General features: G+C 42.7%; 1 long non-coding RNA gene across 1 annotated transcript; it reads right to left on the bottom strand.

The window, feature by feature from the left end:
• Positions 1-26,177: 26,177 nt before the first annotated feature.
• LOC144761435 (uncharacterized) lies at positions 26,178-96,902 on the bottom strand. The gene is made up of 3 exons (XR_013595714.1): positions 96,813-96,902; positions 26,840-26,902; positions 26,178-26,220 (listed from the first exon to the last, which is right to left on the bottom strand). It is a non-coding gene; the product is annotated as an uncharacterized LOC144761435 (long non-coding RNA).
• Positions 96,903-144,179: the final 47,277 nt, after the last annotated feature.

The following is a 144,179-nucleotide window of genomic DNA, read 5'->3' as shown; positions in this document are numbered from 1 at the left end:
TTTTCTTGTAAAGCACTATGAGTAGAGGAAAGTTACGCTGACAAAAGGAAACATTGTTTTATGTGTAGAGTACAAAGTGTGAATCTTCTGCCTCAGTCAGGAGGGTTTCCCTGTATACTCGAAATGTGCTCCTATGTACTCACGAGAGACATGTTAAACATATATGTGAGGGCTTAAGATCTGATGTCACTTCTTTTTAAGTTCAGATTTTTTTTATTTTATTGAGAAACATAAATTGAATGTGTACAAAGTAAGGATAGATAAGCAAAGAAAAAAGTGTACAATAACATAAGTGAAATGAGATAGTCACTGAAAAGGGTAATGAACTGCAAACATAACCAGCAATTATGAATTACATAGCAATTAATAATAAATTATAAACAGGAAAATGATCAAATTTATGCTAACAAAAATAGATACATCAGCTAAGGGAACTCATGGAGGTTTAGCGACTTCTTGTTGAAAGGGAGTTTGAGACAGGGAGCGGCGAGCACATATGTCAAAGAATGAGGTGACCGGATCCCATAACTGTTTTTGTTTTGGGGCCAAGGCTAGTGGATATACAAACGTTGTGTCTAATCTATGGTTGTAACATATAGCGTACCACCACGCCTGATAAGAGATTTTCGTGAGATCCTTCCAAGCCTTGGTAATCTGTTGAAAAGCTACTGCAATAAGTAGGTCAATTATTTTTATGCTGAAAGTGCAGTGATCCCATATAGGGGAAATACTACCTAGAAAAATGTGAGATATATGGAAAGGGTGTTTAGAGAAAAAAATATTATTAATTTGAGACCACACCATGACCCAAAACGTATGAACCGGGGCACATTCGAAGAGCAAGTGCAACAAGTCTGCATGAGGTGCGGAACAGGTCCAGCATGTATCTGGAATGTCAGAACATCTTTTGCTGAGAGTAAGTGGTGAGAGTAAGAGTTGATTATAAATAAAAAAACAAAGTCTTAGTAGTACTCGCAGCCCTGGAGGATTTCCGTAATTTTATCCATATCTTGTCCCATAACACAATAAGCCATGAAAGACCTAAGTCTGCCTCCCATGCTTCTTCCACTTTGGTTTTTGCACGTGATGATGCTAGTGCGTGTAGAAGAGCATAAATCTTGGATGCTTTGGTGCCACTAATCAGTGAAGTATGTAATTGAGATATGATAGGAGGTTCTTGAGGTGACGTGGAAGGAGAAGTTAAATGCGAATCATGTACTGATTGAAGTGCTTGTGTTAATATGAGAAATTTAGCACGGAAAGAGGAAGGAAGATGAAAATATGTAGCAGCTTCTGAAAAAGGAATAGTGTGGGATTGTTGAAACAATTGATGCACCCAAATGATACCTCGACTCCTCCAGGACTTCCAAAAAATTGGTTTATTATTTATTAAAATCGAGGTATTGTGCCATATAGGCTGTTCAAAAAAGGAGGAAATTAAAGGGGGTGGAAGAATCTTAGAAGTGTATTTGAGAATCGGGGTAGACATTGATTGCGGTGGACGAGAGAAAGAAAGGAATTCTAGGAAGGAGAAGGGAGAGATGTATGCCAGTTCCAGAGTTGACCACAAAGGAGAAAATGTGGAAGAATCTTCAATCCATCTCGAAGCTTGATTTAATAAAAAAGATTTGTGAAAAAGAGAAAAGTTCGGAAAATTTACTCCACCCTCTGCTTTTGAACGTGATTACTTAGATATTGACATGCGAGCTTTTTTACGCCCCCACAAGAAAGCTAGAATACATTTTCTTGAAATGATACAAAGAGATAGAGAATGGAATATTAGAAATTGTGAACAAAATCAAGGGAGAGAGCATCATTTTAATGGTGTCCAATCTACCCCACCAAGATAAATATAGAGGATGCCACTTTGTGGTAAGGTCCGTTAGTTTTTGTAAGCAGTCGTCCATACATCGTGAGACTGTGCCTGAGAGAGTAGGAGTAAAGTGAAGACCCAAGTATTTCAAAAGTCAAAAAGATTTTATTTGTGTAGGTACTCAACCGAGGACCACAAATGTAGAAAATGTAATAAAATTTAACAAAAAAAGAAAAGTACATTACAAATTAATATAAAGCTAGTGTTAATTTAAAAAATTTGTACAAATTATAACATACAAACTCATTTGGGGGATTGATACCTGCTATTAATATTTCGGAATCTTTTACTAACCTACAGGATCTATATATCGGCAAAATATACTGTGCACGAGCAGCTACTACTTTAAAGTTTGGACAAATAAACAGTAAGTGTTCCACAGTCTGCTCACCCCCTTGACATAACAAACATAGCTGAGAGAGATCTCCGCGTGTCCATTTTGATTTAAAAGCTTGTACAGGTAAAATCCCTGCTCGAAACATAAAAATCACCCTCCTTGCACTATGAGAAAGACAAAATGAGATATAAGGGTGTATATTTTTGTACTCTATAAGTGTGGTAAAGGGTTTGAATATTTTTAGCCGCTGGCTGTGTGCATAGTCCAAATCATAGCTCAACCTAGGAGTGAAACATTTTAGAAAGAGTTTTAGTTGCGACGCGGACCAAGTCTTTAAGATTTCTAAAGAAGTTCCAGCCATTTGGAGCGCCGTAGACAAGTTAACTAAAAAAGTTTGATTATCTACATCTGGGCCGAAAGTCTCTTTTTGAAGCAGAAATCTGAGGGTACCCTCCGTAGCGTGAAGAAGATTAAAGGCCCATCTAATTATGTTTGCCACTGCAGTGGCAAAAGCACTAGTGATTCCGAATTCCAGCCGTAAAACCTGGACTGGTGTTGCAATTGGAACCCTCATCATTTTTTTCAAGATTTTCCCCTCTTGACGGTCCATGAAACCCCATTGTTGAATGGGAATGTATTCTGTAGCATATGACAGGACTGCAGGAATTTTTACTTTATATATCCTTATTAATGCGGAAAAATGCCTGCTCCCTGTGGCGCTATATAGTCTGGATAGGGTTCCTGCATGTAAGTCAGATTTTTTCTTTAACTTCTCGATATGCTTTGTGTTTGAGAGATTCTTGGTAAGAATCCTGCCCAGATAGGTATATTCTTTTTCTTCTTCAACTTTTTCATCTCCTAGCCTCCAATTGTATTTGGCACTTTTCTTCCTCCCAGAGAAGGCTACAACTTTAGTTTTCCCTACGTTCGGAATTAAGAAATTGTCCTTAGAGTAATTGAACAAAATATCAAGGGAGTTTTGCAAACCAAATGGTGTGAGATCGAATAAAACTATATCGTCCGCGTAGAGCAGCGTATGAACTCTTTGCTTGTTAATTTTTGGTGGCAAGCTGAGGCCCTTTTCTAATTGTTTAGGCAAGTCATTTAAATATAACGAAAACAGCATGGGGGCTAATAAACAGCCCTGTTTGAGGCCGTTTTCAGTATATATTACTTTCGTTAGTCCTTTTTCGCCCCCCATTTGGACTCGACACCAAGTATTTGTGTGGAGGCTAATGATGGCCTGTAGCAGATGTTCATTGATTCCCAAACTCCTCAATTTTTTCCATAGTGTCGGACGGTCCACTCGGTCAAATGCCGTCGAGTAATCTATAAAGGCCATGTAGACCGTCTGTTTTTTTCTTGTGACATATTTGTCTAGGAAAAACTGAATAATTGCCGTGTTGTCTGTAACAGAGTGTTTGGGTCTGAAGCCTGATTGGAACATAGGTATCAACCCCAACGAAAAGGCCCAGTTTTTTAATTGTAAGAGGATCTCTGCTGCGAAGATTTTTCCAGTAGCGTCCAGCAGAGCTATTTGGCGATAATTTCCTGCTACCGTTTTGGAGCCTTTTTTATATATTGGGATAATTGTACTCCCTTGCCATGACTTGGGTACTTGCCCACAGGACATAATGTGGTTGAATAGTGGAGTTAATAGAAGGCTCCATTCCTTAGAGTTTGTTTGCAGGGCCTTTATAGGAATTTGATCAGGGCCGAAAGCTCCTGTGCTTCTTGCCCTCCTAATGTGGGTTTCCACCATCACATTTGTTGTTTTCGGGATTTCTATTTCCTTAACTTTTTCCTCCACTTTATTGGAACCGTTTATTTGTGATTTAACCACATTTGTTTTGTAGAGATCTGCCAAGTAGAGTTCCCACTCTTTCGGAGGAACAGGTACTGCTTGTAATTTCTTTTTTGTCCCCGATAGTTTGGCTATTATTGACCAATAGGTTCTCTGATTTGATTCTTTGGCAGCAATTTGTAATTCAACCCAGTTTCGATCTTGGAGGGATTTTCTCTCCCTTGTTTTTCCTCTTCTCAATTGATTTTTTACTTTGTTTATTTCCTTCTTTTTAGTAGGAGAAGGGCGGAGGTATTGAGCACGTATCAATTTATTTAGGGTCTTCCTTATCGATGAATTCCCTGTTTTGTTGTTATTTTTCCTTTGTATATTAGTAATGGTTGTATGAGGATTCATTTTAGTTATTACCTCTTTAAGGTCAAAGAGCATGATCTCAAAGTTTTCAATAGGATCATCACAATAATAGTTCCTTAAGAAGTGCTGTTGTTCAATCAAATTTGTTATTTTGCTCAGGGAGGACGGATTCCAAAAGATACGTCTCCGATCACTGTTTACCAAAGTATCTTTTCTTTCGAGAATCATCGGGCCTTCTTCTGCTGGTTGAGCCGACCAACTAATTCTGAGTTGCATGACAGCATGGTCACTATCAGTGGTGAAAATAGAGCAGAGATGGGACATAGTTTCGAACTGGTCCTTGCCGCAGATGATATAGTCTATTATTGACGGTCTCCCGTTACCCTGCCTTGTATAAGAGGCCGGGATGTCGCCTTCCACGTTCCCGTTTAGAATGGTTCCATTTATGGTAAATAGTACTGATAACAGTGCTTTCCCTCTTTTGTTAGATCGGATATCTCTGGGGAATTGGGGGATTAAAGGTTCCATGTTTTCCTCTTCCAGAATTTTTCCCCACTTATTTATTTCTAAATTGGAAATCTTCCCGTTAAAGTCACCCAATATCAAGTAATTTGGGAACAAAAGGGCTTCTATTATTTGTGTAATAGTTTGCAGGATATCGACATATAAAGTGTCGTATTTTTTTCCTGGGGGGGCATAAACGTTAAAAAGTAACGTTGTTCTCGTTGAGGTCGAATTGTAGGCTTTCAGAGACAGTTTGATACATTGCACATTTTCACTATTAGTTTCCACAATCTCTTGTGCCCATAGGAGATCCTCTCTCATTAAAATTGCCAATCCCCCTTTGGCATGTCCCCGAAATGAGGGTTTTGCACATATGTTATACACAAAGTAACCTTGTTGTTCAAAAGACTCGGTTTCCCAAGTTTCTTGAAGGGTCAATATGTCTGGTTGGGAAGCGAGGACTTCCTTCATTTTTTTCATTGATCTACCAGCAATGTTCCACGTTATGACCTTTAAACCTTGGTTAAACGGGGCGCTTTAATTGATTTAGGCCTTTGTTATTGTCTAACATCCCTGGAAGCCACGTCCAGGAGTACTCGAGTTCATTTTCGTCAGCATTTGTTGCCTTCGATTCTATGTGCCACACTTCCCTTTCCCCGTTTTTTATACGAATTTTTAGAATCTCTTCTCCCTGTTGTATATCACTAATCGGAATATCCTCCAATTGTCTTACAGTTCCCAAAGATTGTTTCCCCTCTTTCAGGTGCAGTGAGGAGAAAAGCTGAGTGTTGATTTTGGGAGTTGGATTATTTTTAATTCCTTTATGTGCGCTTTTCTCAATGACATCGTAGCCAAATCGATGTATTATCTCCTTTTCCTTCAGGATAATACTTGGTATTACTGGAGACCAGAACGAGACCACTGCGATTTTGCTCAGCCCACGCTTTGGAAATGATACTAAATCGATGTCACTACTCGTCATAAATTGCAGAGACTTTATGTTTTGTAAAAGATGAAGAATCCGGCTTCTGTTCAAAGGAGTATTGTCTGTAGGAAATAATTCGTCAAATTGGAGGACGTTGGATTGAGTGACAGTCTTCCAGACTTTGTCCTCTTCACAGACGATTTTATCAGCATTTTCTTGTCTTGTCGTAGAAACCGTATTTGATGGAAAATATACTTCCGCCTTGGGATTCAAGGATCTCTTTATGTCAGTGATTGTTCGTTTAGGTGATTCTCCTAATTTTCTCCAACCTGGCATACTTGTCTCGTCATTTTCCTCCTGTAGATCTTTTTGTGCTATTTTGATTTTTTGAAATTTCAGTTTACGGCTTTGCTTTTTGTGAATCCTCCTTAGAGGTTTTTTCCTCTTTTTGTTTTTTTCTCTGACCCAAGTATTTAATACATTTAGGATTCCACGTGAACCCCGTAATAGTGAAATCCGACTTATAAGTAAATTTAGTAAGGGGTAAAATCTCGCACTTATCCTTATTTAATGTATAGCCAGAGACAGAGGCGAAAGAATCAACCTCATTCAAAAAGGCAGGTAAAGATGTTGTGGGTTTAGATATGAATAACAAAACATCATCGGCATAAGCCGCCATTTTAATTGTTGTCTGCTGAAAAGTAAAACCATGTATGGCAGTATTTTGGCGAATCCACAGCAAGAAGGGTTCTAAGGCAAGATTAAATAAGAAAGGCGAAAGAGGACAACCCTGACGAACCCCTCTACCAAGGGAAAAATAAGAAGAGATACCACCATTTGCTGCAATAGCTGCTCTGGGATGCGAGTATAAGAGAGAAATTAAGGTAGAGATTTTTGGGCCAAAACCAAACCACTTCAGCTTCTGAAAAAGATATGACCATTCGACTCTATCAAAAGCTTTTTCCGCGTCTAAAGCTATTGCAGCGAGAGAATGAGATGAATGTGAAGTTTTAGAGAGAATATCAAAAAATAATCTGGTGTTATCTGGAAGCAATCTACCTTTTACGAAACCCGACTGTTCCCTACCCAGTAGATCAGGTAAAAAGGATTCTAAACGCAGAGCTAAAGCCTTAGAAAAGATTTTATAGTCAATATTGACTAAGGAAATGGGTCTATAGTTTTTACAGTACTGTGGGTCTTTACCTGGTTTGGGAAGAATACATATGAGAGCATCAGAGAAGGAACCAGAGGAAGAGCCGGATTCTAGGAAAATGGAGAGAAGAGCGTGCAATTTGGGGAGAAGTAATTTCGAGAAATGGAGAAAGAATTCAACTGTAAATCCATCTGGACCCGGAGCCTGATCTTTTTTAAGAGATTTCAAAGCATAAAGAAGTTCCTTCCGAGTTAGGTCTGATTCTAGTGAAGAAAGATCAGGAGGGGTAACGGAAGGAGATTCAATGCCAGAGAGGAAATGGTAAATGTCCTGGGTCGAGGAAGTCATTTCAGATGAATATAATGTTTTATAAAATTGAAGAAATTCTTTCAAGATTTCGTCATCTTTATGTCTCAATAGAGAATCTTGGCCATAAATATTTTCTATATTAGTTTTGTTTTGCTTGACTTTCAAATAATCTGCTAATAGTTTCCCGGCTTTATTTTGACCCCCATAAAATTTAGCACTGGTGCGCAGTAAAAAATTGGAAGCATTATTTGTGGTATCCTTGTTAAATTGTAATTTAGTAGCTATGAGTTCATGCAAACATTCCTTGGACTTAGAAGCAAAGTAAGAATTCTCCAATTTCTTAATCTTAGAAAAAATTTTGTTAGTGATTTGTTGTGCTTTCTTTCGTTTGCGGGAGACGTAGCTAATGATAAAATCCCTAGCAGATGCCTTAAAAGCATCCCAGACAATATGAAAGGGTACATCAATAGATTCATTTTGTGAAAAATAATCATGAAAAAAGGAATTGAAGGAAGAAATGAAGTCAGAATCAAGAAGAAGGGAATTATTGAATCGCCATTTCCTAGTGAGGGATGACTTTTGCAAAATATCTAAATGTATAGAGACTGGTGCATGGTCGGAAATCAAAATAGAACCAATGTCAGAAGCAATCAAGGATTGTGAAAGATGGTGCGAAATAAAAAAGTATTTCAACCTAGATTGAGTCTGGTGAGGTGGAGAGAAAAAAGAGTACTCTCTTAAAGTGGAGTTGCATAATCTCCAAGCATCAATAAAGGTAAATTGATGAATGAGTTGTGTGAAAGATCTCTGTGACTAATGAGGGGTATATGTGCTAGTAGAGTTCCTATCTAAGAAAGGATCAAAAACTTCATTACAGTCCCCCGCCAAAATGAAATTGTCCTCATAGGACTTGAGGAACACGAGAAGAAAAAATAGAGAAGTAATAGAGAAGAAAAAGGAGAGAAATATAAAAGCAAAGTAGCATAATAAGAAGAATACACAACTTACATATTGTTGAAAACATATCAAGGGAAGGGAGGATGGAGGCCACATAGAACAATGACGGGTCTTAAGCTCCAAAGGGAAGACAGGGAGGGAAGGCGACCACAACGGACTCCAAAGACATGAGAATGGGATATGACGTGAAGGAAGAAAATCTGTATAAAAGGGGGAAAAAAAAGGTTAACGCTTAACAATAAGAATATAAAGAAAGTAAAAGTAAGCAACTATAAAGAACATTTAAGCAGAACAACCACATAGAACAATAGAAAGCAGAATGAAAATGTGGTAAAACAATATTAGCATGTGAAAAATACTCATCTAGAGCTAGATGAAGTAGCAGTATCCATTGTAGCATCACTATGAGAGTAAAGAAAACTCTTTAGCTTTAACGGATCATCATACGTAGTGTTTTTTTTGTTGAAAGACACCTTAAAAAGGCAGGGATGAAAGAGTCCATACCTCGCTCCCATAGAACGTAACTGTGGTCTAAGTGAGAGGAACTCTTTACGTCGATCAGCAGTGGATTTTGCATAGTCCTGTGTGAAGAAGAGGTTATTTCCAGACCAGGTGATTCGAGGCATAGCTTTGGCTGCTGACAAAACTTTAAGTAGATCCGTATACTCGAGGAAGTAGATGATGACACCTCTTGGACTTTTAACAGTGGAAGTAGATAGTCCAGCAGGAGGAGGACCTAAACGATGAGCTCTTTGAATGTTGAGGTTGGTGCCCTCCGCTAACTGAAGAACTTTCGGCAAGAAAGATGTAAAAAAAGCAAGTGCATCGGAGCCTTCTGAATTTTCCACAAGGCCATAAATGCGGAGATTATTTCTCCTGTTCCTGTTTTCAAGGTTCTCAATTTGTTTATGAAGAGCTGAAACTTGAACACACAGCGGATCAACCTTGGCAACAGAGGAAGTAATAGTATCAACATTTTGTTCCAGAAGTGTTACACGTTCATCGATATTTAACCACTTGTCAGATAGTGACTGAAGAGTAGATTTAGTTTCCTCAAGAGTAGATTTGGTTTCCTCAATGAAGGGGCGCAGGGCCCTAATCTCTTCCAAAATAATGTCCATTGTCACTGATGAAGATTGTTTGGGAGGAGAAAGAGGATCCTTTTTCAGTCTTTTAATTGGACCTTTAGTGGTACCACTCGTTTGAGGAGCTGAAGGAGAGGAAGAGCCTTTAGAAGAGACGTCGAGGGAGTCATCCATCGCAAGACACTGATACCTAGCGCTAGTATGAAGGAGAAATTTACGTGGAGTTGGAGAAGGCTTATGGAGCTCCTTAGACAATCTACCCATAAAGAAAATAGTAAGTACTAGAAAGTAAGGAGAAGATGAAAAATTACATAAAGCTAGAATATATTAGAATATGAATGCAAGCACATAAAGCTGCCTAATATGGATGAAAATCTAAGTATGAATAAAGCATGACAACAAACAATTAAACAGAGGAGCCCAAGTAAAGGTGTCACAAAAATAGAGCTAGTGAATTCAAGAAACAGCCCCTGCAAGAAAAATGTGTTAGTTCACCAAGACCAAAAAGAAGCAAATACCCTCAGAACGGAGGATACCATCACATACATTCGAGTACAATGAGACACAATGCTATAGAATACAATTGGTATAAAGTGAACCGCAAACAGAGGTCAATTAGTTACATGCCAGCAGATAAGAGAGAGGTACTTCAGAAAAAGAACATCTAATAAGACAAGTTACTCTGCTAAGCTTAGAAGAACATCAGGGTTAAAAAGAAGTATACAGATAACTTTGTAAACAAATATGCACTGTAGGTTAGCATCAGTATGACATCATGACAGGAAAGTCACTCTAGACACAATAACCCCAACAAACCTTGAGGAATAATTGTAAAACAAAATAAGCGCTATCGGTGAGGAATAAATTAACAACATGCGCTTAGTTCAGGAGAAGGTAAAACCTTGGAGAAGATGAACATTAAACTGCGTCAGCATTGCAGAGAGAGTAGCTGCAGCATCTTGAAACAATTATAACCAGAGTGCTTGAGGAAAACGCTTGACTCAGTTAAGTCATAATGATGGCGCAAATGAATTCATGAAGCATATTAATGCGCAGTTTGGAGAAGGAAGCAGCAGTAAGCAAATGAGTAAAACTGCGGTATAATATGGAACTGCTAGGAGCAGAGCTCCGTCGGCAGACCCACAAAATGGTGGCCGCAACTTCAAAGAATTAGCACAATACTCCTCTGTGAAGTAGAATTAAGCACCAGTCAAGGAAGTAAGGAGATCAACAAGCGCCTTTTTTTTTTTTTTCAGAGAAAAATAATAACTGCAGCAAAGCTGGGTGATAGGCTGCCTCAGCACTGTGAAAATGATAGTTGCAATGTCGTGAGGTGAAGATGTCCAGAGCGCTTGAGTGACGCGCTAAACACAACGGAGTCGCTTTGAAGAGGTAAGTGGGTGAGGCATGATATTGCGCTGATAGGAGATTACAGCGGCATTAACAAAAGTCTGAAATATTTGTGGCAGACGTGGAACCGCTAGGAGCAGGGCTCCGTCGGCAGTTCCTCAAAATGGCGACCGCAGCGCTAAATTCCAGTGCGACACTCACTTGTTTGGTAAAAACGTCCTTAAAAGGGTACAGCAGGGAAACAAGCTCGCCTCTTCAAATCACAATGACTTCCGACATCGGAATCCGGAACATTGGAGAAAAATGGCGCTGATATGAGTCACGCCAGGTCCCTCACTCTCCGCGCCTCCCGGGAGAGCTAGAGAGAAGTCGCCATCGCCGTCGGGTGCTACCCACGCCCCCATCTGATGTCACTTCTATGAAGCCACTTCCTGTGATGTCACGCATCGGGATGTCTCTTGCCCTGATGTCAAGTACCATGATGTCACACACAGCAATGTCCCACGCAGTGATGTCACTTGCATTCTGATTAACTAGGTTATTCCCCCCACTTCTTTTTTTAGGACTTGTGCCCTGATTCTACAGTACTATTAAAATGCCACCCTCGAGCCCCTATTAATACCAAGATGCACATGAGCGGTAGGGAATGCCAGAGGTTAAAGGTACAGTACAAAAGCTGATCTGACATAGGCCGTTTTTAGCAATTTGTGGGCCTGTTTTACGTTCAGGTGGCTCGGATTTTACTGTTTATTTCCCTGATTTTACCACAAATATTTCCCACAGCAAGCGCAAAGCATGAAGTCTTCCATTCCTTGAAAAATAGCCATACAGTGTGTCGTTAAAAGTTCAAAACTGGTCTGATTTGCAAATCAAGGATACTTTTAAGCTATCTGGTTTAGTCATGAGGGTCACTTTTATTTTGGTGCCTCTGCCTCTTTTGTGTCCCATTCCGACACTGGTGTTCGTACAACACATGGTTGTCATAATAACTCAGTATACTTGAGACTGCTGCGTCATTGAAAATAGCAGATGACATTTTAGTATGGTGTTCAAATAAAAACCCACACTTCAAATATGATATTTGCCAGCATTGAAGATCTGGGAGTATCAATCACAAAGCAAACCTTACTATTCTGCAATCCAAACCAAAGCCCATCATTCTGCAATAAATTTAGCAAACCTAAAAATAACTCTACACTTACATTAATATTTCATCCGTTCCATTTTTATGTTTCTGCTCACAAACTGAAGCACTTTACGTGCACGTCTTGGAGCAGCTGGGGCACATACACGACTGTTTGGGTGAAGTGGCTTCAGGACTGCTCCCAGCAAAACGGAAGCTCAATTTTAAAAAGAGTTGTTAGGGCTGTCACTGCAATCCAGCCCGGAGGAAAAAACGCTTAAAAATTGAAGATTCTGCTAAAGATTTCTGACATCCAAACTAACCCATCTGATAGCGTAATGGAAAGTAGAGGGCTGAAGTACCAAAACAGCGGGGATGTTCTCTGTACATTGTGAACTGCATAAAATAGGGCGAGATTGACTCACACAAGTTATATGATAAAATTCCTGCTGGTGACTGTGTAGAACTGAATGCTTTTAGCCGCCCTGCGCCTCAGCCGAGGTCACCCATCAGACGGAAGCAACGGCTTCAGGCAAAGGCACGTTTCAATAGATGTGGCCCCGGTGCTCTTTTTTCCAGATAAAATGATGCACTCTGCAAGCTCAAACATTCAGAGGGTACAGATCTCCACTTGGAAGCGAGGCACAGATGAGAAGCTTCAATTGACAAGGTCCACTCTAGGGCTAAGGGTTCCTGTCATTCGTCGTTTTTTGTGTTTTTTTCTTACAAGAAGTTAGGATATGAATAAAGGTAAATGTCTAGTGCACAAACTTACGACTACATATTACGAACATTTACGACTTTTACAATTAAAAGACCTTACAGTTACGCCATGAATAATATTGAGACAGAGATTCCATCCTTCTTACGCGTAATTAATACCTAAAGCAGAGACGTTTCAGGGCATGGGCAACGTGGGCTCTAGCCCAGGGCCCCATACTTTCAGGGGTCCCTGACAGAGCCAGTTTGTTCTGCAGAGACTTGCCTGATGCCCTTTAGTAATTCTTAAGCAGATCACTTTAAATACAGTTTTCCCTGAAATCTACCCCTGAGGCGGAAAGCCGGGGGCTAAGCAGCATACTTTAAGAGCGCCCTAATTCATGGTCTGAATACGAATGTACTGCACATTTTGTTTTAAAAATTGTAAATATTTGAACGGTGTGTTTTAATTTTACTTGCATGCACGTTGGGTGAGACTTACTTCGCGCCAACGACCTGAGGCACTTTATTACATTCTCGGTGCAGCCGATCTAGGGGCTGCCACCGGAATTACACACCCCTCAGACGCCATCTTGAGGGGAGGAAACGGACGCGCTCCAGTTGTTGGACGCTCTGCGCCCTCCCAGCATACTTAAGGGACAGGAAACAGCTTTCCGGTGATTTTCCCTGAAATCTACCCCTGAGGCGGAAAGCCGGGGGCTAAGCAGCATACTTTAAGAGCGCCCTAATTCATGGTCTGAATACGAATGTACTGCACATTTTGTTTTAAAAATTGTAAATATTTGAACGGTGTGTTTTAATTTTACTTGCATGCACGTTGGGTGAGACTTACTTCGCGCCAACGACCTGAGGCACTTTATTACATTCTCGGTGCAGCCGATCTAGGGGCTGCCACCGGAATTACACACCCCTCAGACGCCATCTTGAGGGGAGGAAACGGACGCGCTCCAGTTGTTGGACGCTCTGCGCCCTCCCAGCATACTTAAGGGACAGGAAACAGCTTTCCGGTGATTTTCCCTGAAATCTACCCCTGAGGCGGAAAGCCGGGGGCTAAGCAGCATACTTTAAGAGCGCCCTAATTCATGGTCTGAATACGAATGTACTGCACATTTTGTTTTAAAAATTATAAATATTTGAACGGTGTGTTTTAATTTTACTTGCATGCACGTTGGGTGAGACTTACTTCGCGCCAACGACCTGAGGCACTTTATTACATTCTCGGTGCAGCCGATCTAGGGGCTGCCACCGGAATTACACACCCCTCAGACGCCATCTTGAGGGGAGGAAACGGACGCGCTCCAGTTGTTGGACGCTCTGCGCCCTCCCAGCATACTTAAGGGACAGGAAACAGCTTTCCGGTGATTTTCCCTGAAATCTACCCCTGAGGCGGAAAGCCGGGGGCTAAGCAGCATACTTTAAGAGCGCCCTAATTCATGGTCTGAATACGAATGTACTGCACATTTTGTTTTAAAAATTGTAAATATTTGAACGGTGTGTTTTAATTTTACTTGCATGCACGTTGGGTGAGACTTACTTCGCGCCAACGACCTGAGGCACTTTATTACATTCTCGGTGCAGCCGATCTAGGGGCTGCCACCGGAATTACACACCCCTCAGACGCCATCTTGAGGGGAGGAAACGGACGCGCTCCAGTTGTTGGACGCTCTGCGCCCTCCCAGCATACTTAAGGGACAGGAAACACCTTTCCGGTGATTTTCCCTGAAATCTACCCCTGAGGCGGAAAGCCGGGGGCTAAGCAGCATACTTTAAGAGCGCCCTAATTCATGGTCTGAATACGAATGTACTGCACATTTTGTTTTAAAAATTGTAAATATTTGAACGGTGTGTTTTAATTTTACTTGCATGCACGTTGGGTGAGACTTACTTCGCGCCAACGACCTGAGGCACTTTATTTCATTCTCGGTGCAGCCGATCTAGGGGCTGCCACAGGAATTACACACCCCTCAGACGCCATCTTGAGGGGAGGAAACGGACGCGCTCCAGTTGTTGGACGCTCTACGCCCTCCTCAAATCTCCCCTCCATCATGCATAAATGTAGTCAGCCATCTCGGCCGCGCAGTGGACGGGCGCAGCGGGCGCGCCAAAGGCAAGCCCGTCTGCGCCCGTCCGCGACCATACGCGGCCCGGGGCCAGTCCCCCTGGTCAGAACATCACAGACCAGTGTGGGAGGGTAACCTACATGAGGCAGGCGCTATTACATCTGCGCAAGGTACCGCCACCGGAATGCCTGCACACGCTGCATGTGGAGTTATGGCCATCTAAGTGTGAGAGTTGTGGCTACATAATTCACAGAGACCATGAGTCGGGTAGGGAAGGTAACGAAATCTCTGCCGTACTATTAAACTGTCGATCGCTAAAATGTCACAGCTTGCACATTTATGATATGTTGGTGGATGACGCCCCTGACCTAGTTTTCTTGACAGAAACCTGGTTGGACGAGCAATCCCTCCCTGATATTAGAGAGGCCCTCCCCTCCGGTTATAATATTCTTCAAATTAATAGAGGGATCCAGAGGGGGGGGGGGATAGATATTGTCCATAAAACCGATTTGATATGTTCACTTGAACCGGCTGCCATTAACAACTGTGAAGCCGGGCTATTCTCCATTTCGGCTGGCCCGAACTGTACCATTAAGGGTTTTCTTATTTATCGTCCTCCTGGTATGGCTACCACGTTCATTGAGAGTCTCCTAGAGGCCATAACGCTTTCTGCTTTACGCCATAATAAGTTTATGATTGTAGGAGACCTCAATGTACACTTGGATGATGTTAATTGCCGTGAGGCTGTGTCCCTGATTAATTCCCTTAGAGCTCTGATGTTTGTTCTGGCTGATAATAGAGCCACGCATCAAGCAGGGCACTTGTTGGACCCAATCTTTGCCAATTGGGAAGATATAAGCGTATCTGCCCCGATTAAGATTCTGTGGTCAGATCACTATGTGATCCCTTTCAAATTTAGAAGACAGCCCAAAAGGGTGCCTTTGCAGAAACTCGCCGCAGTTAAGCGCAGGGACTGGAGGAAATTTAGCCATGAGGCGTTTAATCAAACCCTAGAACAGGACCCCCCTAAGCTCAGTGATAATTTGGCTGAGGCATGCAGGAGGTATGATGACTGGGTTGGGAGTGCACTTGATAAAGTGGCCCCCTGGACTCAAAAAGCTATGGCACGGAGCACGAAATCCGCTCCGTGGTTTACTGCCGAGTTGCGTGCCGCTAAAACTAAATGTAAGACTTTGGAACGGAGGTGGAGAGTGGAATATGCCCCCTCACTACGCGAAGTCTATAAAAAGGAATTAAGGTCCTATCATTGCCAGATTAGGAAATCTAAAAGAGACTATTATCACAGGAGGATTGACGGTTCGGAGAATACCTCTAGAGAACTTTTTATGATCTTGAAGGAACTATCCGCCCCTCTAGTGAGTTCAGAGGAAGCCCCCCCATCGATAGAGTCATGCAACGAGATAGCAGACTTTTTTGTGGGGAAGGTAGAAAAGATCTATGCTTCTTTTCAGACTATCTCAGAACCCACAAGCCCACCAGTTCCCAGTCATGTAAATCAGGCAAGAAAAAATCTTGGGGAATTTGTGGTCCCCAGAGCTGAGGAGCTAACCTGTATTCTATTGGACATTCACTCTGGCTCCCCCCTGGATGTGGTCCCTGCGAGGATCCTTCGCAATCATCTCACCCAGGTAATGGAGCACATAGGTAATATGGCCTCACTATCCTTCCGTGAATGCTTGGTTCCAGACAGCTGGAAATTGGCACAAGTTGTCCCTATAAAAAAGAAAGCCCACATTAGTATGACACAACTGGATAATTTAAGACCAATCTCCCTCCTTCCCTTTTGCGCGGAGGTGGTAGAGAAACTGGTTAACCAACAGTTGGTGAGCTTTGTAGAGGAAAACAAACTCCTCCACGTGTCCCAATCGGGATTTAGGGCCAAACATTCGACGGAGACCGCCCTTCTTTTATCTACAGAACTGTTGCGGAGTAGGGTGGATGAGGGTCATACGGCCGCCTTGGTCCTATTGGACCTAAGTGCGGCGTTTGACACCGTATCACACCCCGTGCTGCTAGGTCGCTTAAGCGAGAAGGGAATAATTGGTCCTGCACATAAGTGGTTGGTCTCCTTCCTCATGAACAGGAGATTTCAAGTGCTTTGCCCTCCATGTAAGTCCAGTATAAGATGTCTTAGACAAGGGGTTCCACAGGGCTCGATTCTGAGCCCTACATTATTCAATCTGTACATGGAACCCCTTGCCAAACTGGTAGAGTCATATGGGGTTGATATTGTCTCATATGCAGATGATACCCAACTGGTGATCAATCTGTCCCGTGATCCAGTTGTGGAGGCTGAGAAATTTTCGACCTGTTTGGTGGCACTTGATGGGTGGATGAAACAGAACTACCTCCGCCTTAATGGTAACAAGACAGAGGTTCTTATTGTTGGTTCCTGTCCCTCTATCTGGACATCCGCCTGGTGGCCTGCTGAATTGGGCTCTGTCCCTGCCCCGGTGGACTCAGTCAAAAACCTGGGTATATACCTGGATTCTAATCTTGCTTACACTAAACATGTTAACAATGTTGTTGGCAAATGTTATGGCATCCTGAAGGTCTTGAGGAAGATCCTTGACCTATTGCCTCCCAACTCCAGGAAAACAATGGTTCACGCATTAGTTACCTCCCATTTGGACTATGGGAACTCCCTCCTATGTGGGCTCAGTCAAAAAGGCCTAATGCAGCTGCAACGCGTCCAGAACGCTGCTGCTAGGCTGGTTCTGAACCTCCCTAGGAGGGCTTCCGGGAAGCATGCCTTGCGTTGCCTACATTGGCTCCCAATTAAGGAACGCATTAAATTTAAAACTATGTGTATCACCCATCGCATAGCTCACAAAAAGGCACCTTTATATCTCCAGGATTTGCTTCCCATCTATCGTCCCTCGCGCCATCTTAGGTCAATGGGCAGCATGCTATTAGTGGTCCCTCGGATCCACAGAGCAAGGATGGGAGGTCGGTCGTTTAGATACTTGGCCAGTAAGGACTGGAATGACCTACTCATCGACTGGAGGATGGAACCATCTGAAGCAAGGTTCAGACAGAGGCTGAAAACCTTTCTTTTCCCCAAAGTTAATTAGTTTAGTTTTTTTCTGCAGGGCCTTGTGTTGTCCCTCTTTTAGTTTGCTGATTGAGGAGTACTGGGATTTTCAGCGCGGGGACGCACTGTTCTTTGTGCAACCATGCGCTTAACAAATGCTATTAATAAATAATAATAATTTAATTTATTTTTAATGTGGGTGATGAGTGAGAGTCTATTACAGATGTTTTGCAGAGAAATGTATTTATGTTTAAAGCAACATCCATACAAAGTTTCTTTTAGATCAAAACAGGACCTCACACGTGAGAAATGAGAGGGCGTCACAGAGATTATTTACAGCACTATCAGCTAGTTGCTACTGTGTTACAATATTCAAAACAAGTCACTATCCGTGAATATTAGACATAAACACATTCAGAGTTTGGTCGTGTGTGCCCGCACACACACACACACACAGTGACCTGACCCCAGACGCCATGAAAGAGCTGAAATTGGATCATAAATTCAAAGCTGTTCTGAACAGGGTTCCCATAATACATTTGGGGCAGGACCCCCTGTATCCTTAAGATGTCGCTGCACAAGTGCGAATACAATTGTAATTCGCGCCCATAGTAGTTTCGGACGCAGGCATGACTTCCATGTATTGTTTCTGCACACCTTCCTTTACCCGCCAGTAGCATGATACAGAGGGAGTCAAAGGTACTTATCAGAGGTCAGTCAGAACAAACCCCGGGAGTCGCAGGATGCTCTCTCCTAAATCACGATTACTACATATCATGTCCAAGGGACACCTGTAGAAGTGCGGGAGCAATTGTTATCCTGTCACTAGTGTTTTGAAAAAGGAACGTTCTACTCCTCCGGTTTAAGCACAACGTTGCCACATACCATGAAAACACATATTGTCTCAAATAAATTATGAACAATGCAAATAATCGACGAAATTAATGAAATCCTATGTATTCCAAGTCCACATATATTACACATTTAAATAAAAAAAATACATTTTCAGCCTAACTTTTTCTTTAAAAGCAGTTTTGTAATGAAAGGGACAAGATCACAGAGACAATAACACTGAAAGGGGACAGTAGTTTAAGGACAGTGACACTGAGACATGGGGCGCATGACACATGCACCTTGACACAGAGTTACTGAACTGAAATGCTGCACTGTCAAGGGGGATCACAGCGAGCACACAGATACATGAAGACTGGGCCAAGAGCAACACCGCCACTGCGACATCAGCCGCTTGTATGTTTTCAATTCCTGGTCCTAACTACATGAGGTTTTACCTCATTTGACAGACAGATTTTAAGTACCATCTCTTAAAATAATTCAAATAAAAACAGCATCACTTTGTCAATTTGCCTAACTGGGATACTAAAAGGTGGAACCAAACAGATGAGCTTCATGCTTTTTCAGTCTTAATGGCATTTGATACACTACCTAGCAGCCGCGGCCGGTAGTGGGAGTATCGGCCGGGCGGTGATGTGGGGAGGGTGGGGGGCAATAATGTATGGATTACGGACTTTAACAGGTAAGTAAACATATAAATATATTTAAAAAAAATTGTTGCGTGCACTGCATCACCAAAAGCGATGCAGTGCGCCCAACGAAATTCATGTTATTTATTTATATGTTTATTTACCTGTTAAAGTCCGTAATCCATACATTACTACCCCCCACCCTGCCCCTCCCCTTCCCCACGTCACCGCCCGGCCGATACTCCCACTACCGGCCGCGGCTGCTACCTAGTCTAAATGATACAGTAAGGGCCTCATTACGAGTTCGGTGGCCCAAAGGACCGCGGAACCTGTGGTGGCAATCCGGCCACCACCACACTGTGAGACCGCCTGCAGTATTACGACTGCAGCGGTCGGACTACCACAAGACCGCTGACACCGCAGGTATCAAGGATCCTGCTGGGCCGGCAGTTTTTCATCAGCAGGAATATGTTGGCGCTGCTGCAGCTGGCATCGTCAAGCATATTTCGAGTTGCCATTTTGCCGCCCTTTTCATGGAGGTGACCATGCCATAAAAACATGGCAGAATGGCAACAAAGGGGGGCATAACAGGGGCCCCTGCCAGATTTGGACCTGGGGATGCATGCAGGGAGGTATATGTAGTGCCCTCCTGTATTTGCACCCCCTTTACTGCACGTTGTGGCATGTATGCAACACTGCGCAGGAAGGTGCAGTCAATGCTTTGGCAGTGGTGGTCTGCATGTGAGGCTCTTCTATGAGCCTTTCAGACAGCCACTGTCAGTCCGCCACAGGACCGCCTGCCAGACCAGGATTTGACTCCTAATCTGACAGGCGGTCACACCATAGCTTTGGTGGTCTTACAATGGATGGCGCATTGTAACGTCCGCGGTAGAGCTGGCAAATTTGTAATAAGGCCCTAAGTGTTTTGAATATATATATATAAATATATATTTATATATTTTCACCAAACAACAGATGACTCGCACTCCAGGAGATCAATTTTAAGGCTTATTTAATCCAGTGTTTAACAGCCAACACCATCAAGTCCTATATATATATATCTCCGTCAATGCCCTAGTTTGGAACGCCGGCTCTGCTTCTATGGGGCGGTGCTCGTAAATATTTCACCAAGTTTCTCCATGGCAGGCAGAGAATTATGAAGAACGCACTTAGTCGGGATTAAAGATTCATACATTTATTTAAATATAAAGACAGTTGCCATGCCCTACGCGTTTTGGTTCACCACTTGAACCTTGATCACGGGATGTTTGGCATTACTAAACAGGCACAATTTATTTCTACTTTTATAAGCATTTCCTGTTAGTGAGGCACATAGCATGCTGGTATACGTAGTTCACAAATTTTATTCTTTTTCCTTCTTTTTAAATAAAAAGTGCGCAGTGCTAATGTGATATTTTATAATAGTGAAAATCAGTGCAAGCATGCATATTAAAAATGGTTTCATTATTTCTTGAGGCAAAAAAACATTTTACTCATTCCTTGCTTAATACAGTTTTTAAATGCATAATGATAATAATCAAACTCTCTAGTGAGTAATCACATTGCATGATTGGATAACCATTTCCAGAAAACATTTGTTTACTACAATTTACCTGATGTTTTCAACTTCCGATTTTACAGTTGATTTCACCTGCTGTATCATATGACAGGCCAATTCATGGTTATGTAAGCTCTCTAGTGAGATGATTAAATCAACACAGATATAGTCCAATCAATTGTTCAACTGAGTATTTACAAATGCACATATAATTACTCGTCCTGATTCAATCCCAGTGGTGACATTGTTCTGAAAGATTCCTTTTGCCATAATAATCTTTCACGGTTTCCAACTCTCTTGGATCTTGGGACTAGTTTAATAGCATAGAATTTTACAGCTTCCCATTTACTTCCATGTACCTTTTCCATATGTTTTACTATGGCGTTGGACCGGTCATTTTTTTTGGTAGCTCTGATGTGTTCTAAAATTCTTTTCAGGATTTCACACGTTGTGCTGCCTATATATTTGAGTTTGCATGGGCATTCCACAATGTAAATGATAATGACATGTGTGATATGCTGTTTTATCTTTCATTTTACTCCTTTGTTGTTACCTCTTTTTTGTTTTCTGCTATTTGACAAGCTTTACAATTTTTAAATGGGTAGAAGCCTTCTGTTTATGTCCATAGATTTGATTGTTTTGCTTTGAAGTGACTGTGTGTTAATCTGTCACCAATGTTTACTGCTCGTCTGAATGTGATGTTGGGATGATCGCCGATTATTCCTGATAGAGGTGGATCGAGTTTTAAGATTCCCCAATGTTTTTTAATGACATGGGTTAGTTAATTGGCTTCCATAGAATAGGTTGTTAATAATCTGATTTTACGGGAATCCTCTGGTACTGGTTGTGTAGAATCATTTACAATTTCTGTTCGATTTTTTGACTTTGCTCTTTGTAAGCCTTTATTGATGAATTAAGTGGGATCATTTCTTTTTGTGAATCTCGACATTGCTTCCTTCGTGTGTCTTTCAAATTCACTATCTGTTGAGCAATTCCTCTGTAATCTTAAGAATTCTCCATACGGATTGTTCCATTTTTGATTTTAAGGATGGAAACTGTTTGCATGCAAGACCGCATTAGTAGCTGTTATTTTTCTGAAAAGAGTTGTTTGTAAGGTGTTTCCATCAGTATAGATTTCAGTGTCTAGGAGCGTTATCTTGGTAGCACTTATATTATACGTGAATTGTAAATTGGCCTCGTTGTTTATTTATTTATTTATTTATTTTGACAGTTTTGTATAGCGCGAACAAGACCCCTGCGGGTTTCAGAGCGCTTTCCAAGGCACAAAAAGGTGATTTGACAAATACATACGAAAATAATGACTCAAGCAAATACATTCCTGGTAAAAGTTAGCGACTAGCACATATCAACAAGTATACATATCAAAAAGTTCAGGTGAATCTAGCTAAGAGGATCGCTTTCACTTCTTTTTTGAAGAAAGCAGCGGACAGAATCAGTCTAGTTTCTTCGGGTAAGGTGTTCCAAATCCTGGGGGCCATTCCTAAAAAGGTAAGATTGTAGGTTTTCTTTCTTGGATAAACTTTGTGGTTAAGTAGAAGGTTGTCAGAACTCCTAGTTGTTCTTCTACCACCCAATAGTACTAGTTTCTCCGCTAGGTGTCTTGGTGTTTTTTGGTGCAATGCTTTATGAGTCATACAGGCGATTTTTAGGTGGATTCTGGTCTCAAAAGGTAACCAGTTGAGGGAACGAAGGTCGGGAGAAATATGGCAATTTCTTCTGGAGCCTGTGATGAGTCTAGCGGCTGCATTGATTGAGGCTTTTAGAGGAGCGGTTGTTGATCTAGGAAGGCCGCAGAGAGCTACACTTCCATAATCCACTCTGGGAATTACTAGCGTTTGGACTGCCTGTTTAAAGTCCTTCGCAGGTATGAATGGTTTCAGTTTTCTCAGGGTGTTCATCTGAAAATTGGCTCCTTTAGTTGCAGCGCTGATGTGTTTCTGCATGTTTAGATTATTGTCCAGAGTTATTCTTAAGGACTTTGCAGAAAAAATAATGCGGGGTTGACCATCTAGTGCAGTTAGGTGCTGCATCCAATCGTGGAACGTGTCTGTTTGTTTGGGGGAGCGATGAGGAGGAATTCTGTTTTTAGTGTGTTAAGTTTTAGATGGTTGTTTGCCAGCCAAATCTTTGTTTTTTGGAGCGTTGAGCTAAGGGGATATTGAGGATATTGAATTATGTGGCAAAGTCTTCTTCTGTTCCATCCCAGACGATGAAAAGATCATCAATAAACCTTAGCCATAACATTATTTTGTCTACAAATAAATTGTTTTTCGGTCTCCAGGTGATTTTTTGTTCGAATCATCCCATAACCAGGTTGGCATAATTTGGGGAAAATGAAAATCCCATGGCTGTACCTTTGATTTGTCTGAAAAATTCTTTGTTGAATATGAAGATGTTATTATGTAGGCAGAACAAAATCATATCAATTAGCACGTTATTGTGCTGTTGATATTGAATGTTTCTCTTTTCCAAGAAGAAACTGCAGGCATTGATTCAGATCTTGTGCTCTATGTTAGTATATAAAGCAACAACGTCCATTGCAATTAGAATATACTCTGGATGCCATGATAGTCCCACTAGTTTTTGCAACAGGTCTGTAGTGTCTCTTAAATAGGAGTTCAAATCTTTTACTAATGGGGCAAGAAAGAAATCTATATAATTTGATATTGGTTCTAGTATTGAGCCATTTGCAGACACTATTGGTATTCCTGGCGGATTGTGTCTGCTTTTGTGTAATTTTGGTAGGAAGTATATGGTGGCTGTCGTTGGATTTTCCACCGCCATATATTTATTTTCTTCTTCATTGATTAGTCCTTGGTTTAGCCATGTTTGAAGGTATTTATCCAAAGTTTTTTCAATTTTCTTAGTGGGGTCATTTCTTAAGATTTTGTAGCATGTGTAATCCACCATTTAGATGCTCCATTTAAACTTTTTTTTTTAAAGCACTGGAAATAGAAAATATACTTTGTTTCTTAGCAGCAGTTGGTTTAAAACATGTGTGACAGTGTACAACTTTTAGAAATATAAATGCAATACATTCCATATGCTTCTCAGAATTCGTTTACCTAAAACTAAAAAAAAACTATTTTCTGGCTGAGTCAAGCGCTCGCATAATTTCGCTAATATACTACCGGGATAGTTATAGTTACAACCTAGTTTCCATAGGAAAAACATATTTGATTTGCTTATAACTTTGGTGGCGTTTAATGAATCTTTACGTAATTTCCCAAAACGTTGTATTTTTGAGGTCAGGGGGGTCCCAAAACTTGTTTCCTACCTTTTAATTTCCATTGGAAATTTTGCGACGCGCTACAGCGCGAACTGCTGAACGGAATTACCCCAAATTTGGCAGAAAGCTAGAGCTTGGTTCAGAAAGCGACTTGTTTTAAATGGTGTAAATCCGTTCAGTAGTTTTTGAGAAATTCAAAAAATAAGAGTCAAAAAATCAATTTCCCATAGGAAACTTTGTGCAAGGCTACAGCTGAAACTACTGAACGGAATTACCCCAAATTTGGCACAAAGGTAGTGCGTGGGTCATAAAAGGACTTTTTTTTAATGGTGTAAATCTGTTCAGTAGTTGCTGGGAAATTAGAAAAATAAAAGTTTTGATATCTGGGCGGAGCCTAAGTTCAGTGTGCGATCTTCACTGAGATTGGCTGCCAACAATCCAAACCAGGAAGTGTTGGCAGCCATCTTGTGGCTCGTTAGAAGCGAGTCGCTAGAAAACAAAGAAATAACGGTAGAAAACAATAGAAGGGGCAGAGTAGAAACACCCTGACCCTCTAGGTCTGGTCAGGGGGTCCCAGAAGGACTCGCAGAGCCCCAACATTTTTTTTAAAATCGGCACTATTCGCGCTGGGGTCGCGGGTTCCTGTGTTTTATTTCAATGAGACCCCGGGGTGGGTAGGTTTCGGGGGCATTTCTTAAAAAATAATAGCGGGGGCTCACTGGGGCTGCGGGTGCCCGCTGGGGCGCCCGCAGTCCTGGGGCTTCACTCATGTTCGGAGGGGGGTTGTGTGGCCCCACGCCTGGAGCTCTCCATCTGCTTATAACTTTGGTGTCTTTTGACGATTCTTAACGAAATTTTCCAAAAAGTTTCTCTTTTTTGATCAGTGCCTATCTTGAAAGTTTAGGGGTGATTGGTTAAGCGGGGCTGAGAAAAAAAGGGGGGGTGAAAAAGTTTTCTCAATGGATTTTTCATAGAAAACTTTAGACAAGGCTTCAGGTCAAATTGCTGAAAGGAATTACGCCACATTTGGCAGGGAGAAAGGTCTTGGTCTATAAAGCGCGGGTTTGTTGAAATAGTGTATATCCGTTCAGTAGTTTTTGAGATATTAAAGGGAAAAAATATATATATATCTGGTCGGGGCCTTATTCCCGAGCAGGAGCTTGCCTCTATTTGGCTGCTAACTCTTCAAAGCAGGAAGTGACCTCTGATTGGCTACTAACACTTGAAATCAGGAAGTGTCAGCAGCCATCTTGTGCCTCGCATTGAGTGAAAATATAAAAGAAAGCTTCAGGGGGCAATTTAATATAGCAGAGCTCTGTGTAATGATGATTTGGATCCAGTGAAGGTTTAGGATTTATCAACAATAAAGGAGAAAGAGGTGAGCGCCAGGCAGCACGACTTCCACTCCAGGACACTAGTAGGAAGATAACCCTTTCACGCTCCCTGCGCCCAACATCACTACTTCAGAGGTATGCCTTTAGAAGCCAGTCCGTCGACTTGCAGCTGTCTACCTTTGCGAGCTAGCACGCTGCTGTGCCTGTACCTCTGCGAGCTACTATTCTGCTGTTCCTTTGGGAGCGGATGGCTTGTAGTTCTGCCTCTGTGAGTAGAGCGGACGGGCCGCAGTTGTCCCTCTGCGAGCCTGGGTACAAACTGTTCATAAGTCTCACTATATGAGCATTGAAAAGCCATTTTGTGATTCAGTCTGTCAGCTGGCATCTGTCTGAGGCCTTTCTGAAACATACCAGAGCTCTGTCTGTGAGAGATACCCCTTTCACGCTGCCTCTTCCCATATCAGCAGGTAACGCACCCTCTTCCCACATCACCAGCATACCGTCAACAACCTTCTTGGACCCGCAAGTCTCCTTCTACGAACCACTGGTGGGCTTGCAGCTCTTCCGCTCTGACTTCTCGGGCCCGCACTTTTACGAGCAGCCCACCGGCTTGCAGGTCTCTGAGAAGAGATGCAATGGAGGCAACGGTGATGCAGGTCGGACACCCAACACTACTCCGACATCCCCCAGAAGCAGCTCCTTGTTCGCTATCCCCGCTCACCCCCAACAAACAAATGTGACAGGAATGTTTATAAATGTGAAGCCTAACAAATCAGCTGGTGTTGCAGTTTTAATAAAAGATTTGCTTGTGAGAATTGACAAATAAGAATCTGAGTCATGTATGGATTTACATATAAAACATTTTATTAAAACAAAACAACAACAAATAAAACTATGTGTGTAAAACATTTTATTAAAACAAAACAACAACAAATGAAACTATGTATGGCCATGGCGTGTCATCCCTCGACAATTTGTGAATCACAGCCTGCAAGACAAAAATAAAAATAAGATGGTGCGTTGTGCAACCAGCAAAGGAGAGAGAAAAAGAGGAAGAGTTAGATATAAGGAAGATAGAAACAGTGTGAGAGAGAGGAATAGAGAGAAAGAGTGACAGGGAGAGGAATAGAAAGCGAAAGAGAAAGAGAGAGAGGAAGACAGAAAGAAAGAGGAAGACAGAGAGGAAGACAGAGAAAGAGTGAGAGAGAGAAAGAGAGATACAAGGAAGAGAGGAAGAGAGAAACAGTATAAGAGTGAGAGAGGAAGACAGAGAGAGAAAGAGAGGAGGAGAGGGAGAGTAAGAGTGAGAGAGAGAAAGAAAGAGTGAAACAGTGTGAGAGAGCGGGAGAGAGAGAGAAGAAGAGAAAGGGAGAAAAAGTGAGAGAGAGGAACAGAGAGAGACAAAGAGAGAGGAAGAGAGAAAGATTAAGAAAGAAAGAAAGAAATAAAGAGTGAGATACAAGGAAGAGAGACAAAAAGTGTGAGAGAGAGGAAATGGGAGAAAGAAAGAAGGAGAGAGAGAGGAAGAGAAAGAGAGAAAGTGTGAGAGAGAGAAAGTAAGAGATGGAGAGGGAGTGTTGACAATGGAAAAAATTCTCGCAGCTCACCTTTGTGTCACCGGTGTGTCTCCAACCACGTGCTGGGACATACTTCATTCTCAAGTTAGTTATCTGAAAGATAGTATAGAATTTGTCATTGCAGACTATATACAACTGCACACGCGTAATTCACTGTTTCTGCTTTGGGCACCCAGGCTGGTGCATCCCATCCACTTCCACTGCCCAGAGGTGTCTAACAGCCGCTGCGTTCCCAGGGCCATATTATCAAGAATGGCGATAACATTATCGCCGCTTTAGCGGCAGGAAACTGCCACAAAAGCGGCGATAAGGGGCTTGATAATATGTCCTTGTGCATTCCCATAGAAGCCCAGGTTTGATGTCCTTCACCCTAATTACCAAAGGAGGGAGTGGAGAGAGAGTGTGTCCGGACAGTTATAACTAATAAACAATTTAAATCCACTCACAGGAATTTGGTGATGGTCTAGGGTTGGATGTGTTTCCTACATGGGTGGGAAGCTCATTGTGTTCTTTAAATACTCCTCACACACCAAAAGGGTCCTTGGTGTCATGCTTCATCATAGGGGTCTTCATGACCCTGTACGGAACGAGACGTGCTACTAACCAGCGAATACGCTGGAGCACTGATGTAACCACTATGTGTAGTGTGTGAGGGGGTGAGTGGTATGGTCACCTTACTTGTTGGCCATATTGTTAGACTTGGCTCACAGAGTGACACTGACTTTTGCAACCCGGGTGAAGGTAGCACTCCAACACGGACATCCGCATCCAGTGTTGTCAGATTTTTTAAGCTTTCTATAGTCCAAAGCCAACCAAAAAGTAGCCCAATGTAGCCCAATATTGCTACTTGAAGGAAGGAGGGGCAGGGGCACCGTCAAGCAGGCGGTGAATGCATTGGAATTGATGTTGCAGCAGTATGCCAAGTAAATATTTGTCTAATAAAGCGCTTTAACATACTACTTTGCTAGGGCGTTGTTTATATATATTTATAATCTGGCAACTAGCAGAAACCAAAATTTTACCACACAACCTGAAAAATATAGCCCAATTGTGCGTGATCTAGCCCAATCTAGCAACACTGATGCCACAGCCACTCCGTCACTGCTGGTATACACCTACACCACACCCATCCAGCACAGGCGTCACAGGACACGTGACCTGCTAATATAAAAGACTAGGCATACATGCTCCGCCTCATTTTAGAGTTTAGAGTACATGGCCTCACTTCTTACTGAGTTAGTGGCACCGCAAGCACTGAGCGGGTGTACAACCTGCGATGATGAAAGGTGCACCAGTATGTCCTCTGCAATGGCCATATCAAGACTCAATAGCAAATGTGAGACCTATTACCTTACATAACGGAGCAGCATGATGTGGAGGGTGCCGTGACCGTGAAAAGGTAGGCAGTGAGGCCGTGGTGCACAGCATCGGGCAGATAGCTCTGGGCGGTGGGAGTGGATGGGGTACAGCACCCTGAATGCAGAAAGACGGCAGAGCGATTTAGGCATACGCACTCGTATATACTCTGCCACAGCGTCAGATTAGTAACGCGAGCACTGGTGCAATGACCGAGGGGCTGGTCCTGAGTTCCAACTATGGGCTCTCACAGCACGTGGCTGCCTCGCGTCGCTTTGGGAATGTTATGTTTTGAATGTGAAAAGGTTGGAAGGTAGAAGTCAACGGAAGTTCAGTCATTCTTGCTTTATACCTGCTGCTTACAAAATATGTTCTGAGGATTAAACCACATCAAGAGAATTACCGTCTCTGTCTTTTCATTCCTGCATACTGGTCTTTCCTACAATTACTATTTCTGTACTATCTTTCAGATGTGGGAGCTTGAGGGTGCACTATGTCCCGGCACATGGTTGGAGACACAAAGGTGAGCTGCGAAGATTTTCTCCAGTGTCACTCTCTCACTCTTTCTCTCTCTCTCTCTCTCTCTCCTTTGATTGACGCATGACACACAATCTTATCTTGCTTTTTATCTAATAGGCTCTGATTCACAAATTGACGCCCCCCCAAACACCACCAAAGCTGAACACGTGTAGAACCTGCGATGATGCGTGACCATCCTGACAATCAACACCCAGTCTGAATTATGAGCTCTGTTCACAGTGTGTACTGAGGCTGAGGAGGTTCCTTTGGCACGTGGTCGACTCTCTTCATCACACGCTGGTGGCGGAAGGTGAGCAGTGGGGGTAGATGGGGTGCAGCAGCCTGAATGCGCAGCGACTGTTATACACCTCTGGGCAGTGCAAGTGTATGGGCTACACCAGACCGGGGACCATAATATCAAGAACGGCGATAACATTATCACATCTTTAGCGGCAGGAAACTGCTGCTAAAGCGGCGATAAGTTGCTTGCTAATATGCCCTTGAGAATTCCCATAGAAGCCCAGGGTCTGGTGTGAAGGACATGAAGTAAACAAATGGAATCCACCCACAAGAGTTTGCTGATGGTCTACGGTTGGGTCTTCATGCCCCTCTACGGAACGCGGCGTGCTACTAACAAGCGAATACGCGGGAGCACTGATGTAACAACTATGTGTAGTGTGCGAGGGGGTGAGTGGTAGGGTCAGGAGTGGATAAGTGAGTGAGTATAAAAAATACCTAGCATGTGAGGAATAAAAAGAATTTTAATAGGCCTCCGTGCCGGTATTAACAAAAAAAGTGAGGTGGAGGTGTGATGTATTAATGTACAGAACCTCCTACGTGTGTCTGTGTCAACATGTTTTAAGCGTGCTGCTTCTTCTTCAGGATGGGTACTCAGATCCTTACCGTACTCACATGGACAGTTTAATGCTGTCTATACACAGGAAATACTTTGTGTAGAATTAATAAAATAATTGTTGCAGAATATGCCTAATATGTTCAATTGTACTGTGACAAGGTAATACCTCTGCATCAATCTGAAAAGGAAACACAAAAATGTACGAAAAAAACCATCAGGTAAGTGGAAATACTCCCGACATGAAGTTCCTGACCTGTAAAAGTGATATATACAGGGTCTACTGATAGCCTTGAGTAAATAAGTGCTGGTGCAGTGACCTGTAAAGGAAGGGGACAAATACTAGACACACACAACACGTAACATAAAACACTCACTCTATAACGGTCAATTCCTATTACTCAGACACACGCAGGAGGTTCTGTACATTGATACATCACACCTCGACGGAGGCCTATTAAAATTGTTTTTATTCCTCACATGTTAGGTATTTTATATACTCACTCACTGTAAGGTACGGTAATCACTGACCCTATATTCATCCATAGCTCCGCACAATAAAGATGGTGGACATGAGATATCTGTGTAGATATGAATGTTTATTGCACATTCAGTGGAGTGTTGCAGCTGTAGCAATACAGAGCTAAGGAAAGTTGAAGTTTCAGTTTTCGTCACATGGAGGGCAGCCAATTAGAGACAAGGTCATTGTCGGAGTTAGGCTGCGTCAACATATGTACTTATACAATCACTGCGACAATCTTCACACACTTATAAATTCAGTATACACTCTCCTTGCAGCACTCTAATGATGCAGTCTCTAGGATCGTGCTTGTACAATGATCGAGACAAAGTTACATACCTAAAGTTTTTCCCGACTGCCAAAGGTAAGATGGTTGCTGTCCAGAGCACTATGTAATGTGGTAGGGCCTAGGGGCAGTATGTTGCATACATAATGAACACACGGACACTGATAGATAGTGGAACTGGGTTCGGGCACGTGCGCTCTGCTCCTTTTTATTACCAGGGTCACATGTGCAGTGACGTCTGTGGTGGATGCGTGTGGGGTGATTGTAAGCCAACCCTACGGGAGTGGTTGGTGCTGGCAAGTACAACAGTAATCATTGGATCAGACACAGAGATTCTGTAGTGTAGTTCCTATAGTCCCAACAGGCTCTGCGCATTGGAATAATATTTTCAGCAGTGTAGACGTAGGACTGAAGTCGACTAGGTCTCTACTGACTATATTAGACTTAAGTTTTTGCCAGCTAGCTCAGAGGTCACTAGAAACTTTCTCGAATAAACGAGGAGGAGTTTAACCTCCCTGGATAGACAAGAAGGGATTAGCTTCTGACAACCATATAACATGACAACTTTGCTCCCTCAGAATAAGAGTGTATCTCTAGAGTCGTGTGAAAACAATAGACAGCTATTTCGCTCAGTCAAGTGTGCATACTTAGTTTCACCAGAGTGCAGAGAAAAGAAAGACGGACGTTTTCAATAAAAGGTTGTTATTTATTGAGCAGTCTTTTTTCTCATACAAGGGAAATGAATTGCCACAATTGCAATACTCATAGTAAAGTAAAGTGCGTACAGTAAAAGGAGGATTAAGAAATAATACTGTAAAAGCATTGATATGGTTTCTTAGCCATAAGATACTTTAAAATAGATAAAATATATACATACTTATATACATTGACTAACGTACTCAACTGGTGCTTCTAAATACGCCTACCCCGGTGTACCTGACCTAAGCCTAATTCGTGGGAAGGAGTAAGTAAGTAGCAGTTTGAGTTAAGTTTGTTTTTGCCAAGAATCTGACTCAAGAATTCTCTCTAAGGTTTTAGTCAGCTCCGTACCTGGGTATTAGAAAGCAGGAGGTCTGGTATCTCTCTCTCAGGACTCGATATCCCAGTAACCTGCGAAGGTATCTGGAAACACTGGAGCTGGATTTCTCGGCAGGAGAAAAGACAGCGTCTCTCTCAGTGCGTCAAAGAGGAGGGGCAGCGTCCGTGGGCTCTCGCATCAGCTGGGCTCTCGGGCAAGTAGATAGCTGCTCTGCTCCAAAACCACCACCGTGTGTTTGCTTAAGGCAACGTTGGTATATTTATACCTGAAAGGTGCCGGGTTTGACGTAAGGTTGGACATAAGACGTCAATAAAGATGTCACTAAGAACTGGCCGTTCTTACAGTGCTTTACAGGAGTTCTAGGACGAAAACAAAACAAAAGCAAGGGGGATTTCCCAGGTTGCTGGAGGTTTGGTTTGTTTAGAGAACTCGTTGTGCTTCCTAGGGTGCCGGGGAAGTAGCCTTGCTTAATGTGACAGCTTGTGCTACGACTGAATATGGATATGATTATTATGCCGTTATAGGGATATTATTGAATATAACCGAACAAGGGCATAAAATAGTAATATCGATTTAGGCTCCTGGATAAAAACACAATACCCACTCCACGATCTAATGTCCATCATTACTAAAACTAAGCAATAGTAAACATTTATAGGTGCATGTGTATTCCAGCCCACCCCAAAATACATTTTTTGCATTTGAAATGGTGTACACGAAATACATGAAAATGATATTGGTACTGTACACTTTTCAAGCAGTGTAATCATTCAGTTAAAACGATGCATATATATGATTAGCTGAACGATTTGCGAAATTTACACATGAAATGGCTCTTAATACAGAAAAGAAGGTCGAGACCATTTCATCACATATAAATACAGTCGCTGTAAATGTGCTAGAGGACGAGGTAATATATTGTCTCTAGAGTTCCTACAAATAGAAGCTCTGTTCTCTAAGAATAGTTCTACTTTAAGCAGAGTACATGTGCCAGAAAAAGGTAAATATTTTGGAATCGAAGAGAAAAAAATAATTTTGCTTTCAGTGGGAGAAAAATAGTTCCAAATATTTTCAGTAGCTTTTGTTTATCAAAGCTGAAGGCCGAATTCAGAGTTCAGGGAACGCTGTGTGCTCGTTTGCTTAAAAGTTGTTCTTTTTTTCAGGGGAGAACATCATTTCAGACAGACTTGCAAAAAAGTTGTCTACGGCTTCAGGTGAAAGTTCGATCAAGTTCGAAAATGCCGCAACTGAGCAGTCTCGAGCATGATTGCTATCATTAATGTCAGGATCAGCAATGCTCACAGAAGGTCGTACCTGGGTGATGTTGCTCTCATCTCGTACTTCACTACCCCCTAATCGTAGTGGTGAAGTCTCAACGAATGCCGTCATCAGGATGGGTAACGGCTGGGGACAACACGATGCATGAGCCGTTATCGGACTTTACAAAGTATCTATATCCATTGGTACTGCTGATGGTAGTGTAAGACAGACGTCCAACACGCATTCTTCTCCGCATAGCATACAACGAAGCACAGGTAAGATGCAGTTCTGCCAGATTGGTCTGAATGAAAGAAACCAGGTCATATTAAGATCTCTTAGCCGGGCTAATCCAAGGACTTTAGTTATGCGGTCCCGATAGCGTATTGCTAGGATCGTTTCTTCCATCGTTGCTGGAGTCTTGTCTGCGACTTTGCTTGCCATATCGAAGCAGTAGTAGCAAAAATAAAATGCCTGCTACGAGTCCCAACAGAAGTGGTAGGCCGCCAAAGACAGAATGGACAAAATTAGGAAAAATGCCCAGAACTGTTTCGAAGGGTGTTAACAGTCCCGAAAAAATTGTCTTAAATATATGTGGGATACCACTGGTATCAGACATATTTAGAATTTGGCTTAGCATTTCTGCGAAATGCACTGGGCAATTTGATGATAAAAGGGTATGTATCTCCGCCGTTGTCCTTGCAACTTGCAGATCATACGTTTCTTTTGATGACGTCAAGGGCACAGTTGTCTGTAAAAGAACAGACTTCATTCTGCTTAAAGTATCAATTCAAATAGAAGAGATATTAAAAAAAGGCCAAATTTTCGCCTCCATGTCTGGAGTGCTGTTTGGATACAATACTTGCATACAGCAAGTGACCATGGAACTAACGCTCACAAGATAAGCTTTTCCTGGCACCATGCCACAACAGCTGTGGTCCACTATTAGAATATAGCTCCCGTTAGAAAGCCGTCTAAAGAATGGCTCTATTCGTGTTGCAGGTGTGCCATGCTGGTGACATGAAAGGTTATTTGAAGTCCCCTCACAGGCCCCATGCAGGTCAATACCTTGACACAGAAGTATACCGCTTAGTGATTATTTGCAATTTTCCCCACTAAGAAATACATTCTGTTTCTTTTCACTATAACATGTGTGTGTGTAAGGTAATTTCCATGATGACTTAATGTACCCTTTACCCAACCTTTCATACTGGCCCGCCGGTATATACTCTTGACAGTATTTAAATTGGAAAGTTGTTATCGGAATTGTTATTATTCCATGTATTATCCATTCAATGACCGGTCTTTCTGACATTGTCAATGGTAATCTCTCAAGTTTTTCAATGCTCAGAATCGTATAGTCTGCTCCTTTCTGTGCCAAACTGATTTGTGTATCAGTAAGGTTAAAGATAGAGAATAATGACGTTGTGTTGATTAAACGCCAGGGCACGTAGCCTGAACGCAGATTTTGCAACGTCCAGCCTAGCTGTACAATAGAACGTAATTGGGACTGACCGTGTTGTAACATTAGTAAGTCCTGCTCTATTATATCAATAGCAGAGGATACAATACTGTCCAGTGAATATATTCTGGAGGACAGAGTCATTAACCCATTGTCCACAACAGAAAATGATTTTTCCAAATTAATACGATCAATTTCTCGTATTTTTTCTGCTGTTTTATTTTGCATCACTTTCCAAGCCTCGTTGTAAGTAGCTCAGATACCGGCCGCTATGAAACGTTTTTGACGCTGTTTGCGTGGTCCCATTATGAAATCACGCAAGTCAGCACCGTCTTTAAGTAAAGTCAAGTGTTGCTTAATTTCTGCCAGTGTGGATGTCTGTAACCATTCGAGGCAGAGTTTTCCTACACTGTATGTTGTAACTATCCCCGGATGTTGTCTCTGGGAGTATCTAGGGTCTGGCCTGTTCATTTTTAACCCCTGTGTTTTGTTCAGGAATCTATCTTGACAGTTATTTGTGTCTGTGGGCCAGATCAACCATTTTTTCCAATCAGGATGTGTTCTGTTTTGGGGAAAAATATGGGATACGTCTATTTCAACACCTGTAGTGCTATTACTGTCAGGTGTTGGCTTTGGAATAGACGGTTTGTTTAAGTCTTTAATTTTGGCTAGGCCAAGACAGGTTGTCTGTTGAATTGTGTCATTCAAGAATATAATTTGTTCTGGGATCATGCAGGCTCTAAATAATGCTTCTAAACCTTGGACCTGCCAATCTTTGGTACCCCAGATGGTTTTTGTTTCAATGTTGTTTTTCCAGAAATCAAAACCAAATGTAATCATTTTTTCACAAAATGTTTCCAAATAGATCAATTTAGTATTTGTCAGCAGTGTTTTCATTCCTGTCTTATTTAACATTATGAAATAAAACATTTCTGCATCACTTCTGTTAAATCCTGAGAAGTACGGGAATTTCCCGAAAAATGTTTTTGAACTGCCTTTCGGTGGAGTTGCACAATGTTCCCATTGATTATAATTAAAAACATTTCTATGTTGAGCAGATTTATGCAAATAGTGATGTGCAAAGTGGTTGTAACAATACATTTCTTCATAATTTGATGAACCCTGCAAGTAATCATGTTCTGTAAATTTTGCTGACATTACTAAATCTGACATCATATCATTAATACTTTCAAAGTCCCAATCATCAGAGAATGTACTCGGTTTACAAAGTCACTTAATGAAATCTTTAACTGATGTTGATATTTCAAGAGCTCGACCGGGCCATAGATTTCGTAATCCGTTTTGTCCCATGCTACCCCACCGGGTATTGGATTGGCTGTGACATTCACTGATGATAGTTCTCTTTTCTCGATGTGAGATGACTTGTGTGGCTTTAGGACCAAGATGATGTTCTGACTTGCTGTGTCCATTGTACTGTATTTTCCTTCAATAAATTTTCCTAAACAAAGAACCATGATGAGCCAAAGCAGGAGGAAAAGTACACCTAACACAATCCAAAATTCAATCCATGGAGAAATCAGATAGGTTTCTTTGAGTTGATGAAAGAGTTCTGTTACTTTGTCTTTAAAAGTTTTTGTTGTTGGCTGTTCTTCAGGCTCGCTTGGATCCTCAGAAAAGTCATCGAAATTGATGAAGTAGCCAGATGCAGTTCTGTCAATTGTTGGAATCGCTTCCGGATTTTCAGTTACTGTTGCATTTTTCTTTGTTTCATTAGCATAGTCTGAGGCTACATCGTTGTAGACGGGTGTGTCTTGACGAACTGTTGCAATTTGGGTTTCAAGAGGCACAAGTTCCATGGCATTGTTGCATAGTCCTTATTTATTCACTGTAGGTTTATCAAATTTGATTAGTCGCACAGTTTGAACCTCTTGTATTGTAGCAAGTTTTGGTGTTCTGCTACATCTTGGGAGTCCACTGGGCCTACTACTTATTATTGGCCACATGATTGTGGTTTTACCAGGTCGATTGACACAACTCGGTTCTCCTTTTTACCAGCAAGGGGCGGTAGTACAACTGATCTTGTTCCGCTGACAGCTAAGACAGGTACTGCTTTTCTGTAAGAAGGACCAAATTCCTTCTTCACCGCAATCTTCTCTCTGACCAGATCCCCAATCTTTGGAATCCAGACAGGCCTTGCTGGGACAGGTGGTTTATCTTCAGTGGCTGTTGGCTGCTGTTTTAACTTTACGTTGCTCAGGTCTTTTCTTGTTTCATTTAAGTCCTGTAAAATAGCCAAACGATCCTTGATATCAAAGCATTTTTCTTCTACCACTGAAGTCTGACTATCTAAGTCCTGAATATGCATTCTAGTCCCGAACAATAGTTCGTACGGACTGAAACCTTTTAGAGAATTTCTTGGCAGATTGTTAAGACTACGTTGGACACTTGTTAAATGTTGGACCCACCCATCACCCGAACCTAATACCCTCGCCGTTATAGATTGCTTAATGTCTCGGTTTTTTCTTTCCACAATCCCATTTCCCTCAGGATGGAAGGGACAAGAGTACCGCAATGCAATGCCCATACTGGTCATGGCCTCCTTATAAGCTCGAGAGCTAAAAGCAGGACCCTGGTCAGAATGTAGCATGCCAATTGCATATGTGCCGATAAAGACTCACAAATGTTTTATAACAGTTCTGGCATCAGCCGAGCGCTGGGGCCACATTTTAAGTGAATTTAGTCTTAAAAAATATACTATGGGACGCATTTTTCCTGTTTGATTATGCGTATAGATCGCCTTATGCTCTCTATTTGGGGTCCTGGCACTACTCTGGCCGGTTCGCCACTGCGATCTCTGTTGCAGTTTTGACAGCTCATTACAAATTTGTAATGTTGCAGGCTCATCCCGGCCACCAGTATTCTGATTGTAATTCTTTCAGAGATTCCTTGATCTCTCGGTGCCCTAGACCTTCACCCATGTGTGCGTCTGCTATTAACAAGACTCTCCTGTTCGTGTTTGGAATTACTCTATCCCCCACTCCAGGGATTTGAGCAAAAGGAACGGAGTTTGCATCGATTATGTATGTATAATTGAGTGGATAGTCCAGAGGTAATGCTGCACAGTTGCCTTGTAAAGAAGTTTTTACCGCCAGCATGGTTTCTCCGTCTATGTATTTTTCTGAACGCTTTTTTGTGGCTACGGAAGCCGGTTGAGTTGCTTCCGCCTTGGCTGTGTTAGGCAATGAATTCCCTGCTGCGTGAACGCCATCACGCTGATGACTCAGTGTATGTATCACGTGAGTCTTTTGTAGTTCTTTTTGTAAAAGAACTATTTGTTCCCAAAGCGTGTCATCTTTGCAACCGTTTTGAACCCAGTTCTGCAAGTCATTATTGTAAGACTTGACGCAGGAATGCGAATCGCACACTATTAGTGTCAGGAATTCGCGATCGGTAATATCGAGCGCCATTTTTAAAGCTATTAATTCAGTTTGTTGACATGAATTGTCTTTTACAGATTGAGACATAGTTACCAGTGGTCTCAATTTACCTTTGTGCCACCGGCATTTAACAACTTCGCACGTAGCATTGTAAGCTTGTTTTACCCAAACTGAGGGTTCTGCATATCCGTTTGTATATATTCCACAGGCGTACTGTTGTAGGGGCAGAATTTCGATTGGCAGAGGATATTCTTTTTCATACGTTAGATCTTTCAGTTTTTTCATGTTCGGGTCAAAATAGTATTTCACTCTTTCTGTAGCAAGAGAATTTTCCCATTGTATCTATTTTGGATCTAATGCTACGGTAGTTAAATTGCGTGGGCTTGTTAATGACTCAAAGGCTGATTCTGCTGTTAAAACAGTTATCCTTTTACCTTGAGCTTGGTCTCTTTCTTTTGCTACAGCAGTTTGAACCGCAGTTAGACTTTTTTCAGTAGAACTGAATTTTATTTCAGCCTGTGTGTACAAATGTGATTTGTAAGCTATTGGTACCTTTTCTCCCTCATTAGAGGTCAGGTACATGAATCCGCATCTTCCTGGGATGACTCGGATTACAAGGTTGCGTGTGTTATCGCGAGTTTGTAATTTTGTTTTAGCTAACATGTCTGTTTGCAATGATCTCAAAATTTCTGTGTGTTTTTGAGTCCAATTGATTTGTTTAAAATTAGGTTGTATTAATTCATAGAGAGGTTTAACCCTCTCTGCATAATTTAGAATGTATGTTCTTCCGAAATTCAGGAAACCTAGTATTGATTGTAAGTTCTTCAGCATTTTTGGTGCTTGGAGGACAGCGCATTTCTCTAAGAAATTGTCCGCTAGGCTTTTGCCTTCACTTGATAATTCATATCCTAAAAACAGGACAGTTAGATGGGCAATTCGTGACTTTTTAAAGTTGAATTTGTAACACTCTGCTGCGAACCCAAGTATTATGGTTTTCACTCTTTTCAAGTGAGTGTCCAAGTCATCATCTGTGAGATAGATGTCATCGACATAAGATAATGCCTCATCATCATATATTTGTAGTAACTCTGTTACTCTTGCTGAGAATAATCCTGGGCTGTTCTTGAATCCCTGTGGGAGTCGGCAGAAAATTTTCTGTGACCCCATTATTGAGAAAGCGGTCAAATACCTGCTTTCAGGTGCTATGTTTTGACAAAAGAAACCATTAGAGATGTCTAATGTTGTTTTGTATTTTTTGCGCACAATGTTATTCATTAGTGCTGCACTGTGTGAGTTTTGTACTGCAAATGTTTTGCAACATGAATTAAGGTGTCTGTAGTCCAAAACTAGACGATATGAATCGTCTGGTTTGGAGACAGGAAACAAAGGATTGTTCATTTGAGAGGTGCATATTTCAATCACCCCTTGGTATTCAAGTTGATCTAAGATCTCCCTGACTTGTTTTTTAGCTTCTTGCGTAATTGGGTACTGCCTTTGTGCAGTTGGTTGACATTTTAACTGGATTTTGTGAGGAGGAGAGTCCTCATCCCTTCCAACATGATTTTTGTATAATGCAGGAGCTTGGGCTACTGCCCATTTTCTTGCATATGTATATTTTCTATGAATTGGAATATGATTTGAGAAGGCAGGCATAATCATTTCTTCGCCATGAGGGCACTCCCTGACAAACTCTGGTGGCCAGTCTTTCTCAGCTAAAAGGATGTCATAGCCTTTGGAAAGGTTATCCCAAAATAGACCTGTTACTTTCCTAGTCTTATCTCCCTCTATACGTAATGTTATCTCGTATATTTTGTGAGGTTTGCTAACTCTGGTATCTGCAGTTTCCACCTGAATGTATTCATTCGTGCCCACTGTCTTCAGAAGATTCATCAAGATCTTGCGAGCTATGGTCACTTCTGCTGCGCTGTCTAGCATTGTCTGGGCCCACTCACTGTTTTTCAGTTGTGTCCTCAGTATCCTCGGCATGTTTGATTATTTTAATACTGGCTACCTTCTTTTTTGGAAATTGTAATTTTTTACTTTGATGAGCAGGTTCCTTGTCTTTGGACTTGACGTGCTCTTCCCTGTGTTCTGACCGTCCTCTTCTTTCCGATTTCTGCGAGGAAGTCTGAAAAGATCTAGAGGGACGTGTATCAATATCTTGATATCTATCAGGTTTCTTCAGATTATCCCTATTCCTAAGGTTGTATCTTTTCTCAGAGGGCTCCCTCTGGGGAGACTTGTGTCCTTAGTCCGGAGATCTTTCTCTCCGCCGAGGAGACCTTCCTTTGGACTGGAATCTTTTTTCTTTGGGAGTGGATTGTGTATTCCCATCCCAGCTCATTTTTGGAGTGTTTATATTATTTTTAATAAACATTTTTTCAGGATTTTCAGTTAGTTGGGGTTTTACTGGTTTCCCACCCAAACTATCTCTTCCTAGTTCTTCATAGGATTTTTCTGTAATTCTGGCAAGTTCAATTGGTTGGTCTGCTATATCTGTTTCTTTCAACTTCTGGCGGATCGCCACAGATGCTGCTTCTCCTTTTATGTTGGCTAATAATATAGCCGAGACCTGCTTGAAGTCTTTCAGTAATTTCATACCCAGAGTTAAAGCAGGTTCTGAACCGTATTCATTTTGAATCTGTCTTAGTACATCTGGTATTACCGCCATAGACAGAACACCATGTGTTTTTGTGTAGATGGAAGCAAAGACTGTGCCCCAAGTGTCACAGTCCTCCAAATGTGATGCGATCCCCATTGGAAGACAGATAGTCAGAATTCTGTGTTTCTCAGTAGGGGTAGTATCTGGAAATACTGCCTCTATTTGAGTGATTTTTTGTGCTAATAAGAATGGAATTTGTTCCCGTTTTGCGGGTACTTTACCAAGACATGATTGTATGTTCTGTGGTGTAATTTTGTTTGTGTTCCCCTGATGAGGGGTCAGCTGTGGAATGTTAATAGCTGGTTGGACTGTTGAAGTCCACATTACATATAGGACTAATTGTCTATGTATTTTAATCAGTTGTTTTAGCTGTGCTAAAAGTTCTGGTACTGACATTTGTTCGATGTCGGGATGTGGTGTGTAGCTGGCTAGAACCGGCCACGTTGCTCCTGGTCTACCTAGTGGACCGAGCCTGGTGATGTGATTATTATGTTTTAGGGCACCTTCAAACCAGAGCAGGTGCTCTTGGTATTTTAGTGGGATTTCCACCTCCTCGAAAGGGGTGTACTCTTCCGGAGGTTCCTCTATTTTGTAATAGTGGAAGTCGTGTGTGACAGCGTTTGCTGCTGGAAAGTTTATCCATGAATAGAATACCTCTGTCTGCCGATATTCATGAGCCTCAATTACGAATACGACTATTCCACCTCTTGATGTTAGTCCATTTTCTATAAGTTTAAGAGTTATAGTTTTCCTTATGTTGACCGGAATGAGTATAGCATTCGGGTCATTCTGTAGGAGACTGGTGTCATCCTCTAGGAGTCGAGCTGCTATTATAGCTGCCTCCCTTTCTTCTTCACTTTCCGTCATTTTTACTGACAGAAAGGTTTTTGTTGCAGATCAAGTTTCAAGGAAACAAAGATTAGGTGCACAATATTTTTGGAACACTGTATCCTTCAACGTTGACTATACCAAAAACTATACATAGGAATCTCTTCCTACTAAGTTCTGGCGGATTTTAACCTTTAACCCACTCTAGACGTCTTTTGGAGTATTTACGGGAAAAGGGTTCTGTGTGAAAAAGCACAACTGAGTTACTCTAACGTCTTGCGTTAGATTTATCGCCTTACCAAACGTTGGGCGCCATGTAGTGTAGTTTCTATAGTTCCAATAGGCTCTGCGCATTGGAATAATATATTCAGCAGTGTAGACGTAGGACTGAAGTCGACTAGGTCTCTACTGACTATATTAGACTTAAGTTTTTGTCAGCTAGCTCAGAGGTCACTAGAAACCTTTTCGAATTAACGAGGAGGAGTTTAACCTCCCTGGATAGACAAGAAGGGATTAGCTTCTGACAACCATGTAACATGACAACTTTGCTCCCTCAGAATAAGAGTGTATCTCTAGAGTCGTGTGAAAACAATAGACAGCTATTTCGCTCAGTCAAGTGCGCATACTTAGTTTCACCAGAATGCAGAGAAAAGAAAGACGGGCGTTTTCAATAAAAGGTTGTTATTTATTGAGCAGTCTTTTTTCTCATACAAGAGAAATGAATTGCCACAATTGCAATACTCATAGTAAAGTAAAGTGCGTACAGTGAAAGAAGGATTAAGAAATAATACTGTAAAAGCATTGATATGGTTTCTTAGCCATAAGATACTTTAAAATAGATAAAATATATACATACTTATATACATTGACTAACGTACTCAACTGGTGCTTCTAAATACGCCTACCCCGGTGTACCTGACCTAAGCCTAATACGTGGAAAGGAGTAAGTAAGTAGCAGTTTGAGTTAAGTTTGTTTTTGCCAAGAATCTGGCTCAAGAATTCTCTCTAAGGTTTTAGTCAGCTCTGTACCTGGGTATTAGAAAGCAGGAGGTCTGGTATCTCTCTCTCAGGACTCGATATCCCAGTAACCCGCGAAGGTATCTGGAAACACCGGAGCTGGATTTCTCGGCAGGAGAAAAGACAGCGTCTCTCTCAGTGCGTCAAAGAGGAGGGGCAGCGTCCGTGGGCTCTCGGGCAAGTAGATAGCTGCTCTGCTCGAAAACCACCACCGTGTGTTTGCTTAAAGCAACGTTGGTATATTTATACCTGAAAGGTGCCGGGTTTGACGTAAGGTTGGACATAAGACGTCAATAAAGATGTCACTAAGAACTGGCCGTTCTTACAGTGCTTTACAGGAGTTCTAGGATGAAATCAAAACAAAAGCAAGGGGGATTTCCCAGGTTGCTGGAGGTTTGGTTTGTTTAGAGAACTCGTTGTGCTTTCTAGGGGGCCGGGGAAGCAGCCTTGCTTAATGTGACAGCATGTGCTACGACTGAATATGGATATGATTATTATGCCGTTATAGGGATATTATTGATTATAACCGAACAAGGGCATAAAATAGTAATATCGATTTAGGCTTCTGGATAAAAACACAATAATTCAATCATGAAGGGTCAATGATTTGTGCTGCACTAAGGTGCGGGCACCAAATATGAAATAATACAGAAATGATTCTATCGTAAAGGGTACATGACTTGTGGTACACTGAGGTAGGACAGCAGATGTGAAAATATACACAAATATTTTATTATAAAGGGTTGTAGTAACCACTCGACAGACGTATTTATAATTTCAGTGATAATTTATTGGTAACTTCATCCAGCTATAAAGAAAGGTGCAAGTACGATCTCTGCCACATCACATCTGGCATCGTAATGTTCTCCTAGAATGAAGAAGGGAGTGTGCTATGTCCAAAACCTGAAAAGTCAAATATTCTATTCAAATAATCTTAAAAATGGTTCTTGAAACCAACACTACTAAACATTTAATATTACTTTTTATTTCTCAGATCAGTCTTCAGGTCAGTCAGCTTTACATATTAACTGAATCAGGTTAATCAGCTTAATAAAAGTACAATTATAAATTTCCAAAATTTGGACTTATATGACAATTTAACACATTTAACTGCCATTGGACTTATATAACAATTCAACACATTTAACAGCCGACGTGTTTCGCCCCCGTCTAATAAGCCATATATATTTGACAAAATAAAGACATAAATTAAATCTCAAATCACTCTAATAAAATTAAACAAATTCGTATAACATAATATAATACAATTACTTACAGGGCACCACCCTACCTATTGAACATCCTGAACATTCATATTTTATCTCTATTGTACCTCGAGATAACTCATCTAATAACTTAATTCATGTGTTGCTTGATTCCGCCAAGGAGAACAATTTACCCTTGCCTGCAATAGCCAAGGTCACCCAATCAAATGAGGTCTTAACCCCTGGAAACATAACTGTTAAACGCTAAAAAGGAAAAATAATTTTTATATATAAATATATAAGCTAAGGCTCACCTTCTTTTGCATAAGTGTTGTTGTTATCCAAAACATCACGATCAATTTGAGTTCCTCCTAAATGGATCAACTGGTTCTACTGATACTTTATCCAGTTATGAATTTCTCAGCTGCAAAAATATATATAAAGCAAGTTTAACCAAATCACCGTCCCTATAGCTGGTCAAAGTATGAAATCATCCAACCGCATCTCTAAATTATTAATCTTACCCAAATTTATTGCCTGAACAATTCTCTCATGAGAACCCTGTAGCCAATCTCTGGTTGCGCTGCCCGTCACACCTGCAAACAATATATGTATATAAGAGGCTTGTTTTAACTTAACTTTTACCCGCATAAAGCCAAGGCTAAATACCCCTTCTCAACATCCACATCACAAATGTATTTTCTACAAACCCTCTTACCTACAATCATCTGGTTAATCTCATGAAACTGACCTATTCCTCCAAAGTTCCATATACAAGTCCCTTATCCTTATGAAGTTAGTCGTTCCTCGGCAGATGTGCCCAAAGAAAGGTCCAACAACACTAGTAATGTCCGGATCCTTGTCCACAAAACCGTACCGCACGGGTCAATGTCCTCCCTATCAAGAAAGGACCAACTTGTCTAAAAATATATCCCAAAAATAACGCAAGACCCAAAGTACGCCGATCTTCATTCAGTATAATGATCCAGTATGCTCAACCGTCAAAGAAAACCAGAAAAGCACAGTCCTCAGTCCTCTTCCCGGCACCTGGTCCGATAAATCCGGAGTGCAATGTCAAAACGCTCTACCTCCTCTTTTCTATCTTAGGTGAGCCAATCAAATCATCCGTGCCAGATACACGCACATCTTATCTGGCTGCATTCTGTTTCCTATATGGTCCGCCCGGAAATAAACTGATATAATGTATAACATCACTTCCTGTTTCTTAGTCAGACCTTTGTCCACAAAGCCTCCGATCATCAAGAGGTTTCCTCTCTGGTCCGCTACACATATCACCTGTGTAATCATACAAACAGGCCACTCTAAGTAATAAGCTATTGGCCCAAAACCAGTCAAAAAACATCCTCTCAGACAAAACCCTATTGGCCTAAATCGTAATGTTCTCCACCTCTTGGGTGCAGTAGTCAGCACAGACATCGAGGAATGTTTTTAGTCACTTCCTCTTGACAAAGTTCGAGGGGATAGAGTACAATTCTCTCTGTAATAAATAAAGCATGTTTCAATTTAAATTGTGAGCTCTCCTGACCGCAGTGTAGGTGTATGGAACAAACGATGAAACATTTATGGAACACACATTCGAAATATGTAGGTTTCAGGGTCGTTCGTAGGATCCAATTTCTGGATGTGAAAGCATCTTCAAGCTGAAACTGTACAATTTGTTGCTAAGTGTCTTCTCCTGTGAAATCTTCTCCCACATTTCGTTTAATTCTGTCTTCTCAGACTTGGTAATATATGACGTGACATAGCGAGCAACAACAATTGAGTTATCTGCAACAGATTGTATGTCCACATCTTCAAAATCACCGGATTGTAATCATTAATGTACTTCGATTCTTCTGTACTTTTTATATTATAAGTATTTTTGGGTGATTTTCGAGTGATAGTATGCATCACTGCTGACATAAAACTGTTCACTCTTTCTTGCGATGACTTATGGTGCACTGAGTTAGTAGTATTTTATGCGCTTAGCGTTTACGTACCCTATAATGATGCATGGTCCCGGGGAGTCACGCTCGGATCAATGTCTTTTTGTCTACTGAATTCTGCCTCAATTACGCCAGGTGGCGAAGACTTACGGTGCACTGAGTAAGTAGTACTTTTGGCGCTCAGAGTGTATTACCGTTAGTTGTTGTTCTCATTTGTGATTAATTTTTTTTGTGGAAGCTATTGCTGGAAAACTGGGGATATAGGCTGTTTTCACTAGGTTCATAATGAAGTGATAATTTAAAATAACTGAAAAAACTATAGGTTTAAAGAAGATTATAATTAGAAATTAGCATTTAAAAAACATTGAAATTCAATGAAAAAAACAGGTTTCAGGGACGTTATAGTTACAAATTAGCATTTAAAAAAACCTTTGAAATTCACTGAAAAAACCCTAGGTTTCAGGGTCGTTATAGTTAGTTTGACATTTCACTCATACAAAACCATAGAAATTCCAATGTTATAGTTAGTTGAGCTAACTATAACTCGTGCCCCGGTAATGCACTGCTGATGACGTCACATTTTACATAACTCATGACATGGTCAGTGACATCACTGATGACATCTCAAATGACATCACTGGTGGCATCACTGATGACATCATCCACGTGAAATCTGTTGCACCTCCTTATACCTTAATAAAAACTTTGATACACCCACTCTAAAATACAGACTACCATTTTTGAAAGAATAGAGACACCAATACCAGTTACTACGTACGCACACATGGATTCCTAGGTCACACACACATCCTCTCATTCATCCATACAGTCACTGATAGATGCAGTGACTCATTAATGCAACACTATAATAGGCACTCATACACCTATACAAACACATACACACCTCCACTGATCCAGAGGTACTCAAACACTTAGTCAGACATGCAAAGAATCAATCACACTTCTGTTTACTCACCTATAAAGTTATACACATACAACCTTACTTATTCATACAGATACTAACATATGTTTACTCTTTTATACAATCACTGATACAAGTACACACTGATCAAATACAGCCACTCTCACAATCACTGGCTCTCATGTATAGTTATTTAAATACTTCAAATCTCACATGCACTTTGTTTTACATATGTAGTTACTTGGACATGTAGCACTGAGATATGCATTCACTCACCAGCACACCCATAGACACATTCACCCACTCATACAGCTGTTTCCACGTGCACTCTTGAACCCATCCACCCAGTGAATGAAGCACTCACACATCTATGCATAAAGTCACACACCTCCCATCCACCCACACTCACACTCAGGCACCCATACAAATACTCACGCAACCAATCAATAATCCATATAGACACTCATGTAGCTACCCACCAACGAATGCAGTAGCTTACACAGCAAGATACACTGATACAGACATTCACACACTTTACTCACTAATGCTTGCATTCAGATACATTTAATCACTCACTTGTACAGTGTCATGTACCTACTAAATCCTCCATCCAGACACTTATACACCCACTCATACAAGGCCCTGTGGCCTTTAGGGACACAGGGGCTAGTGTTACCATGGTGACAAGGAACCTAGTTTAGCTTTTACCTGAGTTTAAGTACCAGGTGACCAACATTGATGGTATCAGGACAGACCATCGCATGGCCGTAGTCAATCTCAGCTGGGGAGGGGTTACTGGCCCAAAGAGAGTGTCATTGTCCCCAAACTTGCCTGTTAATTGCCTGTTGGGTAGTAATCTAGAAATTTCAGCCGCCTGGGCTGAAGTTGAATACCAGGCCCAATTAAGAATGTTAGGCCTCCCTGAGAAAGTTGGTGGGACCCTTGGGGCCTCAGTCCAACCCCAGGAAAATTTTGGAGTGGTGGAGCCTGAAAGAATGGCCCACTCTACTCCACCAGAGAGCAGAAGGGTTAAAGAAAAGTCTTCTTACCCCATACTATAGGTAGGGGTCAGCTTCCTCAGGGAACTAGTCCTACGCCTTGTGAAGGAAATGCCGCAGAGGTGGTCAGGCCTAGCCTGGCAACACCACTGATTGCAGGGGACCCTCCCAAGGTGGTACCCAGTCTGGAGCAGGTATCCAGCCCCTCTCTACCCTACCTCAATCAGCCCAGGGCTGCAGAGGTCAGTGGAACCCTAAGGGCCTACTGTCCAGAGGAATCCCCTCATCATGCGGTTAGGGACACCCAGGTGAAAATTTCTCAACACCATGATGGCGGTAGGGAGACGGTGGCAGTGTCTCCCCGACACGCTGTTCACCCGATGGTAGAGTGAGATCATAGACTGTCTATCTTGACTGCGAGGGCTGCGAGGAGTTAGGAAGCATTTTTTAAAACTTGGTATCGTTTTTAACATTTGTGATTGATTTAATAATCCATATTACTAACTGCTGGAAACTATCCTGACACTCTCCCCGCATTGCCTGGGCTCGATACTGCAGCCTGCCCGCCCCGGTCCGACTCGGCAATTAATGCCGTAGAGCGGAGGGCGGACAGATAAGAGCTAGGCACAATAACATCCACTTCCGCTAGAGCGGAGGTCAGCGCTCTAGTCGCTACCGTAATCAGGGCTATTTAGACCGGACAGAACATCGAGTGGCTGCGGTAGGGAGACGGTGGCAGTGTCTCCCCGACCCGCTGTTCACCCGATGGTAGAGTGAGATCATAGACTGTCTATCTTGACTGCGAGGGCTGCGAGGAGTTAGGAAGCATTTTTTAAAACTTGGTATCGTTTTTAACATTTGTGATTGATTTAATAATCCATATTACTAACTGCTGGAAACTATCCTGACACTCTCCCCGCATTGCCTGGGCTCGATACTGCAGCCTGCCCGCCCCGGTCCGACTCGGCAATTAATGCCGTAGAGCGGAAGGCGGACAGGTAAGAGCCAGGCACAATAACATCCACTTCCGCTAGAGCGGAGGTCAGCGCTCTTGTCGCTACTGTAATCAGGGCTATTTAGCCACGCCTCCCCATCAGGCGCGCAGCAGTTGCGCGCAGGGGGTACCTTCGAGTGCGCCTAAGAAGCGCAGAAGAAAAGCCCGTCTGTGCCCGTCCGCGACAGGACAGGACTAAGGGACATGGCTCCAACATCTGGTACTCCCGACTCACAGGTTAGCACTATCATATCCTATTCAAGGGAAAAACTTCTCAGTCTGATACCTATCTCCCCTGCTACCTGTATGCGTGAGATCTGGCCTAATTTTGAGGGTCCATTCTCATGTGCAAACTGTCGCTTTCAGGCTGGTTATACATGTTTAACAAGGGATAACTTATCAGGCGCCCTCACTACAGCCCCTGCAGGGCAGCCCCCTCAGATACCCTCCTTGTCCTGTGTAGCCAGTATACTCGCCGACAGCTATATTGCTGGAAAGGGACCTTCTGGACTAAAATGTTTTCTACTGAACTTACGCTCCCTACCTAAACACTACCAGCAACTATGGGACCTTATTAATACAGACATGCCAGACATCTGTTTTCTCACGGAGACCTGGCTAAAACCCCATACAGTCCCCGCAATTATGCTAGGAATCCCTGTTGGATATGAGATTCTTCATCTAGATCGCTCGAAAAAAATAGGAGGGGGTGTGGCTGTCGTTTATAAAGAGAGTCTAAAAGTCACAGTACTTGATCAAAGATGTGATGCTCAGATGGAAATAATGATTTTCAGATTTTCCCTCTCCTCTACAACACAGTGGAAAGGAGCACTAGTATATCGCCCTCCTGGCCCATGCTCTGATTTCTCACTCACTCTTATGGAACTATTAGCCCCTTATTTTAGAGCCAAGGAAGATTTCATTCTCCTTGGAGATTTTAATGTTCACATAGACCTACCAAATCACCCTGATAGCATGTCCCTGCTCGCCGATCTCTCTAGTTTGGGACTGAAAATCCAGAACAAGGGCCCAACACACTTGGGTGTGCACACACTTGACGTAATCTTAACTAATTGCCCCAAAATAACATGTTGCCCTCCCACTATTATTAGTTGGTCAGACCACTATATGTTAACTTTTACCTTATTAGGTCCTCAACCACCACGCCAAAAACCTCTCCCTGCAATATGGAAACGGAAATGGCCAAAATAACTCTAGAAGGATTACAGAAAGTATGGAAAGAACCCACTCTCTCCGAAGACGATGACATTGAACAAGGTCTATTTAAGTTTAATAAAGCACTCCTGAAAGCAATTGATCTACTTGCACCGCAGGAATTACATAAGCAATGCTCTGTAACTCAGCAAGAAATATGGTACACGGAAGATCGAAGGGCAGAGAAACAACAATGTAGGAGATTGGAGAAAAACACATACACCCATTAGTAAAAAACACTATTTGGAGGCACAATCTAACTATTCTAAACACATAAAACAAGCCAGGAGAAATAGACTCGAGTTACAGATAACAGAGGCAGGGAATTCTACTAGAGAACTTTATAAAATCTTGCAATTATTTGTCAAGCCTATAGCCTGCGAAAGCCTGGATGATTTTAGTCAAACTTTATGCGATGATGTCTCCGCATTTTTCGAGGATAAGATTGAACTAATTTACGAGAAAATCACCAAAGCATCAAATATTAGGGATACTGCTGACTCTCCCTGCCCCTGGCCAGCCAAGAGTGAAAGCAGCAGGCTCACTGTGATTCCAGAGATCAGCCTGACAGAAGTCACTACCCTATATAACCTAATCAAATCAGGCTCACCCACAGACCTATTACCTGCTAAGATGATAGCTCCACTAGGCAGCCTGTTAGCCACGAGCTTTAAATCACTGATTAATCTCTCCCTTAAGGAAGGAAAGATTCCCAGTGTCTGGAAAAAGTCAGTTGTGAACCCTGTCCGCAAAAATACCGCGTTACCATGGTCTGACCTTAACAACCTCCGTCCAATATCTCTCCTTCCCCACCTGAGTAAGATGACTGAGAGGCATGTCAACATTCACCTGTCTAAATACATCGAGGCATCGGACGGTCTGGACCCTTCTCAATCTGGGTTCAGACCAAATCACAGCACAGAATCAGCTCTCCTCTCCGTGACCAATACCATCCGGATGGCACAGGATAGAGGAGGCTCTATGATTCTGGTGCTGTTAGATTTGTCCGCTGCCTTCGACACGGTGTCTCATGACACCCTCATCAGTCGTCTGGAGGGGGTAGGAGTCGACGGAACGGCCCTATCATGGTTAAAAAGCTTCATATCCGGTCGCTCACAAAGTGTTCGTTTGGGCTCCCATTCTTCCATCTTTAGGGAGCTCACAAAGAGGGTTCCACAGGGCTCATGCCTAAGCCCCACATGTGGCCCCCCTGGCGAAAATTGTGAGAGAACATGGGTTCACACCAATATCTTATGCTGATGAAACCCAGCTACTATTCCCTTTCCAGAATATGACACCAACAGTAAAAAGCTCTTTTGCTGCAGGAATGAGAGCGATAGCCGGATGGATGACCTCCAATTGCCTGCAGTGTAATGTAGGCAAAACGGAGGTCATGCTCTTTGGAGACGCCCCACTCCTCTGGTCACCTGAGTGGTGGCCTCCTGAATTAGGTATGGCCCCATGCCCAAAAGAAACTGTAAAAAACCTAGGTGTTAAGCTTGATCAATACTTGGTACTTAAATATCATGCCACACAGGTTACAGGAACCTGCATGAGGGTGATTGGCTTACTGCGGAGAGTCTTCCCCTACTTAGCAGACCATCATAGAAAAACACTAGTGCAGACCCTAGTAATCAGCAGGCTGGATTACTGCAATGGGCTGCTCATATCTGCTAATGAGGAACAGCTAGGCAGGCTACAAGTAGCCCAGAACACGGCTGCTAGGCTGATCTCAAATGCTCCAGCCAGATCCCCCTCTCGTCCTCTGCTAAATAAGCTACACTGGCTACCCATTCGCCAGAGAGTGAAATTTAAGATCTGCTGCATCATTCATAAATGTCTGTTTGGATCTGGCCCCAGGTACCTAACGGAAATCTTTAAACCTTATGAACCAGGTCGAACCCTACGCTCCAAAAATCAAGCCTTGCTCCAGATCCCTAGGATTAAAAGAGAGAGACAGGGAGGGCGAGCCCTATCATATAAAGGCCCCACTCTCTGGAACTCTCTGCCTCTCACTCTTAGGCTAAACTCTAATCTGCCTGAGTTTAGGAAATGCCTGAAGACGCACCTATTCTCCATCTAGTAGCCTCTCACCAATGTCATACAGATGTCTCCGTCTGGCTCAGCACACGGAAAGAACAAACGCGCGGAGATACCTCTTCAGAGGTCGAATTCCTGCGCTATAAAAGAGCTTTAAAATAAAAATAAAAATAAAAAAATGGATCCCTCTTACCCTTGGGTAGGGACCTCCCCCAGATGGACTCTATTGGGCAAGGGCAAACCTGGGAGCAAATGGTTCCAAACCTACCCTCTCCTTCCAGTGTTCCAACCAAAGGGACCCAACCCCCAGCTGTAGGCAGCAAGAGGTTGACCCTTAGGGCCAGATACAACTCAGTCATGGAAAGAAAGTCCTCCATGGTGACCAGTGCTCTCAGGAAGCTGAGACCAACTTTATTAGGGCCTCACTTCTCTACTCAGACACCCCACCAGCCTTTTACTTTGCCAAAACACACTACAGGTAGTAATCCCAAGGGTAGGGACTCCTTAGTGGACCATAAGACAGGGGGTATTCATGCTAGTGCAGGATCTTCCTTATATGGCCACTTAGTCAATAAAGTCTTACTGGGCAAGGTTAGCCTATCTCCTTTCGCTTGGGGGGGGGTTATGTAGGAAGGTGGAATCTGACTACATGGTTACCCCCACTTTTTCCTAGTGTTTTTCTGGTTTTTGACTAGTCTGACTGGGATCCTGCTAATCAGGACCCCAGTTTATCTGCTTTCTCCCCAAATTGGTTGTGCATGTACTTTAGGTACACCCCGGATTGGAGACTGGGGTACCCTTATCAGTTCCTAGTATATGGTACACCATGTACCCAGGGCATAGGTACCCCAGTGGCCTCCCAGGGGCTGCAGCATGTATTATGCCACCCCTGGGAGACCATTCAAACTGACACCACAGGCCTGCTACTGCAGCCTGTGTAAGGTGGTGCATGCACTCCTTACTTAGATATAGGTTACCTATATCTATTCTAAATCACTGCACATATAAACCCCTATGGCAGGCCTTATCAATTCTGAAGGCAGGGTGTTGGGTTTTGAGTGAGAGGGTGAGCAGAGTCCCTCTGCAACCTTCGTAATCTATTATCTGGTGTTGTCGGTGATGCAGCCAACCCATATATACTTAAGTGCATTATAACCTTACTGTAAATGCTAACTTTAAATCGGCTGCATAAAAACATGTCGTGTTTGGAGTCAAACACCTTGGAATCATATCCCCACACCAGTAACTGGTGTGGGAGGTATGATTCCTACCTTGTAGATCCACTACTGTGGGCCACCGGACTACCCGGTACCAGCTTTCTCGACCTGTGTATCACAAAATGGATGCTGCCAGCCAGAGACACGTGTATTGCCCTCCTGCTGCTGAGCTGAGCTCGAGGAGGGGAAGGCTTGACAATAGGTTTACTGTCACAGGGAGGTGCGACCACCTCCCAGACAGGATTTAGTGTATTGGGGCTAGGTGGGTGCACACTGAGAGTACCTGACAGTCTGCACTGGGGGCACATTTGGTGTCCCTGTGCATAGTCCAGTTCAAACCTGTTTTAAGAGCCATTTGCTCCTGCTCTGGTGCAAAACTAGACAAAGGACATGGGTGTAACCACCACTCTGTCCTGGCCCTCCCATAGGTGGGTCCCCATAGTTGTCCAACCCCTTCCTTGTGTATAAAGTAGGAACCCTGACTACAGGACTTTAGATTTTACCTGGACTAAACTCTGCAAGCATAAATCAAGTACTTCAATGATCTACACTATGCTGGATGACTGAAGAATCTCCTTTGGAGAAAAGGAGTTACTCCCCTGCAAGGCAGGCACCTTTAATGCATCTGACTGGTTTGCTTCTCCCAAGCTCCTGAGGACTCCAAAGATTCCATGCTACACAGGAGGTAGGTTCCTAAGTGCCCCTGAGGTTGATCTGCTCTCTCAGCAATTCTGAGACAGTATCCCTCGTGGGGACCGTGCAACCCAACCCCTGTGCACCGTGTACTTTTGCAGCAGCATATGCTTTTTAGTGATCCCTGAGGCTGTGCTTTGGGCTACCTGTAGTCCTGACCCCGAGCAGTAATTGCACTGAAGATTTCTGGCCTACACTTCACGAGTGTTCCGTTGGCTGGTATTTTGTGATTCAGCTTAAGGTCCCTTTACGATCCCTGGTCTGTTGGCTTGTGGGTCCCTGTGAAGGTAACTTTGATTTATCTTGGGCTTCCCTGGTTGCTCCAGAAGTGCCCTGACTCCCCTTAGCTTGGAGAGGCTCCTGGACCTTGCTGGTCCACACCGTGATTGGTTTCCTCTGCCCATGTGGGTTGTATTTGCCAAGGCTTGTTGGTGTTCAATCCGCACACTGACCCCTCAGCACTCGACACCCTTTGTGGAACAGCTCACCTCCAGAATTTGGTCATCGTCAAAGTCTCCTGGTCCCTGTGGCTGGAGAGTCAAGCATCCAGCCATCTCACCTGAAGCACCCAACATCAGTGGGTATCCGTCTACCTAGCCCCTGGTCACCCTGAAGTGACCCAGACTCTGTCCCCTCTGCTTTGAGGTTGTTCTCACCTCAGATCCAGGCTTGGATTCCACCCGACACTTTTCATCTTCCCGGCAGTAGCACTTCTTTGAGTCACGCCATTGAAAATGATGACGTTTTCCTACACCATTTGACCCCTATGCACCGGCTCCCCTGGGATAGGTAACATGGTTACTTTGGTACTCACAAGGGTGCTGGCCTTAGAACCATCTATGTTCCAAAGGGTTTGCTTGAAGTCTTCTCAGAAATGTCCTTAAACTGTAATTTTCCAACCGCGACTTTCCCATGGAGTTGTACGGAGCTCGCGTCGGTGTTCTCACACTGCACCTGTTCTCCGTGGGTCCCCTATGTCACTACTTTGGGTTTTTCCTTGGGGTCCCAGTGATTCTACATGCTCTAGGTACTGTGTCCAGTCAAGTCGTGGTGGTTATACCACTTTCTTAGTATATGGTTCGGTCTCCTCCTGGAGCCCGCTGTGTATTTTGCTATTTACTGTCTTTCTATTGATTAATAATTGTGTGCTTTGTGCTCTAATCTCAAAAAGGGGGTGGTGATGGACAGAGTATCTGAGTTAATCAGAACACTCCTACCCAGTCAACAGATCAGGGCTTGATCCATCACCGTTTTTTAGCTCACTACACCATCCCAGTTCAGAACCTGGCTATATGCAAATTAGTCTGTCCCTGGCCCAGTGCATCATGGGAACAGGGCAGACCAAACTACCAAGCCAATTCTTCACTGGAAAGGAAACAAGCTTCCGGGGACCGGTTTCTGGCATTACAGCCATCTTTGGCCCGGCTTGCTTGAATCCTGATGGTGCAATGAGCAAGGGACTCATGTCTGAGCATACCCTTCCAGACTCATGGGGGCCAAAATAATTACAAAAAGGGGGGATCAAGCCCTGATCTTTGGACTGGGTAAGAGTGGTCTGCTTAATTCAGGCACTCTGTTCATCACCACCCCCTTTTCTGAATCATTTTGTCCACCATAAGCGTGGAAGGGTATACTCAGATGTGAGTCCCTTGCTCATTGCACCATCAGGATTCAAGCAAGCCGGGCCGACGACGCCTGAAATGCAGAAACCGGTCCCCGGAAGCTTGTTTCCTTCCCAGTATAAGAATTGGCTTGGTAGGTTGGTTTGCCCTGTTCCCATCATGCACTGGGACAGGAACAAACTAATTTGCATATAGCCAAGTTCTGAGCTGGGATGGTGCAGTGAGCTAAAAAACGGTGATGGATCAAGCCCTGATCTTTGGACTGGGTAGAAGTGGTCTGCTTAATTCAGGCACTCTGTTCATCACCACCCCCTTTTCTGAATCATTTTGTCCACCATAAGCATGGAAGGGTATACTCAGATGTGAGTCCCTTGCTCATTGCACCATCAGGATTCAAGCAAGCCGGGCCGACGACGCCTGAAATGGCAGAAACCGGTCCCCGGAAGCTTGTTTCCTTCCCAGTATAAGAATTGGCTTGGTAGGTTGGTTTGCCCTGTTCCCATCATGCACTTGGACAGGAACAGACTAATTTGCATATAGCCAAGTTCTGAGCTGGGATGGTGCAGTGAGCTAAAAAACGGTGATGGATCAAGCCCTGACCTTTGGACTGGGTAAGAGTGGTCTGCTTAATTCAGGCACTTTGTTCATCACCACCCCCTTTTCTGAATCATTTTGTTCACCATAAGCGTGGAAGGGTATACTCAGATGTGAGTCCCTTGCTCATTGCACCATCAGGATTCAAATAAGCCGGGCCGACGACGCCTGAAATGGCAGAAACCGGTCCCCGGAAGCTTGTTTCCTTCCCAGTATAAGAATTGGCTTGGTAGGTTGGTTTGCCCTGTTCCCATCATGCACTGGGACAGGAACAGACTAATTTGCATATAGCCAAGTTCTGAGCTGGGATGGTGCAGTGAGCTAAAAAACGGTGATGGATCAAGCCCTGATCTTTGGACTGGGTAAGAGTGGTCTGCTTAATTCAGGCACTCTGTTCATCACCACCCCCTTTTCTGAATCATTGTGCTCTAATCTCGTATACAGGTTAGTAGAGAGTGTTTAGTAATAAATACATATATTTTATATATCTCTTGTGTGGTTCCCCTTTCATTTCGTTATTCAGGAGGTCCTAATCTGGTAAAACAGGCTGCTTTACATTCCTTAGAGACTTAGCCTGAAGGCTGCTCTCCACAGCTACCACTAGGATAGCTTTCTTTAAAGGTTGTTTTTGACCTAATCATCAATAAGGGTCGTTTGGACAGGTGCAAGGTGCCCACTTTAATTAGTGGACAGCATTTACCAGGCCAACTTCTCACATCATGAGTAAGATCCATAGAGAAATTAAATGTCAAGTGGGACTGGCATGCTCAGACGGAATCTGCATTTAAAGACATGAAGGAGACACTTCTCCATGATACCACCGTGGATACATCAATTCTATGAGAAACACAAAACTCATTATGGACGCTGATCCAGTGGGTCAGGGTGCTGGTCTTGTTCGAGAGCAGGAGTGAGGGACATGGGCACCAATAGCAAGTGCAGGCAGAGCACTGACTACTGCAGAAGGCCAGTATGCACAGATTGAACAGGAAGCCCTGGCCATTAAATGGGGTTGTCAACATCTATCTCTATGAGTGAGAGTTTCAAGTGGTGACAAACCATAAACTACTGGTTCATTTGTCTGCAGATAAATCTCAACACCAACTACTAAGAATAAAGCGGTTGGCAGTCCAACATTAGAAATCACATTTTCATGACATTTACTGACCAGGAGTCAGAAACTCCGCTGACAACTTATTGAGGCATCCTGAACAAGGGGATGAGACCAGATGGGAGAAGAAGATGACACTGATGACTTTATTTGTCTGGTCAAACAAGGGGCATGCCCAAAAGCAATGAACCTCGAGGACATTAAGTCAGCTTCACAAGATGTTGAGTGCATATATAAATATATAAAGTGATGGCAGCACTACAAGACCATCAAGTAACCCCTTGACTGTGGGGTGTTTCCCCCCGCTGTGCAAGGGAGGGGGGCCGCGTGCGGCGCCGCTGTGCTGTTGACGAGCTCGGCTCGTCATGAGGCACAGCGGAGCTGCCCTCGTGACGAGCTGAGCTCGTCACACCACACCCGTTTTTAGAACGTTCTGCACAGCGGGGTAATTATCCCTGCGTGCGAACGTTCCATCGGCTGTGACGAGCTCAGCTCGTCATGAGGGCAGCTCAACCGTCCCTCATGACAAGCTGAGCTCGTCAACAGCACACAAGGGGTTAAAAGAAAATAATAAAAGCTTCACAAAAGTATGAACAACTGGATAAACTGGCACTCCCACAGCTTTGGAAAGGGAGGGAAGAACTCAGCACCACAGTAGATGGTCTTCTCCTTTGAGGGTGACTCACTGTAGTGCTGCAGTCCCAGTGGAAACAAGTTATAGACCTCATACATCAAGGGCATCAAGGAGTTGCCAAAACAACGTCCGGAGTCCAGAAAAAGTTATGGTTCTCATGGATGGATGAAGCAGTGGAAGAGAGGATCAGAGCCTGTAGAGCTTGCCATGTGAGAAAAAGGTCAGGTAGGCCTGCAACCATCATATTGGAAGGACCATATCAAACCCCATGGAGCAAGATTAACATAAACTTTGACAGCTTTCCTCAAGACTGGTTAATAATGGCGATGGTAGATGGACAATCCAAATTTCCAGTGGTCGAATTTCTAGCCTCGGGCTGGCTCTGGAGATTAAGTCAAGCAGAGTTGAATTTAAAGACTACCTACAGAGTCTGGAAACCAAACCACGGAAGATAATGCTGCAATAGACAAAAGCCATTGGAGATGTTGACTGGTTCATGAAAATCCTGAATAAGGCCTTCCATATTAGCGTGGACCTGAGAGAGGACTTGATATGGGGTCTACACATTTTGTAAGGGTGTATTGCAATGTGCCACATAGCAAGACCTACTCAGGGCCGGACTGGCTACCGGGCAGTTGTGTGTGCTGCCGAGCAGGGGGATGGTTTCGTTGATGGGGACCTGTGTGTGCAAAACGAAATTCGTTTTGCTTTTTTTATTTCAAAGCACACGCAGGTCCCCATCAACGAAATAAGCCCACACCACAGAGAAACTAGTCCCCAGCTCAGCAGCACACACAACTGCCCGGTAGCCAGTCCGGCCCTGTACCTACTCCTTACCCATAGCACTCATGTTCAGTATGCAGATTCGGGACAACATTGTGGCAGGGTCTGACATAGGGACCTGCACTTCTGGGTGTCATGAAAACACAACTGTTATGAAGTAAACCAGTGATTAGGTGAGCCGAAGGAGGAAGCCCTAAGACCCCTAGATAGAGGTGGGTGATGAAGTGCTCATACGAAGCCATCACCCAGGTAAAAGTTTCAGACACCATTTGAATGTGGTCCATAGATAATAGAGAACGTGGGAGCAATAGGGACAAAAGAGTTACAAGGAATGTTTTATGGTTCAAGAAGATCCCAGTGAGATGGAGGAGGTTAGAAGAATATGACAAAATGGCAGATATACCAGAAGCTCCCGAGACCTCACCAAGGACATAAGATACCTCCATGGTGCCAGAAGGCATCCCTGCAGTTCACAGAGAATGCCCATGGGAAGACATGAATGGAAGTAAAGAACCAAGGGTGCCCCCATGACAACAGAACTGTGGCAGAGAGAGACCACAACACAGTCCATAGTCAACAATATAATCTAAGATCAAACACTGCTACTAGTCAAGCACGGCGCAATTACCTCAAAAAACCTTGAAGATCATGAAGGTCATAATTAAAGTGGGAAAGGAGGTAGGGAGCCACCTGGCTCTTTCTTGAAAGAGGGGGCATGGAGCACTCACCCCTCTTGGCCGGGCGCAATGTAGAGGATGATTAAAAGGGAGCATGGCCTCTTGAGGTTACGCCCAGTGCAAACTAATGGTGTGTGAAGCATTCCTTACTGGTGGTGCTTAGTTAGGTTGTGTTTCACATTACAGAACTTTGTCTTGTAGTATTACAAGGTACACTTCAGGTGTGGCATTAATATATAAATAGGTTTCCCTACAAGACAAATGTATGTTTCATTGCCACGTGTTACTGCACTGCCTTTTAAACTGCAGCACAATCAGGCACAGTGGTTTACATGGAAGACGTATACTTTTGTCATATATTTGGATGGTGAAAAAACACTTATGACATTTAACCTACCATGCCAAAGGTACATTTTAGGCATTTATCTATAATGAACTTTCAAGAAAGTTAAAAATGCGAAACACGGAGGTACAATGCACTCCACATTTTACAGGAGGAAGCACAGGTGAATTACTGCTGTTTAGCAGTGGAAAAGCACACAGAGTTCTGAAGCTATCAAAATAAGGCAGCAAACAATGGGGAAACCATTACAAACAAGGTGTTACTATGTACAGTGGACTTTTGCCGTCCAATTTCAGTCATTGGCTTTAAACAGTGTTTCACAGGTTGCTATTGCTTGGAAAGGCTGTCTGTCAAGGCATGGACATTTCAGAATGGTTACATTGTTGCGCTGGTGTTCCAATTGGTTATGGTGCTCAATTATTACTTTTTTCTTGACTGCAGAAGTCAGTGTTCTTTCTTTGATGTATTTATTGAAATTATTACATTTTAATTGGTAGTTTATTGCTTTTATGTTTAGGTGCCATGTACTGTTTGTATGTATGGCATACTAAAGCTTTTCTCTATTGAATCTTATAAATTTATTTGTTTTACTTTTCTGTCATAACATGCTGTTGGATTTACACGTTTTTTTTCACAAAGTGAAGATGAGAACAGCACTGAAAATACAAGTTCGTTGTCAAAAGTAGCTACCATGCACTATTGCTCAGTGCATGTTTTTTATATTCGCCACTTACAAAGTCATCTTCTGACTCCGTTTTTAAAACTCTTCTTTAATGGTACAGCTTAACTTTGCTAATCCAGTCTGCTCGACAAAGCGCCCTTCTCCCAGCTTCCATAGTGTTGTAGCCCAGGTAGTATATATTATGTTATCTATGACGGTATGTTCTTTCTAAAACACTTGTGAGCAAAACAAAAAGTTGCTCATGATTATCAAGTGCTTTCCCTAACAAAAAGCAAAACTTAATAGCTTTGCGATGGCATGATAAAGAAAAATAGGATGTACTGGCTTTGTCAATGCTTGTTTTTGATTGTGCAGCTTTAACCATCGTGCTCACTGTCCACTCAGCAGTATAATAAGAAACTTTAATGGATATTGAGAAATATTCAAAAAATAGGCCCTTGTTAAACAGCAATTTTAAAGATTTAATAAGGCAGAATTATACTGCACAAAGTGAGGTTAACAAGGCGCTCATCAATTGTGTGGTTAAGGTGCAGGTAAGACAGACAGTGTATGCTTCTCTCACTGAATGTTCGGAATGTTTTGAGTCTGTGCTGCTTCTAACCCAACCCTTATCAAGCTGTTTGGTACAAGTTCAGTCTGCTTGAATCTAGCTCTATGCAGTAGCAAGACTGATTTTATAAGATTTATTTTTTTTGTAAACACCTTTTTATTGGTAAAGTCATAAAATATCACAATTGTTGCAAGGATAAGAAAAGAAACAAAAATACGATACAAATTAACCACAGCATAAGATTCGATATTAAGGTCCCAGTCAGAGGAAAAAAGCAATCATTTACAGATCAACATGTCACGGGAGCAACCCAGAAGTTTGCATACTTGTTGTGAGGTCCAATAGTATGGAAAGCAAGTAGTTACGTTCAAAACATCAAAAAATAAACAAAAAGAACAACCACCCCCTCCCTCCCTATTGCGCAGCACCTACTCCGCCCATCCACCTGCGGGACTCCTGAAAGCAACATAGTATTAAGGTGGCCCTCTCCTAATGCCTCAAAGTCCATGCTCCTCCCTGATGGTCATTGCTTTAGGGGAACAGTAATATGAACTCCATATCTGGGTACCACCACATCAGGGACCCAAAAAGACTAGGTAGATCTCTTGTGGAACCCCTAGCCAATATCATATCCAGTGCTCTCAATCTCCTCCCACAAGAAGTCAGCAAATACTGTGTCCCACACATGTCCAAATGCTATGGGTCTCCTACCCGGCTGTGCCTCATGGAGCAAAGTAATCCCCTCTCAAGTTGCCCATTGCAATACATCTGCTCTCCATCTCTCTAATCAGGGACCCTCGGTATGCTTCCAGTACATTATAGTTCCGTGCTTGGCAAGCACTAAAGCTAGGTCAATGAACCGAGTGGTGACTCTGTGTTTAAAAGGGTGATGGTAGAGGCCCAGGAGAGAAAAACAGAGCATGCGAGTCAGGGCACGAGTCATAGCCTCCACTAAAAGGCGTAGCACTTCAGACTAATAAAAGGTCAACCAAGGGCACCCCCAGAGTATGTGGAGGATATGTCCAGTTGTAAAAAGGCAGCCAGGACGATCAAGTGAGGTAACCAATACCAATCCTGGCAACAGAGTTGGTGTATAATAAAAAGGTCCAGGAGACCAAACGTGCCCCAACTCCATCTGAAGCATATTAGAGTGGAGGAAGCGCCAATCCAGATTTGGAGTGCCTTCTTGATGTCAATGAACATGCATCCAGGCTATTCCAGTAACCGCAGACCCTCCCACAAAACCACAAATAGCCGCCTAACATTTAGAGAGATACACCAGCCCTGTATAAAGCCAGACTGATCAGTATGAATTAACTCAGACATTGGGGAAGTAAACATTGCACCAGCACTTCACTCAGAATCCTATAGTCAACGTTCAACATTGAAAAAGGCAGGCATGCAGTTACGTCTGTAGTAGGATTCCCCAGTCTGAGCAGAAGAACAATACGGGCTTTACGCAGGGTGGGGTCAGCGTCTTAGCGGTCAGGGTATGTTGGTATAAGGCCACCAGGTGGGTGGCGAGAAGATCAAGGTAAGCGGTATAAAACTCCACCGGGAGGCCATTCGTCCCCAGAACTTTCCCGCAGGCCATGCGTTGGACTTTAACGTGGATTTCCTCCTCCGTAATATCCTCTCCCAGTGCATCTACCACTTCCCGGCTCAACACATTAGGAGGTAAATTAGTTAACCATTCATGAATGGTGCAATCTCGTGGCGCCTCTCTAGCCGCATATATGGGTGAGTAAAAGTCAGCAAGAAATGGTTTATTTCCCCCTGCTTATTCTTGCGGATACTGACAGTATTGCCAACTCCAAAATAGAAGCTGTGCTACAAGAGGGGTTAGCCAACCAAACCAACAAGGGGCCAGACCTTTCCCCTTCAGTGTGCGCCCTGACCATATAAGCTTGGTGATAGAAATATCCGAGGTGCTCCACATATTCTGCTACTCTCTCATTTGCATCTAGCAGCTCTAGCTGCAGGTCTGGCCTCTCTAGGCGCACGCACTATAGATCTCTAAGGGTCCGCTCATGAACAACAATATCGTTCAATAGGGTCTTCCAGGTTCCTGCAGACTCCGACAAACAATACCCCTGAATGACAACCTTAAAGGCCTCCCACTGCATAAGTGAAGAGGACATAAAGCCAGCATTCTCATCAAAATAATGCTAAATATCATCCCTAATTGTCTCGCAGAATGCGGAGTCCTCAAGGCTCACCATCTTAAGGTACCAACTAGGAATGTAGGTGCACATCACACCCCATCATAATGTCAGAAACAGGGGGAAGTGGTTGGAAATAGAACGGGACAAGTATTCAATAGATGTAAGGGCCCCTACGATATCAGGAGAGCATTAGAAGGTGTCAAGATAAACATGTAGGTAAAGCATAATCCAATGGAAGGAGTAGTCATGATCTTGTGGATGACAATGCCGCCTACCATCCACCAGGCCCCAGTCGCTCTGCCTAGAAGAGAATTTCCTGGTCACGCAGAAGGTAGGGGAGTGACCGAGAGGGGATGAGGCTGATCTAAGTCAATCTTGGCTACACAGTTAAATATCAGCATCATAATAAGTGCCTCTGGCAACAAGGAGGCCAACATCTGGGAGAGCTGATAAAAAACTGAGATTTATCAACAATAGGGGCATAAACATTAACAAAAGTAACATCTTGGCCATTCAACTAGCCTACCAAGACAGAGTAGTGCCCCTCTGTATCTATAGTGCTACTAGTAAGTTAAAACACAACACCTGGTTTCACCTATATCAAGGATCCCCAGTCAAAGGCTGAGTACTTGGCACACACTCTTTGCCTCACCACCTCTTGAGGAGGGCAGCCTCCTCTTTAGCATTTAAAGGAGTTTCCTGTAGGAAAGCCAAAACTATTCCGCTCTACTTCAGATAGGCTAACACCTTATAACGCTTGACCATGCTATGCAGACCTGAGACATTCCAGGAGCAGAGTTTGTAAAAACGTACAGTATTCCACATCAATTAATACCACAACCCAGATATAGCCTGCGGGGCCCAGGCATAACAGGAGAGGGTCACACATCCATGCGCAGGTGAGCAAAAAATGCCTAGAAACCTAAGCAAAAAACAGAACAGTTGAACACCCCCTCCCTTGGACAGCAAGGCAACAACCCCCCATCCAAACTGAAATACAATTCCGTGGGACAAAAATACTCCCACAGTCATGTTGGAGGAGTGGCAGAAGTGAGACACAGCACCCCCAGAAGAGAAAGGGAGCCCGACATGGTATATCCGCCTGTGCCCGTGGGCAGAAAAAGAGGAATCCCCTAGGCCCTCGGTAAGGAGGGAACCCCCTAGCAAATAGTGGGGAGAAAGCAGCGGCCCCCCTCACCTAAACACATAAGTAAGAAAAAATAGAGACATAGATGTAAAGCACAGGCCCTGGAAGGTCAAAGTGTCAATGAACCACAGCTGCTGTTTGCATGGTGACCTCAGTTGGACCTCAACTCTGGTTTGTATGCAGCGATGAGTCAGATTCCAAGCCCAAGTCATGCCCACTAGATGCAGCCCCCTTCTCAGGCAAACACCACTGACGGTTAGAATTCATAAGTTCAGCTACCGCTTCAACAGCACTCTGGCAGTCTTTGTGCACTTGGTCTGTTGTGGGTGCCTGCTGCCTCTTTGTCTGTAGCGGGGTCGATTGCGAGGGTGCCTGCGCACGTCCCGAGTTTCAGAACCCAAGTTTAGCCAGCCCCCACCTCTCCAGGATCCAGAAAGAATTCTGTGCCTTGGTCAGTGACAACCTGCAACCTTGCGGGGCCCGACCTGTTGTATTTGATGTCAAGATCCCTCAACCTATGCTTGGCATCAAGAAAAGAGACCCTCTGCTTGTGGACCGCTAGCGTGAAATCAGGAAAGAGCATCACTGTACTGTTCTTGACCAACAACTCCCCAATAACCCTATCTCTAAAATGTAGAAGGCGTGCCACAATGGGTTGAGGTGCCCCTCCTGCAGGGGGTGGTTGGGCCGGCACCTTATGAGCCCTTTTCAGCATGAGACAGGGGTACAAGCCTGCTGGTGCCACTTTTTCCCGCAACCATGTCCCAAGGAAGGCCACCATATCTGTGCTGACCAATCTCTCTGGCATACCTACCACCCGGATATTGTTCCTGCAAGCATGACCCTCTGATTCCAACACTCAAGCTTCGAGGACACTGACTTGACCCCCCATCTGATGCATCTGGGCTTTCAGATCTTCTGTCATGGGAACCATTTCCTGCAAGGAATGTTCAGAGGTGACAATGCATTCCCCCAGCTTACGGTGGTCATCTCTCAGGAGGCCAGGATCTACCAGCACCACATCTATTTTGTGTTCAAGGGTTTCCTTCAAATCTTTAATAGCAAGAAGGATAGAGTCTAATTTGTCCAGCAGGACCACCATCGAGTCTGTGAGCTGTCGGTCTCCCCACTAGGCACAGAAGATTTTTCCGAGCCTGATCTTTGAGTTTCCTTCCCGCGGCCAGGACGCGGCATGATGACAGGTGAGGTAGAGGGGATATCAAAGAAGATCATAGCTGGTTGCCAATCATGAATAGAGCACAATGTAGGTGCCTATCTGCTCTGTGCCTTCACATACAATTATCACCTCATACAGATTCATCAGGTAGCAGGACCCGGTATGTAATATCCAAGGAAGAGGGCATGCCAGAGCAGTCCCATTGGGGGCCACCATCAGCAACTACAACATGAAACAGCATACACTGTCCCTCATGTCTGCAGGTAATACAAGCCAATGTGGCTGCTGTGATACAGGTGCTACAGCACAGGAACCGGGTAAGGCTCATGCACAGCGGTCTGTGGAGAAGGGCAGCATACAAAACACATTCTCTGCAGGGCAAAAAGTTGTGATAATGTCCTCTGGCTTAAGGTAATAGGCACATGTGGAAGAGGTATGTCGCAGCAGCCAGAGTGCCTGACTCCAGACCACAGAGTTCACGGTTCGATCCTCGGTGCCAGCAGCAGGTTAGCCTTGCACCATGTGACTCTGGGTAATAGCTCACTTAATCTTTCTGACGGCCCCCCAGCGTCGGGACACCTCTCCGGAGGTAGCTGTGTGCTTTAAAAATGCTGGTATTTCATTTCATTTCATTTACGTGCCAGTTAATCAGCAACATCAAAGGACCCCTGTGCTCAGTGAAACAGTGGCCACACAGGCAGTCACATAATAGCCCTCAGTGCTACCAGTGGGGCTTCCCATTCACCGTTGCCCTGACTGAGCTTTTGACGCATGTATTAACTGTCCTTTGGTGTGGCTCATTGCCTTCATCGCTAAGAATCCAACCTTTGGTGGATTATACCTTGAAGATTTCCACTGATACCATTCCCACTGTCTGTCCACCCCTGTCCTGGAGAAGACCCGCTGTGGCTCCTTCTTCAATCACGCACTTTTCTGAGTTGAAACGTCAACATACTTGTACAATTCATACCCTACCCTCTCCACTCCACGTCAAAAGCTGGTTAAGCACTAGACGGATTAGAGATACATGTGTTTAGGGACAGCTGTCCATTGAATTGAACATTTTCGATACCTCATGTACAGCACTGTATATAGTTCATTCACCTACAGCGCCTTGTCACCTATTTCTCACCTTATCACTTATAAGTTAGTCCTGCGTCGTTTTTCAATCAATTTTGTTTGCTTGTGAAAGCCATACTGTTATAACCAGAAAAACTGAAAAATTTCAAAAAAGAAAAAACGATCAATGCTGTCAATATACTGCTTTTTGATTGATTCAAATTAGGTATGTTCTTCTTTTTTCTCCATGCAAATGAAAATGTTGAAGTAACGTTAAAGCAATTTTTCTACCCGACAGAACCAACATTATCACATACTCTAGAGGCCAAGGTCCTGAGGGTCACTGGGTCACCCCATTATACTCGATGCCAGTGGAGCTGGGGCCACCTCACTTCCGGGAAACAAGGTGGGGGTAACCAGAGAGGGGAGGGGGAGCACAGTTGCAGTTGTCGCAGGTTCTCTGGCGCCGCCCAACCTACCTCATTGTTACGGGTGTCGTTATGAGGGGAGGATCCTGTCTCAGCACTGCAGACTTGCTGTCCTGGCCCAAACGTACAGTGATAAAGGCTCTCCAGGGCAAAGCAAGAGGCCCTTGGAGGATATCAGCAAAGGCCGGCAGACAATTGCAGTTAGGCACTCCTCTGTGTTCCGTGCAGCCCTTCTCTCAGTTCCCGCAACACAGGGGCTACGGGTGTCAGGTGAGTAGCTCCCAGTACCTCACTGGTACACCAGAGAATAGGCAGCCTCCCAACAGGGCAGGCAGGTGCTCCTCGGTGGTGCTATGCAGGCAGAAAGGCCAAAATCTCAAGCCAGCAAACTGTTGGTAATCTTCTATCCTTCAAGGTCTGTGCAGCATACATCATGGCATCAATGGCATCAATGGGCCCCTTACAAAACACACTAGCGCCGATCATCAATGGGGCTCTCAGGGGGACCTCAGTGCTCTCTCGTGCACCATCCTGCCCCAACAGAGCCAGCCCACACAGAGGATCAGAGGCGTAAAGCTGCCATCTTGATTGTGGCATATCTCGGCCAACAAAGGAGTATTTAGCTGCCTTTGGTGGGTACTATTCAAGCTCTGAACATGCGGGGGTCCCCCGGGGGTCCCTCGGCATCTCCAGCAGCAGAATCAGGGGTCATTGGCTTTCGGGGCAACAATCACTGAAAGGATGGGGGTCGGATGCAGGGGCCTCACCAGGAGCTCCCATAGGTCAGGGCTCACTCCATCTGCAGTGGGCCACACCCTCTTACAGAAAAATGACAGGTGTTCACCTCTTCCATACTAGCACATAGGAATACTCAGAATTCACAAAACCTACAAAGGAAAACATAAACAAACAGATATGAGAACTCATCAGCAGTGCAGGAAATGAGGGGGATCCTACCGGATCCCATATTCTGCAGCTAATATTTGAGCTCGAACCAGGATTCGGGTTGAACACAGTATAATATGCCAAATTTGTCCCTGTGTAATTGCCCTATACTGAGACACTTTCGGCAGTGTCCACACATTGCTTTTTGTTATTTTCAATTCCTGCAGATCCCAAAACAAAGGCCAAATTTAAGAGGCCATCAGCCTCCTTTGATATGAATATGATTTGTCTGTGAGCTATCTGAAGACAATCGATGCAGTGTAGGCAAACAAAGGTGCACAGATTGTTATCACTTCGCAAGTTCTTAAAAGGAACATTGGAGGAAGGTTTTTGCCTTTGTTCAACACCTGCATATATGAGATATACTTGCAGTCTAAGAATGTCAGATCTATTGGTATGTCTGGGTAGTTACATGAATAACAATTTAAATAGCACTTTCTAATTGTTTTATTTAATTTTTTATTAGTGCTGCTAATCCCAATGTAGGGAGCAAAAGCACTTTTCATCACACAGACACATAGTATATTGACAATAAACCAAACCTGTGCAAAACAATGTACAGGGTGTGTTACATAAGTCAATGAGTGTTTCAAGGTGAATAAGTCACATATAGTCGTTTCTGGTAAGCATTAAATGTTAAGAGTGCATGGTTGGGAGAAAGGCGAAGTCAGGATTGAAAGCATATCGAAGTGCTCAGGGTATATGCAGTAATAAGACTTTATTACTATGCAAAGGAACCCTTTTCAGCAGCTATATAATAACAACAGATTGAGAAAATAAAGCAAGGTTCTAAATCCATGCCTTCAAATTTGCATGCAGCTCCTTGATGCTGGTTCAGAGCTCACCGGGCTATATATAGGATTCCAATTTAGGAACTGCACATAAAAAAGTATCTCTGCTTCAGAAGCAGTAACCCACTTATATATCTAAATACAATACAATTCTGTGATCTGCAGGTCACATATTGTGCTTTGTAGGAGACACAATAATCCTCTATGTTACTTTATGAGTCAAAACTAGGACTTGAAAAACAGATCTCTCCAACAATTGCACCAACCACCAGTTACCTTACCATTAATATTATCACCTAAGATTTGCTGGGCACACAAAGATATCTGTAGCAGGTGCTTTATCCCCATAAGATATTTTATAATACATTCTTCGAGATAAATTAAGCCAGAATGTATTTACTGTCACAGTTATTCTTGTTGCCAAATTCCTTGCAGCAGAGTGTAAAACAAGCATTTGCAATGCAATTGGCTTTGCCTTAGGGCCTTATAAGCATTTAGCCATGCAACATGGCGGCCGCCCGACTTTCTTTTCTTTTATTTATTTTTGTAGCATTTGCAGCACACCGCTCTTAAACTTGCCATGTTTAAAGCTAAAGTGCGGCGTGCCACGAATGCTACAAAATTAAACAAATAGAAAAGAAAGGAGGGTGGCCTCCATGTTTAAAGCTAAAGCCAAAGTAAAAGCTGATGCCCACTGCTAGGCTCAACTTAAATACATTACTCTACTAATTCCTTAAAAAAAGACACACTGAGTACAAGTAAAAAGCTACTTAAAAATATAAACAAAATGTGCGATTTGGTAAAAAAGAAATCCTATGTTAGATACAGGTTTGAATGGATACATACTTGAAAAGTACAGTGGTAGGGCCTACAGAGTGTGGATGAGCTGGGGTGTAGTGCCTCAAGTCGACTGCCTGTCTGGCAGGCAATGATTTTCCCGATAGAGGAAAAGCATTTTCGAAACAAAGCACAGTGATGCAGAAGAGCAGTGATATAGAAGACCGCAGTATGAGGTGGAAAGAATGGGAAATTTGGTGGCATAAAGCAGGGTAGAGGTCACCTGTTTTGGCTGCCAATGCTTTCTGTTAGTGCAGATAAGCTTGAGTTCAACGTTTAACGTGATGGTCAAGTCAAGTCAAGTCAAGATTTATATAGCGCGCTACATACCCATAGGGTCTCAAGGCGCTTGAGGAAGGAAGGGGAATTACTTGTCGAATATCCAGGTTTTGAGTTGCTTTCTGAATGCTAGGTGGTTCTGAGTAAGGCGAAGGGGAGTGGGAAGAGAGTTCCAAGTTTTAGCTGCCAGGTAGGAGAAGGATCTACCTCCCATGGTGGTTTTGTTGATGCGAGGTACAGTGGCAAGGGCTTGGTTGGAGGATCGTAGCTGACGGGAGGGGGTGTAGAAGGACAGTCGTGTGTTGAGGCATTCGGGTCCAAGTTCGTAAAGTGCTTTGTGTACGTGGGTTAGGAGGCGGAAAGTAATCCTCTTATTTACGGGGAGCCAGTGGAGGTTTTTCAGGTGACCAGAGATGTGTTCTTTACGCGGGATGTCTAGTATGAGCCTGGCTGAAGCGTTCTGGATGCGTTGGAGTTTTTTCTGGAGTTTTGCGGTGGTACCGGCGTATAGGGTGTTTCCGTAGTCCAGGCGGCTCGTGACCAGTGCGTGGGTGACCGTTTTTCTAGTTTCGGTGGGGATCCAGCGAAATGTTTTTTTGAGCATGCGAAGAATGTTGAAACAAGATGATGAGACGGCGTTGACTTGTTTGGTCATCGAGAGTGAGGAGTCCAGGATGACGCCCAGGTTCCGTGCGTGGTTTGTTGGGATTGGTGCTTTACCGAGGGCCTCTGGCCACCAAGAGTCATCCCAGGCGGAGGGAGAGGTGCCTAAGATGAGGACTTCTGTTTTGTCAGAGTTCAGTTTCAGGCGGCTGTGTTTCATCCTCTCGGCTACTTTATTCATTCCTTCGTGTAAGTTGGTTTTGGCGGTGTTGGGGTCTTTAGTGAGTGAGAGGATCAGTTGAGTGTCGTCAGCGTAGGAGATGATGTTGAGGTTGTGTTGGCGAGCGATGGCCGCAAGGGGGCTCATGTATACGTTGAAGAGGGTGGGGCTGAGTGAAGATCCTTGTGGCACGCCGCAAATGACTTCAGTGGCTTCTGACTTGAATGGTGGGAGGCGGACTCTCTGGGTTCTTCCGGTGAGGAACGAGGTGATCCATTCCAGTGCTTTTCCTTGGATTCCGACATTTCTGAGGCGCTGTAGGAGGGTGCTATGACAGACTGTGTCGAAGGCCGCGGAGAGGTCGAGGAGGATGAGGGCGACTGTGTCTCCGTTGTCCAGTAGAGTTCGAATGTCGTCTGTTGCAGCTATGAGTGCGGTCTCAGTGCTGTGTTTGGCTCGGAATCCGGACTGTGAGGAGTCGAGGGATTTGTTGGTTTTGAGGAAGGCGGCGAGCTGGTTGTTGACAGCTTTCTCGATGATTTTGGCCGGGAATGGAAGAAGCGAGATGGGGCGGTAGTTTTTGAGTTCGGTGGGGTCAGCTGTGGGTTTTTTCAGAAGGGCGCTGAGTTCTGCGTGTTTCCAGCTTTCCAGAAAGGAGGCGGAGTTGAGGGAGCAGTTGATGACATCTCGGAGGTGTGGTGCTATGATGGAGTCTGCTTTGTTGAAGATGTGGTGAGGGCATGGGTCAGTTGGGGATCCTGAGTGGATGGAGTTCATCAGGCGGATGGTGTCCTCAGTGGAGATTGGGTTCCAGTCGTTAAGGATGTTCAAGGGGGGTGACGGTTCTGCAGAAGGTTGGGTGCGTTGGTTTCCGGGTTGGTTGTCGAAGCTGTTGTGGATGTCTGCGATTTTGTTGTGGAAGAAGGAAGCAAGGGAGTCGCAGAGGGCTTGGGAGGGGGTGATGTCGTTGGAGTTGGCTGATGGGTTTGTAAATTCTTTGACGATGTTGAATAACTCCTTGCTGTTGTGGGCGTTGTTGTCTAGTCGGTCTTTGAATGCGGCTCTCTTGGCAGACCGGATAAGTTGGTGGTGTATGCGGGTGGCGTTTTTGAAGGCGTCCCTGGTGCTGGTGTTTGGGTCTTTTTTCCAGGTCTTCTCGAGGGAGCGACAGAGTTTCTTCGATTTCTTGAGATCATCGTTGAACCAGGAGGTTAGCAAGTTTGTTAGCAAGGGGAGAGTGATGGGAACTTCAGGATGTGCTTAGGTGATGGTATTCACAGCATTACCAGGGATATGTGGATGTCCACGGGCACCAACCTCTCCTTAAAAGCAGTAGTAATGAAGCAGCTGATGGTGAGGGCAGCCATGATGGTCAGGGAGAAAGCGTAGAGGGAGTTGGCTTGGGGGCATGGCATTAATCATGGTGGAAGTAGGAAGAGAGGATCAATCCACAACCTTAAAACATGGAGCTTGTTGTCAGCACCCCAGATCCACTGCGCATTTGTGCACCAGAAACCGCAACTTGTCACTCCAAACTGAGAATCATGTCGTGAGAATGACGAATCTAGTAGGCGATCATTTTAGATGGGAGGCCATTTGATTCACTTCCGGGGCAAGGAGTTACATACTACCTCTCAAACACCTATTGTGGGTATTGTGTTTCCACGTAGAACTCGATCTGCATGTGTACTATACCACCATAATGATTGATTTGCATTCCTGTTTCCCTGTTTGAAAATATTGTTGATGTAGGCTGAAGGAGGTGATGCAATGAAGGAAAGAACAAACATTCAGTGCACAGAAGACAAACAGCCCCCATTGCATAATATTATTTGCGGTGTGCCACACTGAAAAACAAAATAGAATGTTGTCTTGCACAGACTTAATGTATTTTGGCATCCACGCACAACAAAATAAAGAACACGTGGTCACCATTGTTAAAGTTTAAGTGCGGTGTGATGCTTTGTAAAAAAAACAAATAATAAAATGTTGCCTTCCTTGTTGCAGAAATAGAGTTGTGCGAGCCATGCAAAAGATGTATGGCTGACATTGTCAAAGATTGATTTGTTGCATGCCAACATTTTTATAAAAAAATAGAATGTTGCCTTGCCCTGACTTTTACTGAGTAGGCACTGGAATGCAATAGAAAGAAGACTGCAGCTTCCATTTTTAACATTGAAGTGCAGGGTAGGGGAAGTGTGGTTGGGGAAGGGTGTAGCTGTTGTGCCTGTAACAGCAGCAGACCAAAAGTCATTAATAAAATAGTGCTAGCAAAATGTAAATAAAGCATACAGAGTAAGATTACATGTAATAGAGGCATTCCTTGTGGGAGGGTACAACAGTAGAAAGGGAAGGACTAAGAAGGGACTACTGAACAAATTAACTAATGATAGAAAAGCATTTACTAAAGACAGTCTATAGAGCTAATTAAAAATATGGGTGGAACATGGGCAGGGCTTAAATCCAATATTTAGAATACAACATGTCTTGAAGAGACAGCAAGCACTGCCTAGGGGAGACCTAAAAATTAATGTATAAGTTGACTGTCAGACTGTGATTTTCATGACTCCGTCGCTTTTGACTCCATTCCCTTTCTGTTGCCACGCCTTGACCTCCAAATGTTAGATTCCTGGAGTAATTTTTTAACAATTCTAACACTGCTTATTTTGGAACATGCGGTGAAGCCTTGGAGGGAATAAAGGCAGAGCATAGGTTCCTGGAGTCATTATTCCCAATTCTAACACAGCTTATTATGGAACAGGTGGTGAAGCCTTGGAGGGAATAAAGGAAGAGCATAGTCTTATGTGAGTTCTTTGCTGCTTGGAATGGTGCTCCATATGAGCATTAGATAAAATGTGATTGCAGGCACAAACAGTGGAGGCTACCTTAGGGCAGATAGCGCCTGTAGCAGGTAGAGCTAGATTTGTAAAGAGTTTGCATCAGGTTTGTGCTACTTTTTTAACCCAAACCTGACACTTGGAGGTCTATTATGATGGCGGGCGGATTGCCACCGCCTGCATGGCGGTGGCGATCCGCCTGACATCTTCCCCCACCCGCCTCCCATTTCTCCCCGCCAGATTATGATGGTGGGGGGTACCGCGGTGGACAGGAAGAAGGTCTGCCTCTTTTCCGCCCGGTCAGCAAGTCGACCGCCGGAAAAGGGTTGAATATTGTGGCCGTGTCTGCTAGACACCGCCATCCATATTATGATGGCAGCGGGAAGCAGCCTTTCAGTGGCTGCAACGCCGCCACGGAAAGGCATGCGGTTTCCTGAGTTGGGGGCCCGTTTTGGGCCACCAGGATGTTGGGGGGGTAGGAGGGGCACATGGGAGTACCCCTGCATTTGCATGGATGACATGGCAGGCACCTTCCGGTGCCTGCCACGTTGTGCATGCAAATAAATGCACACAAGCCTTTTTAGGTCTCACTGAGTTAGTGCGCTTGCGCTGCCCGGAGAGACTTTAGTAGGTGAGTTTTCAAAGTCCTGCTGGCTTCAGCACCATCTGTCTTTCCTCTTGCTTGCTCCCTGCCTCCGCCCCTCCCACCGCCTTCGCACTTGCAAGCGTTCGGGATTCTCCCAGTGGGTGCATCTCCGTAAGGCAATATCACGCACACCTTACATTTATCTTCCATCGCTGCCTCAATGTGCTTTCTCTTTCCACAAACTCGATGTTTGTGTTCCTTTATTTTGAGATGCTTTTAGTATTACTGTTTTGTGACTTACGGAACATTAATACACACACAAACAACCACACACACACAACGACACACACACACACACACACAACCACACACACCCACAACCACACACACAACCACACACACATCCAACCACCCAACCACACACAACCACAACCACATACAACCACACACACACATACAACCACACACACAAACCAACACACACACAACCACACATAACCCCACACACAACCACACACAACCATGCCAACAACCACACACACAACCACAAACACAACCACACATACAACCACACACACACAACCACACACCCACAACCACACACACACAACCACACACATACACACAATCACACACACACAACACACAAAACCACCGAACCACACACACAACTACAAACACAACACCCACAAAACCACACACACAACCACACACACACAACCACGCACCCAGACAACCACACACAACCAGACACACACACACACACAACCACAACCACATACACACAACCACAGCCACACACACACTACCACACACACAACCACACACACACAACCACACACACAACCACACGCAACAACCACACACACAACCACAACCCCACACACAACCACACACACAACCAAAAACACAACACACACACAACAACACACACAACCACACACACAACCACAACCACACACAAACACAACCACACATCCACACACCCAACCACACACAACTACATATACAACCACACACACAACCACAAACACAACCACACACACAACCACACACACAACCACACACACACACACAACCACACACACACACAACCACACAGACTCACACACACAACCACACACACAACACCACACACACAACCACACACACACATCCACACACACACAACCACACACACACACAACCACACACACACAACCACACACACAACCACACACACACACACAAAACCACACACAACCACAACCACACACAACCACAACTACACACACAACCACACACAAAAGATGTTACTCTCTCCGGCACACCCCAGTCGTGTACTAAGGTTACGAGTGACTTGGTACCCGCCTTTCAGAGGTTCTTGCATCCACCCAAGTCTGGCCTGGCACTGGTGCGTCCCAGCCTGGCACACACTGGGTGATGATCTCTGCACCTCCTTCTAGATCCCAGCTCACTACTGTTTGCAGTCTGTCACTCACCCCTCTCCTCCCTGGCACTCACCCTTCACCCATCAGGCCTGGCAGTCACTCCTCGCAGCTGGCACTCACCCTTATCCCTCTCTGGCACTCAGCATTGACTCTCTGTGACACTCAACTGTCACCTCCCTAACATTCACCCTTGACCCTCCTGGTACTCATACTTCCCTCTCTGGCACATATCCTTCACCTCCCTGACACTCACCCATGTCCTTCCTGGCATTCACTACTCGCCCCCTTGGCACTCACCCTTCACCTCCATGGCACGAGCACTAGCCCTTCATCCCCCTGGCCTGGCAGCTACCCTTCACCCCTTGCACTCACCCTTCCCCTCCCTGGCTCTCACCTTTGACCCTCCTGAATCTTACATCTCACCTCCATGGCACTCAACCTTCATCTCCCTGGCACTCAACCTTCATCCCCCTAACCTGGCACTCAACCTTCACCTCCGTGGCACTAGGCCTTCACCCCCCTGGCCTGGCAGCTACCCCTCACCCCTGGCACTCATGCTTCCCCATTCTCGGCACTCACCCTTCCCCTCCCTGGCACTCACCCTTGACCCTCATGACTCTTCCATCTCATCTCCCTGGCACTCATTCCTCACCTCTCTGGTACTCACCCTTCACCCCCATGGCCTGACAGTCACCTTTGTCCCTCCTGGCATTCACTCCTCACCTCGCTGCCACTCACCGTTGACCCTCCTGGCACTAGCCCGGTTTCTTCCAAGAACAAAAAATAACAAGCATTGGCATAGCCAATAGGTCTCACCTTTGGGAACTTAAAAGTTTTTAGCCACGCAACAGTTGATGTTGTTGCATCAAGGATATTGTGCTGCAGAACTAAATACTTATAAGGTCCCAAATTCGAGACCTATTGGCCATGCCAATGCTTGTTTGTATTGCGGCAGTTGCTGCTGACAGCACTGCCTGCCGCAATGCAAAAAAAGCGGAATGCGCATGCCAATGTGGCGGGCGCATCCTAATTTCCCATGCGTGTCGGCCGCACTCTTAGCGGGAGGTCCCATTTCCCGGGGCGATGTCCGCCTGCCATCATAATAGACCCCTAAGTGTTGTGTTGGTATTTAAAAGCCGACACTTATAATGATTTGCATTGGATTATAACCACAAGTAATGCAAAGCTGTGCAATGCACTGCCTTGCAGTGCTTTGTATCAAGTATTGGGGGGTGTCCCATATAACCATAAATGGGTTTTGACGCAAATCACTGTCTACAAATAACTGCTTACAGGCCTTTGTACAATTTATGGCCACCTTGAGACTGGAAAATTAGAAGAAATGTTTTAATTGCTCCTTGTTTTTCCAAATTTTCTAGTGTTCTGCATTGTTGTTGTTGTATAAATCTTTATTCGGTAAAAATTCTCACCATAAAAGAATACATTTTATACAATTATACATTACTTTTTGTTAAAAAAAAAAGAAGTAAAAAACATTGGGCAAAACCTAGCAACGATAAAATTCCCTTATTAAAAAGTGAAGGCTGCACATTATACAGTACATTGGATGATTATTATGAGGCCCCAACCAAAACATCCTTATCAGTACACTATTGCATAATGATTAGAATGACTTCAAAAGCCACACCAATCATCAACATAACGTCCTGCCAATAGGGGCCTGCTAGCTATTTGGCGGGGAAGAGTGTTGCTTCATCCTCCTAATACGAGTCAACCATGCACTACTCAGATATTTAGCCCCCTCCAAATACCATGGCAGGGGAAGACGGGTCAGTGGAGAGAACTCGTAGGGCCATTCTATGGCACCTTAAACTCAACCCCATGCATACTGGTTTCAACCAAACCTTCCTGGCAACTTTATAAGCGGGGCAGGCAAAAAGTAAATGCGCCACAGACTCCTTTGGAGCCGCACACCCGGGGCAGGGGCGCAGAGGACCACCAACATTAGTCCACCCCGAGGTGAACTCGTGCACCGGAAGGGTCCCATACCTGAGTTTTAAATAAAGGGCTCTATCCAGAGGCTTGGCTATGAGGTCGAGGAAGGGTTCCAACTTCCTAGACCATTTAAACTCTAAGAACCGCTCTGTGAGTAAACCCCCAACCCCACTGCGTGTTGCCTCTGCCTGAACCCGGTCCCAATATAACTTCTTAATCACCGGTTTGGGGGGTGGCATTTGACTCGCCCACACATCCCTCAGGCCCAATTGCACCACCAACTGCCTCACATTGCTCAACCACCCGATCTTGTTACCGATGTCGAGCAAAATTAGTTCATCCAGCACAGCAGCATAGTTGGCGAGCTCCCTGGTCCTTCGCAACTGAACCCAAAACAATAGAGGGCGCAGCCGCACTAGATCTTTAAAGGATCGCCTGCCCAGATCTAGCCGCAAAGGAATAAGCGGGGTAGAAACAGGAAGAGCCACCAAGTCCCTCAGAAACTTGTTTTCCGCTGCAATTAGCTCTGAAACATTTTCAAACCCCCACAGCTCGGAGCCATATAGTGCGGCCGGGAGAATCTGGCCCTCATAGATTGCCATGACCGGTGCCACAGGTTTACTCATTGACTCCCGATGCTCTCTCAAGGTCACCCCTGACACTCTTTTATGGCTGAGTAACATTTTAGCCAGGTGGTCCTTCCAATTCATCCAACTATTTACCCGCACCCCCAAATAGTCGAATGAATCTACCAACTCCAAGGGTGCCCCATTGAGCGTAAAATTATTTCTAAATCTTTTGGAGGGTGAAAGAGCCATGAGCTTAGTTTTCGAGGTGTTAATGGTAAGTCCTCTATCTGTGCAAAAGGTGCTGAATCGGTGCAGAAGCTTTTGGAGTCCCACCGGGGATTTAGAGATCAGTATGGTGTCGTCCGCGAAGAGTAGAGTGGGGATTCTTTCCCCCGCCAGGGATGGTGCATCCGCCTCTTCCTCTCTCAGATGATCCACCACTCCATTCACAAACAGAGAGAAGAGGGTCGGTGCCATAACACATCCCTGGCGTACTCCCCTCCTCACGGGCACCCTATCTGTCAGCTGGCCCTGGGTGCCCCATCTGATCCTCGCATAATTCCCCTCGTGGAGCCTTACAATAAAACTCAGAAGAGACCCGGGGAAACCCATCTTCTCCAACGTCTCCCACAGCCTTACTCGAGGGACCAGGTCAAAAGCCGTTCTGAGATCTATGAAAGCCATGTAAAGGCTACCCCTTTTGATGGTAACTGACTTCCAATAGATGACAAAAAAGCGAAAGACCCGGTCCATCGTACCCACCTTCTGGCGGAATCCTGCTTGAAGGGAGAGGATTTGTTCCTCTTCCATCCAAGCTCCAACCCTTGAGATAATGACCCTGCCAACCACTTTCGGAATCACGTCTATCAGACTGATGGGTCTGTAGTTGGCAGGGTCCTCTCTAGCCCCCTTTTTAAACACAGTGACCACCTCAGCCCCCTTCCAGGAGTCTGGCACGGGATAACCCATGGCAATCAGATTCATTATGAGGGCAATTAGTTCGGCCCAAGCCCTAGGTTCCTCTATCAAAAGGTCCCCCGGGATCCCATCCGGGCCAGCCGCCTTTGTAGTGTAGTTCCTATTATCCCAATAGGCTCTGCGCATTGGAATAATACCTTCAATAGTATAGGCCTAGACCAGACGTTAACTAGGTCTACTACTGTCGATATTAGACTTAAAGTTTTGGGTTTGCCAGCTAGCTCAGAGTTCACTAGAAACTTTCTCGAATAGGCAAGGAGGAGTTGAACCTCCCTGGATAGACAAGAAGGGATTTAGTTTCTGACAACCATAGAACATGACAACTTTGCTCTCCCCTAATCAAGAGTGTATCTCTAGAGTCGTGTGAAAACAAAAGACGACTTATTTTACTCAGTCAGTACGTGCATTCTTAGTCTCACCAGATTGTAGAGAAAAGGAAGAGACGGGCGTGTTCAATAAAAGATGTTATTTATTGATCAGTCTCTTTTCTCATACAAGAGAAATGGATCGATATTATTGCAATACTTATGGTTAAGTAAAGTGCATACAATAAAAGCAGAAGTATAAAATAATACTGTAAAAACATTGATATGGTTTCTAAGCCATATGAAGGTTTAAAATGAATAAAATGAATACATACACATTTACATTTGACTAATCGTACTCAACTGGTGTTTCTAACTACGCCTACCCCGTGTACCTGACCTAAGCCTAATACGTGGGCGGGAATAGAAAGTTACAGTTTAAGTTAAGTTTGTTTTGCCAAGTGACTGACTAAAGAATTCTCTGCAAGGGGTTATTCAGTTCTGTACCTGGAATCTAGGATGAATGAGGGATGGTATCTCTCGTCTCTGGTCTCGATATCCCAGGCTGCCTGCGAGGGCTACCCGGAAGCGCCGGAGCTGGATTTCTCGGCAGGAGAAAGGCAGCGTCTCGTTCTCAGCGCGTCAGGAAGGCGGGGCTGCGCCAGCGGGGTCTGCTCTGCTCTGGGCTTCGGCAAGTCTGGCTGCTCCGATCTCGTCACCACCGCGTGTCTTTGCATAGGGCAATATCGGTAATATTTATACCTTTAAGGTGCCGAGATTGACGTAAGGATGGACATAGATACGTCAATAAGGATGTCATACGACCTGGTCGTTAGCACATTCTTTTGCTGAAGTTCTCGGTGAAATCAAAACAATGGCCGCAGGGTTTTTCCCAGGTCTGTCATAGGTTTGATTTGTTTTGAGAACTCCGTATGCCTTATCAGGGGCTGGAGGAATATCGCTTGTCTAATTAGATGGCAAGCGTTATGACCTAATCAGATAACACGTTCCTGTGCCGTAGTGTGGCTTTATCAGATAACGGTTCCTGCATCATGGGGGTTTTCTGCCTCATGGGATGGCTGCTAGTTAACTTGTTAACCAGAATAGGGTCAGGAATAGGGGGATCGATACAGAACCTATAGGAATACATCACACCCACTCCACGCTAACTATGGACATATTTACGAATCTATGCATAGTAAAACATACTGTAGAGTATCGTGTATACCTTACCACCCCAAAATACATAAATGCATTTTGAAATTATCAAATATACGGAAAAACAGTCACATGTAATATATGCACTCAAGCTGTAGAATAATGCTAAAGTAATCACGCATATCTATACATTATCACTAATTTGTATATGAGAATTTACACATGAAATGGCTCTTAATACAGAAAAAAGTTTCGAGACCATTCCATCACAGAATAAAATAATTATGAACATACCAGCGGGCAGCTAATGTCTATAAAGTATCTAAAAATAGAAATTTTAGTTCTCTAAGAATAGTTCTTACTTTAAGCAGAAAATAAGTGTCCCGAAAAATTCGTAAAAATATTTTGGGGCTGCTGAAAAAAAAATTGCTGTCCGTGAACTGGAGGGAAAATTGTTCATGGTATTTTGCTATTCTAGTTGAAGGCCAAATTCAGGGAACGCCGTGTGCGAGCTTGCTCAAAAGTCTCTATTTCTGCTCTGGTGAGAACATCATATCATTTAGACTGTCGAAAAAGCTGTCAACAGCTTCCTGGGAGAGTTCCACTAACTCGGAAAAAGATGTAACCATGCATTCGTGCGCATGATTGTTTCCATTGACGTTTTGATTAGTATTGCTGACAGAAGGTCGTACCTGATCAATGCCGCTTTCATCTTGAACTTCACTACCCCTTAATCGTAGTGGTGAAGCTTCCACGAATGACGTCATCAGGATTGGTAGCCGTTGAGGGCAGCACAAAGCATGAGCCTTTATTGGACTCAACAATGTTTCTGCATCCATTGGCACATCTGATTGTAGAGTCAGACAGATGTCTAACACGCATTCTTCTCCGCATAGCAAGCACCTTAATACAGGTAAAACACATCGATGCCACATTGGTCGAAATGAAAGAAATCAAGTCATGTTCAGGTCTCTAAGCCGGGATAGTCCCAGGATTTTTGATATCCGGTCCCGGTATCCAATGGCTAGGATTGTTTCTTCCCTTGTCGCAGGTGTTTTGTCTGTGACATGGTTCGCCATAACGAAATATAAGGACTAAGAATAGGATTCCTGCAATTAGTCCTAAAATGAGGGGAAGTCCGCCAAAAATCGAATGGACGAAATCTGGAAAAATACCCAGTATGGCTTTGAATGGTGTTAATGCCATCGAAAATACTGTCTTAAATACTTTTGAGACTCCACTGGTATCAGAAATATTTAAGATTTCATTCAGGATTTCTGCGAAATGTATGGGGGAATTAATTGATAATAAGGAGTGAATCTCTGCAGTCGTCCTTGCAACTAGGAGATCATACGTTTCTTTTGATGACGTGAGTCTGGTCGGCGTCTGAAGAAGCACTGTTTTCATTCTGCTTAAAGTATCTATTCGAATAGAAGTAATTTTCAAGTTGGGCCATGCCCTTGCCTCCCTGTCTGGAAGGGAGCTGGGGAACAATAAGCGTCCACAGCACTTGACCTTCGCAGTCGTAGTTACGAGATAAGGAGTCCCGGGCATAAGACTACAGCATCTGCGATCTACAATTAGAATGTAACTCCCATTATAGAGTCTTTGAAAGAATGGTTCTATCTCTGTTGCAGGTGCGCCTAGCTGGTGACATGAAAGGTTATTTGAGTTCCCTTCACAGGCACCATACAAACTAATTCCATTACACAGAAGTGTACCGCTCAGTGACATTGCACAATTATTGCCACTAAGAAACACTTTCTGTCCTTTATTACTGACACATGCATGTGAATAGGGCAAGTTCCATGTTGTTTTAATGTACCCCTTTCCCAATTTTCCGTACATGCCAGCCTGTATATATTTTTGCCAGTATTGAAACCTGAAGGTTGATATTGGAATATTAATTATCCCATGTATTATCCATTCACTGACAGGTCGTTCTGACATCGTCACTGGTAATCTATCGAGTTTCTCAATGCTCAGAATTGTATAATCAGCACCCTTTTGTGCCATACTGATTTGTTTATCATTAAGGTTAAAGATATTGAATAGTGACGTTGTGTTGATTAAACGCCAAGGCACATAGCCTGAACGCAGATTTTGTAACGTCCAGCCAAGCTGTACAATAGAACGCAATTGAGACTGACCGTGTTGTAACAACAGCAAGTCTTGCGATATTATGTCGATTGCTGAAGACACAATGCTGTCCAGAGAAAAAATTCTGGAGGACAGAGTCATTAACCCATTGTCCACTACAGAAAGTGATTTTTCCAAATTAATACGGTCAATTTCCCGTATTCTTTCTGCTGTCTCAATTTGAGTCACCTTCCAGGCCTCGTTGTATGCTGCATATACAGAGGCTGCTATGAAACGTTTCTGACGCTGTTTGCGCGGTCCCATAATGAAATCACGCAAGTCAGCACCATCAGTAAGTAAAGTTAGGTGTTGCTTAATTTCTGCCAGTTTGGAAGTCTGTAGCCACTGAAGGCATAATTTGCCCACACTGTAGGTGGTTATTATTCCTGGGTGTTGTCTTTGGGAATATCTAGGGTCTGGCCTGGTCATTTTGAACCCCTGTGTTTTGTTCAGGAATCTGTTTTGACAGTTATTAGTATCTGTGGGCCAGATCAACCACTGTTTCCAATCAGGATGTGTTCTGTTTTGGTTTAATACATAATTTACGTCTATCTCTTCATCTGTGGAGCTATTGCTGTACATTGTTGGTTTTGGAATAGACGGTTTATTTAAGTCTTTGATTTTGGCTAAGCCAAGACAGGTAGTTTGTTGAACAGAGTCATTTAAAAATATAATTTGTTCTGGGATCATGCAGGCTCTAAACAAAGATTCTATACCCTGTACTTGCCATTCTTTTGTACCCCAAACACTTTTTACTTCAACATTTTTGTCCCAATAATCAAAACCAAAAGTATTCATTTGTTCAAAGAATAAGTCTGAATATATCAATTTCGTGTTTGTTATCATGGTCTTTGTCCCTGTCTTATTTGACAATTTGAAATAAAATGTTTCGGCATTACTTGTGTTAAAACCTGAAAAGTATGAATATTTGTCATAAACGGTTCTTGAGCTTCCTTTTGGAGGGGTTGCACAATGTTCCCATAGATTATAATTTAAAACATTTCTAGGTTGTGCAGATCTATGTAGAAAATGGTTACCATAGTGGTTATAACAGTACATACTATCATAATTTGTCGAACCCTGCAAATAATCATGTTTGGTAAATTTAGCAGACATCACTAAGTCAGACATCATATTATTTATACTTTCAAAGTCCCAATCATCAGCAAATGAGCTTGGTTTTACAAAGTCACTCAACGAGATCTTAATTTGGTGTGGATATTTCAGGATTTCAACCGGCCCATAAATTTCGTAGTCAGTTTTGTCCCATGCTACCCCACCCGGTATAGGATTGGCTGTGAAGTTGACTGAAGAAAGTTCTCTTTTCTCGACGTGTGAAGATGTGTGTGGTTTGAGGATCAAGTTGATTTTCTGACTTGCTGTGTCCATTTTAGCATATTTTCCCTCAATGAAGCGTCCCAAAGTTAGTACCATGATGAGCCAAAGTATGAGGATAAATGCACCAAAACCCACCCAAAATTCAATCCATGGAGAAATTAGATATGTTTCTTTCAGTTGTTTCAAAAGTACTTTAACTTTATCTTTAAAGGTTTTTGTTGATGGCTGTGTTTTTGATTCAGTGAAGCCTTCAGAGGAATCATCGAAGTTTATGAAGTAGCCGGATGCAGTTCTGTCAATTGTTCCAATTGCTTCAGGATTGCTGTTTCTTGCATAGTCGTTTGTTACTTCATTATAGATTGGTGTGTCTCTGCTAAATGTTTTTATTTGGGTTTTCAGAGGTCTAAGTTCCATTGCATTGTTGCATAGTCCTTTTTGTAGTTCTGTAGGCGTTTCGAATGTGATTAGCCTCTTAGATTGAACCTCTGTGTTAGTAGCAAATCTTGGTGTTCTACTACTTCTCGGGAGTCCACTTGGCCTACTATTTGTTATCGGCCACATGTTGTGGTTTTACCAGGTCGATGGATACAACTCGGTTCTCCTTTTTACCAGCAAGCGGCGGTAGTACAACTGATCTTGTCCCGTTGACAGACAAGACAGGAACTGCTTTTCTGTAAGAAGGCCCAAATTCCTTCTTTACCGCGATCTTTTCTCTGACTAGATCCCCGACTTTTGGAATCCAGACAGGTCTTGCTGGGACAGGTGGTGGTTCTTCAGTGGTTGTTGGCTGCTGTTTCAACTTTATGTTGCTCAGGTCTTTTCTTGTTTCGTTTAAGTCCTGCAAAACAGCCAAACGATCTTTGATATCAAAGCTTTTTTCCTTCACCACTGAAGTCTGACTGTCGAGGTCTAAGACTAACATCCTAGTTCCAAATAATAATTTGTACGGACTGAATCCCTTCAGAGAATTTCTTGGCAAGTTATTTAGACTACGTTGGACACTTATTAGATGTTTGACCCACCCAGCTCCCGAACCTAATATCCTTTCTGTTATAGATAGCTGTATGCCTTGGTTTTTTCTTTACACCATCCCATATCCCTCAGGAAGGAAGTGAGAAGAGTCCCGCTGTGCTATGCTCACTTGGCCATGTTTCCCCTCAGGCTGGAGGGCCAGATTGAAAACAATGGTCAAACGTAGCATGCTCTTAGCGTATATGCCATTTAGACTCGCAAATCTTTGTATAACAGTCCAGACGTCAGCCGAGTGCTGATGATCTACATTATAAGTGGAAACTAGCCTGTATATGTTAATCGGACGCTTTGCTTTTTACTGTTGATCTTTTCTGGAGTGAAACCACACGGTATTACACCGTTTCTCTCACCACTGCGATTTCTGTTACAGTTTGGGCAGTTCTTTACAAAAATGGTATGATGCAGGGTCATGCCTGGCCACCAGTACCTCGAATGTAATTCTTCCAGAGAATCTTTTAGTTTGAGGTGTCTGAGACCCTCGCCCATATGTGCGTCTGCTATTAACAAGTTTCTCCTGTCCATGTTTGGAATCACTCTATCCCCCACTCCAGGGATTCGAGCAAAAGGGACGGAGTTTGCATCGATTATATATATATAATTGAGTGGATAGTTGATCGGTAGCGCTGAGCAGTCGCCTTTTGATGACGTTTTCACCGCCAGCACCGTTTCACCGTCAATATACTTCACTGTACGCTTTTTTCGAGCTACGGAAGCCGATTTAGTTGCTACCGCTGTGGCTGTCTCAGCCAATGAATTCCCTGCAACGTGAACGCCATCACGCTGATGACTCAGTGAGTGTGTCACGTGAGTCTTTGGTAGTTCTTTTTGTAAAAGAGCTATTTGTTCCCAAAGCAGTTTTTGCTTTATTGTTGCACCTGTGTCATCTTTGTAACCGTTTTGAATCCATGTCTGCAAATCGTTGTAATATGATTTGACGCAGTAATATGAATCGGACACTATAAGTGTCGGGAATTCGCGATCCGCATTATCCAGCGCCATTTTCAATGCTATTATTTCAGTCTGTTGTTCTGAATTAGTTTCTACTGAGTGTGTTTTTGTTAATAGAGGTCTTAGTTTACCTCCGCGCCACACTTCTTTTGTAATCTCACATGTTGGGTTGTATGCTTGTTCTCCCCAAACGGAGGGTTGAGCATGTCCGTCTGTATAGATTACACAAGCGTATTGTCGTAAGGGCAGAATGTCGATAGGCAGAGGGAATGTTCTTTCATATTCTAGATTTTTCAATTCCTTTAGTTCTGGATCAAAGTAGTAGTATACTTTGTCCGTTGTAATTGAATTCACCCATTGTATCCATTCCGGATTCAATGTTGTTGTTGGTAAATTACAAGGTGTTGTTAATGCCTCAAAGGCTGATTCCGCTGTTCTGACTGTGATGTGTCTACCGTCCGCTTTATCTTTTTCTCTAGCTATTACGGTTTGAACTGCATGAACAATGTTTTCTTTAATGCTGAATTTCTTTTCAGCTTCTGTGTACAAGTGTGATTTGAATGCAATTGGTACCTTTTCTCCCTCATTAGAGGTCAGGTATGTGAATCCGCATCTTCCTGGGATGACTCGAATCACAAGATTGCGTGTGTTATCACGTGTTTCTAATTTTGTTTTAATTAACATGTCTGTTTGTAAGGATCTCAAAATTTCTGTGTGTATTTGAGTCCAATTGGTTCTTTTTAAAATCTGGTTTTATTAGATCATAAAGGGGTTTGACCCTTTCTGCGTAATTTGCAATGTATGTTCTTCCGAAATTTAGGAAGCCTAGAATTGACTGTAGGTTTTTTAGTGTTCTAGGTGCTTGGAGTACGGCACATTTCTCTAGGAAATTGTCAGCCAGGCTTTTGCCTTCACTTGATAATTCGTATCCTAAGAACAGGACTGTTAGATGGGCAATTCTAGATTTTTTAAAGTTGAATTTGTAACCCTCTGCTGCGAACCCAAGTATTATGGTGTTCACTCTCTTCAAGTGAGTATCCAAGTCATCATCTGTTAAGTATACTATATGTCGTCGACATAAGATAATGCTTCGTCATCATATGTTTGTAGTAATTCTGTTACTCTCGCTGAGAATACCACTGGGCTATTCTTGTACCCCTGGGCTAACCGACAGAATTGTTTTTGAGTGCCATTTATTGAGAATGCAGACAAAAATCTGCTCTCTGGTGCTATGTTTTGACAAAAGAATCCATTAGAGATGTCTAATGTTGTTTTGTATTTTTTTGCGCACTATGTTATTCATTAGTGCAGCACTATGCGAGTATTGCACTGCAAAAGTTTTGCAACATGAGTTAAGGTGTCGGTAATCCAAAACTAGACGATATGAGTTGTCTGGTTTGGAGACCGGAAACAAAGGGTTGTTCATTTGTGAGGTGCAAGTTTCAATCACCCCCTGGTATTCTAGTTGATCTAGGATTTCTTTTACCTGTTTTTTAGCTTCTTGCTTAATTGGGTACTGTCTTTGTGCAGTAGGTTGTGATTTTAACTGGATTTTGTGAGGAGGAGAGTCCTCATCCCATCCTACATGATTTTTATATCAAGCAGGAGCTTGAGCTACTGCCCACTTTCTGGCAAGTGTGTATTTTTTATGAATTGGGATATGATTTGAGAAGGCAGGCATAATTATTTCTTCGCCATGAGGGCACTCCCTGACAAACTCTGGTGGACAGTCTTTTTCAGCTAGAAGGATGTCATAGCCCTTGGAGAGATTATCCCAAAATAGTCCCCTTATTTTTCTAGTCTTATCCCCTTCTATACGTAAAGTTATTTCATATATTTTGTGAGGTTTGCTAACTCTGGTGTCTGCAGTTTCCACTTGAAGATATTCATTCGTGTCCACTGTCTCCAGAAGATTCATAAGGACTTTGCGAGCTATGCTCACTTCTGCTGCGCTGTCTAGCATTGTCTGAGCCCATTCTCCGTTTTTCAGTTGTGTCCCCAGTATTCTCGGCATTGTTAACTACCTTGATACTGGCTACCTTCTTTTTTGGAAATTGTAATTTCTTTTTTAGATGAGCAGGTTCCTTCTCTTTGGACTTGGCGTGCTCTTCTCTTTGTTCTGATCGTCCTCTTCTTTCCGATTTCTGCGAGGAAGTCTGAAAAGATTGAGAGGGACGTGTATCAATGTCTTGATATCTATCAGGCTTCTTTATATTATCCCTATTTCTAAGGTTATATCTTTTCCCAGAGGGGTCACTTTGGGGTGACCTGTGTCTTTGGTTCGGAGATTTTTCTCTCCGCCTAGGAGACCTTCCTCTGGACTGGAATTTCTTTTCTTTAGGATTGGATTGTTTGTTTCCATCCCAGCTCTTTTTTTGTGATGTTGAATTATTATTTAAAAATATTTTTTCGGGACTTTCAATCAGTTGTGGTTTTACTGGTATTCCACCTAAACTATCTCTACCTAGTTCCTCATAGGATTTTTCTATAATTCTGGCAATTTCAGCTGGTTGGTCTGCTATATCTGTCTCCTTTAACCTCTGGCGGATCGCCACATTTGCTGCTTCTCCCTTTATGTTGGCTAATAATATAGCCGAGACCTGCTTGAAGTCTTTTAGTAATTTCATACCAAGAGTTAAAGCGGGTTCTGGACCGTATTCGTCTTGAATTTGTTTTAGCACATCTGGTATTACCGAAATGGATGAAACACCGTGCGTTTTTGTGTAGATGGAAGCAAAGACTGTACCCCAAGTGTCACAGTCCTCCACGTGTGGTGCGATTCCCATTGGAAGACAGATAGTCAGAATCCTGTGTTTTTCTAACGGGGTGGTGTCTGGAAACACCGCCTCTATTTGGGTGATTTTTTGTGCTAACCAGAATGGTATTTGTTCCCGTTTAGCTGGCACTTTACCTAGGCAGGATTGTATGTTCTGTGGTGTAATTTTATTTGTGTTCCCCTGGTGAGGGGTCAGCTGTGGAATTTTAATTGCTGGTTGAATTGTTGAAGTCCGCATCACATATTGGACTAATTGTCTATGTAATTTTATTAATTGTTTTAGCTGTGTTAAAAGCTCTGCTGCAGACATCCCATCGATGTCTGGATGTGGTGTGTAACCGGCTAGAACCGGCCACGTTGCTCCTGGTCTACCTAATGGACCGAGCCTGGTGATGTGATTATTATGTTTTAGGGCGCCATTAAATAAGAGCAGATGCTCTTGAAATTTAAGTGGTACTTCCACCTCCTCGAAAGGAGTGTACTCATTAGGAGGGTCCTCTGTTTTGTAATAGTGGAAGTACTTTGTTACAGCATTTGCTGCTGGAAAATGTATCCATGAATAATATACCTCTGTCTGCCGATATTCGTGTGCCTCAATCACGAATATGACTGTGCCACCTCTAGGTGTCAGTCCATTTTCTATAAGTTTTAAAGTTATAGATTTCCTCTTGATGACCGGGATGAGTATTATATCCGGGTCTGTGTCTTGCAGTGCATTATCAGCTGCTGCGAGTTCAGTTGCTATCCTAACTGTCTCGCTTTCTTCATCACTGTCTACCATTTTACCGACAGGAAGGTTATTTAGTTTGTTTGCAGATCAGGTTTCTTATGGAAACAAAGATTAGATGCACAATATTTTGGAACAGTGTATCCTTCAACGTTGACTAAACCAAGGACCATACATAGGAGTTTCCTCCTGCGAGGTCTGGCGGATATTACCTTTTACCCACTCCAGACGTCTTTGGAGTATTATGGGAAAAAAGGGGTCTGAGTGAAAAAGCACGACTGAGTTACTCTAAATGTCTTACGTTAGTTTTATCGCCCTTCCAAACGCGTTGGGCGCCATGTAGTGTAGTTCCTATTATCCCAATAGGCTCTGCGCATTGGAATAATACCTTCAATAGTATAGGCCTAGACCAGACGTTAACTAGGTCTACTACTGTCGATATTAGACTTAAAGTTTTGGGTTTGCCAGCTAGCTCAGAGTTCACTAGAAACTTTCTCGAATAGGCAAGGAGGAGTTGAACCTCCCTGGATAGACAAGAAGGGATTTAGTTTCTGACAACCATAGAACATGACAACTTTGCTCTCCCCTAATCAAGAGTGTATCTCTAGAGTCGTGTGAAAACAAAAGACGACTTATTTTACTCAGTCAGTACGTGCATTCTTAGTCTCACCAGATTGTAGAGAAAAGGAAGAGACGGGCGTGTTCAATAAAAGATGTTATTTATTGATCAGTCTCTTTTCTCATACAAGAGAAATGGATCGATATTATTGCAATACTTATGGTTAAGTAAAGTGCATACAATAAAAGCAGAAGTATAAAATAATACTGTAAAAACATTGATATGGTTTCTAAGCCATATGAAGGTTTAAAATGAATAAAATGAATACATACACATTTACATTTGACTAATCGTACTCAACTGGTGTTTCTAACTACGCCTACCCCGTGTACCTGACCTAAGCCTAATACGTGGGCGGGAATAGAAAGTTACAGTTTAAGTTAAGTTTGTTTTGCCAAGTGACTGACTAAAGAATTCTCTGCAAGGGGTTATTCAGTTCTGTACCTGGAATCTAGAATGAATAAGGGATGGTATCTCTCGTCTCTGGTCTCGATATCCCAGGCTGCCTGCGAGGGCTACCCGGAAGCGCCGGAGCTGGATTTCTCGGCAGGAGAAAGGCAGCGTCTCGTTCTCAGCGCATCAGGAAGGCGGGGCTGCGCCAGCGGGGTCTGCTCTGCTCTGGGCTTCGGCAAGTCTGGCTGCTCCGATCTCGTCACCACCGCGTGTCTTTGCATAGGGCAATATCGGTAATATTTATACCTTTAAGGTGCCGAGATTGACGTAAGGATGGACATAGATACGTCAATAAGGATGTCATACGACCTGGTCGTTAGCACATTCTTTTGCTGAAGTTCTCGGTGAAATCAAAACAATGGCCGCAGGGTTTTTCCCAGGTCTGTCATAGGTTTGATTTGTTTAGAGAACTCCGTATGCCTTATCAGGGGCTGGAGGAATATCGCTTGTCTAATTAGATGGCAAGCGTTATGACCTAATCAGATAACACGTTCCTGTGCCGTAGTGTGGCTTTATCAGATAACGGTTCCTACATCATGGGGGTTTTCTGCCTCATGGGATGGCTGCTAGTTAACTTGTTAACCAGAATAGGGTCAGGAATAGGGGGATCGATACAGAACCTATAGGAATACATCACACCTTCTTCGGGGTCAGATGTCTGATAGCCACTACTACTTCCGAGGGCGAAAATGGATCCTCAAGCTCCCTTGTAAGTTCCCCTTCTCTACCCCTGGCTGTCGTTGAACAAGAGGGGACTTCAGTTCCACCATATAGTGCCGAAACATGGTCAAACCATTGCTGGCTTGTTATATGGGTGGCTAATGGCTGTGCGCTCTGCTGCCTAGCTTTATTAATAAGGTCCCAGAATAACCTTGAATTCCTCATACTAACAGCACAGTTTAGGTCCTGCCAATGTTGTTCCTCCCACTCTCGTTTGGCAAGTGCCATTACCCTTAAATAGTCCTTCCTAGCCGCTCTAACTAGTGAGGGATCTTTTTTAAGTAGGGCAGCTGTTAGCTCCTTCCTTTTTCCCTTGCACTGGGCCGAGTACCAGGGATTACTAGAAATGGGAGGTATATTATTGACTCTACGGCTTTTCCCTTTGGATAAAAAATATTGGCTCACCTGCTCTATTGTGTTTTTGTAGGCTGTATCAAAGGCAATGGGCGACTCCGGGGCGCTTCCCATTCCCTGTTCCCGTGCCGCCAAGTCCAAGGTCAGATCTACCACAAGAGATTTTATACTCCCAAGTTGATCTTCCTGCAATTGGGCCTTGTCCCATTTCAACCTGCGGTTACTATTGTAAGGGACAACCTCTTTGGTTAACCTCATGGGAACACTCATCCCCCCACCCTTTGGGTTACCCCACCTAAACTTGGTACAGAGGGGGTTGTGGTCACTATCCTGTGTAGCCACCACTTCCATATCTATTAGGTCTTTCCACAATCTAACGTCCAGTAAGATGTAATCAATTCTAGACGGACCATTAAGCCTGTTGAAGGTCATTGCACCAACGCTGTCGAACATAGTCCTGCCGTTGAGTGCTCCTAAATTGTGTTCCCTAGTGAGGGCATTAATTTGTATTGCCCTTGCTGACCATTTTCGAATAGGGGTTAGTGACAAGGCGGGAATAGACCATCTAGAATCTTCCCCCTCAGTACCCAAAGGATCATCCCCACTAAGGGGTTCAAACGTGCAATTAAAATCGCCGCCCACTATAATTTTAGCAGATGGGGGACACTTAGCTAATGCTAAGTCTAAACTCGTTAAGATTACTGAGGAAGTGTCCCCCGGTGCCCCTCTAGCGTAAACATTAAATAATTCGAGCCTGCTCCCCTCAATGTATCCCCTAGAGGAGAGGTGTAGTACATCCCTACACACTGAATCATGAATGACAACATCCCAATCCAGATCAATTTTGCTCCAAACCAATAATCCTCCCGCAGGTCTACCCTTCCCACTGGTTACTGCGGGGGAAAAATATGTAGTATAGCCAGATTTGTGTAGTGGGAGCAGGCTCCAGGTTTCCTTGAACAGGCAAACATCAAACTTCTCAATGAATGTGTGCCATTCCGGTAGAGCCATCTTCCTTTTTAACCCTGCCACGTTCCAAGATAACAGGTGTATAACCCTGTAACCTATAGAAGCTATACCAGGGGCCCCCTTGCTCCCACACCTTCCCCCCTCCTTGGGCATGGGAATGGCATCCACATAGGTAGATGGCTTGGGGGATACAATGCTACCTACTATGGTGTCTATACACAATACATCCGTAGTGGCTCTGGTGATGCTGCTATCCGTACTTTGGGCTACTAAGGGACCTACCTGTCTATTGTCATTACATCTTGCCACCCTTAGTGCCTCAAGATCTGTGCCCTTTGGGTTAGCCACACTTGGTCGGCCACCCCTCTCCCCCATAGACTGTAGACATCAGTCGCAGTCTTCCATACCGGATAGCAACGAGAACCTGTTGCCTGTCTCCAGAGGGGTAAAGGGCCTCAAGTGCTCCATTCTACTGTTGTTATTTCTGTTCTATCTCTGGGGTGCCGTGATCCAGCCAAGAGGGTCAGCCACCTGGGCGGGGTCCTGGCCATAAGGAGCATACCTATTACTATATAGTGGCGGAGGGTTAGCATGGAAGGGGTACAGCCCACTTGTAAAGGTTGGGGGAAGCAACACTGATCTAGGGTAAAAATATGTCAGAGCCCGTGGGGTAATGCAATTGTCCCCGTTTCCAGTGGGCCAATTTAATATGTAATCCACTGCACGCGGGTCTCTAAAATTAACCACCACCAGGTCACCCTCAATATCTTTACATCTGCTACCCAACCAATTGAGCCGCCTGACATGCACTATGTCCCCATCGATGTTATGTGAAATGGACCTATAAGTAGGGCTGGACTGTTCCCATGAGGCACAGGGTCAGACTGATTTGCATATGGCCATGTCTGAACTGGGGTGGCGGAGTGAGCTAAAGAACGGTGATGGATTAAACCCAGATCAGTTGACTGGGGGTGAGTGTTTGCATTGTCAACGCTCCGTCCATCACCACCTTTGGTTTTTCTTTGTTCGCCCTAAGTTGGCAGGGTATGCTCAGACGTGAGTCCCTTGCTCACTTTGCCACTGGAATCAAGCAAGCCCGGCTGAAGACGGCTGTAATGCCAGAAACCGGTCCTGGGAAGCTTGATTCCGGTCCAGGGAAGACATGGCTTGGCAGTTCGGGCTGGACTGTTCCCATGAGGCACAGGGTCAGACTGATTTGCATATGGCCATGTCTGAACTGGGGTGGCGGAGTGAGCTAAAGAACGGTGATGGATTAAACCCAGATCAGTTGACTGGGGGTGAGTGTTTGCATTGTCAAGGCTCCGTCCATCACCACCTTTGGTTTTTCTTTGTTCGCCCTAAGTTGGCAGGGTATGCTCAGACGTGAGTCCCTTGCTCACTTTGCCACTGGAATCAAGCAAGCCCGGCTGAAGACGGCTGTAATGCCAGAAACCGGTCCTGGGAAGCTTGATTCCGGTCCAGGGAAGACATGGCTTGGCAGTTCGGGCTGGACTGTTCTCATGAGGCACAGGGTCAGACTGATTTGCATATGGCCATGTCTGAACTGGGGTGGCGGAGTGAGCTAAAGAACGGTGATGGATTAAACCCAGATCAGTTGACTGGGGGTGAGTGTTTGCATTGTCAACGCTCCGTCCATCACCACCTTTGGTTTTCCTATAAGTACGCAACCAGTGCATAATTGTATTTTTTAATTGGGCGTAGCCCTCCCTCTTGTTATCTAATAACGGCGGAACCCCTGTCAAGACGACCACAAAAGGCACCGCTTGTGGAGGTATCTCCACTTGTGGCCCTTTGGTCACTGGAGCTCTAATGTGTCTGGCGCTTCCCTGTTCCTCCCACATATTTCCTGTGGGGGCCATTATCGGTCCCCTTTGGAAATCGCCCACCGGCCCTGCTACTGGGATGTTTACATGCTTTAGAGGGTGCGGTATTTGGTAGACAGGGTCGGCCCTACCAGGGGACTGTGACTTCGGTTTAGGGAGCTGGGATGGAGCAATAGGAACATTGGTAGAGGGTAACCTAACCGAGGTTGCGGGCGGAGCAGCCCCACTCACCTGGGCTTTAGCTGAAGTAACCATACTACTTATGGCAGTCTGCAGGATGGTCAGTCTAATCTCAACTTTCTTTATGCTCTCACTAATGGGCAGGAGCAGGGACCTAAGTAAGGATTCCAAGTTCCCCAATGATGTGTCGGGAAGTAATGTATTCGGTGATGGGTCCCCAGGAGTAGTGTCGTGGTCTAAAGTGTTGGTACCCATGACAGGTGAAGCCACTACTAACAGTAGTGGCAGAGTTGGAAGAAATTCTGGCACCTCCACTATTGCCATATCAGGGATGGTAGGGGGCTTTTATGCTTTACCGAAATCGGAGTGGGGAATTTTGGCTTTACCCTGCCCTCCCCTCAACTTCCTTCTTCTCTTACCGGGTGGTGGGCCATGCATCTCTACCACAACTAATTGTTTCGGCTTCATCTCCCTTGGCTTTACTGCAGTGGGGGTGTGGGTGATTAGATCAACAGCCGTACAACAGAGACTAGGAGCGGGGGAGACACTTACAATCTGGTCGGGAGGCAAACAGGGGGTGGGAGTACAATCCCGCAACAAAAGAGGGACGCCATCCTGAGATAATGGATCCTCGCTAATGTTAGGTGTACCTCCCTCCTGGGCGACAGAGTGAAGAGCGGTGTCGATAAGAGACCTATTTTTCATGCTTTCAACAGAGCGACGACGCTCTGCCCTACGCTCAGCCATAGAAGTTTCCTTATCACCATCACCCAGGACCCTAGAGAAATATTTGTCCAATGTCCCATTTCTAGATCCCCCCACCTTCCCAGTAATTCCCTCCTCAGACGGCGATGCCATGTCCGTCGCCTGTATCGAGGTCCACAGTTCCAGTACAATACAGGCCTAAGAGAGTAGGCCCAGTCCAGCCTACACTGGCCTGCGAGGGCCTCAGAGGGCCCGCCCTTTGCCCGGGCTTAGCCCCGCGCTTCGTCCCGCGCACGTCCCGCAGCGCGGAATGAGTAGCCTGAATTTAATCCTCCCAGGCAGGTGGGCGTAGCCGCTGCGGGATGAGGCTGAAGGTGTGTTGGGAACTGCCTCGCAGTCCCGCAGCGGTGTGGGCGGTGTGGGCGGTGTGGGCGGGTCCGGCAGTACAACCGAGGAGCGGGTGCCGCGGCCGGGAACCAACAGAGCAAGCAATCCAACGAAAATCCAGGCAGCCCAATCCAATGCCCCGTGAGCTGCAGCCAGTGAGTAGCACCCGCGAAGCGGGTGTTACGAACAGTTATAGTGGAGCCAGGCGGGGGGCGTAGCCGCTGCGGGAAGAGGCTGCAGGTGTGTTGGGAACTGCCTCGCAGTCCCGCAGCGGTGTGGGCGGTGTGGGCGGGTCCGGCAGTACAACCGAGGAGCGGGTGCCGCGACCGGGAACCAACAGAGCAAGCAATCCTACGAAAATCCAGGCAGCCCAATCCAATGTCCCGTGAGCTGCAGCCAGTGTTCTGCATTGTACAGCACAAGAGGGATATCCCTTAAAGCATAGTTTTTGTATAGCAAGTAAAAAAACTGTGCATCCCACACTATTATTTTGTTTTTACATAGCACAAACTTGACCCGAATTGGGTATCAGAGCGCTGTACATATCACCAGTTGCATTACACGAGAACAGAATTAATTTTTGTTAGGCACGGGAGATTAAGTCATTTGCCCAGAATCACAGAATGTTCAGCGTCATTGCCGAGACTCGAAACCTGTGCCCCAGATTCGAGGTCGAGCGCCCTAGCCGTTAGGCCAACTCCTTCCCCACTGTTGGCACATAGCAGCATAACGTGCACTAACTAGCAAAGGAGAGACAGACCACGCCACATCTTGGTAGATTTGGCACTGCTCTGCTCACTCCCGTTCTCACAACATAGCGCAGCGCCTTTACATACTGCGCTACCTTGCATGATTTCTTAGTAAATCAGGACCAAAATCTCGTGCATTGTCTTAGTGACGTTTGGTTGAGCTTTTCACTATAAATATATATATATTTTTTTCTACTCAATAAAAAATTACGGAAATAAAAAATAAAAAAAGTCTAACTTTTCGACTTCGTCAATGCTTGTAGGAATATATATGTTCTTTAAGTATAGTTACGCATGTTTAAATGAGAAAATATCCAATGTACGTATTTAGAAAGAAAGTGAACATGATATATATTTGAGTTTCCTAAGCAAAGTGAAAGGCTCCGTTTAAAGCTTCCCAGATCATGTTGGCATTTTCAGACAGAATAAATACAGATTTAGAGGGAGTTGCAGCATAAATAAGACTTTAAAGCTAGAATTATTGCTTTTTAATTAGCCATATTGCTTAATAGCCGTGATAAAACCGTGAAAGCAAGCTCATCAGAATGCTAGGTTGAAGGAGGTTCTGCTTCCCGCTTTCGTTCCTCCCCAGTACTTAAAAAAAAACACCATAAATACGACACTCTATATACATAGGAGTGAATCCTGGCAGCTGAAAGTAATGTTGCTTTTAAAAGCGCCAGGAGATACAAAGCTCCAGATCTCGTTCTGCATTTTCCAGCTCGGGGTACCCTCGTGCTGAAACCACAGGTGTTTAGCTTTGAAACACGCTAATGGTGTATTAGGCACAAAGGCCAGTGTCAGATGAGCGTTGTCTCCCCTTCTGTTCACAAAATGGGGGTTCTCTGCCACGCACACTGTCTGCCGGCACAAACCTTTCTATACAACAGTTTGATTTCGCCTGATCGAAAGATCATTTTTTTTTTAAATCAATTAATCCTCCCGAATTAATCTCAGAAGGGGGGAATCGCTGATTGATTCGGTGGAGATGCTTCGCGGAGGCAAGCAGGACTGACCTTATCACATAAAAGATGGATGCCTTTGAAGCTCAGCACGCCGAGGATCTGCAGGAATCAAATAAGTAGCCCGTCTACCGTGGCAGACTAATTTCCCGCATTAATCATGAAAAATCTGAGACATTTCTGTGCATCGATCGAAGCGCTGCTGTACCTTTGTAAAACACGTGCAAGCCTATGTTTCTGGCAGCGCAGTCCCGGCTGGTGTGTTCTCGTCATGGAGTCTTGAGCTGGCCTGTCCAGGTGACCGCTAACCCTCGCCCTCAAAGACTCGCTTTTTGGTGAGTTTCAGCCTGATGTAGTGTGACCAGACGCCATGGATTTACCGGGACAGTCCCGGGTTTCAGAAGACTGTCCAAGTGTCCCCACGCTTTGTTAATTTTAAATACATGTCCATGTTTTGGGGACAAAAGTCAACTCTTCCTGGGAGGCAGAATGTATACGTATGCTGCTCTCCTTTCAGTCGCCTGTGAAATCTGAAATGATGTATATGTTTCTGCCAGGCACACAGGAGTAGGTAGCTGCTTGCTCCCAGCAGAGAATCAGAGTGGTGAGGAGGGGAGGGCAAGGTGGAGGTCCTGCGATTGCTAAGGCTATGTAAACAGCATTTTAAGCTTGTGTTAGTGTGTATACACACATTTACGAGATTTAAGGTCTAGCACAAATACATATATATATATATAAAGGCTATGCTAAAAACAGGCCAGATATAGAAGTTAGACGAAAGGCTTCAGTCCTACTTTTATGTCTGACCTGTCCCGATTTTTCCTTCTCAAATTCTGGTCACCCTAGCCCAGAGCAGCCGCGGTCGACAGTAGGAGTTCCTGCAGGGCGGTGACGTGGGGAGTGGGAGGGGCATGGTGGGGGGTAGTAATGTAGGATTACAGAGTTTAACAGGTAAGTAAACATATAAATAAATAAAACAAATTTTGTTGCGTGCACTGCATCACCAAATGCGGAGCAGTGCGCGCACGAAATTGATTTAATTTATTTATATGTTTACTTACCTGTTAAACTTCGTAATCCATACATTACTACCCCCCCACCCTGCCCCTCCCCACGTCACTGTCCTGCAGGAACTCCTACTGCCGACCACGGCTGGCCCAGAGTTCTTCAATCTGGGGGGTGCGACACCATTTCAGGGGGGGCGCGCACTCCACCATAAAACTTTAACTGTGTTGGTCTTTAACTGTCCCGCATCGCAAGTCTACAAACCATTTCAAATTTAAGAGTTTCTTGGGAGAACTCAGGTAACAGAGGGGTGGAAGGGGGAGGGAGGGGGAGATAGCTGGGGAAGGACGTGCTCTTTCTTTGTCATGTTAAGAGCTAACAGTTACTTGTAATCGTCCTGGGAGGGGGTTAATTGGTCGATCTGAAATACTTCAGCTGCAGTGGAAACTGAAAGCAAATGAACAGACAGTCCTGTTCCTTTGCATTAGATTTCATAGCAGAGGAGACTCCTTGCCTCCCACTGCAGCTGAAAGTGACTGTTACTTTCTTTCAGTTTCAGCAGAGGAGACATCCTGCCTCCCACTGCAGCTGAAGCATTTCAGCTCTATGAAGTTAACCCCGTCTTAGGAGGGTTAGCTCTTAGCAGAAAGGAGACAAAGTTTATTTTAAAATTACACAGGCAGGTGCACAATGCCCCACAGGGCTAAAAGGGCTTCAAGTTGCCAAAAGCAAAATGCCAGCCAGCCATGCGTAGTTTGAATAGCCTGCAAATTACTTGTCTTGACATTAAATATACTTATAATTAAAGAAATATGTATTCCTTTGTAATGTGACTTTTCTGTCTTTTTTCCCTTTTATTATCAGTCATGGATCATTCAGGCAGCCCTAGAACACAATTAAATGTGCTCTCTATTTATGTCCTGTTCCAAGTAGGCACAGACAAGTGCTGACAATACACCTTTAGGTGACTGCTTATTTTTGTATCGCCTGGGACATCAAAATAATGACCTGGCACCCCTAATTATAAAACTGGAATGAGCATATTATCAAGCGGCAGCGATAATTATCGCTGGCTGCGCTTTGGGTGATATTTGTTAACGCCTGCTATCGCTGGACATTATTCCCATGCTACCGCAGTATTAATAACGCATAGCGCAATGGCGATAATTATTCCAGCGATAGCCGCGTTCTCCATGGAACATCCCCGGTTTTCCAGCGATGTTCCTTGGAAAACGGCGATATCCTTGCTGATACGACCCTGTGGTCGTATCAGCTAAATTCACCCCCAATGTAAAGTATAGGTAAGCCAGCATTTTAGCAGATATTAGTTTTCGGCGAAAGCCGCGGTTTTCGCCCAAAACTAACATCTGCTAAAATGCATGGGCCTCCTTGTAAAAATCGCGATGTGCACATCAGCAATATTTTACAAGCAGTACTGCCCAGTGACTCTCACTTTGCATCTCATTAGAGATGCAGAGCAGGCGTTGGGAAAACAGGCGCTAACATCTGCTAATGCATGTTAGCACCCACTTGTAAATAGGGCGATAGTTTTATCTCTGCATTTTTGGCTTTTAAAGTCAAAAAAGCGGAGATAAAGCCCTTGTTGATATGCCCCCAGGTTTGTTACAAGATAAGCACATTTATTTCCTTCACCCTGATCCCTGGTTAATGCCATAAAAGCAATAGTTTTAGGTTATATCTGAAACCCTACGCTGCAGTCAATAACATGCTGAGTTAATTCAAGTGTCAGGGAATGCACCCTAAATTCAGACAAATCGCTCCTCATTCTCGCCATTCACTTTCACGCTCACCCTGCACTCTCAGCAATCACAATGCACTCACACTGATCACCATGCACTCACACCATTCACCTGCTTACCCTGCACTCACAGTTATCACTCTGCACTCACAATGCACTGGCACTGTTCACCCTGTACCTCACCCTGCAGTCACACGAGCACACTACTCAACCTGCACTCATGTGACACTTCACTCACCTGTCCCCCTCACTGCTCAATCTGGAAATTCACTCAAATAAGCCCATCAATAACCATACATTCATTCGTCCCACTCTGCACTTACACCCTCACCCAAATTCATATGGTCACCTCACTCACCCTGCAGTCACCCCTCTTACCCTACTCTCACACTGTCGCATGGGTTACCGTGCACTCGCGTGGGTACACTTGCCACCTACACAGCGCAGAGGGTTACTGTGCCTGCTACAAAGAATGTGTACTATGCAGATCAAATAACTGAGTGTGAGTAAACAATGAGAAGTGCTAAAAAAAAAAATTAAATGTTTGCCAGAAAGGTGCTATATAGAGATGAGGTGCCTTGTTGGTGAGTGGCAGTGAGGGAATTCATGGAGGAGGAGGAAATGGAGGAGGGGGCGCCAAAACAGACTGTTGCACTGTGTGCGACCAGTGCTAGGGCCAGCCATGGCTGGGAGTGTTAGCCCCCACCTGAAGTTCGGGTCTAGTTGCGCTCCTGTACACAAGTATGGCCTGTCGTGTCCCCATCAAGGTTTTCATCCTAAATTACAAAAGGACACATTTACATGCACTGCAATCCAGCCTTTCTGGGGGCTCCTTGATAGAGGCAGCTCTGTTTTTGCCCTGATGGCCTGGAATAATTCCTAAACAGATACTTGTAAATACCGTTTTGTTTCATTTCTTTTTAATGTGGTTGATGTACGAGAGTCTATTATTATTTGTAGGGAAATTTGTTTGTTTCATGTAACAACCATAAACAAGTTTATTTTAGATCAAAACCTGCAGTTTACTAAACACTCTTATTGTGTTGAACATTACTTGCCAGATATGGCCCATGATATGCGCGTGGCGGTTGATTGTATAGTGTACCAGATGCCTGAAATTTCTGTTAGGTGGTGGGGGGCCCAACATCTAAGGAAATTCAGCTGGGGGGGCTCAACCTACAAAAGTTTGAAGACCTCTGCCCTAGCCTGATGCAATTCTTATCATTTCTACTCTAGGACCAGTGACGTAGCCAGAATGTCATGGGCCCCAGCACAAGGAAGGAAATGCCTCCACGTCTGGAGTTTGGCTGGTAAAATACAGCAGTGGAACCCTCAGGCCTTTGGACGCAGGTGCCACTGCACCTGCTGCACCAATAGGAGCCCAAAAGGGGGTGGTGATGGACGGAGCATCTGAACCAATTAAACACTCACACCCAGTCAACAGATCTGGGTGTAATCCATCACCGTTCTTTAGCCCACTCTGCCACCCCAGTTCAGACATGGTCATATGTAAATCAGTCTCACCCTGTGCCTCATGGGAACGGTCCAGCCCGAACTGCCTTTGCCTTTGCTGATTTGCATATAGCCATGTCTGGCACAGGGTCAAACATAATTATTTTTCAGAAAGACACACATTCACTGGATGGTGTCATCAGTGATGTCATGAGTGATGTCACTGACCATGTCATGAGTGATGTAATATGTGACGTCATCAGCAGTGCATTGCACGTGCAAGTTATAGTGAGTCCAACTAACTATAACGTGGGAATTTCAATGGTTTTATGCGAGTAAAAATTCCAGCTAACTATAACTGGTGTGAAACCTATGGTTTTTTCAGTGAATTTAATAGGTTTTTTAAATGCTAATTCCTAACTATAACTGGTGTGAAACCTATGGTTTTTTCAGTGAATTTCATTGGTTTTTAAAAAGCAAATATCTATAGCTGTAAAATATATTCTTTTTTATAATGATTACTTTCTTTTCTATGTATGTAATACAATTTTTGAAAAGTTTAATATGTTGTTTTTTTTTGTTTTTTTTGCCCAGGTGCGCTTCCGTTGCGCGCACCGGGCAGTGCACTGGTAAGCGCCGCTTCGTGCAGCGCCCCGGTGCGCGTAATGGAGAGCGTCCGTTAGCGCATTTCCCGCGATCGAAAACAACATCGTGACGCGTCGCGTAAGCGTGACGTATCGCGTAGCCGCGTGATGCGTCACAAGACGCGCCGCGTAACTGTGACGTATCGCGTTGCCGCGCAATACATCTTATTTCGCGCTTCGTAAACGCACCCGGAAGCGCTCTACGCCGCGACCTAGAGCGCGTAACGTAAGCGCGCGGGAGAGCGTAACGTAAGCGCAACTGGTCATGTGACTTGGAAATAACACGTTTCATTGGTTCAAAACTTTTTTTTTTCAAATGATGAAAGCCCCCACCTTTTTCCTCACTCTGACTTTCTACTTTGAGAGAGGAAGACCTGTATCTGATTCTGACAATGGCATCATTAGTAGCTGCAGCTGGTGGACCCCCTCCACCACCACAACCACCTAGAAAGGAAGGACCACCATCCCAGTTCCTTGTCCCTGAACAAGAAGAGGATGAGGAGGAAGAACAGGAGGAGGAGGAGGAACAACCCAGGCAATTTTTGCCTGAAGAGCCAAGACAGAGTCACATAAAAGTGCATTTTATTTGGGACTTCTTCTCCTACCCACCTGGGCAGAAGAAAGTGAATGCCCCTAAGGTTAAGAGCCTTAATTGCGGAGATATTCTTTCCAGGGGCAATTCCAAGAAGAAATATTCATTCGGCAATTATACTATGATGCACCACATGCAAAGGTTGCATCCTAATAATCTTGCTCAAGCAGAGGTTCGTGCTATGGCGCAAAATCAGAAGAATCCACAACCCAGCACCTCCTCTGCCAAAGTATCACATGCAGCACCTGAAGGACGGCAAATGGTGCCCAATGTTCAAAAAAATGTTGGCAGTATCAAATTTGTATGTGTCTTCTGTGGCAAGACACTGTGCTATGGGGAACTAAGCGTGATCTTAATAAGCAATGCGGTGGAAAACCATCAATGTAACCAAAAAAAGAAGCAATAAATCTTTTTTTTTTGCTCCTGTTGAGCCATTTGTAATTCCTTTTTTGTTCCCCCCAAAAAACACCAAAAAAATTATAAAAGTGTTCAAAAAATCAAAAAAAAAAATGTTCAGAAAAATAATAAAAAAATATAAAACAACAAAAACATTTAAAAAAAAGTTCTTTTCAGAACTACCTCCCATTTAAAAAAAATTACTAACATTTTTAGCACTCTTGACTTCATTTTTCTCATGGGTTCGCTTCCCGGTGCGCGCACCGGTAAGCGCCCCGTTAGCACAATCAAAAAAAAACAAGAGAAGGAGAGCATAAGAAAAGAGAAAGAGAGAGTAATGTTAAGAGACAGACAGCAAGAGGGAGCAACACAGAGGTACTGTGTAATGCATAGTAAAACAGTGTAAAAGATATAAGAAAATGTAAGAGAGAAAATGAAAAAAATATATGGCTGTGAAACAAAGAAAGAGAGAAGAAGAATACTAAAGCAGAGGCACATGAAGAATGTGAGTGGCTGTGAAGAGTAAAAGGAAAGAGAAAAAATGATGTACAAATAAAAGGTAATAACGGAACCAGATTTAAATAACACTGGTGAGGGAGAGAGAGAGAAAAAAGTAGTGTGCATAACTAAAGAGGGATGAAATAAGATGGATAAAATCGACTAAAGTTAAAACATGTTATGTTATGTTATGTTATGTTATGTTATGTTATGTTATGTTATGTGCCTTTTATATAGCGCACGGCTACTCGATATGAGTGTCCCGGCGCTTTCCACCTGCAGCTCAGAGTAAAAATAACACAACACAGCAAAAATAAGAAAAAAACAAAGAAGGAGAGCAATAAAAAGAATAAGCAGTAAAAACAAACTACAAATTAAAAAGCCAGGTCTTCAGGCTTTTCCTGAACTGGAGCAGACTGGCAGTGCTACGAAGCGAAAGAGGGAGTGAATTCCACAGCTGGGGAGCTCTGCAGCTAAAAGAACGCCCTCCCACTCGGGCCTTCCTCACCCGCGGTACCACCGCTTTATAGAGGGATTCCGAACGCAGGGAGCGGACCGGTCGATAGAAGGCCAGTGGATTGACAGAGAGAAAAAACTGAAAGACGAAAAGAAGAAGTAACAGAAAGGGAATAATTGAAGCAGCAAAGAAATGTAAATAACGTAGTGTGCTTGAACTTCAGGGAGAAAGCATAATGAACAAGTAGTGAAAGAGTGAAGAGACAGAGACAATTACAGTAAGAGAGACGGACTGAGTGAACGGGAGTGAGGAACTGTGAGAACAGAGGGACTGAGAAAAGGAGTGGAAGGAGTGCAGTAAGTAAATCACCCACACAACACAACAGCTACCCTACCTCAAAGCACTCTAAAATATTATTTTACTGTTTCTCTTGGTTTTCCCCTTGTTACGCTCCCCGGTGCGCTACCCATAGTATAAGTAAAGAGGGATGAAAGAGGGAGAAATATTGAATTAGGATAACACATGGGGAGTGACAAAGAGAGAGGACAAAGAGAGTAAAGGAAACAGTACCTGAATGGGCTTGAGTAAAACAGCAAAAAAAGATAAGTAATGCAGTGTGTGTGACTTACAGGGAGTCAGTGGGTGTAGGTCGGAGTGTGGGTGTGTAAGGTGTGTCTGTGGGTGTGGTTGTGTGGAGTGTTTTGATGTGGGTAGAGATGAGGGTATGTGAAATATGTGTGAGAAGTGTATGAGTGTGGGGTGTATATGTGTTCGATGTATGTGTGTGTATGGAATGTGTGTGTGTTTTTGAGGAGTGTGTGTGGGAGTTTTTTTGTGTGTATGAGGTGTGTGTGTGGTGTGTGTGTGGGGTGTATGTTACCGGTGTGTGTATGTGTTGGGAGGGGGATGAGGTATATGTGTAGGAGTAAGGTAAATAATTAAGAAAAAGAGAATGAGTGAAGAAGCAAAGGAAGGGAACAGAGGGTAAGTGAAGTAAAGAATAGGGATCAAAAGACGTTGAATATGAGAGGGTAAATAGGGAAAGGGGAGTAAACATGGAGAATAAGAATAAGTGAGAGAAGCAGAGTAAAAACACAGGAGTGAGGTAGATTGAGAAAATGTTAGTGACCTTAAAGCAAAGGGTGATAACAAACTACATTTTTTTAGTCATACTTACCATATAATAAATGTAACTTTAATTTTTTTTACTACAGTTGGTATCTGTGAAAGAGAGAATACAAAATAAGTTTCAATTCAATAATCTTTATTTCGTTGCAATAGCATCATAAAAGATAAACAAAATACATGATATTTATACACAATTCATAAAAAACGTGGCCACATTATCATCAACAAGTGTACAAAAAGGTACAATTCAAAAAGTGCTAGTGCATGACCGAATACTATCCCTGAGCCTTCACAGCTAAGTCACGGGAGTGGGCTTAGAACATACATCAATAAATATAGTTAAAAAGAGGTTTAAAATATTTACACAATTAAAAAAGCATTAAACTAGTTTATAACAGCCAGACACTTAAAATGGCAGTGACAGTTTTTGTCTAATGAATTTTACTGCCAAGAGGAATCTACTGATACCAAACACTATAACTTGACTAGTGTCCGTAATTAATATTCTTCCTGCTTCCTTGTGTGAAATTATTCCAATATTACGGCACAATGGCACTATCCATTTTCTTCTAGTTTCTACATAGCTTGGACAGAAAAACAAAATATGAAAAATGTCTTCTCTTACATTATTTGTGCATAAGGTACATTTATCATTACTAATGTTCCCCCATTTTGACTCGGTTTCCTGAGTTCTTAGTATACCGTACCTATACTTTAAGTATAAGGTTTTTGCTAATGGTGGCTGAATCTCATCAAGAAACATTTCAAACTGGGCTACATTTTTCATCAATAAAAATTTTTCAGTTAAGGGGCCATGTGCTCCAACGTATACAGCATCATGGCTCACAAAAGCCCAAAAAGAGAGTTTAACTATTTTCTTTGAGGACACAGTCAATGATTCCGGCTGGCTCCAAAAGTGGGATAAACCCAATTTTATTAACCAGCTTTTAACGTGTTTAAACCAAAGAATCTTATTACTCGTGTCTAGTTTCAAAACTTCAACCAATCCATTTTTATATTCAGTTAGCTCTGGGGTAATCCACAACCTGACCCATAACAATAGTGGTCTTAATATTGCATGAAGGTCGGTGCGTCGTATATTCATGTCAAGGAGTAGGGGTAATAATGGAGTGTTACTAGGAATCTTTAATAATCCCCTTAAAAACTTATTCTCCAAGGTTTCAAATGTCTTTCTACATACGGGTCCTCAAAGTTCTGCCCCATACAGAACCGCTGACTGGACCTTGCATTTAAAGAGTTCTAACGCTGGGGTAACTGATTTGTTTGCACAGTTGTTATGCCTTTTCAGTATTGGTAAACAATTTTGTTTAAACACAATTTTTGATTTTTGTAATTGGGGTTTCCAATTTAAGGATGAATCCAATAACACCCCCAAATAAGTGAAGCTTAGTTCATAATCAAGTTTTTCTCCATTCAATGTTAAGTTTTTCCTGAAACTTTTATGAGGGTTAAGTGCCATATATTTAGTCTTTTTTACATTAATCTCTAACCCTTTTGTGATACAATACTGCTGGAACCTATCTAGTAGTAAAATATGTATTTTAAATTAAAAGATACAAATGAAGAGGTTAAAAATCATAACACTCTATTTAGAAATAAAGTTAGAGTGAAGAACACAGAAAGGGAAATAAACTAAGGTAGAAGGACAAAAAGAGGGAAAAAGAAATAGAAGGAGAGCAAATTACAAAGAGTAAGGCATATAGATTCACTGAGAAAAAGAGAGAGAAGAACAGAGAAATGAACTGAAGGTAAGAAAGATACTAAAACAATGTGAGTTAGCAAAACTAAATCAGGAAACAGAAGTAAGTAAAAAGATAATGACTGAGACAGAAAACAGTTTAATTAAGGATGCATTTAGAAGAATGAGGAATAGAAGATAACTGAGAGTAAGTGAAGAACAGTCATAGAGTGAAAGGATGAAGGGAGACAGGATAATATACAACGATTGAAGGAAATGGACTGAGGAAGTTATAAGGTAGACACACTAAGAGAAAAACTGAGTGAGGTGGAGTACAATGAGTGAGAAAAGGAAATGAGTAAGTGAGGAAAAAGAAGGAAAGAGAGGAGAAGACGACTAAAACAGTGGTACTGAGAAAAAATAATTTGGTGATGAAAGTAAAGAGTAGGACATTGAAAGAAAGGAAATGAAGGATAGTAATGGAACCAGTGTAAAAGAAATGGGATGAAGAACGATGAGAAAGGAGCAGTGAAGGTGTTGTAAAAGAAGTGATAGAAGGTATATAAACACAAGTGAACATAACACAAGTAGAGTGAGGCACTGAGGACATAGAAGTAGTGAACGAAAAACAGAGAGAAGAGGTCAAAAGTAAGGAGCAAACAAAGATAAGCTAAGGAGAGTGGGTGATTTATAGTGATAGAGTGTAATAATACTGCAGTGAGTAAACAGGAATTACTAAAAGAACAAAGGAGGAAAATACGGAAAAGAAAAGAAAAGCAGAAAGACTGAAAGCTGAAAAGTTATGCATGGGAGAGACAGGATACACACAGTTGAAATGAAAATGAGGGATTGTCAAAGAAGTGGAGTAAAGGAACGGGGGTTACAGAGAGTGAGAGAAAGACATTATAAGTGAGTAAAAAGAGGTGAAAGAGGATGGAAAAAGGAAAGTAAATGTCAGACAATGGAATACAATTTAATTTACACAATCCAAAGTATAAAATAACTTGTACAACATGTTACAAAGTTTATTTTTGCTGTTCTCAGAATATATTGAATTTCACTTAAAAGAGTGAGTTCAAATTACTCATCATATGACAGCGGGAAAAAAAACGATTGTGTTTTTAAAAAAAACTTAGATACTGACAAATCACAAATCTACGCTAATCTTAGATTGACTTACTTTTCCTTGAGGCTAAATACTGTATCATGCTGTTCACTTAAAAATCCATTTCATCTACTTTCTAGAAGAAAAGCTCCAAGAACATCTGAAATATTTTCAATATTTTCATATACTCCTTTTTTCAGTCATGACTCTTTACTCATTCCTGCACCTTTCCATTTGGCCAAATAGTGTCAGATGTATGAGTATTTGTTCAAATTAATTCTAAGGCACTCTGAAATGATCTTTTTCCCGACGTTCTGAAAGAAAGGCTCTACAACATTTTCACAACATTTAAATATTTGTAAAACCATCTCTGACTCACACATGTTCATCATTTTGTATAATACTAACCTCACTTATTATGAGATACAATTACAGTACCTATATGACAAGTCAATTTTTTATATTGCCTGGAACACTTTTACTCAGAATATATTTTTAAACAGCAAAATAACCTTTATAAACTACTCCCGTCTTCATATGCCAATTACTTTTACCTAAATTTTGGCTGTAAAAACACTAGGTATGAATTTATAAAGCCAAAAGGCAAACGTTGTTTGAAAGTCAAATGAGTGTCATTGCATTGGGTCCAACCTTTAGAAGTTTTTAAATAGCATGTGTAATGCCCTGATGTTGTAGAAGGACCATCATGAAAAATAATAGCTACAGTTGCAAAGGTTCTTCCTGATATCGATAACTGAGAAGCCACGAAATTTTTAATAGAAGTTGTCAATTTAGTTCCATCAGGTCTACATCGTTGGAACATTAAAATGACATAGTGACCATAATTTTGTAGAAATAATGTGGACAGCATTGTATACTTACATTGGGCACACACCATATTGTGATCAGCTGCTTTAACTAGATTATTAAAAGGCACTGATTTGCAGTCTGGTAAAGTCAAATATATAAATCTTTCACTGTCTATTCTAGTAGTACTTGATGAAGCACAGTTATCACAGTCATGTTGCCATTGATAAGAAAGATTAAAAAGATTTTTTATATCTACTCCTTCATCTTCCAATACATCAAACATATACATTAAAAATTCCTGACAATCCTGTTGAATTATCTGTGAAAATTGATTTTGACCTGAACATATGTCTAGAAGATTCCTAATTTCTGAAATACTTTCTATTTTTCCTCTATCACTACTACATTTCTCTAACACAGAATTCAATAAACAGCACAATGTTTGTTCCCGATTTTCGACAATCTGTTTTTGTAAATTTTGAAGAAAAAAAACAACATTAACTATTACATTAGCATAGCAGTTGACACCAGAACTGTTTTCAAACTGAAATCCAACAACATCTTCAACAGAATCATTTTTCTTTCTGCTTACAATTACAGTTTCATCTATTTTTTGTCTTTTTGCTACTACCTTACTGCAATTACTCTCATTTCTTCTTTTTCGGCCTACCACACGTTTTTCAATCAGAGGATATTGAGGCAAATGTGGAGCATACTCTCTTCTTAACCTATTGTATTCTTTAACACAATCTAGATCAGCACAAATCTTTGTTTCATCACACTCAATCAAGTACAATCCTGATAAAGTTCTCACTCGTGATAATGCCACATATGCCATACCCTCTTTAAACACAGAACTTCCAATGTTCACCAAAGCACTATCTACACTTAAACCTTGAGATTTATGAATTGTCACTGCATATGCCAAACAAACAGGAAACTGTTTTCGGCGAAAATATAAGTCTTTCACATGCAAAAATCTAGCTGAACAACGACAAATTTGTTCTATTTCGTCAATGCCATCAAATTTAATTTTTAAAATTTCAATTCCATCTCTATTTTTGTAATTCACAAAACCAACAACATGACCCATTGCTCCATTTACCAGACCTCTTTCAACATTTAAATTCCTTCTCAAAATTCAGAGTCTTTTCAAAACCAGCAGTTTTAGATATAGTCTTCTCCAATGAATCCAATTTTGATTTCAAATTTTCTGACAAAATAATTGTTGCTCCCATATGCTCTATTTTATCTATAGCTTCCAGTTTCACTATCTCTTCATGTTCTAACTTCAGCATTTTGTTGTTGAACATGAAACATTCTTTCAGAGTAGGCATCAAACATATGGCAGATTTCTTCTCGTTAATTTTCTTAAAAATATTCTCTGGAAGAATGTTTTCATTTGGGTACAAATTAGAAATTAACCATCCATGTAAAGCTTCTTTCCCTTGTTGACTTATTTTTCCTACTCTTACATCTTGTAAAATATTTTTATAATCTTCATCCTTTGCCTGCCGCATATTTTGAAGCAGTTCTGCATATTTGAAGTTTAATCATATATTAACGTTTCCAATGCTTCCTAGGCACTTCCTGGTATCTTCATGTGTGAGCATTTTGAACACAGATTGTCCTTTCACTGGAGTCAACTGCAGAAGATCTCCAAAAACAATAATATGTTTTCCTCCAAATAAAACATCATAGTCTGTTCTAAGAATTTCTTGCATTCTCAAATGCACAAAAGCAAGCATTATATTTGACACCATGCTTACTTCATCAATGATAAGAAGTTTCATTTGCTTCAGGACTCTCGAAACTTCGGAACACGCATCTCCAGATAGCTTGTGATATTGCAATTTGTTATCATGCTCCACTGGCAGCATCAGTAAACGATGTAAAGTAATCCCTTTAATATTATGTGCTGCCAGCCCAGTTGGAGCGGTAACAACACAAGACAGCAGTGATTCAGTCCTTTTCTGCAGATAAGATGCAATTGCTTTAATCAGAAAACTTTTTCCAGTTCCCGCTTCTCCACTCACGTACAGTCGGACAGGCTTAAATGATGTACATGAGCACTCTTTCTTCTCATGACTCAATCCATGTTCAACCTGTTCTGTGACTTCGTCATATATCAGTTTCTGCTCAAGGTTTAATTGTTTCACCAAATCTTCTAAATGAATTACATCCTCTTGAGCTTGCTCCATAGCTCTTGCCACTTCATCCATGGCAGTGGCAGCTTCATTTTGGATAATTGGTCCTCCTAGTGGATCCTGACTCAATGAAGCAGAACTCTGACTGCCTTGAGAACTATCTCTCGCAATCTCTGCAGCAATTGTTGATTCTTGCTCTATTTCTTCATTCAACATTTGCAGATAATTTGGAAAAACTGGACATTCTATTGTATCCTTCGTAGCATTAAAAGAGTCTTCATAACAGAGAAAATCTCCAAGTAGTTCCTCTTCTTCTCGCCATGGTTTAAAGAGTTGCAAAAGAGCCAAATAGTAAAATTCTCTTTTGTCTGGATTTTCACAACTCAATTTTCGATGATTAATCAAATGACCTTTTTTTTCTGTTTCACTAGACATCCTTCACATCCAATGATTCCATATATTCCATTATTGATATCTTCTCTGATGTTCCTCTTATAAATATATCTTTGCAGAACTTCATAGAGACAAATGTTCTCAAGGTGAGGACTTCTATTTGGATAGTATGTATCCAACATGTTTGTCTTTAAAATATCTGTACTTTCTGGTTCTTTCTCCGCCAAATACTCTATCTCTTGTACAGATTTCAAAACTCGATTTCGAATTGCAGCAAGACCTAGACTCACCCAAATGATGGTTCTAGATTTGGCATAGAGACTTGCTGACGACAATCGATCAGAACATTCATATGCTCCAATTTCTCGATGCGACAACATCTTCAGACTGTAAATGTAAAATTTCTTGCTTAGGCTCTTTTCATGTGAAATGTCCTCCCACATTTCCTTCAGTTCTGTCTTTTCTTTTTTTGTGATGTAAGACATCAAATATCGAGCTACAGCAATAGAGTTGTCAGCAACGAATTGAATATCCATGTTAGCATTCCACATGGACAAAATCACTGGGTTGTAGTCATTGATGTACTTGGACTCTTCGTTTCTTTTTTAATTGTATGTATTTTTTGGTGATTTTCTCATCACAGTATGTCGCAGAGAAGATATTAAATTATTTACTCTTCCTTTAGAAATCACTGGTCGTGGAAAAGCGAAACGACATTTTGTGTAGAACTTGTCCTTGTTTCTGAATTTTCGACGACAGTACTTTCCACAACGATGGGATTGAAAGCGTAAAACTTGTTGCCTTAAATTGTTTTCTTTGGTAGTTTTCGGAACAGCACATGTTGAATACTTTTCAATGAAGCTCATCACTGTCTCATCTGAATCTGTTCCAAATTTGGGTGCATCTTTAATCCATAATAACATATGTATGTGAGGAGCACCTCTCGCTTGATACTCCTTTCTCCAAAAGAAATCCTAAACCTCTCCAAGGGGAGGATTTTTTTTGTTGGTAATAAAAGACATCATAGCTTCAAATCTATGATTGGAATATCTGCATACATTCACTGGATCCAAAGAACACAGTTCTCCAGGTGTTTTGAATTCTATATTTTGTATATTAGCATTGGCCTCTCTTAGAAATTGAAGTAAGTCCTCCCATGCATACTCGGCACAGCTAAGAGTGAGGAACCATGTAGGAGTTCCTAAGTTTCTTAGCATACATTTCAATTCCCCATGGCGACGGTACCAATACTCATTTGTACCACGCTGACATGCCATGAGATTGATTAGATGAGATTCTAAAATATTATCTTGCAGATTCACTTTCTCCATAAAGTCCCTCGCCAAAACATTTTGCAGATGTGCTCCACTATTCAGAATATGGTTTACTGCATAAGAAAGCCCAGACAAGTCACTTTCATACAGTAGATGAAACAAATAGGGAATGCATTGATGAAACCTTGCATCTTCAGCATATAATCTTACAGTTCGATATTCAGATGCAGGAATTTGAAGTGGTCGATCGTCATATCGTCCACCTCGACCTGTTGGAAATAGCTGTGGAAAACAACGAGCTTCCAAACTTTCTTCCCATACACTAATGGGACTTCCTTTTGCTGTTTTCATTTGAAACAATTCAATTGCATTCCCCATTACTTCTTTGGAATGCAAAGGATGAACAGTATAATGTTAATATATTTCTTCACTTCTAGACACATCAACTTTTTCAATTTGGCCGCCTGAACAATCACTGTCTTCATCTGCAGCTGTTTCCTCTGCTGCAACACATACATCTTTGTAGTACTCATTGTTTTTGACTAAATACAACGTTGCCTTTTTGACTTTCCTAACATCCACTAAATCTTGCCAGATTTTTTTACTCTTTGTTGGAACCCCATTAACTAGAATAACTAAAGGTTCCTCTTCTACTTTTTCTATACCAATTGTATCAATATTTTTTTTTAAATCTAGGGGCAAATAAACAACTCTTTCCTTTAATCCTCTCTGCAAATCTGTAGGAGGCAATTTCTCTATCTTAGGCTCCATGCGAACAATTGCCTGAAAAGGATGGACACATTAAATCAAAATAGACTCATATGTATTTAAATCCATCAATTCACGGGGAATGTCTACCAACTCCAGATTATTATGAACAGCTCTAGCAGGCATTCTGTTTTGATTTAATTTATCATAACAATATTTACAAATACGCTGATCAGAACTCAAATCAAAACAATTCTCCACCCACAAATAAGTTGCTATATATTTCCACTCATAATTATCCATCTTTTCACTTTTTGCATATAAATCAACTAACCTAGTCTGAATCTTATAATGAGTCCGTCGACAACACACACAAGTAAAATTCGGCCTTTCACTTGATTTCACTTTAAACCTGGTAATTTCCTTCTCAAACTTTTCTGTATTTAAAATCTGTACATTGTCTTCCACATTACCTTGAATTGCTGTCTCAATTTCTACACTGTCCTCTTTTTCACGAAAATAACAAATCTCAATTTCTTCACAAATCTTCTTCACATCTAATTCAGTTCCATGCAAAAGAGCACTGTTTAATTGTTTAAGCTTAAGTGCGGGACTTTTTGCATAATACAACATTCTCACTAATTTCCTAATTTTGGTATGATGCACTGCTAACATCCTAAAATGATGAAAAACACTCTGACAGACTTTTCTAGAAAGACAAGCCAGTGAATGGCCATGCAAACCTGTGATTCCTCTCACTCTGCAAGGATCTAAGTCTTGCAACAACTTCACTTTCTGCTTTATACTTTTCTTACTATATGTACGTAAGAAATTACAAAACAAATCAATTGATTCCTGTTGCACACTACAAATACTACTACACTTCCAAGTGTACACTGGACCCTTAGTACGTCTCCCTAAAACTTCATCAGTTAACACCTCTTCTAGTTCTCTAGGCACAAGTTTCTCTTTTTCAATCGGACAACTGTCTTTCACTTCATACGCTCGACCACTGGTGTCAACTGCATGCACTAAATCATTATCCTGGAAGTAACTCTCCTCATTAAAAAATGGCTCACAACTTGAACTGTGCATCCATTCTCCCGAAAAAACTTTACAAAAATTAGTCCGATTAATTACTCTTTTCCATCTACTGTTTGATTTGAAAACATCAATTGTCTTGTTAAGTGTCCTAATTCTATTGATTATTAAAATAAATAATTTTTTCTTAACTTCAAAAGCCTGATCAACAATCTTCTCTACACTTTTCTTTTTCTTATAAAAAGCAGCTCTCTGTTTACCTTTCCTAATGTTTTTTAACAAACTTAAAACCACCCTATTGCGAAACATTCGTTTACGAATGTCTCTAAACTGATTCTGCCTTCTATTCCTATACATATTATTCTCTCCTGCTCCAGTTGTAGGATTCTTTGAGGTTCTCTCCTTCCTTTTCAAATTTACTCTGTCATTCTCTTTTTCTACATGCTGTCCATTTTTTTTTTAAAGTACATATGTTATGTAAGAAAGACTTAGTTGTCTTACCAGGAGCTTGGATCCTGTTTTTTGAAGTATTTGTTGTGGAAGAGTGCTGTAATTCCATTGCTGTTTTTGATTTTTGGCGGTTACATCCTTTTCTTTTCCTTTCCCTAGTGGGCATGTTTGCTTACTCTTCAAATGTGTATTTCAATCTGTGTTAAATAAAAAAATAGCACATTATAGACCACTATTATCAAACAACAAAGCAATGACAAAAAGCAAACAATCTATACAGGGTTACAGATCAGGTGAGGATTCTCCAGGGGTGCACAAAAGGTGAGGCCTGTATTGAAGAGTATAGTGGAAGACAGCTCTGTCCACAAGTACAAAGAAGACGAGACCTATGTCTAAGTCCACTGCACTCTTATACACAGGCTTCACCACCTATGCTTCCCGAGAAAGTATTGAGTTATATAGTTATATAGAATTGTATTTTGTAAAATTGTGAAGCTCCATGTGAAAGCGTTTGCCTCAGTCTTATTCCTGTTGTGAGGCAGGTGCAAGATTTTGCCTCAGTCTTATCCCTGCTGTGAGGCAGATGATTGTAAATAGGATCTGTGCTGTGTTTCCTAAATGTGATGTCAAAAATCGATTTTGGAGAAAATGAATGGTTTTTACATTTTTGAATATAATGTGGCGCAGAGGTTTAAAAAGTGACGCATCTACCTACATGCGTCAATTTTTAAATATGGGGCAAAAAGGTACTTGTTTGGGCTTTCCTAGGGAGCGTAGGTGGTGAGGCTTGTGTCTAAGAGTGCAGTGGACTAGGCTTCATGAAGCCTATCTCTGCTGCATTCTTAGACACAGGTGTCAATTTGACTCTTTACAATTATGTTACCTGTGTTTTAACTCAGTGTAGGAAGCATATTGAGTTTGTTTGCATAGAGGAATTGTATTTTGTAAAATTGTGAAGCTCCATTTGAAAGCGTTTGCCTCAGTCTTATTTCTGTTGTGAGACAGGTGCAAGATTTTGTCTCAGTCTTATCCCTGCTGTGAGGCAGATGATTGTACATAGGATCTATGCTATGTTTCCTAAATGTGATGTCAAAAACGATTTTGGAGAAAATGAATGGTTTTTACATTTTTGAGTATAATGTCGCGCAGAGGTTTAAAAAGTGACGCATCTACCTATATGCGTCACTTTTTAAATATGGGGATAAAATATACATGTTTGGGCTTTCCTGGGGAGCCTAGGTGGTGAGGCTTGTATCTAAGAGTGCAGTGGACTAGGCTTCCTGAAGCATATCCCTGTCTGCATTCTTAGACACAGGTGTCAATTTGACTCTTTACAATGATGTTACCTGTGTTTTAAATCAGTGTAGGAAGCATATTGAGTTTGTTTGCATAGAGGAATTGTATTTTGTAAAATAGTGAAGCTCCATGTGAAAGCGTTTGCCTCAGTCTTATTCCTGTTGTGAGGCAGGTGCAAGATTTTGCCTCAGTCTTATCCCTGCTGTGAGGCAGATGATTGTAAATAGGATCTGTGCTGTGTTTCCTAAATGTGATGTCAAAAACGATTTTGGGGAAAATAAATGGTTTTTACATTTTTGAGTATAATGTGGCGTAGAGGTTTAAAAAGTGACGCATCTACCTACATGCGTCAATTTTTAAATATGGGGCAAAAAGGTACATTTGGGGCTTTCCTGGGTAGCGTAGGTGGTGAGGCTTGTGTCTAAGAGTGCAGTGGACTAGGCTTCAAGAAGCCTATCTCTGCTGCATTCTTAGACACAGGTGTCAATTTGACTCTTTACAATGATGTTACCTGTGTTTTAACTCAGTGTAGGAAGCATATTGAGTTTGTTTGCATAGAGGAATTGCATTTTGTAAAATTGTGAAGCTCCACGTGAAAGCGTTTGCCTCAGTCTTATCCCTGTTGTGAGGCAGGTGCCACTATATTATCTCCAATGTGTATTTGACATCTCTTTTTCATCTCCTGCCTCCATGTTCTTTATGTTTTCCTGACAGACTATGGTATGGATTCCATATACCACAGTAACTTCTATAACAACATGCAAATTATCTACAGAGTAAACGGTGTACATTGAATTTAAGACTCTGCATTGGTACCTACATGTTGGTACTTAAATCACCCACACAACACAACAAGTCTATTCAGACATACCCTACCTCTAAGCACTTTAAATTATTATTTTAGTGTTTCACTGAGTTTTCCCCATGTGTGGGGGTGGGAGAGGTGTGTGTGGGGGATGTGCGGGGTGTGTCTGTGAGGTATGTGTGTGTGTGTCTGGGGGGATGAGGTGTATATCTGTGTGGGGTATGTGGGTGTGGTTGGGGATGTGGGTGTGTAAAGTGTGTGTGTGGGTGTGGGTGTGTGGGGTGTTTCGGTGTAGGTGGAAGTGTGGGTGTGTGAGGTGTGTGTGAGGTGTGTGTGGGTGTGGGGAGTATGTGTATAGGATGTGTGTGTATGTGTGGGATGTGTGGATGTGTCTGTGAGGTGTGCGTGTGTGTGTGGGGGGGAGGTGTGTGGGATGTGTGAGGTGTGTCTGTGAGGTATCTGTGTGTGCGTGTGTGTGTGTTGGGGGGGTGAGGTGTGTGTGTGTGTCTGGGTGTGTGGGATGTGTGGTTGTGGGTGTGGATGTGTAAGGTGTCGGTGTGGAGGTGTGGGGTGTTTGCGTGTGGGTGGAGGTGTGCGTGTGTGATGTCTGTGTGGGGAGTGTGTGGGTGTGGGGGTGTGGGGTTGTGTGCGTGTGGGTGTGTGTGGGACGTACTTGTAGGTACCTAAAACAGCCACAGAACCCAAAAGCTCTTTTCAGAGCTACCCTACCTGTAATCACTCAAAATGATTATTTTACACTATTATTTTCACTATTTTTCACCAAAGTACGCTCCCCGGTGCGCGTACCGGGCGCTCCCCCCGCAAAAATCGAAAAAAAACAAAAAAAAATGTTTTACCCGAGGGACCCTTTTATGGCCCCCACATCAAACCTAGGGGGTCAGGGGGGGTGTACCCTGCCCCCTTTTGGTCATTTCCCCCTTTGTTTTTTGCCACCTCTTGTGTCTCGATCCTACCGAGACACAAGATGGCGGCCGCTGCGAACTGTTTCGAATGTTTACAGACACCCGAGAGCCAATCAGCTTCCCGTGCGCAGGTCGTGTGGCGCGCCCGGAGCGCTCCCCGGTACGCGCACCGGGGCGCGCTTACAGATATATACATTTTTTTTAACCTAAATTACTCAAAATCCTCTGGAGCACATATCTTGAGACATAGCAAAGGCACATCGGGCTACCAGTCCCTACAATTTTGCCAAGTTTGGTGAAAATCCATTCAGCCGTTCGAGCTAAAAGTGCGACAGACCGCCCAATGGAAATTAACATGGGGAAAACACGTTTTGGGACCCCCCTTTTATCTCGGCCCCCGCTTGACGAATCCCCCCCCCAAACTTTCAGGGAAGGAGCGGAGAGCAGCGAGGCAAAGTTGCTGAAAAATTCAGGCTGATTCCTCAACCGGCGCCAAAGTTATTCCAAATAGAATGTTGCGATTTCCCTATGGAAATCAATCCTAACTATAACTACCTACTGGCGACCGCCAGTAGGTAATATATATATATAGCTTCTTACTCGAATTGGCAATTCTGATTCTTCACAGAAAAAAAGGAGCGTGGTCCCAAGTTATTCCTGGAAATACAGGGAACTTTAACGAATGATTTGTGATGTTTTTGTAATAAGGGGATAAGAAGAGACATACAGGTAGATTCATGAAAGAAAATGCGGGTCGCAAAGGGCCAGATTCTGAGAATCTGGCCCTTTGCGAGCGCAATTTTTGCATTTGGGATTCATCATCCCAAATGCAAAAATCGCTATTAGCGAAATCGCGTATTTTTGCGAGGAATTGCATTTAAGGAATCTTTATTTGAGATTCCTTAAATGCAATTCATTAACCATTTTTAAATTGCGAAATCGCAATTTTTGGTCGCTATTTACCACGAAGTCTGACTTCGTGGTAAATAGCGAAAAAATAGAAAAAAGCACTTTAGTGCATTTTTCTCAATTGCATGTTACACACACACATGTCCTTTGGACATGTGTGTGCGCAACACCTGTGTAAATTTGCATTTCAGGGGTGCTACAGGGTGTCCTTTGGACACCCCTCGCACCCTTGAATTCGCATCCTTATTTGGCCCATAGGAATGAATGGGCAGTTATTCCTTATTTGCGATTAGCAATTTGCTAATCGCAAATAAGGAAGCAGTAGGAATCGCAATAAATATTGCGATTCCTACATGAATCCCGTTTTGCGAGTCTGTAATAGCGATTCCTTATGAATCGCTATTAAAGACTCGCAAAACGGGTCTTTGATGAATCTAGCTGTAAAGTATAGCATGTCTATACCGTTTCTCTTTTTCCTTCTTAGTGAATGTTCTCCCTGACTATTGGGACCATTCTCTACACATGACAAGAAGAGCTAGGATCTAGGCAGACCGGCTCATACTTCATGGCATAACAACCGAAATACGGTGGGGCCATAGGTGGTACAGGAAGCGACAACAGTCCTGAGGAAGACCGGGGTGACCTTTTGAGGCACAGTAGGTCGGTCGAAACATGTTGACCACAGCAGTAACAGGAGGGAAGCCTTGAGAATCCTCGTTTTTTCTCGAAGACATTACCCATCCTTTTTCCTTTTAATCCTGGTGGGGGAACCTGAGAATAATAAAAATGGTATGTTTGGCACCCGCAAACCAGTTTTAAACCATTCTTAACAAACTGCACCCTTCTGTCGCACTATTGTTTGAAGCCACTTGGTGATTGGCACTGTCTTTACACATTATATGTTACGTGTTTTATTTGTTGAGTTCCACTGTTGTACGTTGTGTTGCGTGGAATTTATTATTTTTCCCCTCCCTTATGCTCCGCCCTGTGTGTGGCTACACCAGGGCGTATTGTAAGCAGGCCCTATGATGAAGCATGTCACATACTTCGGTATGTGAGTGAGGGCAGTTTTCTCAAATGAATGAGTTTGTCTGCTTTGGCATAAGTTTTGTTTTTTGTTTTGTGCTCTCCACCCTCCTTGTGTAAGTAATTGTGCTAACCCATAATACATTTGTGCATGAAAAATTCCTTATAACAAAAGATAAAATAAAAAATTACTTATAATACCGTGCTCAAACTCAAGCCCACAACCCAAAGGCACCACAATATAAATAAAAATATCTCATTACTATTTCATGTTTTGCAGACATTATGCTCATAAAGATATCTCATTTAAGTATTCTGTAAATCCTTTGTATCTGCAAACTAATTCATGTGTTTCGACATCTTTCTCTTCTAGACCAGAATCAATTTGTGGGGAGATACTATGTTCTCACATAGTGCAAATTCGCAAAGGACCATAAATATAATAAATAATTGCCACATTTAATAAAGTCAACATGTTGGAATCTAAGAACAAAGCAATACACTTCCAGGTTTATGCTCCCCCGTACTCATCCAGCAGTTTTCCACTAGGCTGCGGTGTCCCACAGGGCTCTGCCCTCAGCCCCACATTGTTTAATGTGTATGTCCGCCCCTTGGCCATGTTGGCCAGAGAACGTAACATCAAATTAATTTCCTATGCGGACGATACGCAACTAATTTTCACCTTTTCCAATAACACCGTGGGGGATCAAGCCAAATTTCAAGAAGACATCTTGGCCATTTCTAGCTGGCTAACAGAGGACTGCCTTCAGTTGAATTCATCCAAAACTGAAGTCCTCCTTATTGGCAATGACACTCAGAAGTGGGATGAGCGGTGGTGGCCCCCTACATTGGGCCCATCTCCCATGCCTAAGAGGGAAGTTAAAAATCTGGGTGTGATTATAGACAACTCACTTACCCTAGATTCTCATGCGAAAAGAATAGCTGGTACCTGTTATGGACGCCTACGCTCTCTAAAACCCATTCTCGGTTTCTTCGAACCCTCCATCCGACAGACAATTGTCCAAGCCATGGTCTTATCCCATCTAGACTATTGTAATGTTCTTATGCTTGGTTCCAACTTGTCAGTCGTTAATAGACTGCAAAGGGCTCAGAACGCTGCAGCCCGCATTCTGTTCGGTTTGCCGAAACGCTGTCACACCTCCCAGGTTCTGCGTAGGCTACACTGGCTGCCCGTTAAACAACGCATTCAATTTAAAACCCTGTGTGTTATTCATAGAATGCTGCATTGCCTGGGCCCCCAAATCTTGCAAGGAATCTGTTCCTTCTATGTTCCGTCGCGTGCTCTCCGCTCTGCGGACCTTTCTCTTGCCCATACCATCAAGATCCTGAGGTGCAGAGCTGGAGGCCGATCATTTAGGTATCTGGCCCCAAAACTCTGGAACTCTATCCCTTTAAGTGTGCGTACTATTACCAACCATCTACGCTTTCGAAAACACATTAAAACCTGGTTGTTTTCCTCTATTTAGGGTTCCCCTGCAAGCTGATACTCTGCCGCCCCACTCCGGTCATTTTGTAATTAGTCATGTCCGCAAGCGCTGGGACGCCTCATTGCTGGGGTAGCCATGCGCTATATAAGCATACTATAACATAACATAACACATACCATATATATACTATCCAAAATTCATGTCTAAAATCCAATTATAAATAATATATAAATATAAATAGTCCTAAAATGTGCATTCACATAAAAAACATATATAAATATAAATATTTAAATATCCTCTCTAAAAAATCCTGTCTATATAAAAAGATGGTACAAAAACTTTTGTCATTCAATAAAGATACGCGACATATTTCCAAAATTCATTCACAATTGCAGTTCATCAGTTTCAATCAAATTGTCTTTGTTACAGATACGTGTACAAATCTTCACTTGTATTGAGCCCCCTGGGGTGCTTAGAGTCTAGTTCTAGAATGTATGATGTCTCCATTCTTCTAAGTTTAAGCTCCCTATCCCCTCCCCTCCTCTTTTCTGGGGACTCACTGCATCAATGACAACGTATTTAAGATATTTCAGATCATTATTGTGGACCTGTTTAAAATGCCTAGTCACAGGGTAACTTTCATCATTGTTTGTAATGGCTCGCATATGTTGTAGGACTCTTTTATGTGCTTGCAACTTAGTGCTGTCAATATACTGTAACTTACAACTACATGTTAGTACATATACAGCATAATCTGTTTTGCAGGTAAGATGTTGTTCTATGTTGCGTGGCTTGTTATTAAAAGCCGTTGTGTAGCTTGTTGTATTTATGCCATATTGGCAAGCTTTACAAGTAGCGCACTTAAAGAATCCCTTTCTTGCCGTCAGCCATGTACCTTTAGCCTTTGTATCTAGATTACTGCTGGTAAGCTCACTGCCCATACTGTTAGCTTTTCGAAATGTAACAGACGGATAGTTGGGCATGAGCTTACCAATAATAGGGTCCCCTCTCACGATTGGCCAACTTCTTTTTATAATAGACCTAATCTGTTTTTCCTGTCGGGAGTTGGACAAAATTAACCTTGTTGGTTCTTCCATACCTGGCTTGCTGGTCTTTTTATCCCTGTGCTGTATGAGGTCCATTCTGGCTACACTTCTAGATTTGACAACTGCTGCCTCAACATCCTTAGACTTGTACCCTCTGCTAAGGAATCTCCTACGGCTCTCTTGTTTTTGCTTGCAATCCTCTTCCTCACTGCAAATGCGCAGCATCTCCCCGTATGGAATACTTTTAATCAAAAGCGAAGGAGGGTATTCCCCGCACTTGGCTTCCTATAAAGGGTAGTTGTTAATTTGTTACATACCACATTGAGTCTAACATCTAAGAATATATATATACCACGAAACTCCAATTTTCACTCGCTTTCATAGGGAATGGAAAAACAGGAGCACGGACCACGATTCGGGGCATATTTAAATTGTATTCATTTCCAACAAACACAGCAGCATGACGCATTTCAACCCCGGAGGGTCTTGATTACATGACCTGCTCTACGGTACATGGTTGGTTTATATACCTCATGGCATGGTTGATCATTGTGGATTAGTGTGTCCTTCATGGACTGTGCCCTGCTGTACGTGATAGCTGCATTTTTAGGAAGCAGGTGGCCAATAATGGGGTCATCTAAGATAAGGGGCCAGTTCCTTCTAATGATGTTTCTAATGGCCTTTTCTTGCCTGTTGTACCCTAGAATGAACCTAAAGTTTGTTGTGTCCTTAGTTTGAATATTTGCTGTCTCAGGGGCTTGATTCATGAGGCTTTCCCTAGTTACTGCATTGCATTTTTTGATGGCACTGTTAATACATTTAGATGAATATCCTTTGCAAGAAATCTACTTTTGCTGGCTTGTTGGGATATTCTCAGATCTTCCTCACAACTACAGATGCGTTTAGTCAGCAGCATTTCCCCATATGGGATGCTGTGTATTAAATGTTGTGGGTGTGAGCTGCCAGCATGTAAAATTGCATTGCCCGCAGTGGGCTTCCTGTGTACCTTGGTTTCAAGATGGCCATTCTTAGTGTAAACCTCTACGTCTAAGCAATTAACAGTGGGCGAGCTGATTGAGGCAGTGAAATGTAGATTGAGTTTGTTGACATTCAAGTCGTTTTCAAACTTTCCAGCTTCAATTTTAGAGCCTTGCTAAATTATAAAAAGATCGTCGATTAAACATGAACCAAATCTTAATATTGTTGTTAACAATGGTAGTAAATTCCTTTGACAATACCAGCTCCTCCCACCACCCCATGTGTAGACATAGCTGGGGGAGAAGCTGGCTCCCATCGCTATGCCCCGTTGCTGGTATAACACATTCTGAAAAAGAAAAATATTATTATTGCACAAACAAATGTCCACCATGCTTATCAGCATTTTGTTATGTTTTGCAAAGTTCAGTGGTCTTCTGGATAAGATTTGGTGGGGTGCCCTCAATACGTCATGATGGTTAATGGATGTATATAAAGAGGTTACATCCAATGCGATGAGTAGAAAATCCTTCTGTCATTTGAAATTATGTATTTTGGAAAGAAAGTCACCTGTGTCCCTAATATACGAAAGTAAATGTTGGACATACTCGTGTAAGCAAAAGTCTACATATTGTGACGTTCTTTTGAGTAAACTGTTGAGGGCAGACATAATCTGCCTTCCCGGTAGTTTGGAGGAGTTTTTATGGATCATGGGTATGAAATACAGTATGGGTGTGACTGGGTGTTCATTCTGTAGAAACTTGTATTCCGGAAGAGTTAACAGCCCTGCATTTTTCCATGCCACAAGTTGCATATTGTATTCATTGTACATGGACTTAAGCGCAAGTTGATCACTGCGATGGTAACAATTTCTGTCTGAAAGGTGGTTCATGGCTTCCTAAATGTACTCCGCTTTTTTCCATAGCGCTACATTTCCCCATTTGTCAGCATTGCGGATAACTATATCATTATTAGAACCAAGTTTGTTCATCAGTTCATGATATTGGAGTTCCTGTTTGTTAGTTTTGCGCTTTACTGACCCCTGTACTAGATAGTTTAGTCGTTTAATGCCTGTTACTACCTGTTCCTGGAAGATATCAATCGAATCCCTGATCGTGATGGGATTAAATGTGGAATGTGGTTTAAAGGCGGTCACTGTGCGGTTACTATCAGTATGATAAGCATATATCATACTGTCACACTCATTGAATAATGTCATCAGTGATGTAATCAATGATGTTATGAGTAATGTAATATGTGAGGTCATAAGCAGTGCATGACAAAGGTATGTGGAGGTAAACCGCATCCCACGCGGTTTACGTATATTAACAGCGCCCACGTATGATGACCCTAATCCCGATCTAATGAAGGAATGGGCGGAATGCAACTTGGAAGCGTCTTGCTGCCAAGTTCAAATCCTGATTAAATATGCGGACATCGACCGGGCTAAGTTATTGACTGAGATCGAAGCCATTAATGAACAAATAGCGGGTTTGGGTGAAACTGAGGAAAAAGAACAACTGGCAAAGGCGATGAATGCACGCTTAAAGAAAGAGGAAGCGAAAATCATAGAAAAGAAGACGTATAAATTTCAACGTGATCGTAACGATGATGATCTGGGACAAATTTTTACATTTTCAAGAAAATATGAATCTTTGCGAAGTGGAACGAATAAACCTCAACCCAAACCCAAAGTGAACAGACAAACGAAAGAACAAACAGATACGACAAACTCTACTTTTAGTTCGGACATTGACTCTGAATCTGAAACAGAACGCCGGAATCAGGCGCAAGCAGCTGGCATTCCTAAACCCTCACCGGGACAAGAAATTGTTTTTTTATGCCAGGAAAGACTGCAAACCCTGAGATCAAGCACGCAATAAAAACACGTAAACAGCGGGCAAACTTCAGAAGGCGCCAGAGGTGCAGGGCGCACAAGAGGAGGATATCAAAGACGAAAGAGAGGTCGGGGCAGGGATCTGCAGCCCAGTCGAATTAATCAGAGGTAAGAATCAAACGATTATTAATTTAACCCCCTTCAACTTAACATATAAAGAGGAAGAAATATTAAAACTGGGGTTGTCTTTTGCTCCGCAGTGTAATTTCAATTATCCTGCTACAAGATGTGACATTTATAAACCAGTAAGAAAACTTAAACTGCGCAAGTTATATGCCTTGAAAGCCAAACATAAAGATACATTACCTTCAAGTGGAAATGTCGAGAATTTGAACACCCTATCTCAAGGTACTCAAACCATTACTGAACTATGGGAGACAGAGGGAGCTGGATATGAAGGAAACACACAAAGGATAGAAAGTTTTTGTGATGTGGACGATCTTGGTAACCGGTCATCAATCACCACACCATTCAGATCCCCCTCAACCTTCACCCCGGTACTCCCAAAAGATGCCATTGACATCTTTAACGAGAATGTGGTGGGACAGTTAAAAGAACTGAAATGCAACGTGTCCAAAACCAAATGGAAATTTGACAGATTATCACAAGGATACAAAGCACTCACGACCCGTCTAGCAAAGGAGAGAGAAATTATTGTCAGAGGAAGTGACAAAGGCGGAAACATAGTTTTGATGACTGCAATAAACTATGACAGAGAGGCTTTTTCTCAATTGAACAATAGAGAATGTTATGAACGTATCAAAGCGCAATCTGTGACCTCCATAAAAATAGAATATCATCAAAAATTGGCTCGCTGGAAAACAGCAAAATTGATCAGTGAAGCAGAATACAAATATCTTAAAGTGGACAATCCTATAACACCAATTATGTACTTTATCCCCAAGGTGCACAAGGACCCATTGAACCCCCCTGGCAGACCAATCATATCGGCCAGAGGTAGCCTACTTGAGCGAACTTCTATTTATATAGATTATTTCTTACAGGGCTATGTACAAAAATTAGATTCTTATGTGCGAGATACCAGCGATTTCCTAATGAAAATAAGGAATATTGAGTGGGCATCAGGGGATTGGTTGATAGCGTTAGATGTCACCTCGCTATACACCAGTATAACACATATGTATGTATGTATGTATGTTTGGATTTATATAGCGCTTATAACCCAGGGGTGTCTAAGCGCTTTGCCTTGGGAACCTGTCCTGGCTTTTCCCTGTGAGATAGCCCCTACAGGGCATCCCCAAGGTGAAAGCCAGGCATCCCGCCGCGGGGGCCGTTGTGGAGATTAAGCAAGCTTAATGCCCAGAGTTGCAGAGTGTGAACCCATGATTAGGTCAGGCACCGAAGCGGGAATTATCGAGTCCGTGGACATTTGAGCTCGAGACCCTGCCGCGTCGGGAATTGAACCCTGGTCCCGGGTCTGACCTCTGCTTCAGGGTCTGCCTGCTCTAACCAGTGAGCCACACTTCTGCATATACATGGATTAACAGCTGTTAAACATTACCTGTCCAGACGAGCGTCAGTATTTGATGCACATAATTGGATGTTGTTGGACATGTTGGAATTTTGTTTGAAAAGTAACATTTTCATATATAGTAACCTGCTGTACCGGCAACTACAGGGAGTGGCGATGGGAGCCAGCTTCTCCCCGAGCTTCGCATGATTGCACATGGGAGCTTGGGAGGAGCTGGTTCTCAAAACCACATACCAACAAGTTATCGACAATAATGTGGTTGCCTGGTATCGTTTCATAGATGATCTGTTAATTGTTTGGAGGGGCAGCAAGAAATCAGCTTTAACTTTCATTGACAACATCAATCTCAATGAATTAAATCTTAAGTTTACTGCCACAATTAGTCAGGATCCAGTCACTTTTTTGGACACGGAGGTGTATATTGAAAATAACCGACTGGAATCCAAAATGTTCCGCAAATCTACAGCTGGGAACAGCAGCCTACATGTGGCTAGCGCACACCCTAAGCATCTCATATCTAGTATCCCTTACGGAGAGATGCTTAGGATGAGATGTGTGTGTAGCAATCCAGTAGAACTGAAAAAAGCCCAACAAGAGAGTAAAGAGCGTTTCCTTGAAAAAGAGCGTTTCCTTGAAAGAGGCTACTCTGAGTTGACAATTGAAAAAGCCATAACCAAATCAATGGCATTAACTAGGGATGAACTCCTGGAGGGGGACCCCAACAGGACAAAAACGGGAAGAGATGATATTGTAGAATCTGCTAATTTTAGAATCATTACTGGCTTCAACAGACAGCATCGGGATATCTACAGAATTATCAACAAACATTGGCCCCTAGTCAGAAGTGACCCCATTATTGGTGTAAGGTTACCAAAAAGAGTATCTTTAACTTATAGCAGGGCACCATCCCTAAGGGACCAAATTGTAGATACTAACCCCAAGCCCATCATGAAAAGTACCTGGTGGCAGACCAACAAAGGGTTCTTCAAATGCAAGACTTGCAAAGCTTGCAGTCATGGAGTTAACACCAAAACATACATGGACGGATTCAGTGGGATACGCCATCAGATATCACAGGTCTTAACCTGCAAAACTGAATACGCCATCTATGTTTTACAGTGTCCATGTCCCCTGAAATACGTTGGGAGCACAAAACTCCCGGTGCACCAACGTATACTACAACATTTAAGAGCCATTACCAACGGAGACAATACTTACCCTGTAGCCAGGCATTTCCGTGATCACAACCAAAGCAATAACAACTCGCTCACATACTATGTGATTGATACAATCAATGCGAATAGACGAGGGGGTGACAGAGAGGCCAAACTAAGAAGATTAGAAACCAAATATATCCTCTTACTGGACACTAAGGCTCCTGCAGGATTGAATGTCACAGAAGATATGTACACATGTCTGCCTTAAGCCAGTCTTATATATCACCTCACAATTAATCGGCCTCCATACCTGATATTATACCCGGCTGGGATATATCATGGCAAAAAGTAAAAAAGAAAAAATAAGGAATATATATATGGGTTGTTGTTGTGTTATGACTGCTGCTGTCTGATTAGACAACAATATTTTACAAGGGCATATGTAACCTGATCAAACCTAATGGGTCCTAACACCCAAATGGTTGAAATTCTGAATATGAATTATAATATTCACTATTATTCTTATCTATTAGATTATTTCACGTTTGTAAAATCTAAGGCTACCTGAATAAATTATAACAAAATCTAGGTCATCACCAAACCATGATAGAATTTAACTGAATTAAACACACACATAGGAAAACAACTATGATAGGATCAAAGTATTATTAATCAAGAAAATCAAATGTCCTATAATTGGAGATGTGATATTTCATAATGATATGTTTACATGTATGCGTATTTTTGCACAAGCAATATAGGATGAACATATCCTTGTAATTTGTAATTTGCACAAATGCGTTGTTTGCACATTGCATTAGACATCAAGCACTTTGGCACTTGCACTTTTGATGTAAATATTATGAAATGGTTTTTAGATATATATTTATTGATTATATTTATTAATTACATCACATCCCGAAACAGACATTTGTATGATCAAGGCAGATTTATTGATCAATATCTATCTTGATATATACATACAACAGGTATTTAACCATGATTCCAAATGTTAAAATTCAGTATTTAATTCAAGATCCAAAGTGGATATTCAAATAAATGTTACAAAGTGAAAAAAACAAAAACAAAAACAAAACTTGTATTGTAACTATAACGATGACATGAACTTTGTGGAAACCTTAGGATTTTTACCATGTCTACATTTAGCTCCACATGTGACCTATTTTACACCAATCACTGGCACTTTAAAAGAACGGTTCATAATTGTGAACACTGTCATGTGAACAAGGCTCCTCGGAGCCGAAACATCATGCGGCTAACTTGCACTGAATAAATAAGATTAGCACCTTAATTGGTCCGTGTCTGCGTATTTCTGTGGCGTGGAGGATTCCTGGCACATGGAGACAAAACGCTGGTACTTGGATATATATATATATATATATCAACGAATATTACAGCACCTTCAGGCGACTGTGAATTTGAATTCCGCCTATCCTGTGGCCCGGCACGTAAATGAAGAACATGCAAGTAACCTCAACGTGCTTAAGTATTATGTCTTAGACAGCGTTCCCCTCAATAAACGAGGAGGCAATCGCGAGAAAAGTCTTAGACAACTAGAGACTTTCAGCCTTATTCATCAATGGGCCGTTTTGCGAGCCCCTAATAGCGATTCATAGCGAATCGCTATTAAGGACTCGCAAAACGGTATTCATGTAGGAATTGCTAAATAAATAGCGATTCCTACACATTCCTTATTTGCGAGTAGGAAATTGCTAATCGCAAATAAGGAATAACTCCCCATTCATTCCTATGGGCCAAAAGGCCAATAGGAATGAATGGGGAGTATTCCTTATTTGCGATTAGCAATTAGCTAATCGCAAATAAGATAGCGATTTAAAGGGTGCCAGGGGTGTCCAAAGGACACCCTGTAGCACCCCTTAAATGCAAATTGAAACAGGTGTTGCGCACACACATGTCCAAAGGACATGTGTGTGTGCAACATGCAACTTAGAAAAATGCTTTTAAAAGCATTTTTCTAAGTTTTTGCTATTTACCGAGAGGTCTGACCTCTCGGTAAATAGCGGCCCAAAATTGCATTTTCGCAATTTTAAAATGCTTCATGAATTGCATTTAAGGAATCTCAAATAGAGATTCCTTAAATTCAATTCTTCGCAAATGTGCGAATTCTTAAATAGCGAATTTTGCATTTGGGATGATGAATCCCAAATGCAAAAATTGCACTTGCAAAAGGCAAGATTCTGAGAATCTTGCCCTTTGCGAGTGCAATTTAGCTTGATGAATCAGGCGGCAAGTACATAATCGAATTAGACACTAAGGCCCCAAAAGGATTGAACATGTGTGAAGATATACACCATTACCTTTAGAGTGGCTTAGTCAGTGAACCAGTGAATAGACAACACAGATATATCAAGTCTATGATACTTCGATGTGTGTTTTTCACCGATCATGCTTTTTTACTGATTGTAACTTCCGTACCTAGATGATAGACTCTCTGCTATACCAGCCATGATTTCCTTTTAAATGTTACAATGCAATATTGAGGTATTTATCAATGGCCGTTCCTTTTCTCGATCTACAACACAATGTGTACTTTATACACCTTCTCAGAAATATTTTGCACCAAACATGTCACTAGCACTTTTTCTATACTGTACAGGTTTTGTACATAGTACTAGGCACCAAACAAGTTCAACTAAACTATTATCTAGTATGAGCAGCAAGTACAATCTTGGTCGATGCTTTGGATACTAATGATGGTACTGATATCTTAACTGTTTTAAGCCTGTGTTCAAAGGGCAATGTTGGGGAGCAATCTGCATTTGTGCCTAAAAATTGACCATCAAAAATATATAAGTCTTGGTCTGACTATAGTCTGTGAGCCAACAATGTACGCAAGTATATACTATCTTTTGTTTTTGAGATTGGTTTTGAAACAGTTTTTACATTCAAATAAATTTTGATTAGCCGTTACAAAAGGCAATACCCATCAGTTAACTAGAGACACCAAATGTGACCAAACTGCAAACGAATATCTGTATTTGAACATTTATAAATATGCTGCAACCATGCTCATTTTAAATCATCAATATGTATCAATGAAAAATGTTTGATGCTATACAAATTTCAGGCGATGTTTTTTACTGAAAACACTAAAGTTTGTAGTTTTTTACCCGTCAGTGTTTCTTCACTTTTAGTGGTACTGGTAGTTTGAATGTCACGTGATTCTTTACACATGTGTATTTAATGCAAATGTTTGAGCAACGTGAGTATGTGAGCAAGGCCACGCAGTTGGCCGAAACGCGTCATCCTGTCCGTTGCATTTGTGCTTTTGGCTAAATAAAAAGTCACTGTTTCCAGCAGTGGGAGAAAGTTATTCCAGAGTCAGTGTTTCTCTTTATGGTGGATCTATACACCGGAGCTGTAATTGGATATATATATATATATATATATATATATATATATATATATATATATATATATATATATATATATATATATATATATATATACACAAAAATAAACAACAAATAAATTGTTATTTTTATAGGTTATTATGTCTAGAGTCCAAGGACTTACACACCGAGATATGATATAGCATCCATGCAGTTGCTGACTTGGTAGATACTAAGGACATGCATACTATTCTTGAATCATATGAAATTGTAATGCAATTTGTATGTGTATAAAATCCAGCACACATAGCTTAACAATAATACGATGTAAATGACTAGCATATTGCACTGTATGGTTACATTTAAACAATTTCGAGTGTATTATGTGGAAAAGAACAATAATACATGTAACATACAGACAATGTATAGTGTTAAAATGGCGCCCACAGAAACGTTTCATCAAAGGCTATAGGAGTAAATGTAGTCCTCTGTTGATGTTTACTTTTTTTAAATGAATTGGCGCGTCTTTTTGTGTGAACTCTGGTTAAATAGTGGTTACTCTAATCACTCCCCATCAGTGAGCAAGGACGTGAAGTCCGAAACGCGTCTGATGGCTTGCACCACAATTTAATAAATATTTAAGCTATACCTTGAAGACTGACTCTGGTGTATTCTTGAAGTCTGCGAACCTGTCGGTGCGGAGAAGCACATTTGTGGTAAGTTGGATTTGTATATATATATATATATTACCTACTGGCGGTCGCCAGTAGGTATATATAGTTAGGATTTTTTCTCTATGGGTTTTTTGAAAATTCTATGTCTAATAACTTTGGCGTTTGTGGACGGAATCGGCTGAAATTTTCAGGAAAATGGCACATTTTGTTTCTGAGCAGCCCTTGAAAATTTGGGGGGGGTTCGTCCAGTGGGGGCCGAGAAAAAAGGGGGGTCCCAAAACGTGTTTTTAACATTGAGTTTTCCATAGGGCGGTTGGCCTCACTTTTAGCCCGAACGGCTGAATGGATTTGCACGAAACTTGGCAAAATTGTAGGGACTGGTAGCCCGATGTGCCTTTTGTAGGTCTCAATATATGTGCTCCAGTGGATTTTGAGAAATTAACGTTTAAAAAAAGATATATATCTGTAACAGCGGACCGGTTAGCGCTCTGGTTCGCGGACTTTTCGCGCAACGGAGCTTTGTGAAGCGAAGCTGATTGGTTCTCCGGCGTCTGTCAACATTCCAAACAGTCCGTAGCGGCCGCCATCTTGTCTCTCGGTAGGATCGAGAGACAAGAGGAGGTCAAAACAAAGGGGGAAATAACTATAAGGGGGCATAGTAGATCCTCGCTGACCCCCTAGGTTTGATGTGGAGGTTTTAAAAGGGCCCCGCGGGGCAAAAAAAAATAATAAAAATAATAATTGAACGGCTGAATGGATTTGCACGAAACTTGGCAAAATATTAGGGACTGGTAGCCCGATGTGCCTTTGCTAGGTCTCAATATATGTGCTCCAGTGGATTTTGAGAAATTAACGTTCAAAAAAAGATATATATCTGTAACAGCGCTCCGCTTCGCGTAACGGAGGTTTGCGAAGCTGATTGGTCATTCTGTCACTGGGCTATAGTTGGGCTACATCTGGCTGATATTTGGGCTACATTTGTTTTTTTCTGTGTCTGGCGGCCATCTTTGGGCTACATTGGGCTACATTGGGCTTCATTGGGCTACATTCGGCTAATTAGCAAATAGCTCATCGCAAACTAGGAATGGTAAAGAATCGCTATTTATTCCTTAAAGTTCGCTATTTAGGAAATGCAAATAACTTTTATGATACATATGGCGGTTCATCTCTAACAAGATAAGAAGCATAGGGATAGATTTATGATGACTGGCGCATCACCAGGGATGTGTTAGTCATTCTGTGCCGCTGTTCCGTCACCTATGGTGTGCTGCATTTACAATGCGGCGCATCATGGGGCAAAAACAGCACAGATGCGTGATGTATCTGTGCCGTAAAGGTGGCGCATTGCTGGAGTTGTATCGCAAGTGTGATGAAGCTCCAGCAAGGGTCGGGGGTGCCCCTGTCGCAGGGTTTCTGTTCTCACACAGAACTGTGGACAGAGGATTGGAACCTCGGCGAATTAGGGTGTCCCAAAACTCACGTTAGTAATCAAAAACTATTTAGCAAGCTAGGTACAGTGTCACATTGGATATAACAAACTCTCAATGTTTAGACAATCCAGAATATGAACTTATAGTACCTCAGGATACGTGGAACTCATGAACAGTCGGTCGTTATATATTTCTTAGAAACCAGAACATGGAGTTAAGAAGAACACATGTGTATTTGAAATGTTTATTTACTAATGCCGTCTTCTCAGGCGTAGTACCTTAGATAATAAAAGTACACATATTATCAGTAGCAAAATTACCAGCATAGTTACTAGTACATAAAAAGTGAATGGTGATAGTATGTTAACATGCTGTAAATGAATAAGAGTTAGCAACACTTATAAGCAGCCGCGGGCCGTGGAGGGAGTTACGGTGAGGCAGGGAGGCGGGGAGGGGGAGAAGCAGGGTGGAGAATACAAGTACACATATTATCAGTAGCAAAATTACCAGCATAGTTACTAGTACATAAAAAGCGAATGGTGACAGTATGTTAACATGCTGTAAATGAATAAGAGTTAGCAACACTTATAAGCAGCCGCGGGCCGTGGAGGGAGTTACGGTGGGGCAGGGAGGCGGGGAGGGGGAGGGGCAAGGTAGAGAGGGCTCCACCCTGCTTCTCCCCCTCCCCGCCTCCCTGCCCCATCGTAACTCCCTCCACGGCCCGCGGCTGCTTATATCTCACCCTCCCTAATACACATATTATATTATTTGCTAAGAAGGTCTCTTTGTGTTGGTTTAGGGCGTGTCCATACTTTAGTGTCTTAGATTTGAAGGAATCACATCAGCATACACCAGCTCTCTCTTCATGTGAACCGCATCAACTGTTGTGTATGTGTGTTCGGCAAAGCAATATAAAACCCGCCTCATGCCCAGAATTGGCAGAAGTTGCACTTATGTTATGAGTATGAAGTCGTGGAGATCAGACCTCATAACAATTCTGTATCGTGTTGTTCTTGAAACTTTAGCACTCGCTGTACAGATATAGTTTAACAAGTAAAGCAGATAGTAGACCAATAACATATTATTCTCATGTAAACCACGATGAACTACTAGGTGGAAAGCTAAAGCAACAACTAAGTGTCGTGTGCAGAAGTTGCAAAAAAGGAAAAATGGCGTTTAAACCGGTAATGAGCCCATGCTAACTTAACACGGTGTAAAGATATCCAGGACCTAGATGACACCTCCTCATGATCCGGAAACGAACTGAATAAGATAATAGAAGTGCCATCTCATGAGAGCAGATTGCAAGTTTATATGTGGACGGTCCGCAAGGTAAAGCATTAAAAACTAGGAAAATTCAATGCTAAAGAAAAATAAAACAGCCAAGTACTTTATCGAGTCTTAAGCCAATAGGCAAGGTAAATAATAAAAACTTGACAAATAAGTCAATGAATTGTCAATGAAATGCTAGTACTCAGCATATCAAACATGAAAAAGGTCTATGACATAACTGTGTATGCAAAATAAGCTGCAACAGCCTCCAATAGGAAGTCACCGTCTTCATCCGAAAACAGTTCAGCCATCCAATTTAAAAGCGGAAAAGAACATACGTGCTCTCCCAGCACCGGATCCTCTATCACCATCAGAGGACAGCTCGGTGGGTTTTCAAGAAAGCTGTGTTCCAAGAAAGACTGTGCTGCCGCCAGTAAATTCCAGGGACCAAGTAGTCCATGCATCAATGCCACAGCCATAATCCTTTCGCCAGGACAAATCAACTCGTGAGTAATGATAGGAGTCATCAGCTGATTAAAGTCGACGTCAGGAGAAACCGGTCCGCAGAGACACAAATCAATGGCCCAATCGAAATCACAGGTCAGGCAGTGAAATACAGGCTGGACACAGGTGAAGTAGGAGAACCGAAAAGATAATCCATATGCCGTGCTTAATATCGCCAACGGCATTGTGCCATAATATTCTAGCATGCGATTGCGGAACAGTGTCAGCAGCTGCAGGGTCGGAGGTTGCATAGGAGGGACATCCATATTTAAAAATGTAAAAAAGCACAAGAGCGTCCGCTGGTAATGCAAGTAAAAATGCAATCCACGAACCAGAGTGGAGAAAATGGAATGAAAGGGAGCAGGGATGACTCCAAAGATTTTCTCAAATGAAGTCACGAGACCACTGGTAACAACTTTAAAAAAGTGTGCCAGGGATTTTGTGGAGGATGCGTTAAAGATAGTCGGAAACATGTTGCTGAAATTGAAAGGCAAACCTGTGTACGGGTGTTCGCTATGTGAAGTACGAAAGTTTCACGGGCCGAACTCAAGGTCACCTCTCTCTGAGACAAAAGAGCTCTTATTCTTGTCATGCCGTTGAAACGTGTCCCAAGGTTGGTATTTGTGGCCAGATTGAAAACTCCCTATGTTCATGTGTGGGAGGAAATAGAACATTTCTGCAGCAAATAACCCGTTCACTTACTGTTACGATAAAAGGAATACTTTTTAATTAACTCAGAACAATCTTCATTATTGAGCATCAAATAACTACCATTTTCCAACAACTTGAACGTGGGGATGATAGCAGGAACTGGCGTGCCTTGCAACACGCAAGCCATATTTGGTCGGTGTTTGTTGCATGAATCGTGTAACTGTATGTGCCTACACATTAGTGAATGATCTGGCGTCTCAGTGCATTCCTCTCCATTCAGATAAACTTCTTGATCATCTTTGAAACATCTGTATGTGTATGGAAGCGACCAGACCTCATGAACAAAAGCACTACCTAAAGGTTCATAAAGACCTATTGGTATATATTTCATACAATTTGAAAACTTATATAAAGCAAAAGGCAGCGTTATTAAACCGTGGATAAGGCATGTTGCCAAAAAACCCGCAATCCTCTGCTGATGATGTCACTGAGCATGTCATGAATGATGTAATATGTGACATCATCAGTAGTGGATTATGGGTAATAGTATCTCTAGTTTACTCCCCTATAGCTGTCTTTCTTTTAACATAAGTGTGTGTTTCCTTCCCTTATACTTACTGTTTTTGGTTCGCTTCCAGTTCGCGTACCAGCGAGCGAACTAGGAAGCGAACTAAGAGAAATAGAGGTTGGCACAGTTCCAAATATTGTACCAATTTTTTAATAACGGGGAGGTAGTTCTGAAAAGAACTTTTTTTTTTATTTTTCTGAACATTTTTTTACTGTTTTTGAATTTTTCGGAACAGTTTTATATTTTTTTGGGTTTTTCTTGGAGGGGGCAATGAAAACGATTCATTGTAAAGGGCTCAACAGGAGCAACAAAACAAAAAAAAGAAGTATTTATTATTTTGGGCGTTTCGGACAAACTTGCATATGATAGTCAATAGCTCTGTTGATCAGAGTGATGCTTCTTTCTCCGTAGGAAATGAATCCATCGCAAAATACGCAGGTGTGTTTTACTTCACCAAATCTCATTTGTATATTTGGCACCATCTCCCTGCCCTCTGGTCCCGTTACTTCCGGTACAACAGATCTTCTGGCCATAATAGGGAGATTATCTAGGTCGTTCCGAAACTGTGCAGCACTGTAGTTGTTAGGATGCCACCTAGTCATATGGCGATGCATTGTGTAGTTTCCGAAACTGTATTTTTTGTCGGTCCCTCTGGACAGTCTATCTTGACATATAAGGCAAGTTACGTATCTTGCATTTACTTTTTTCTGACCTTTGGGAATTTTAAAAAATTGCCAAATGAAGTTTTCTTTCCGGTGAGACGTCTTGGGCTGCTCAGGCAAAAACTGCCTCTCTTCGTGCTCGTCCTCCTGTTCCTCTTCTTCTTCTTCTTGTTGAATTACAACTTGAGCAGGTGGTCCACTCTTCCTTGGATGTGGTGGAGGTGGTGGGGAAGCACCAGCTGAAGCTACTAAAGAAGCCATTGCTCAGTGATCACAAAGGGTCTTTCTCTCACAATGATGAAAGTCAGAGTGAGGAAAGAAGGAGGGATTTTCATCATTTGGGAAAAACAAGAGTTCTCAACCAATCAAAAGTGTTCATTTTAGATTATATGACCTAGTCTTACATCATTAGGAAACCAAAAGTGAAATGAACCAATGAAAAGTGTTATTACCAAGTCACATGACTTGCTGTGTTTACGTTAAGCGCTTTGCAGGGCCTCCCGGTTTGCTTCCAGAAACCTGCGCTTTGGCACTCGCTTCGCGTACCAGTTTGCTAACGTAGCACGTCATATGACGTATCAAGCGACAACGTGGAACGTCATGCGGACGGGAGGCGTCACGATGTTGTTTTCTAACGCGGCACTTGCGGTAAAGAAACGTTTACCGGCTCGCGGTCTATTTCGCGGCATCAAGGTCAGCTAACGGGAAGCTTCCCGATTCGCGAAGCGGGAACGAAGAAAAAAAAATATTTTAAAAAAAAATTATTCATAAACATATAAAATATATTTTTGGATTTAAAGAAGAATACATTTTACAGCTACAGATATTAGCTGTTAAAAAACCAATGAAATTCACAGAAAAAACCATAGGTTATAGACCATATATAGTTAGGAATTAGCATTTACAAAACCTTGAAAATTCACTGAAAAAACCATAGGTTATAGACCATATATAGTTAGGAAATAGCATTTAGAAAACCTTATTTTACTCACACAAAACCATTGAAATTCCATATATAGTTAGTTGCACTAACTATATATCGCGCACCTGCAATCCACTGCTGATGATGTCACATATTACATCATTCATGACATGGTCAGTGACATCACTGGTGACATCACTGATGACATCTCAAATGACATCACTGATGACATCACTGATGACAACATCCAGTGACTGTATGCTTCTGTAAAGTTAAAATATGTCTTACATATTGAAGAATGAGTGGATGTATAAGTGTCTGGATGAAGGATTTAGTAGGTGCATGACTGACTGTATAAGTGAGTGATTAAATGTGTCTCACTGAGTGCATGGGTTAGTGACTAAACTGTTTTAAATTGTGCATCATTGTGTCTGTTGTTTTGTAATCTGATGCATGTGTTGATCATTAGCTATATGACTAACTATATGGGTTATTGATTAGTTGCCCAAGTATTTGTATGGGAGACTGAGTGTGTGTGTGGGTGTCTGGGAGGTGTATGACTCTGTGCATAGATGTGTGAGCAGTTGATTCACTAGATGTATGGGTTGAAAAGTGCATGTGGAAACATCTGTATGGGCGGTTGACTGTGTGCATGAGTGTATTGGTGAGTGAATGGATATCTCAGTGCTACATGTCAAAGTAAGTACATATGTAAAACACAGTACATGTGATAGTTGACATATATAAATAACTGTGCATAAGAGCCAGTGAATGTGTGAGTGGCTGTATGGATTATTGTGAACTTGTATCAGGGATTGTATAACAGAGTAAATATGTGTTATTATATGTTCCAATAAGTAAGGTGTGTATAACTATATAGTTGAGGAAATCGAGGTGTGATTGATTCTTTGCAAGACTGACTAGGTGTGTGAGTAACTCCATGGATGAGTGACAGTCTGTGAGTGTCTGTTTACACTGAGTGTATCTAAGGTTATATTAGAGTCTGAAGAGGTTCATTGTATCATCACATGAATGATGTCATCAGTGATGTGATCAGTAATGTCAAATGAGATGTCATCAGTGATGTCATCAGTGATGTCATTTGAGATGTCATCAGTGATGTCATCAGTGATGTCACTGACCATGTCATGAATGATGTAATATGTGACATCATCAGCAGTGGATTGCAGGTGCGCGATATATAGTTAGTGCAACTAACTATATATGGAATTTCAATGGTTTTGTGTGAGTAAAATAAGGTTTTCTAAATGCTATTTCCTAACTATATATGGTCTATAACCTATGGTTTTTTCAGTGAATTTTCAAGGTTTTGTAAATGCTAATTCCTAACTATATATGGTCTATAACCTATGGTTTTTTCTGTGAATATATATATATATATATATATATATATATATATATATATATATATATATATATATGCCATGCACTGCTTACGGCCAAACATAATACATCACTCATAACATCATTGATTACATTGCTGATGACATCATACAATGAGTGTGACAGTATGATATGTTCCAGATAAGGTACATATTGACCTAATTTTCCAGACCCTCTTTACTGCTAATGGGTGTAAACATTTGCAAAATGTTTTGCCTATTTATGGGACTTGTATGCATGTAGGGGGTTGCTCTCCTTGAATCGATGTGCCCTGCCCAAACAACAGTGTAGAAGCTTTTCTCCAAGACAAAGGTTGTATGTAGTACATGCTTACTCTCCTAAGGAGCCTTGAGTTTCTAGTGAGCGTGGCCTCAGCATGAGAAGTGCAAATGAGTGAAGAGTGTGCACACCAGATAGTTGCCCACCCATGTGTGCCTGATTGTCCACAAGAGGGTGGCTATCTCCAAAGTTCATGGCACAAGTTGTACACTATGCATAGTAAGGCCATGACTACCTCAGTGGACTGGAGGTCTAGAGGGACTGGACATTCCATGGAGAGTTTCTACACAGGTGAAGACTGTTCACAGATGCTACTCTCCTACCTACATCTGGGTTAGGGACCACAAGAGGTTGGCTTCCTACCACTGGTTTCAGTAAAGGGCAAACTCTCGTCATAATATAGTCTTGGACACATAGTGGGGCTTGCATGTCTGAAGGAAATGGGTTCCCCATGAAGAATTGTTCACACAATGAAGACCACATGTGGCAGTGCATTGCATGTCTGGTTGGAACTTGATAAACTCTGTGTGTAGCAGAAGTTTGATTCACTTAAAGGGGCTTGTGTATCTGTGGAGTAATTTCTGCTTCACATGAGTGTGCCCCACATAGTATTTAATATCATATTTGAAATGCTTTATTGGATTTTAATTTCAACACAGGTAGGTTTGATGATGTCACCAGTGATGTCATCAGGGCTGTATGACAGAAGCATGCATGCCTTTACAATGTGGGCACTGCAATGAAGGCATTTTTACCATGCATTCCTTTAGCACGCAAGTCGTTACAGCGATTTGCCTTAGGAAAGCGATGGGCTTTGGAATAGTATAATTTACTATTTCAACTCCAGTCTGTGTAACAGTAGGGTAGGGGTTGAATCTAAAATCCAACACCAGGCCAACAATGCATTCCCTAAAACAAGTCATTATAACAACTTGTGTGATAAAGATGCACATGGTAACAATGTGTTAGTTGTAGTGCCCACTTTGTAATGGCATTACGTTGTTTAGGCTGCATGGTAAAGAGTGTTTTCCATGATCAGTGATGTCATCAGTGTTGTTTTTGAATCATTACACATGTCATGAGTGATGTAATATATAAGGTCACAAGCAGTGCATGACAAGGGCACAAGTTATAGTTAACTCGCTTATCCATAACTTGTAAAAAAAAGAACATTTGGTTTAAAACATTACGTTATCTATGACATTGCTGCTTAACTAGAATGTCCCCTTAAATTTGTTTTTTTTCTAGTGATTTTGTGTTTTTTGTTTTAAAGGAAACTAAGATATTACAGCCATAGCTAACAAGGTGAAGACTGTTCATAATAGGGTTTGGTGAGGGACTCATTTCCCCTTAAAGACCTCTATACAAAGTGAAGGCTGTGTATAGTAGGGTTGGTGAGAGACTGGCCTCTTTGCGAAGACCTCTGTACAAGGTGAAGGCTGCGTATAGTAAGGCTAGGTGAGGGGACTCGTCACTCCATTAAGACCTTTATTCAAAGCAGAGGTTGTGTGTAGTAGTTTTGAAGAGAGAATGGCCTTTCTGTGAAGAGCTCTGTACAGAATGAAGGCTGTGCATAGTAGGGTTTGGTGAGTGTAGGACTTGGCCTTTTTGGCTAAAGTTCCCAAAACGTTTTGCTTTCCCCAGATCATTTTCCTGACATAGAGTTGCCAATTTAGATCCTTTGGGTACTTTGCCACTGCTGATCAGTGTCAAAGTACAAGAGTTCCCTATGTAAAGTGTAATGGTAATTGGTTAGCCAGGATTGGTATGTTTGTCTTACTAGTAAAGTCCCTAGTGATGGGCACTGTTTTTGGCAGGGCTAGTAATGCAAAGGCGTGCAGAGAAGGGAACTCAGGCCTGCAGGGTAGGGCCTGCGTGCAGTTTTCTAAGTTAGCATGTTGTCCTGACAAGTGCATCCACTTGTCAGGCCTGACATTCCCTTTTGCATACACATTGGGCACCCCTGTGGTAGGTCCCAGGTAACACCTGGGCAGGGTGCAGTGTAAGTAAAAGGCAGGACATATACTAAGGTGTGTTATGTCCGGACAGTGAAAAACACTTCATTTAGTTTTCCACTGCTGAAAGGCCATCCTGCCCATATGGCAGAATAGGGGAGGCTGGGTGTTGTGTTTGTTAGCCTAGTTTCCTGTAAGTTTATAATGGAGAGGTGAAGTTTAGTATGTATGAACTCACAGTGCCATAACACATTTTTCTGTGAAGGTGGTTTTGTCACTCTTTGAGAAAGTGGCTGAGTTTTGTGCTTTAGGCATTTCTGTGTGTTTCTGCTGAAACATGTATTGACTGGATCTGAGAGGTGAGAGGAGCTGGGAAAGGTCTCGATTCAGTGAGGGGTTAAGATGGCACCAGGATGCCCTGCATCTGGAGAGTAGGGGGAGGAGAAGCCCGGGAGGTGAAAAGGCCTGAGCTGGTGCTATAAACCAATTGGCCAATCTCCTGCTGAGTGATTAAGGATCCAGATCCCAGTATGAAAGGGAGAAAGGTGACACTGGGAGGGAGACACCCAGAACTGATTTAAGGAGGGGTCAGGGACCCCTGAGCACAAACAAACTTCAAAGACATTAAGGGGTATAACTATGAGAGCTGAAACCCCGAAGAGGGAATGAAACAGATATGGATTGAGACTGTAAAGGCTTGGATCCATTCTTTGGACAAAAGGAACCTCTGCTAAAGAAGGAGCTACTGAAGAGACTGCGGTGGAAAGACCAATCCTTGCTTCGTGATCTGGGGCTGGTCTGCAGTTTGCTGTTCTAACTAAGGAAGAGGCTGTTGGGGCTGTGCTTGAAGGTGCTGGGCCCTCCTGATTGAAGAAGACTGTACTTTGGGCTGTGTCTTGTAACCCCCAAGGGCCCGAGGTGAGCTGGCTCCCTGTTTGGAAACATAGGAACATATAAGTTTCTGGAGAAGTCCCAAGCAACGTGGTGTGCGCATGCTTTTGCAGCTTGAGACCCTCAGAAATTGTGTCTTGTGATCGTAGGCACGCAGGAGTAAGCTGAGTCTCAGAAATGCAGGGTGCCTGTCGTGTTTAAGGCCAAGGCGTTGGTGAGGAGCGCCTGGTCATTGTGTGTACAGGGAGATGAGGTGAGACTTGGACACGCAGGGTGCCTGTCATGGTGCAGCCAAGACGTTGGTGAAGAGTGCCTGGTCGTGGTGTGCACCGAGGGAAGAAGTGAGTCCCAGACACGGAGGGTGCGTGTGGTGGTGCAGCCAGGGTGTTGGTGAGGAGCGCCTGGTCATCGTGTGCACCAAGAGAAGAGGTGAGACTGGGACGTGCAGGGGGCATGTTGAGGTGCAAGCAGAGGCATTGGCGAAGAGCGCTTGGGCATTGTGAGCACCAGAGAAGAGGCGAGTCTCGCACATGCAGAGAGCATGTTCAAGTGCAACCAGAGGTGCTGGTGAGGAGTGCCTGGGTAGTGTGTGCACCTAATTCAAAGTAAGTTTCCACAGTGCTGAGGGCGGGTCTCGGTGTTCACTGAGACCGCCGGAAGGAGGGTCAGGTAATTGGGACCTCGGAGTAAAACAGCAGTGGCCTGGTCCGGCAGCACCGGAGGAGCTGAGCCGCCAGCCTGAGTTTGCGGTACCCATTGACGGTGTTCTGTATCAAGACCCAAGTTGCTGAAGGAGGAGAGGAGAGTGGGGTCGCGCCTCCCCAGGTAATGTGGGTCACAACATTAATATATTAAAGGCAAGCCTATTGGCTGTGTAAAGAGCTCACTGCATTAATATATAAACCTATTGACTCCTTCAACGGGATATTACATCAATAAATAAAGGCAAGTCGTTGGCTTTCCTAAAAGCTCACTACACCAATAAAACAAAAATCATAGATTAAAATTCAACATTAAAACCAAGAGACTCCAAAACCATGGGGCCTAGGGGGTTAGGGTATCCCTACCCTGCCGACTTATATTAATATTTTTTTACCTCAGAACAGGGGGCTAAGTCCCCAAGTACCCAACATTTTCTCATGTTGCTGGTGTAAAACTTTATTAATTAGGCACTCCTGAGGTTGTTGAGTGGAAGCTCTACATTTTTTACAATCTGTTGGATTCAAGGAGATTGCTATTACTGTGTACTCTTTCTTGAGGCTGGTGCTAAAACGAGGAAATGGAACAGCCTGTTTCGTCAATAGAAATAACTTTTTTAGTGTATTATCATCTGCGACCATTTTAATTTAGTTTGTTGGTCTTGACTGCATAGCTTTCCAGGAGAATTGATTTTAATTGCATATATTGTCATCCTTTTGTGACAGATGCCTGAATTTTGCAGAACTGTATTTGGAACTGAATCCTCTGGACTCTTTTTCAGAGTAACATGATCTTCCTTCAGGGGGAGCTGTTTTTATAATTGTTTTTATTGTATGATGTATTGTTTTATAAGCTTTTATGGTCTATTTATTATGACCAAATAAAGTTATTTTGCCTTATTGATTTAAATTAAACTGATTATAGTGTATTTTTATTACAAACAGCGAACTGCTTTTTAGTGTGTTTAACTTTGCACTACGGATTCTTAATGTCTGAAGCCATATTATCTGTTTCATAAAGACACCCTAAGATATTTCAGCATGGATTACCGAATTGTGCAGCATAATTATGGAAATTTTGCAGCACAAAAATGGAAATTTTGTAGCATTTGTGGCGCACTTTATTTTGCTACGTAGACCCAAAACGTGTTAAGAATTAATGCCACCTGTGCCTGCCGCATGACCCATGGGCAGCGGCCCAAAACTTGATAAAAATGAATGCATCCCAGGTGCCCAGTGGATGGCAGGCCCAGGGGGCATTGATTTTTATTATGTTTCTGGCCCGATACCCGCAGGGCAGAAAATGGGCCCCCGGGGCAATTATTTTTATCAAGCTTTGGGCCCACTGCCGGCCCCAGGGATGGCAGGCCGTAAAGTTGGATGAAAATAAATGCCTCCTGGGCCCACCACGTTTACCCCATGGGTGGAAGGCCCTAATCTAATAAAAAATGAATGCTCCCCGGGCCCGCTGCATGCCCCGTGGGCATTGGGCCATAAACTGTTTTCAAATTTATGGCCTGCCACCCATGGGGCATGCTGTGGGCCCAGGGCAGCATTTTATTTTATAAACTTGATAAAATACAATGCCCCCCTGGGCCGCCACGTGCCTTGTGCGCAGTAGGCCCTACTTCTTAAAAATAACTGACCCCTGGCTATGCCACATGTCCCCTGGGTGGCGGGCCCTAAACTGGCATCGAGTTTACAGCCCGCCACCCATGGGGCATGCGGCGGGCCAGAGGAGGGTATTTTATTTTGGCAA

This window comes from Lissotriton helveticus, chromosome 6 (genome assembly GCF_964261635.1).
Source record: "Lissotriton helveticus chromosome 6, aLisHel1.1, whole genome shotgun sequence".
NCBI classification, from domain to species: domain Eukaryota; kingdom Metazoa; phylum Chordata; class Amphibia; order Caudata; family Salamandridae; genus Lissotriton; species Lissotriton helveticus.
Note: the sequence above shows the minus strand (reverse complement) of the source record. Positions and strands in the feature narration are given on the sequence as shown.